Here is a 144,179-nt window from a genome sequence, read left to right as displayed (position 1 = left end):
CAGAAGTACTTCAAAAGCAACAACAATTTGTGTTCATTAATATCCTAAGACACATATTGGACCTGTGATAAACTCAGGACAGACAGCTGCAAGGGAGGGGTACGAATCAGTCCCAGAGGGTTAAAAGGCCCTCCTCCTTATCAACTGGTCAGTCAGGTTCAGCTGAGAAAGGGTTACCAAGGTAGCAAATTAGAATCAGCTGAGGGGGAGCTGCCTGAGGTTAATTAGGATCAGCTGATTCCAACTTGGGGCTGCCTGAGACCTTTTTAAACCCTTCCCTGGGAGGAAGGAAGGAGGGAAAGCGGAGAGAGAAGGAGCCCTGCTGCCAGGAGCAGCAAGACAGCGAGCCTCACCAGGAGGAGAGGCAGTACTCTCTCCCACAAGGGAGTAAAAATACTCTAAACAGGACTGGTGGAGATACGGGGAGCAGACTTCCTCTGTGTCCCAAGGGGGACCACATTACCCAAACCTGTCTCATCAGGACTAAAAGCAGCAGAGGCTGGGGAGACTGAGAAGATGCCTTGCCACAGACCCTAAAAGAACAGCAATGACAAAACATGAAACCCAAAAGGGGTAGAGGGGTAATGTCATTGTTAGCACTGTGCAGCTCACTGCTTCAAACCCCCTAGCTCAGACATGCTAAAAAATCCCTGTGATATAATCAAAATGCACCAACATCTTTACTTTTGTAGCAATATTTTAAACAGCTGTATGACAATTACTTTTTTCCATTTTTATCATCAATTGGAGTGACCCCAAAATATTAATTTCCCTGCAAATGTACATTGCATAGTGCCTTTAAAACTGTACCCTCTTAGCAACTTCTTGCCTCCACCCTACCTTGATAAACATCATGGTTTTGTCTTAAGCAAAGAGAAAGACGTCTGGTGAAATAAACATTACATTGTAATATTTAAAAGCGAGACTATCCCAACCTTTGAAATAAGAGCATAAACTCGTTTTTAAAAATGAATTACCCAGCATGCAACCCCCCATATAAAACAAACCCATGAACAAAAGACTCCTCTAAAGGCAGATTACAAAGATGGGACATAAACCTCTTAATAAACCTCATTTGTAAATTGTGAAGAAAGTGTTAGATTCCAGGGTACAGATAAAAAATATCAAATTTGAAAAGCTTTGTAACTGCATGTAGGAGAGAGATAAACTCTGTAGCCTGTTATCTGGAAAAACATCCCCCACCCCACAGCCAGTCCCCGTGCACCATGACAAAATGATTAGAAATTTGGCAAAATGATGGAGGACAATAAAGCCTTCTGAAGCTCAGCGAATGTTTCTGTATGACAAAGGCTGGCCCTGGCTAAAGCAAGGCAACTAATGAAGAATGGATACAAAACTGTTACACTAAACAAAAAGAGATTTCAGGCCATTGTCAAACCACCCCCCAAATCTATGTCAAGCCTCTTTGAAGGGTTAAAATCCATGTGCATTTTATATAACTACTCCATTGGTCTATGGATTGTGCCAGCTCTTTCTCAGACCCAAAGTCCAGAGTTTGGTCAAGAGACCAGAGGCCTAGCAAATAGTGATTAGCTAAGAGAAAGTTGGGGTAAACAGATAATCTTGTTTTGCTAAAATAGGCCTAGTCAGCAAATTGCTAGGTGTTGGAGCTAAGAACTAAATATTTGTGCCTTATTCAGAGTTGCAAATTGAACAAAGAATCCCTGTTCCTATTCACACAGATTACTAGGGTTAGAAGGGACCTCAGGAGGTCATCTAGTCCAACCCCCTGCTCAAAGCAGGACCAATCCCCACTTCCCTAACTGGCCTCCTCAAGGACTGAACTCACAACCCTAGGTTTAACAGGCCAATGCTCAAACCACTGAGCTACCCCTTCCCCTCAGTTGCTTTGGTAGGGAATGTGCTTCCCACAGATCCAACCTTGAGTTTATGAAAAGTTGGCACATGTCAGTATAAGATATGGCATCCTTCCACCTCCCTTCCCAGGAACCAATGCCCTGCCTTAAAACATAAAGGGGACAATCTTTATTGCCATATACTTTCACTGTTTCTTTGCTTTAACCCCTAGGAATGTACCTGTTGAACAATCAAAGGAGTTGCTCCATTCCTATGGCCCCCCAAATCAGAATTCAACATATATATTTTATACTAATAACATTTTATCAAAGTATTAAGTAAATGTTAACTTGCTAACTTGAGACCATGGGCGGAGACATTATGTAACCTTTTAACCATTGGCTAATGTGCTATCTTGTCTTGCTGCAAAACCTATTCCAGGTGTGGAACTGCCTACCCCGTCACTTTCCCCTGCCCATGGAAAATCTATATATTCTATTGTAATCAATTGATTGACAGTGTCGCTGAGCCTAATAAGCCAGGTGACACTCCGCCAGTACTGTGTGTAATAAACTCCTATGCTTGGCCTCTACACGGTGTGGATTTATGTCCTTCAGTTTGGGGGCTGATTGAGGATCTGAGACTGAAATCCAAAAAGATTTGGGAATCCAAAAAGGTTTACTTTACCACCTCATTAGGCCAGGGATAGAAGTCTCTCATCCCCTTTCAGACACATCTTGTTTCCTTTTTTAATTTGTGTGAAGGACCTTAGACACGTGTAGTCCAAGCAGAGGGGTTAAATAAGAGTACCACTTGGAGGGAAGACTTGTGCAAGAGGGTCATGTACTGTTTAAACAACTAAGGGGTGTATTACGGAGGACTTGGATAAACCACCTGCAAGCGATTGGCCGTGAGTTAAGCCCAGGATTGGCTGGGTACGTAAGTGGTAGGCAGTGCAAACTGGTGGTCCATTTCCTCATTGCACATAACATTTCAAGTCCTAGGGGTGTGCCCCCCCCCCCAGGCATGTGACATACATGCTTTCGACTAGCACAAAGTCTCCAACCAATGAGGCCGGCAAGTGTGTGTAACTTAAGACTGTGCGATAAAAAAAAAAAAAGAGGGGGGAGACGTCCTCATAAAACTTAAGGCTGTGGAGAGTTGAGACCATAGCATAAAAAAGGGGGAAAAGTAACTCCTCATAAAAGGCTGACAGGCATTTAGGGGGAGGAAGACATAATTTCCCTTCAAGGTCAGCAGCCGGGGTGACGAAATACCCATGGAGAGGCGATAATCAGGCCCCGAAAGTACTTAGAATATAAACATGTCAAAACTCAGCAGGCAGCAGCTAAAAAAGCAAACTACTCTGCAGCTGGACCAGAGGCAAACCTGATTACTTGGTGGAATCATCAGAAAAGTGACAAAACAGACAAAGCAGTAATAGTTATATCGGATATTCTTAACATAAAGGAGAAAAAATTGCAACTTTAAGATCTCAAAACCAGGCTCTGAAAGATAAGAGCCTGTGCTCTAAAATATGTAACTGTTTGGAAATTGGAAAAGATCCCAGAATGAAAGAATCACCATGCCTGGGACACACCTCCAGATTGGGAGGGGGAGAGCACACTTCTGGCATTTGCCAGCCAACTGCTCCATTAATCAACTATCTGTGGGAAAACTCAGCAGCACAAAGCAAAGGGGAGGAATCAGAACCCCCTCCATACATTTCTTCGCATGACAGACAAATTTGAGCACCCACAGAGATAATAAAGGAGCATCACAAGGATTAATTGCCCCAGGGGAGCAAGTACAGCATATGGCTCCAATCAAAACACAGCTAAGGAGGTTCAGAAATGTTAATGTGGAGGGTGAACCAGTAATGAGACTTAGAACAGAAACAACTGAAATCTACCGTCCCTTCACCCCAGGAAAAACAGGCACTACTGTCTGATTTACCCGAACTCAAGCGTGATAACAATACTGAGTTCTGGGACAAGCTGGATGGCCTGACTAAAATACATGGCCTCCATAGGAAGGATGTTCACATCCTGGTCAAGTGCAAGTGCCCCAGGGATGTGTGGGAGAACCTAGATAATAGATGGAAGACAGGGCGCTGGGCTGAAGATCATAACCCCAACCCATCGGGAGGGGATCAGGCTGAAGAACCAGCAGGAATCCCAAACCCAAACTGAACTAGAATTCAGGAATGCACTATCTAGGAGCCCAGACCACTAACTGGGAGGGTCTGCAGTCTGTGGTTCAGCAGAAGGGGGAGTCTGCCATGTCCTATGCTGAAAAGAAATGGAATGCATTCCGAGCTTATTCAGGTCTGGAGAATATAACACCCTGAGACCATGATGTATTCCTTCAAATCCTAAAGGAAGGGCTGTCTGCAGATCACCAAGCAGTCCTGGCATTAGCTATCTCAGTGGGAGAGACATACTCAGCAGTAATGAAATGGGCCACAGAAGTAGGGAAGAAAAAAAAAGAAAAGAGGAAGGTAGCAGCCACCACACGCGCAGAGGAAATTGTAGTGGTTCATGCAGTCAGAATCACTACATGCTTCACTTGCAATAAGCCTGGACATCTGGCACGTGACTGTAAAAATAAAATCAAAACATGCAGTAATTGTAAAAGGAACTCGGGGGAGTAATCAACCCCAGAGGTACCAGCTCATGCCAAAGCCCCAGGCCTCACTGAATGCTTATAAATCCATAGTTGGAAGCCAGACCAATTCACTTGTGTATTAGTACAGATCCAAGTGATTGGTAAATGTATGAGAGTGTATTTGATGTTTAAACTTCATGAAAACTAGTGGGATGTTACATGCATTGTTTTCACTTATCTGAATCCTGTTATAATGTCTAGTTGGCAGCCGGTATCAAGTGGAGTGCCCCAAGCGTCAGTGCTGGGGCCGGTTTTGTTCAATATCTTCATTAACGATCTGGAGGATGGTGTGGACTGCACCCTTAGCAAGTTTGCAGATGACACTAAACTGGGAGGAGTGGTTGATACGCTGGAGGGTAGGGATAGGATACAGAGGGACCTAGACAAATTAGAGGATTGGGCCAAAAGAAATATGATGAGGTTCAACAAGGACAAGTGCAGAGTCCTGCATTTAGGACGGAAGAATCCCATGCACTGCTACAGACTAGGGACCGAATGGCTGGGCAGCAGTTCTGCAGAAAAGGACCTAGGGGTTACGGTGGATGAAAAGCTGAATATGAGTCAACAGTGTGCTCTTGTTGCCAAGAAGGCTAATGGCATTTTGGGTTGTATAAGTAGGGGCATTTCCAGCAGATCGAGGGATGTGATCATTCCCCTCTATTCAGCACTGGTGAGGCCTCATTTGGAGTACTGTGTCCAGTTTTGGGCCCCACACTACAAGAAGGATGTGAATAAATTGGAGAGAGTCCAGCGGAGGGCAACAAAAATGATTAGGGGGCTGGAGCACATGACTTATGAGGAGAGGCTGAGGGAACCGAGATTGTTTAGCCTGCAGAAGAGAAGAACGAGGGGGGATTTGATAGCTGCTTTCAACTACCTGAAAGGGGGTTCCAAAGAGGATGGATCTAGACTGTTCTCAGTGGTAGAAGATGACAGAACAAGGAGTAATGGTCTCAAGTTGCAGAGGGGGAGGTTTAGATTGGACATTAGGAAAAAATTTTTCACGAGTAGGGTGGTGAAGAACTGGAATGCGTTACCTAGGGAGGTGGTGGAATCTCCTTCCTTAGAGGTTTTTAAGGTCAGGCTTGACAAAGCCCTGGCTGGGATGATTTAGTTGGGTTTGGTCCTGCTTTGAGCAGGGGGTTGGACTAGATGACCTCCTGAGGTCCCTTCCAACCCTGAGATTCTATGATTCTATGATTCTAATAGCAAACATCCCTGTAACTAAATAACCCATCAAATGAAAAAGAAGCCTTGTGGAATGCAAATGAAGAACTTTAACAGAAAAGTGCTAATTTTAAGGCAAGTGATCATTGTGTGTGGTGATCAGAGGTCAAAGACGCTAAGTGCATTCCTCACTCGCTGTAATCAAAGGAAGAGCCCATGTGAGTAGTGATCCTGTGAGTTTGCTTGCTGTGAGAAGAAGCTATAAGTATGGAGTTAGGGAAAGAGCCTTCATCTCTGAGCTGTTTGGATTCTAACAGGTGGAATAACCAGAGTTAATCTGAGTAGCCCTGAGATCCTTTTGGGAAACTGGCTGGTTATTACATCTCTGCCCATTTGAAATTATAGACTGTGATTCACCTGTTATTATATTTTTCCTGCTTTAACCTCTCAATAACTCATTTCCTTTTCTTTGTTAATAAAAATTTAGTTAGTTTACTTTAGAATTGGCTGCCAGCATTGTCTTTAGTGTAAGATTTAGGATACCATTTGATCTGGGTGAGTGACTGGCCTCTTGCGACTGGGAGTAACCTAAAATATTTGTGATTTTTGGATTAAGTGACTGTTTTATCACAAAGTCTAGTTTGTCTGGGTGGCAAGATAGGCTGGAGAGTCTAAGGGGACTGTCTGTGACTCCATTGCATGACTGGTATAGTGATCCAGCAGTTCACATTTGTTATTGGTTTGGTGAAATCTAATTATAGAACACACCACCAGCTTGGGGTGTCTGCCCTGTTTTCTGGCAGTCTGCCCTGAGGTAGTTGTGAGCCACTCCAGACAGGATGACACTATACAATAATTTTTTTATAAGAGAAAGAAAATTAATACCTTGGTGCTGCTTCAGTGTGATGATAAATAGCTCTGATTATCAGATAACTTTGTGCACCTGTGTGTGTGTGTGTGTTTGCATGTGTTCAGTGATTGTTAATCCCATTTGTGTATGTTGCTAAATGTGCCAAATAAGTTATTAATGCAAAATATTTACTGCTAAATCTTAAGAATACAATTTTGTTTGTAGCTATTGTCTCTCAAATACTAAAATATAAGTTTCCCAAATACTGCATTGCTGTTTTTATTTTACTTAGTACACATAACTTTAATTAATCCACATTACCAAAAAGGGCATAGTTTGAGGAAAGAGGAATGAAAAGGTAGCTTAAACTAGGCCTGCATTTTCTCTCATGAATGGGCCTATTAATGAATTTTCACAATTAGATTTCCTTTGAGTGCAGTACTGTGTGTGTTTTATATGAAACAGTGCTGAAAAACAAGTGTGTGTGAGAAAGACACATCTGTTAGCCAAAAGGGCTCGTTTCCCCCCGGAGCTTACCTAATTACACCAAGGAGGCACGGAGACAGGAAGACAAGTACCACACCCTTTATTGATCGGTCAGCTGAGCGGGTGTTCCTCTCGGCTAGTGCCAGAGAAAGAGACACACCTTTCATGGCCAAGCGGCCTACCTTTATAGCCGGTAACAAACAACTTAGCCTACGTTTGTCTACGTCATTTGGTTGACCTGTAGACCCTGTACATGTATCTATTAGGGGATAATTGGATATGCAGGATACATATATCATTTTGTGGGGGCTACAAGATACATACAGCTGTTGAGGATACATTTGTCATTCTGAAGGGGAAACAAGATACACCCGTCGACCCTTTGTGCTATATACTTTGGAAACATTCATGGGAACACAGCTGCATATACTGGGGAGCCAACATATACTTGGGGAGCCAAATAAAACTGATAAGCAAAATAGCTGACATAGGTAAATACACGGCCTTCAGTCTAATGAGTTCTGTAAGCTTTCCAACACGGTTTGGGCAAGCATAGCATAACTTTGGTTCACTCAGGCCTAATACAAAAAGGCTTCATTAGCACTATGATTTTCCAACACATCTATAAAACATTCAAAGTAGTTTTATATTATGTTTAAAGGGGTTATCTATAAATAGTGAACAAGCTGGCTTGAATATTCTTATTTGGGGTTGGGAGTGATGGGTGTGTTGCATGTTTCCCTACTTTTTTTAAAAATGTATCTTTTTGTCAAAAACTTAACAAAAATTAAGAGGCCCCTAATACACTTTAAGCCAATAGGTGCTAATTTCCAATAAATATAAAAGGTTAGGAAGAAATACATTATTTGAGTATATGGAATAAGGGAAATTGGAATAAAATTTAGGCATGTAATTCCATTAGGGCCAGTCTACCAGTTTTTAAAGACAAATACTAAAATAATTGTGGAGAAAGAGGACATTTTATTCCTGGTCCAAATTAAGAAACAAATAAGGTTAACTGCTGAATTTATGTAGGTATTGTAAAAAATTTTATAAAGAAACCTACATACATGCTCACTGGAATTGGTATTTTATCTTTAACTTACAGTTCAGTGATGTGTGATTCCACAAAAAGTCATGTGGTTAAAGAATCCCTTCTGATTGTCTCACCAGTGATGGGTGGTTTGCTGCAAGATTCCAGAGCAGGGGGTGCTGCCAGGGCCGGTTCTAGGCACCAGCAAACCAAACAAGTGCTTGGGAAGACACATTTTCAGAGGCGGCATTCCAGCCATCTTTTTTTTTTTTTTGCTTTGGGCGGCAAAAGCCTAGAGCCAGCCCTGGCAGCAGCAGCGCGTGGTGCACAGGGGGCGCCCTGGGGCCGCTGCGGTTCACGCTGCGAGGGAGCAGTGCCCGCACCTTGCGGCTGGGCCAGGCAGGCTCCGAGCGGGGGACACTCAGGCTGGGGGCTGCCCCGTGGGGCACAGGGGAGCTGCCTGCAAGTGCTGCAGGGCAGCCGCCCCCCAGCACCGCAGCTGGGACTGGGCGAAGCAGCCTGAGCCGCCCAGGGACTGTGGCAGGATGGTCAGAAGCAGCAGAAGCAGCGGGGCCATATAGGTGCTGCCTTGTGGGGCCCTGGTCCCGCTCTCCAGGGCTCCTCTCCCTCTGGGGCGCCTCAGCCCCCTGCTGGGGCAGTCCCCTGGCTCTGCCCTCCCAAGTCTCAGCTGGACCTGGAGGTGGGAACCCTGGCTGGAGGGACCCTGGGCTGAAGCATGGCCTGGGAGCCCCGCTGCTTACCCGACCCTGCCAGTGCCGGACTGGTTGGAGGCGGGGGTGGGGAGCGGGTGGAGTCAGCACTGGTGAGGGGGAGCCCAGGGCTGGGAAGGCAGGAGGTGCAGATGGGGTGGGGGGGGGAGAGCCCAGTGCTGGGGCAGCAGAGGGTGCAGGTGGGGGAGGGCACGGGGGGAGGGTGAGAGCCCAGGGCTGGAGTGGGGGGGGTAGCCAAAAAAAATTTTAGGCAAAAAACCTATAGCCAGCCCTGCCCCCGATCACCATGAGTTTTCAAAGATAATGGCCAATGGCTCTGCAATCACATCTGCCATCTCCTTTAGCACCCTTGGATACAGTGCTCAGTAGTTTGAGCATTGGCCTGCTAAACCCAGGGTTGTGACTTCAATCCTTGAGGGGACCATTTGGGGATCTGGGGCAAAAATCTGCCTGGGGATTGGTCCTGCTTTGAGCAGGGGTTTGGACTAGATGACCTTCTGAGGTTTCTTCCAACTCTGATATTCTATGTTTGAAGTTCCTCCATGAGAACCAGGTCCTGTGATCTAGTAACTTCAGTTAGCTGCCAGAAGTCTTGTCCCCTTGGTATGGTGGTTCATAGCAGACTCCCACCCTGACATCACACTTCTAAACTTAATCCAGAGACTCACATTTTTCTGCACTTTCATACTGGAGCTCTGAGCAGTCATACTGCCCTCTTACATACAATGCAACTCCCCCACCTTTTCTGCCCTGCTTGTACTTCCTGAAGAGTTTATATCCATCCAAGTCAGTACTCCAATCATGTGAGTTATCTCACCAAGTCTGTTATTCCAATCACACCATAATTCCTTGACTGTGCCAGGACTTCCAGTTCTCCCTGCTTGTTTCCCAGGCTTCTTGCATTTGTGTATAGGCACTTAAGATAACTTGCTGATTGTCCCGCTTTCGCAGTATGAGGCAGGAGACCTCCCCTCTTGCACTCTCCTGCTCGTGCTTCCTCCTGGTATCCCACTTCCCTACTTATCACAGGGCTTTGGTCTCCTTCCTCCAGTGAATCTAGTTTAAAGCCCTCCTCACTAGGTTAGCCAGCCTGCTTGTGAAGATGCTCTTCCCTCTCTTTGTTAGGTGGAGCCCGTCTCTGCCTAGCAATCCTTCTTCTTGGAACACCATCCCATGGTCCTCTTCACATGGGGTAGAGGTAGACCGGGTGATAAACTCATATACTGGCCAGATTTGATCACAGTAGGACAGTACTGCTCTGGTGTCTTAGGCTCAGACGCTGGTGGTTAGAGAGCCTGCATGAGACTGTACCTAGGTGTGTCCCTACCTGCATGAATGCTGGTGAAAGTTCAAGTTTGAAGGGCTTTGCAACTTGTCATAGCAGCACACTGTGAGAGGGAGCCCAGGCTGGTGGGTCAGAGGGCTCAGTGGTACCGCAGTTCCAGGTGGCACCCCGGGAGGAACCCATCACAAATATACTTTTGCAAATTATGATTTTTAAACTTTTCAACTCAGCCTAATCAAAATGGGGTTTTGCTGGAAACTGACAAAGTATTTAGAAGAAGATAATACCTAGCTCTTATATCAGGCATTTCAACAGTAGATCTCAAAATATTTTACAAAGGAGGGCTGTATCTGTGACACTCTGTATCTCAGAGGAACACCCTGCACCCCCATGTTCATCCTTATAATATGATTGTGTGGTATCCAATGCAAAATTTGTCATGTTGGGTGTCTTCAGAAGGCTCATGATGCACTGAGCATGTTTGTTATAGTGATGTTATAGTAGCAGGCATAACTGGACTCTGCAAGATGGAGGTTCCTAGGGTTGTGTCTGGGACTGGAGATATTGAATAGTGTATTCGGTTGCACAATCCAAGAAGCAGCTTACATGCTTGAGGCTGTGCAGGGACAACCCGGGAGTGGCAGTTCTCACAGCAGAGCAGGGTAAGGCTGGCTCCCAGAGTCAAGGATTGGAGTGACCCAGCAGATCACCAGTCCAGATAACAACATGGGAATATCACAATGGCACAGTGCTCAGGGTGTATGTACAGCTTGTTATTCCAAGTGGAGTTCACACTTTAAGCATTGATATTTATGATTTTAAGTGAGCCTTAAGTGCAGTGGCTAAGAACAGTCAAGAGGACATCATCGTTTTGTTATTTTCTCTTTGCTTATTTTGGGAAAGGGAAGTAGGAACAGAAAAGCAGGAAAATGAGTGAAAGCAGTGAAGCTATTGTGAAGTTGGAGCTTTTTAGGCTGCAGTCTGCAGAAAAGGAGAAGGAGCACCAGAGATTATTGCTAGTGAAAGAACTGGAGATAAAAAAAGAAAGAGAGAGAGAAGAAACAGAAAAAGAGAGAGAGAAAACACCACCTGGACCTGATAGAGAAGCAGAATGAGAGGTCCACACCACAACGACTCCCATCACGCCAAAAATCCACAAGTGGGAACACTTATGTCCTGCATAGAGTGAAGGGGATGATATTGCTGAATATCTGACCTCCTTTGAAAGGCTGTGTGTAATACATGAAATCCCTGATAAGAGAGTTCTTACCCTGATTGCAAAATTGACTGGTAAAGCTTGAAATATATTCAATGAAATTCCTAATGAAGATGCTTTAGACTATTGTACACTTAAAGATACTGTTTTGTGAAGTTTTCAGATTACCCCCAAAATATATAGAATTAAATTTAGGAATCTTAAAGGGGATATTGGAATGAGTAATGGAGAATGTGTAAACCAAATGAAATATTTGTTGGAGAAATGGGTGAGGGGTAAAAAGGTGGCAAGTTTTGAAGGAATGCTTGATCTTGTTGCTCAAGAGCATTTCTTAAGCATATGTAAGGCTGAAGTAAATCAATGTCTATGGGGTAAAGATTGTGGATGAGATGACTTTTTTAGCTGATGCCTTTGAACAGACTCAGGCATCTATTGAGGGCAGGCCACAGAAAGAGGTGTTTAAAACTGGTGGGAAGGGAGGATCCCATTTTGCCCCTGGGAAGAGAGAAGGGGGTTGGGAGCCTAAATATTCTCCTCCCCCAAAACATCCCTCTATTGATAACTCCTATCCCAAATCTCCTGTAAAAGCAGAAGATCCCAAATGGTGCTATCAGTGTAATTCCACTGATCACCTAAGGAATAAATGCCCCTGTGCTAGGGGCAATCGGGCAACCAATAGCTCATGTTAGTTCTGCTGTTCTCAACACAGAACCCCCTCAGGCAATCAAAACCTATCATATTGGTTTTGTGAGATTAGCCTCTGCAGAATGAGACATGGAGCAGGTTAAGGTTGTCGAAATTAATGTCAGGGAGTACTTGAGACAGATCTCTCTGGTTAAGCAGAATGTGGTCCCAAAGGCCAATGTTACCTGGCCAAATGGCAGAGATTGTGGGGTGGGCGAAAGCAGATTCCTCATACCACTAGCTAAAATCCATGTGGCGTGGGAAGGTTTGGAAAGTGTTTTGACTGTGAGGGTAATGGAACACCTCCTCGTTGACCTGCTTCTTGGTAATGATTTTATCTGTGTAGCTCAGATTAAAGTATTTGCCTGCAGCAGGAGGGAATTTTATGCTGGGATCCCTGAGGGAAAGGGTAAGGTCTCAGGAACTGCTCAGAGAATGGGAGAGAGTCTTCTTAATTCTTCTGCAGCAGGGGGAAGCCATATTCTTCCAGATTGGAGGGTGGTTGAAACCAACTCCTACACTGCAGCTGGAGGCAACACCAAATCAGGAAGAGATGGGAGTGTAATGCCTGCCAGGAAAAGAATTGTCCTTGTTGTTATCTGCCAGCAGGTTGCAGATGAACCAGAGACAGACCCGGCTCTAGGGAGCATAGAGAAATGTGTCCCAGAGGGGTGCCCAGAGAAGGGGCAGGGAATTTCAGAAACCACTGAGGTGGGTGAGGATTTTGTGACTCTGTAACGCAGGGAAGAAGGGTGCTTCCAAGTATGGGAGGGGCTGAGACTAGCTCCTTTCCAGCAGAAGGCAACATGCCCTCAGGTGCAGGGGCAGTAGAGGTGTTGTCAGTGATTAAGGAAATTGTCCCAGTTGTTAGCTGGCAGAGTTTTGCAGCTGAAAAAGGGATAGAACCGTTCCTAGGGAGCACAGAGAAATGTGTCTTAAGAGGGGGCCCACAGGAGGAAACTGGGGAAGGAATAGTGGGGGTACAAGAATATCTCCTGACTAGTCACTTAGGGCAAGATGCCCAGGACACTAGAAGGATGGCTGGGTCAGCCTCTGTGCATCCAGGCACTCAGCCTGTGACCCAGGTTTTGAGAAGGAACTGTGAAACTGACCTCCTGAAGGGGAGCAGTCACACAGCTGACTTCTCAGGGACAGAGAAAGGGGTGGCGGAGGGTGCCCCAATACAGGTCCCAGTTTTTCAGGATTCTATTTCTGATAAGTTTTTGGAAAGTAACTGTGTCTTTTAAAATCAAGATGCAGGTCCAATGCCTGTGACAGAAGAGGAGTTAAGACTAGGAAATTGTCAGGTGGTAATTTGTTAGAACACAAATGACCGAACTGGCAGAGAGAGGGGTGTTTTTCCCAGGCTGATGAGACACAGAGCAGTTATGGGAAAGCTGCTGGGAAAAGGTGAATCTGATCGAAGGGTAAACACACCTAGCCCACAGAGCACAGCCCTCTAACCTCAAACTAGAATATCTCAACAGAGGGTGTTTTATCATGAAGATACTTGTAAACTCATATCTGTGATAAATTTTTTGGTATTAATGTTAAGTTTTGGGGATGAGAATTTTGACACATGTGAAATCTTATGATAACACTACTTTTCAATTAATACCTGTAAACAGACTTAAAGCTTACCACAGCAGAGAAACCATAACAAACCTGGTTTGCTGGGTGAGGGAGAAACTGAGGCACACTGCCTCATGGCCTTAATGGCTGGATGCCAAGAGAACTATAATACAAACTGCCTATGAGATAGTCAATGACTAACCCTCTTGCAGTAAACTAAGAGGGCAGCTGTGACACTTTGTATCTTGGGGGAACAGCCAGCACCCCCATGTTCATCCTTGTAAAATGATTGTGTGGTATCCAGTGCAAAGTTTGTCATGTCAGGTGTCTTTGGAAGGCTCATGATGCACTGAGAATTGTTGTTATAGTAATGTTATAGGTTGTAATTTCATGTATATAGTTATGAGGCTGAAAATGTGTCCTCGTGGCTTAAACCAAGCCCAGGCAAACGTCTCCAGGAACAGAGGGGCAGTTCACACCTCATCGGGACACGTATGGGACAAACCCAGCGCAGCCTCACAGGAACAAAGGACACTGGCCTAGTCAGCAACAAAGGATCTGTTGGACTCTTGAGTGAGTCACCCCCCTTCCCTTTGTTAGGCAAAGAGATTCTTTTCCCCAAGAATCAGGCAAGCAAAGACAATACTGAAGGGGGTTTATTCACAGTGCAGGGAAGACTGACAAGCAGCTTCCAAGATATGGTGCCATAGTGGCCAGTTATATACATTCTCTTATCAATTAATTTGCATTTATCTGTACATAGAGAGACAGACATTGTTACAAGTCAAGAGAGAACCCTGAACAAAGATAAAAATAAGAACAGTACATACGTATAGAGGTCATCCTAATTTCATCAAACATCTATGGCTACCTTGTGGAGGAAAGCGGTGGGGTGGGGGGCGTAGGAATGAGTGATTACAGACATCCAGTGAGTTGTGAAGGGAGGGTTAGCATTGTTCTAAGAGCTGAGTTACTGGGTGGGCATTGACCATATAAGCTGAGCTAAGTGATCAGGTATTGAGAGAAACTATGTCCTTGCTTCTCAGCAGTTTCTGTCTTTTCTGCTGGCTGAATTTTAACTCCTTCCTGACACCTTGGTCAGTTTGGGTCTACAATGCTCACCTGATCCTGAAGGGGAGGGGGACAAATCCAAGAGGGAAGAAAGGACATGATAAAAGGGAGAGACATTTACAATGCTGTCTCTTTTCCACCACCATCTACAGACACAGCCACCATGAGACTGAAGCGCTGATCAAAGGGGAAAGACTGGCTGAAGGGCAACCAGCCAGCCTGTGGTGAGAAGCATCTAAATTTGTAAGGGCATTGGAAGTGTTAAGATCTGCTTAGAATGCATTATGCTTTTATTTCATTTGACCAAATCAGACTTGTTGTGCGTTGACTTATAATCACTTAAAATCTATCTTTGTAGTTAATAAATCTGTTTGTTTATTCTACCTGAAGCAGTGTGTTTGGTTTGAAGTGTCTCAGAGACTCCTCTGGTGCATATCGATTTCTCCAGCGGGCATAACTGGACACTGCAAGACGGAGGTTCCTAGGGTTGTGTTTGGGACCGTAGATATTGGCTAGTATCATTCGGTTGCACAATCCAAGCAGCAGCTTACATGCTAGAGCAGGGGTTCTCAAACTGGGGTTTGGGACCCCTCAGGGGGTTGCAAGGTTATTACTGGGGGGAGGGGTCGTGAGCTGTCAGCCTCCACCCCGCTTTGCATCCAGAATTTATAATGGTGTTAAATAAATTAAAAACACTTTTAAAATATATTTAAAACCATTAAGGGGGGGGTCGCACTCAGAGGCTTGCTATGTGAAAGGGGTCACCAGTACAAAAGTTTGAGAATCAGTGTGCTAGAGGCTGTGGGGGAACAATCTGAGAGTGGGGGTTCTCACAGCAGAGCAGGGTAATGCTGGCTCCCAAAGTCAAGGATTGGAGTGACCTAGCAGATCACTGGTCCAGATAACACTAGGAGAACATCACAGCATTATTATCCCCATTTGTGGGGAAACTGAGGCACAGAACGAGAACCTGATTTGCCCAGTGCCACTAAGCGGGTCAACAGCACACTGAGGAACAGAGCCCAGGCCTCCTGAATCTTAACCCATTGTTCGATCTGTTAGGTCGGACAAACACTGGAAATTTATTTCTTACCACAAAAGGAGTGAAAAAACCTAGACCCATCTCATTAACCAGGCAGCCTCTTTTCTGATTCTACAGTCACTAACCCCGATGTGCACTCACCTGAAATCAGGACTCTGGACTCACTTGCTGCCTTTAGCATGTTTGGTGATTATTTCATAATCTGATCCTGGTTCTATGTTAATGGAACTTACAATAATGTAGGTTCCAGCAGGTGTCTTTGTGTTGATGGTGATTAGCTTTTCTTTTCTGTTTTTGTCCTTTACTATCTAGCTAGAGCACCTGGGCTCAGGGAACCATCCCATCGACTTCCAGGTGAGGACAATCTCCTGGCTTGCATAGTCATTCTGGAAAATGGAAGACTCACCACCCCAGCTACAAAAACAGAGTTAAAAAAACCCAAAACTTTTCATGCCTTCCACAAACAGCCCAGAGACAGGGGGAATTGCCGCAGAGACAGCACCTTGTCTATAAAAGCAGCTTGTGAGGTCCATCAGAATTTGGGAACTACATTTTTCATTAGAGGAAAATTCCCAGCCTCTCTTTCCCACTGAGCTTTTGTAAAGGTTTATCATCTCATGTTGATCTGAGGAACTTTCATAATCAAGTTGTGTTTCAAAGTGCACTGCAGTCAGTAGTACCTCAAGAAAACTTATTTTCCGTGATATCACTTCAGAATCTATGAGAGAAGTGAAATCCTGTGTGGACACACTCTCTCCCTTACTCGCTTGTGGCTAAGAGGCTAAGAACCAAATTGCTGAGCGAGTTAGTTCACTAGTCAATCTTACTTATACGCATCTGAGGCCAAGTCTATAGTTCTTCTTCGAGTGATTGCTCATGTGTATTCCACTATAGGTGTGTGCATGCTCGCCACGGGCACTGGTGCCGGAAGTTTTTCCCTTAGCAGCATCCGTAGTGGGGGAGCACCACTGTGACCCCTGGAGTAGCGCCGACATATCGGCCATAAAGGGGGCTGCACGCTCCCCCGACCCTCAGTTCCTTCTTGCCGCCAGTGAAGGTAGTTGGAACTTGCTCCAGCCTTGGCTGCAGCGTTATAGGCTTAGTGGTATCCAGTTTCACTGAAAACATTCCTTGCTGAACTTTCTTTCACGAGTGCCTGGCTCGGGGCATGCCCCATGGCCCAGGCTTCAAGTCATGTGACTCCTGTCGCAACTCCATGCACAGAAGCGATCCACACACTCAGTGTCTTCACCGTCTGGGCGAGGCTCACATTAGTGAGAAGTGTAAAATTTGCCACTCCTTCAAGCCACGAACAAAGAGGGAGCATGAGATCTGACGCCAAGCTCTCCTAATGGAGTTGGCATTGGCCCCAGCACCGGTGCATTGAGCCGACCCCGTGCCGGGCACCTCGTCTTTGGTGCGTAGCGAAGCGCCTCCGGTGCACCGTCCTGATTCCGTGCCCAGTACCGCATCCCCGGTGCTCAGCGAGGTGCCGTCAACGAGCCAGCACTGCTCCCCTGCTAAGAAACAAGGGAAGACTCAGTGGCGCCGAGAGGAGAGGGGTGAGGCCAGACCCCAGTTGGGCAGCCGACGATCCCCATCGGGAAACAGACCTTGGACTCGCGCTGAGCGGAGTAGTCCAGTCCTGTCCGCGCGAGCCTCGCCTGAGGTACGCATGCCTTTGATGCCAGAGGCAGCTCAGGCCACGCGTGATATCCTAGTGCTTCTGGTGCCTGGAGCGCCGCCTCAGTCAGGCACCCGGTCCCATGGGAAGCCACCCTTGGGCGCCCATCAGCCCTCTCTGGAGGTGTTGGAGGTCGAGGTACCTTCCCGGGTCGAGGTGCCGAGCAGAGCCCTGCGACGCATGTCAACTCCACGTCCCGGCTCTTCGGTGAGCAGATGCCACTCCTCCGGTCTCGGATGCCGTCGAGGAGGTGACAAGAGGTGGTGCCGTTCCTCCTCCAGCCAGTCCAAGAGGAACAGGTCTTGATGCCGTCGGCATCAACGCTCGTACTCAAGTGCCCGCTATCACAGAGACCATGCTCAGGGTGAATCCCGAGAGTCCCCGGCACTGAGGCGCTGTGGACACAGGCGCTGCAGGGAGTCCAGAGACATGTCTTCAGACATTTACCTCTTGACTTCCTCCAGGTCGAAGTCTTGGGGCAGGAGCAGTCACAACAGAGACCACTCCAGTCATTCTTATGGCACCGTGCACTCCTCCAGGAGTTCAGCGTCAGCGTGCAGCCGTCTCTTCCCGGGCTGCACTGCACCACAGGAGGAACCAGCCCTCCTGGCACCCGATGCATCTCATTTCCAGGCCGTTCCCTGGTAAGGACAATGAACTGGGCACCGTGGCCTCAGGCACCTGCGCAGCCGGGACCTTGCTCCGTGGTGGGAGTCTCTCAGGGCCACCCTGCGTCGCCTCCCTGGCACTGGGATCAGACCGTGGGTGCTGAACCCCAGGCACCGACTCCGGCACCAGACCCGGACGTCGAGCCCACAATGCCGTCGGTTGCTGAAGGCACTGCACCATCCACCTCTTTAGCACAGGGTGATTCAGTTGTGGTGCCGCCTCCCTCTTCCCAAGAGGACTTCAAAGCGCACCAGGAGCTGCTTAGGAGGGTGGCAGCAAACCTTGAACTCTGGGCGGAGGATATGGAGGAGCCCTCCGATACCCTATTCAATGTCCTTGCCTCCTCGGTACTGGGGCGTGTGGCCCTCCCATTCCATCAGGGAGTAGCCAACATCACCACTGCCCTCTGGCAGACCCTGGCCTCGCTTGGGCCTATTTCCAAAAAGCCCGAGAGGAAGTAATTCATCCCCACAAGGGGTCACAAGTACCTATACACCCACCCAGCTCCTAACTCCTTGGTGGTAGAGTCGGTCCACCACCGTGAGCAGAATGGCCAGCCTGCGCCCACACCAAAAGACAAGGACGCTTGTAGACTGGATACCTTTGGAAAAAAGGTTTATTCATCCATGAGTTTCCAGCTCAGAGTGGCCAACCACCAGGCACTGCTGAGCTGGTATGAGGCTAATCTCTGGGGATCCCTCCCCAAGTTTGAGCCCCTTCTTCAGGACAAGGATGGAAAGGAGTTTCGGGCTCTGATCGATGAGGGTGCGGCCCCGGCCAAAGCAGCTCTCCAGGCGGCTTTGGATGCAGGGGACACAGCCACTCGTTCGATGGCTTCCGCAGTCTCCAGGCGATGGGCATCATGGATCTCTCTCTCGGGGCTGTCGGTCGAGTCCCAATCCATAATGCAGGCAGGGCCGGCTCCAGACATCAGCATTTCAAGCTGGTGCTTGGGGCGGCAATCTGCAAGGGGCAGCAGTCCCCCAAGCAGCCACCGAATTGCTGCCGCAGACGGTGGGGGCAGTCCATGTGCCCTTAGGGCGGCACGTGCGTTTCTGCGGTGGTGGCAATTTGGCAGCAGCTTCTATATTTAGCTGTCCGTGGCGGCTTCAGCTAAACATAGAAGCTGCCGTCGAATTGCCGCCGCTGCGGAAATGTGCCTGCCACCCTAAGGGCACACTTACTGCCCCCACCATCTGCAGTGGCAATTCAGTGCGCTGCTTGGGATGGCAAAAACTGTAGAGCCAGCCCTGAATGCAGGACCTGTCGTTTGATGGCAAGGCCCTATTTGCGGAACAGACAGACATCCGTCTGCACGGGATGAAGGACTCTTGCACAACCCTGCAGATGCTAGGCCTCTACGTCCCGCCCCCTAAGGACAAGCCCAGGCCTCAAACCTCTGCTTCTCTGGCTCGGGGCAGATACGAACCCCCACCTAAGCGGCAGAGGGAACAAAGGTGTCGGTCCCAATGACAATCCCATTTGGCCCCACAGCCTGGGGCCTCGAAGGCCAAACGGATGGGAAAACGGTGTTTTTGACTCATTGAGGGGGGTCACCGGGCCTGTTGCCAGTGTACCCCCCACTCAATTAATAAAGTTGCCTTTTATGAACCGTTTATCTGCCTTCTGACTGCAATGGTCCTGTATAACGTCAGACTGATGGGTCCTCAGCATCATCTCCCAAGGGTACAGATTGCAGTTTATTTCAACCGCTCCCAACTGTCCCCCGTCCAGGCAGCTGGCCAGGGTCCCGGCGCATGCCCTCCTCCTCCGCCAGGAGGTAGAGCGCCTCCTCTCCCGGGGAGCGGTGGAAAGGGTACCTTGGGAATACCAGGGCAGGGATTTTTATTCCAGGTATTTATTCCAGGATTTTTATTTCAGGACCACTTCCAGGTTACGGTCCTCCCCTTTGGCCTCTCTACTGCCCTCAGGCTATTTATGAAGTGTATGGTGGTGGCTGCCCACCTCAGGAGGAAAGGGCTGCGGATCTTCCCCTACCTCGATGACTGGCTGCTCAAGGTCCAGTCTCGGTCTCTAGTGCAGCAGCAGCAGATGATCTTCCTGCTAAACACCTGCACAGCTCTAGGCCTACTGGTAAATGAGGAGAAATCCATGCTAATCTCAGTTCAGCGCATAAGCTTTATAGGCACGCTGTTGGATTCCTGGGTGGCCATGGCCTCCCTCCCACGGGACAGATTCAAGATGCTCAAAGCTCTCAGTGCCTCGATCACGGCCTTTCGGTAACCACGGCACGGGTGTGCCTGAAAATCCTAGGCCACATGGCAGCATGCACCTATGTGGTGCGACCTGCCAGGCTTCGGATGAGGCCCCTTCAGCTCTGGCTGGCCTCTCTGTATTCCCAGGCCAGGGATGGCCTGGACAAGGTTGTCACACTGCCGCCCAGGGTGGTGTCAGACCTCCAATGGTGGTCCCTCCCAAGCAACATGCTCTGGGGTATCCCCTTCCAAAAGCCCCCTCTCTCATTAGATCTAGTGTCGGATGCCTCGGACCTGGGCTGGGGAGCCCACATGGGGGATTTCAGAACCCAGGGCAAAGTGGTCACCAGAGGAACTAACCCTGCACACAAATGTCAGGGAGCTCAGGGCTGTAAGCCTGGTGTGCATGGCATTTTGCCAGCACATACAGGGGAAGTGGTCAGAGTCCTTACAGACAACAAGACCGCCATGTATTATGTCAACAAACAGGGGGACACGCGTTCCCGGGCCTTATACCAGGAAGCCCAACTCCTGTGGGAGTTCTGTATAGCCCACATCATACTTCTGAGGGCTTTTTACCTGCCTGGCAAGAGCAACACACTTGCAGACCACCTGAGCAGGGTTTCTCCCAACAGCACGAGTGGTCCCTGCACAGGGAAGTAGCCAGGTGGATCTTCCTACAGTGGGGCGCTCCCCAGGTAGACCTGTTCGCCACCGCCCAGAATCGACAGTGTCCTTGATTCTGCTCCAGAGCGGGAGGGAGCGACGGGGCGATATCGGATGCGTTCCTGCTCCCATGGTCGGGGCCCCTGTTGTACGCCTTCCCGCCCTTCCCCTTAATAGGCAGGGTCCTACAGAAGGTGAAGTCAGAGAGGGTGAGGGTTATTCTCATAGCCCCGGATTGGTACGGGTCCCTACTGCAACTCTTAGCGGCCCCTCCGTGCAGGCTGCTGCTTCACCTGGACGTCCTCTCACAGGAGGAAGGTCATCTCCTCCATCCCAACCAGTGATTTCCCTACACCCCCCCCAGTTTTGTGAGCTAGTTACATACCAATTTAGTGACTGTTTGGAAATCTGAATTTAAACTGAAACATTAATACACACTTTAAAAGCTTATACAGTGTATGATAAAATATGTGTATCGGAAAAAGTATAATAGATTTGAAAAGTATGAACATAGACTAGCTTCCTTGCTTCCTTATACAGCTGTTTTTTATGATGTCAGTGCATTCATTTCGGTGATGTTGGCCAACCTAATAATTTCAAATGATGATTTGTAAGCAAAATCTAAATGAATTCTCCCTGACAGCTAGTGATGAGCTGGGGGCTAAGGCTTCAGGGCCAGATTATATTTACATTCACACCTAATCTACCTAGGTATCCAGCAAACAGAGCTGTGTTGTCCAAGTGATAGATTTTGGCTGGGGCTGGGTTACAAACCACTTGAATGTGGGGGGAATGGGGGATGAAATGTTGTTCTTATTGTATGAGTAAAGGGCAGTAGAACTGTACTTAGTCTGTGATGATTTGAAGGCATCAAGAGAGAGGGTGGGGATCTGTCCCTCTCCACTGTTTAAAGACAGAGCTGATAAGGCTCCATAGATAGTCTTTTGTTCTGTTAAGTGACCACTGCAGCTGAAATCACTGACAATCAGGTCTAAGTGCTTAGTCCTGTTGTGGGGACAGTGTTCCTGTGGGTACAGTGTTTTTGTGTAAGAGACAGCCCAGACTGCACTAGCAGTGAGGTTCCCGCACTGAGAGCTCAGCTGAAACCACTGAGAGCTGGTGGAACCTCAAGAGACCAACTTGCAGAGGTCACAGTGGTAGGTGGCAGCAGAAGGTGACTGCGCAGGGCCATTGGCAACAGAGTGGTGGAGTGAACGGTGGCACAACGAACAGCCATGGCCAGAGCAAACTGTGCCTTTTTGTCCCCCACTTGGAAGGGGTACTCACGTGAAAGCACCTCTGAACTCTGAGTCTCCACTGACCAAGGACAACACCGGTGAGTGGAGTGCGGTGGAGGGAAAAGTGAGGGGCATGTTAAATAAACATTTGTTTGTTGGACTATATTTTAGGCCTTGGCTACACTTGCAAATTTGCAGCGCTGCAGCAGGGTGTGAAAACACACCCTCTCCAGCGCTGCAAATTGTGGCGCTGCAAAGCGCCAGTGTGGTCAAAGCCCCAGCGCTGGGAGCGCGGCTCCCAGCGCTGTACGTTATTCCCCACAGGGAGGTGGAGTACGGACAGCGCTGGGAGAGCTCTCTCCCAGCACTGGCGCTTTGACTACACTTAGCGCTTCAAAGCGCTGCCGTGGCAGCGCTTTGAAGTGCAAGTGTAGCCATAGTCTTAGTCACTTTGCTCCAGAATGCTAGATTTGTGACTGGGAATGGAAACTTATATAAATATGTTTCCCAGTAGGCCAAGATTTTTAAAATGCAGTATTTGCCAAGGTTGTTATCTCACATTGTTGCTATCTTGGGAGGTCATTATGTTGGAGAGTTTCTGTACTAAACATTTTTATTATAATTAATTTTTACATAAGAATGGTCATACTGGGTCAGACCAATGGTCCATATAGCCCAGTACCCTGTCTTACAACAGTGGTCAAGGCCAGGTGCTTCAGAGGGAATGAATAGAACAGGGAATCATCAAGTGATCCATCCCCTGTTGCCCATTCCCAGCTTCTGGCAAACAGGCTAGGGACACTCAGAGCATGGCATTGCATCCCTCTCATCCTGGCTAATAGCCACAGATGGACCTGTTCTCCAGGAATTTATCTAGTTCTTTTTAAAATCCTGTTATAGTTTTGGTCTTCACAGCATCCCCTGGCAAAGAGTTCCCTGGGTTGACTTTATATTGTGTGAAGAAATACTTCCTTTTGTTTTTTTTTTAAATCTGCTGCCTATTAATTTCATTGGGTGACTGCTAGTTCTTGTGTTATGTGAAGGATTAAATAAAATTTCCTTATTCACTTTCTTCGCATCAGTCAAGATTTTGTAGACCTCTATCATATCCCCATTAGTCATCTCTTTTCTAAGCTGAAAATTCCCAGTCACTTTAATCTCTCCTCCTGTTTCATACCCCTCATCAATTTAGTTGCCCATCTCTGTACCTTTTCCAATTCCAATATATATTTTTTAGGATGGGTGACCAGATCTACACACACTATTCAAGGTGTGCACGTACCATGGATTTATATAGAGGCAATATGATATTTTCTGTCTTATTATCTATCCCTTTCTTAATGATTCCCAACATTGTTTGCTTTTGTGACTGTTGCTGCACATGGAGTGGATGTTTTCAGAGAACTATCCACAATGACTCCAAGATCTCTTCCTTGAGTGTTAACAGCTAATTCAGATGCCATCATTTTGTATGTATAGTTGAGATTGCTTTCCAATGTGCATTACTTTGCATTTATCAACATTGAATTTAATTTGCCATTTTGTTGCCCAGTCACCCAGTTTTGTGAGATCCCTTTGTAGCTCTTCGCAGTCTGCCTGGGACTTAACTATCTTGAATAGTTTTGTAGCATCTGCAAATTTTGCCACCTCACTGTTTACCCATTTTTCCAGATGAATATGTTGAATAGGACTGGTCCCAGTACTGACCCCTCAAGGATACCACTTTTATCTCTCTCCATTCTGAAAACTGATAATTTATTCCTACCCTTTGTTTCCCATCTTTTAACCAGTTACTGATCCATGAGAGGATCTTCCATCTTACCCCATGATGGCTTACTTTTCAAAAGTCAATTTAAATTAAATACATTTTTTTAAAATTATATATTTTTTTAGAAATCTAGATCTGTTATGTGTTTTGGTGTAACTTGCATTTTCCTTATGTTAAATTTGCATTATCCTAACAAAACATTTACTTTATTCACTTTCTTCACATCAGTCAAGATTTTATAGACCTTTAGCATATCCCCCCTTAGTCGTCTCTTTTCTAAGCTGAAAATTCCCAGTCATTTTAATTTCTTCTCCTGTTTCATACCCCTAATAATTTTAGTTGCCCATCTCTGTACTTTTTGCATTTCCAGTATGTCTTTTTTGGGATGGGGTAACCAGATCTGCACACAGTATTCAAGGTGTATATGTGCCATGGATTTATATAGTGGCAATATGATATTTTCTGTCTTATTATCTATCCCTTTCTTAAAAAAAGCAAAGGTTTCAGAGTAGCAGCCGTGTTAGTCTGTATTGCAAAAAGAACATAAGCTTTCGTGGACTACATCCGATGAAGTGGACTGTAGCCCATGAAAGCTTATGCTCAAATAAATTTGTTAGTCTCTAAGGTGCCACAAGTGCTCCTGTTCTTTTTAAAAAAGCAAACAGAATGTTAGGAATCACTGACTGCCGCTGCACACTGAGTGGATGTTTTCAGAGAACTATCCACAATGACTGCAAGATCTTTCTTGAGTGTTAACAGCTAATTCAGACTCCTTCATTTTGTATGTATAGGTGAGATTGTTTTCCAATGTACATTACTTTGCATTTATCAACATTAAATTTCATCTGCCATTTTGTTGCCCAGTCACCCAGTTTTATGAGATCCCTTTGTAATTCTTCGCAGTCTGCCTGGGACTTACCTATCTTGAATAGCAGCAAAGAATCCTGTGGCACCTTATAGACTAACAGACGTTTTGCAGCATGAGCTTTCGTGGGTGAATGCCCACTTCGTCTCTTGCATCCGACGAAGTGGGCATTCACCCACGAAAGCTCATGCTGCAAAACGTCTGTTAGTCTATAAGGTGCCACAGGATTCTTTGCTGCTTTTACAGAACCAGACTAACACGGCTACCTCTCTGATACTATCTTGAATAGTTTTGTATCATCTGCAAATTTTGCCACCTCACTGTTTACCCATTTTTCCAGATCATTTATGAATATGTTGAACAGCACTGGTCCCAGTACCGACCCCTCAGGGATACCACTATTTATCTCTCTCCATTCTGAAAACTGATAATTTATTCCTACCCTTTGTTTCTCATCTTTTAACCAGTTACTGATCCATGAGAGGACTTTCCTCTTACCCCATCATGGCTTACTTTTCAAAAGTCAATTTAAATTAAATACTTTTTTTAATGTATATTTTTTTAGAAATCTAGACCTGTTATGTGTTTTGGTGAAACTTGCATTATTCTTATGTTAAATTTGCATAATCCTAACAAAACATTTACTTGATTCATATCTCTTTTATATATCTCATTGGTCCTGACACCCCCCCTGTAAATTCGTACACCCCCCCCTAATTTCAATTCCTGGGGAAACCACTGATCCCAACCTAGCCGCGTTCCACCTGACAGCGTGGCTGCTCCGTGGTTAAATGAGGAGGAAGGGAGGTGTTCTGAGGATGTGAGAAAGGTCTTGCTGGAAAGTAGGAAACCCTCTGCACATCGAACCTACCTGGCTAAATGGTATAGGTTCTCTATGTAGGCGAGGGATAGAGGTTCCTCTCCCACCTCCGTGTCTATCCAGCTTGTCCTCTACTACCTCCTGTCCTTTAGGACCCAAGGGCTGGTGCCCTCCTCTATCAGGGTGCACCTGGTGGCCATTTTGGCTTTCCACCCCCCGGTGCAGGGCTTGTCTGTGTTCTTGCATCACATGATGGCCTGGTTTCTGAAAGGGTTAGATCGGGCATTCCCTTATGCCAGACCCCCGGTCCCGCTCTGGGACCTGAACCTGGTGCTCTCACACCTTACAGGGCCTCCCTTTGAGCCTCTAGCCATGTGCTCATGGTCCCACCTGTCGTGGAAGGTGGCATTCCTAGTGGCCATCACCTCAGCCCTCCGGGTCTCGGAGCTCAGGGCCCTGATTCCTGAACTGCCGTATACAGTCTTCCATAAGGACAAGATTCAGCTCCGCCCTCACCCTGCTTTTTTGCCGAAGGTGGTCTCGGCTTTTCACATGGATCAGGATATTTTCCTCCCAATCCTCTGTCCTAAACCCCATTCCTCCAATGAGGAACGCCGCATACACATGTTGGACGTGTGCAGAGCGCTAGCCTTTTACCTGAACAGAACCAGGTCATTTAGGAGGTCCCCCCAGTTTTTTATTGCTTCAACCAAGCGTATGAGGGGACGGCCGGTGTCCACCCAGTGGATCTCCCGCTGGATCACCTCGTGCATTCGCACCTGTTACGACCTGGCGAGGGTTCCCCCGCCTCCTATTGTGAAGGTGCATTCGACAAGAGCCCAAGCCTCATCAGCGGCCTGTGTGGCTCATGTCCCTATTCAGGACATCTGTAGGGCTGCTACGTGGTCCTCTGTCCACACCTTTTCATTGCACTATGCGATTGTCTCCCAAACGAGGGATGACGCCGGGTTTGGTAGGGCGGTGCTCCTCCTGGGTAACCCTTAAAACTTTACATTTAAATTCCTACCCACCTCCATCAGGTATAGCTTAGAGTCACCTATAGTAGAATACACATGAGCAATCACTCGAAGAAGAAAGGACAGTTACCTGTTCCGTAACTGGTGTTCTTCAAGATGTGTTGCTCAGGTGTATTCCACGTCCCACCCTCCTTCCCCTCTGTAGGAGTTGTCTGGCAAGAAGGAACTGAGGGTGGGGGGTGCGCGCAGCCCCCTTTATAGCGCGATATGTCGGCGCCACTCCAGGGGTCGCAGCGGTGCTCCCCCACTACAGATACTGCTAAGGGAAAAACTTCCGGCACCGGTGCATGTGGCGAGCATGCACACACCTATAGTGGAATACACCTGAGCAACACATCTCGAAGAACGCCAGTTATGGAACAGGTAATTGTCCTTTTTTAAGGCCAGAAGGGACCATTATGTCTGACCTCCTGTATAATCCAGGACATAGATTTCACCTGATTGTTTCTGGGTTGAGACCAGCAGCTTGAGGTGGTATCTTTTGGAAAGATATCCAACCTTGATGTAAAAGGGATGGAGAACTGACCACATACCTTGGTAATCTGTTCCAAAAGTCAATTACTCTCACTGTTAAACACTTGAATCATATCTCCAATTTGAACTTTGTTGATCTTTAAGGCACTGGATCTTATTTTGCCTTTGTCTGTGTGATGAAAAAGCCTTCTAATATTTGACATCTCTTCCCCATGAAGGTAATTATAAACTGCAATCAAACTGCCTCTTAAACTTCTCTTTGCTAAACTAAATAGATTGAGCTTCTTTAAGTCTTTCACTGAGAGGGAGGCTTTCTAGAGCATCAATATTTTTGTGTCTGTTCTCGGAAACCACAAATCATTCTCACAGCTCTTCTGATTCCTGGTGTAATTCTGGGGACTAAGAAAGAGCTGCGGAAAGGCTTAATTGAGCTCCTTCTCTCTTTCTCTATAAAACAAAATATCTGGTGCGGAAGTGGAGAAAGGGATAAAGGGAATTTGAATGCAGATATCTTAGTTACTAGGAATAGAGCAAGATTCAGGCTAACACTAACACTAATAACGTGAGGTTATAAGGCAGGGCCTGGGCAAGTGGAAACACTGTAAGAGATACTGTTTTGACCTTGTGTTAGATAAGAAAGGAATGCAGACTATAGCAGGAATTGCTGAGAAAAGTAAGATATCAAGAAGTAATATGTATAAACAAGATGCAGTTGTTGATCATTATTGTATGCAACAAAAGGTATAAATGCTTGCCCTAATTGTTTATCAGTGGGAGACCTGCCTAGGAAGGGGGAATCCCAGTCCATGTGCATTCTCCCACTTGCAATTGCTTGTAATAAAACTGTCTCTGGCTTGTTGCTAACAAATCCAGAGTGAGGACTTTGTTTTCTTTCACACTGGTAATAAACGATTCACTATTACCTTCGCTGACCTGTCACATGCAGTTCAATCACCATCTCATCATACCAATTCTCAGAAACCATTCGACACATGTAATTCCTGTGTCAGAGGCCTGGACATTCTTCAGCTTTAGAGACATGTTTCCTGAGTTAATTTCATGTTGAAAGAACTCCATTCACCCTTGATATCTCTAATCCTGTTTTTATTCTTTGTTTCCTCTGAAACTCACATCTATATTTTCCTGGGGTCAAACAAGTCTCCAGTGGCGAGTAATGTCTCCAGGGATACTTGTGGATATCACATGGCAAGATGGGGCAACATCTTCTCCAAGGAATCCAATAACAGGCGTTTCAGGGTGAATGATTTTTATTCACTTGTAGGGATATAGAGATATAAATTTTCTCTGTTTCAGATAATTAGTAAATCAATGAACTTTATGATAGAGGAGCAGCCTGAGATGAAATGAGATAGTCATAAGGTTCCCGCCTGGAATTTTACAGTTGTATTTTCAGTTTTTAAATGTTAAATGGGATAATCTACTTGGTGCTTGAGGCTGTGATTTTTGGCACTATGTGGACTCTTATTATCCCTGTGAAGTTCACTAGAGTTCTGAGGAGCTTTATGCAGTTCTGCTGGATCAGTTACAGTTCTGCCAAGCACCCAGAATCCCACATTCTCATATGCAGGAATGGGCCTCCCTCCTCCTGCATGGGAGCCAGCAATCCTTGTAAAGTGCCACAGAGACGAAACTGCCTCTTCAGGCTCCATTGGGGTGATGCACATTCCTAGCCATGCGAGTTGCTGTCAAGGCCCCTAAAGCACTCTAGTGGTTGAGAGCTTCATAAGGATATGGCAATGCTGCAATTAGACATCCGCAGCTGGCCCATAACAGCTGACTTGAGCTTGTGGGTTTGGGCTAAGGAGCGGATTAATTGCAGTGTACATGTTTGGGCTTGGGCTGCATTTTCTCAGGCACATTTGTTTCGAAAGGTCAGTGAATATTAGTATCCCAAATGTAGAGTGAAGAATTCAAGACTGAGAGCGATTAAGTGACCTGCTCAAAATCACAAACGGGACCAATCTTATTTAATCTTTTTATTACTGACCTTGGCACAAAAAGTGGGAATGTGCTAATAAAGTTTGCAGATGACACAAACCTGGGAGGTATTGCCAATACAGAGAAGGACCGGGATATCATACAGGAAGATCTGGATGACCTTGTAAACTGGAGTAATAGTAATAGGATGAAATTTAATAGTGAAAAGTGCAAGGTCATCCAGAAAGTCTTTGACAAGGTCCCTCACCAAAGACTCTTACGTAAATTAAGCTGTCATGGGATAAAAGGGAAGGTCCTTTCATGGATCGAGAACTGGTTAAAGGACAGGGAACAAAGGATAGGAATTAATGGTAAATTCTCAGAATGGAGAGGGGTAACTAGTGGTGTTCCCCAAGGGTCAGTCCTAGGACCAATCCTATTCAATTTATTCATAAATGATCTGGAGAAAGGGGTAAACAGTGAGGTACCAAAGTTTGCAGATGATACTAAACTACTCAAGATAGTTAAGACCAAAGCAGATTGTGAAGAACTTCAAAAAGATTTCACAAAACTAAGTGATTGGGCAACAAAATGGCAAATGAAATTTACTGTGGATAAATGTAAAGTAATGCACATTGGAAAAAATAACCCCAACTATACATACAACATGATGGGGGCTAATTTAGCTACAACGAGTCAGGAAAAAGATCTTGGCGTCATCGTGGATAGTTCTCTAAAGATGTCCACGCAGTGTGCAGAGGCGGTCAAAAAAGCAAACAGGATGTTAGGAATCATTAAAAAGGGATAGAGAATAAGACTGAGAATATATTATTGCCCTTATATAAATCCATGGTACGCCCACATCTTGAATACTGTGTACAGATGTGGTCTCCTCACCTCAAAAAAGATATTCTAGCACTAGAAAAGGTTCAGAAAAGGGCAACTAAAATGATTAGGGGTTTAGAGAGGGTCCCATACGAGGGAAGATTAAAGAGGCTAGGACTCTTCAGCTTGGAAAAGAGAAGACTAAGGGGGGCCATGATAGAGGTATATAAAATCATGAGTGATGTTGAGAAAGTGGATAAGGAAAAGTTATTTACTTATTCCCATAATACAAGAACTAGGGGTCACCAAATGAAATTAATAGGCAGCAGGTTTAAAACAAATAAAAGGAAGTTCTTCTTCACGCAGCGCACAGTCAACTTGTGGAACTCCTTACCTGAGGAGGTTGTGAAGGCTAGGACTATAACAATGTTTAAAAGGGAACTGGATAAATTCATGGAGGCTAAGTCCATAAATGGCTATTAGCCAGGATGGGTAAGAATGGTGTCCCTAGCCTCTGTTCGTCAGAGGATGGAGATGGATGGCAGGAGAGAGATCACTTGATCATTGCCTGTTAGGTTCACTCCCTCTGGGGCACCTGGCATTGGCCACTGTCGGTAGACAGATACTGGGCTAGATGGACCTTTGGTCTGACCCGGTACGGCCTTTCTTATGTTCTTATGTTCTTATGTGACCATGAATGATATCATTCTCCTGAGGATAACACAGAGAGATAAAGAACGGATGTTGCTTGAACGCCAGCAAACACCGGGACCATACACTGCCATGCTTTGTTATTCAATGATTCCAGACTACATGCTACTAGCCTGGTGTGGTAAAGTATCCTACCATGGAGGACAGAATAAGGCTGCCCTCCCCAGAAACCTTTTGCAAAGGCTTTGGGAATACATCCAGGAGATGTCCTTGGAGGATTTACACTCCATCCTCATACACGTTAACAGACTTTTCCAGTAGCTGTACTGGCCACGAATGCATCCCAAGTCTTCAGGGCAAATTAATCATTAAACACACTTGCTTTTAAACCATGTACATTATTTACAAAGGTACACTCACCAGAGGTCCCTTCTCTACCTTCAAGGACTGTGAGGCCGCCTTGGGTGGGTTGGGAGGATACTGGCTCCAGGGCGATAAACAGTTCCTGGCTGTTGGGGAAAACGTTTTCTTCGCTTGCATGCTGTGCGCTATCTTCATCATCCTCATCATCATCTTCCTCATCCCCAAAACCCGCATCCCTGTTGCATGAGAATCCATTGACGGAGTCCATGCACAGGGCTGGGGTAGTTGTAGGGACACCCCCTAGAATGGCATGCATAGGAGGGAGGAATAGCTCAGTGGTTTGAACATTGGCCTGCTAAACCCAGCGTTGTGAGCTCAACACTTCAGGGGGGCATTTAGGGATCTGGGGCAAAAATCTGTCTGGGGATTGGTCCTGCTTTGAGCTGGGGGTTGGACTAGATGACCTCCTGAGGTTCCTTTCAACCGTGATAGTCCATGATTCTATGACAGAAGTGGCATGTCTGGGGGTCTGACCCAGAGCAAGCATTTGCCCCTCTGGTTCTTCAGTAGGCTTGCCTCAGCTTCTTAAGTTTCACACAGCACTGCTGCAGGTCCCTGTTACAGCTTCTGTCCTTCATGCCCTTGGAGATTTTTTCAAATATTCCAGCATTTCATCTTTTGGAATGGAGTTCAGATAATACAGATTCATTTCCCCATGCTGGAGCTCTTTTGTGATTCTGGGACTGCATGGTCTCCTGTGCTGATGAGATCTGCACGGTCACCTCTGAGCTCACCATGCTGGCTAAACAGGAAATGAAATTCAAAAGTTTGCAGGGTTTTTCCTGTCTACCTGGCCAGTGCATCAGATTTGAGAGTGCTGTCCAGAGCGGTCACAATGGAGCACTCTGGGATAGCTCCCGGAGGCCAATACCATCAAATTGTGTCCACACTACCCCAAATTTTACCCATTATGGTCGATTTCAGCACTAATCCCTTGGTCGGGGAGGAGTACTGAAATCGATTTTAAGAGCCCCTTAAGTCAACAAAAATGGCTTTGTCGTGTGGACGGGTGCAGGATTAAATTGATCTAATGCTGCTAACTTTGACCTAAACTCATAGTGTAGACCAGGGCTAAGTAATAAACCAGAAGTCATAAACCAGAAGTCTTGCAGGTTAGCAGGTTGGCTCTTGTGAATCTCAGTTTAAGGCTCCTATTCAGTGTATCAGAGATTAGGTCTGAGCTCCAGGTCTGTGTATAGCTGTGATTTTCCAAAGTTAGGCATTGTGATGGTTAGCATCACATCACCTAACTCCTTTTGCGCATTCAGACCTTACTCACTGAGAGGTTGAAGTGACAAATACAGATACTGGGATCCACTTCTAAGTGAAAATGTGGATCTCAGTGCTAGAGATTGTTCATTATTAGCAGCAATCGGTCCCTTTTTCACCTGCTCTGACTGATTTGTAAAACTCCATATTTGGTAGTCCCCTCCTGACATCTTTTCCCCCAGGCTTCTTCACTTTTCCCTATGATAACACAGCTCAGGGAACAGCTCTTCATCTACAGGAGCCTCCTGAAACTCAGCCACACAGAGACTCATTCCATGGACCTCACTTGCCCTGCCCCTCTCCCAATATTACCTTCCTTCCTCACCCTCCTTCTCTGGATCCCACCTGTTTCCCTTCTCCTCACAGAACTCTCACTGCCTCTTTACAGATCAGCAACTGGCCATCTCCTTTGACAACTGACTGGCTTCATCTTAACAGAAAACTATAGGAGGTGGAGGCCATCTTTGTCAGAGGCACTTACAAAGGCTGTCAGGAAGTGGCTATTGTCATTATCTTGCCTGAAGGTCTCCTGTGACTTTATCGCTGGTGATAGAAATGGGAGATGGCAGCCATTAGACAAAGAGAAAATCAGCTGTTTGTTCATATGTCAAGGGAATACCTCTGCAAAACCCGGTATTGAGGGTTGGTGATTTGAGCTGGGGGAAATTTATGGACAAAATGTTTTTTGTTCTTGTTGAAAAAATGCTGTTGTCTCAAAAACGAAACTTTGTGTGAGAAAGGCTAGACTTTGATTAAACTTTTGCTGGGTAGGTTGCTGCAGTCCAGGATGGAATTTCTGTTAAAAATGAATGAACCCACCACAAATTAAGTATTAGCCCCATGTCACAATCTCTGGAACAGCTCACAACTCTAAGTACCTATCTCAGGGCAGACTGTCAGAAAACAAAGCCACATACCCTAAAATGGTGGTGTAGTCTATAATTAGATTTCACCAAGTCAGTAACAAACACTCCCAGATCACTATTCCAGTCTTACAGTGGAGATACAGACAGTCCCCTTAGAGTCTCCAGTCTATCTTGTCACCCAGACAAACTGAACTTTGTGATTAAAGGTTACTTAAACCTAAAATCACACCACATCAGGCTTCTCTCAGTCCCAAGAGACAGTCACCCCAGGTCAATTGGTACTCCAGATATTCCAGCAAAGACAATGCTGGTAGCCAACTCTCTAGTAAATTAACTAAAGTTTTATTAGATAAAAAAGGAAGTGAGAGGCATTGAGAGGTTAAAGCAGATCAAATATAATAACAGGTGTGTCACAGTCTATAATTCCAATTTGAAGGAGAGATGTAGTAAGTGGACTATTTAGAAAAACTGGACGAGCACCAGTCCATGGGGCCGGATGTGCTGCATCCAAAAACTCATGGCAATTGGGAGAGGTCCTGGATGACTGGAAAAAGGTGAATGTAGTGCCCATCTTTAAAAAAGGGAAGAAGGAGGATCCAGGGAACTACAGGCCAGTCAGCCTCATCTCAGTCCCTGGAAAAATCATGGAGCACTTAGAGGAGAGGAAAGTTAAAGAAGTATGGGCTCGATGAATGGACTATAAGGTGGATATAAAGCTGGCTAGATCATGGGGCTGAATGGGTAGTGATCAATGGCTCCATGTCTAGTTGGCAGCCGATATCAAGCAGAGTGCCCCAAGGGTCAGTCCTGGGTCTGGTTTTGTTTAATGTCTTCATTAATGACCTGGAGGATGGTGTTGACTGCACTCTCAGCAAGTTTTTAGATGACAGTAAACTGGGAGGAGTGGTAGATATGCTCCAGGGTAGGGATAGCATACAGAGGGACCTATATAAATTAGAGGATTGGGCCAAAAGAAACCTGATGAGGTTCAACAAGGGCAAGTGCAGAATCCTGCACTTAGGACAGAAGAATCCCATGCACTGATATAGACTAGGGACCAAATTGCTAGGCAGCAGTTCTGCAGAAAAGGACCTAGGGGTTACAGTGGATGCATTTTGGGCTGTATAAGTAGAGGCATTGCCAGCAGATTGAGGGATGGGATCATTTCCTTCTATTCGACATTGCTGAGTCCTCATCTGGAGTACTGTGTCCAGTTTTGGGCCCCACACTACAAGAAGGATGTGGAAAAACTGGAAAGAGTCCGGTGGGGGGCAACAAAAATGATTAGGGGGCTGGAGCACATGACTTATGAGGAGAGGCTGAGAGAACTGGGATTGTTTAGTGTGCAGAAGAGAAAAATGAGGGGGATATTTGATAGCTGCTTTCAACTAAACTGAAAGGGGGTTCCAAATAGGATGGATCTAGACTGTTCTCAGTTGTAGCAGATGACAGAACAAGGAGTATTGGTCTCAAGTTGCAGTGGGGAGGTTTAGATTGGATGTTAGGAAAATCTTTTTCACTAGGAGGATGGTGAAGCACTGGAATGGGTTACCTAGGGAAGTGGTGGAATCTCCTTCCTTAGAAGTTTTTAAGGTCAGGCTTGACAAAGCCCTGGCTGGGATGATTTGCCCTTCTAGGGCACTTACATTGCAAAATTTGTTCCTGAGACATCTGCACCTCAGTAAATCTGCCTCCTCAAAATACCTCTGCCCCTTGACCCACCCAGTTTGAATACAAGAGCAACAAATATCCTTCAAGATGGATTTTACTCAGGACAGTTTATTTGGATACATCAAAGAACGGAAGGAAGTTGGTATAACTGAAAAGCCAGGGTGCAGGAATCTAAATGATAAGCACATAAAGCTAGCATGAAGATGCATTATCCAAATGGATTATTTCAGTTTATATTTGTTGAACAGGTGATGTTCAAATTGATTTTAAAGCACCAGGTATTTTTGAATTGTTTCAGTTGCATTGAAATAAGCAGCTTTGGATTCTTCTTAGAGGAGGAATAGTGCATAAAAATAAAACCACAAAAAATAAGTAGAATAAAGGAGGAAAAGAACATGTATTTGGTGTTTAGAGTAATAAGAACACCTGGCTTTTATACAGCACTTTTCATCAGTAGATCTCAAAGTGTTCTACAAAGGACGTCAGTTTCCTTATTCTCATTGTACAGTTGGGGAAACTGAGGCACAGAGAGACTGTGACTGGGCCAATGTCACCCAGAAGAGCAGCAGAACTGAGAATAGAAACCAGGTCTCATGAACCCCACTCCAGAGATTGATTAACTAGGTCATGCTGCCTCCCTCTTGGTATCTGGTTTATATAAAATATATATTTTATCATTAGAGAAAGAGAGTTCAATTATAAGGAGAATTATTAAAATCTACTCTCTTTTTTCCTCCATCTGTAGAATAGTTTTGTTTTTGTTTATTTGAGATGAACTGGGCAGGTGTTCTGGAGACACAAGGGGGCTTTGCTTCTTGAGAAAGTTCCTAACACTTTGTGACTCATCTTAATTCCTAAACTGCTTAAGCTAGTGTGGGAGAAGTAGAATATGAAGCCCAGGAGTCATGTATAAAGAAATTACTTCAAGGTTTCTGATTAACATAATGAATTTTGTGATGCTTAAGCTAAATTAGTGACTCAGGAGTATCTACAGATTTATATAATATATTAAAAAAACTACTATACGTACTGGGAGCCAAAGTTAGGGAATTATCCCCATCAGTGAAATACACCCAGAGGCAGGTTCCATGTTTACTGAAATATGGACAGTTGAATAAAAAATACATTGTAATGACAACACCACTCTTTGAGGTCTAACCACTTAAAAGGTAGCAGAAAACGAGGACTTCCAAGAGGGCATAAAGTTAGACTCTATTCATAATCTTTTTTTTTTAAATTTTCTGTATTGCATAATCAAACTCTCTCCTCATAGTATTACTTTAGATGTCACAGGGGAAAGCTAACATGCTTTTTGAGATACAGGTTTTGTCTTCATAACCATTTCATTTGTCTTCATAACCATTCCTGTATAATTCCTAACCAGCAACTGAATAATTGCAAAATTTTATCACCTTCTCTGTGGGTAGCCATCCATAATGGTGCCTTTCTAACTATTGGTAGGCTATATCATACTTTCATTTTCCCTCCATCTCAACACATCCCCCCAAGATTTTGTCATTAAAGTAGTTTCCTATTTTTAAAGAAATGCAACAGAAAGTTAAAAATATTTCTATGAAGACAAGTCTCATTCCTTTCAGAATTTATTGATTTCGACTTCTGAGTTAACAAGCCTATGACAAGCGTTTTTGTCTCTTTTTCTTCTGTTTTATGTGTTTTATTTTATCTTCAATTTCTATTTGCTTATTTTACTGTTTCTGGTGTTTCACATGTTTACATTCCCTTCTCCCCTCTGTTTTGAATTTTACTTCTCTAAAGTAACTAAAGCTCATTTTTCCTTTCTCAGAGGCTTTAAAGGAATAGGGGCTCTGATGGGGAGGATTGCTAGTGGTTTCTGCTCACCTGTGTTGTTCCTGGGACTGAGGAATGGGTAGTACAAAATTTTATTAGTAAACTCTGCAGGGATAGTTGTGATGAGGGTAATATGTCCTGCATCATAAAATGAGATTATTTTCTCTTCCTGATCCAGAAAAACACCAATCACTTTATATGGCATATCCTTCTTTTCAATCTTAGCATTTTTTATGCTTGAAATAAAGTCTCCCTGGGATCTCTTCAGAGACCAATATCCCTCCTCAGGGAGTTTCTCTGCCTTCTCTCTTTTCACTTTGTCCCTCGCTGACTGACTAAGCACCCCCAGCTCCCAGTCCACTTTCTCCCCCACATCCACCTCCCAGTACTGCCTCCCAGCCACAAACCCCTCCTTCCCCACCACGAGCAGGGCCCCGGAGGCTGCATCCAGCTCAGGAGATGCAGGTTCATGCCAGACTCTTTTCTGATCCTCTGACAGTTTGAGTTCTGGGTGTTTGCGATCTGGATCCAGAGTGATGGGAACTGGGGAGAGAAACCAGAATGGTCCCCTGGTTAATAAGGAGTGAATCAGGGACACTCAGTGTAAAGAGAAGAGAGGGAAAAAAACAGGGGAGAAATGAATTTTAAAATGACAAATTCATATAATCAGCAGCATAACACTACAACAGTAATTTACACACTGTGCAGGCAAAGTCCAGCCCTGGGGCAGGGAGAGGGCATGGGGAGCTCTTCCTGTTCTTGCACTCCAGTACTGGAGTAAGGCAGGAGGGGAGCTGGCTAAGGTCCCTGCTGTTGTGTCTTTGCTCCATGGGAGCAACACCTGCTGGCTTTGGGCCAGGAGGAAGCAATTTCTGGAGGCGAGATACAAACTGCTCCTTTGTGAGCAGCAGTAAGGAGCAATGTTGGAGAAAAACATAGTTCTCACTTTTTGGTTGGGTGCAGCAGAGTCAGATACTTTATCTTCTCTTTACAATTGTATAGAGGGAGGGAGTGCGCTAGGACACAGGGTTTCCCCCTCCTAGGCAGGTCTCTCTCCAAGTAAACAATTACAGCAAGCATTTATGCTTTTTGTTACCTACAATAATGAGCAACAGCTGCATTTTGTTATCTTATTTTTCTCACTTCTATTTAGACACCAATTTACATTCCTTATTATTGACACAAGGTTGCAATGACTTCTCCCACAGTTCTTTCCCACTCGCTTCACACAATCCTATCGACACAAGATTGCAACGACTTCTCCCACAGTTCTTTCCCACTCGCTTCACACAATCCTCGCTTCTACAAATCTTGCGTTATTAGGGTTACAGCTAGCCTGACGCTTGCTAACAGAGACTGTCATGCATTGAAATCCCTGTCAGTTCTTGCTCTACTTCCACAGCAATAAGGAGCATATTGCATACACATTGCTCTGACCTATCCTGCTGTGCTGTGGCTGGATGGCTGTTGGACATGCTATTCAGATGCTCCCACCCTTTTAGTGAAGAGAAGCAGGATACTTCCTATGTGTTGCTATGGAAAAATCATTAGGAAAAGTACTAGGCGTCTGATACTGAAATGTGCTGAGCTCTGTAGCCCAGCAAAGCTCATCAGAACATGAGTAGCTCAACTGTCTGCAAGTGCTTCCTTGGTCAGGTCAGAGTGCTCAGCACCTTGCAGAACCAAATCCTATATGCTGTATAATGTGCGTGCACACACACCGCCCCCCCAAAGGCAAGAATCACAGAATGCTCTGCCATGTCATAAGGCCCCCACAACTGACCAGAAGGATGTGAAATTCTATTGTCATGTCACAAACCACAAGTGCTTTAAAAACTGGACTCAAAGGGTGAATTACTCCTGGAGTGAAGCTCTATTCTGGAATTGCTTTATTTGTCTTTAAATAAGAGACTTATTTCAGGCTTGATCTTCCAGACACATGGTCCATCCCAGAGCACCCAGCATGAACTCAGTCTTCTTCCCAAGACTTTCACTCTCCTGTCTTTCTTCACTGCTGGTGACAGCTCTGTCTTAACCCTGGAGCACAGACTCACAATCTTGGTGTTATCTTCACCTTGTCTCCCTGCTGACAAACCTTGTTTGTGTTTTCTTCACAACATCTCAACAATCCACCTCTCCCTGCCTATCCCTATGACTAAAGTGCTTCTTCAGTCCTTGGCCATCTCATGCTTCCATGTCTCCCAAAACCTCCTCCTTTCTCACCTCCCCAGCTTGCACCTCACATCCTAATTTCCATTTAAACCACAACTGGTCAAGTCAGGCTCCTCACCTGCTCTGTGTCTCACTGCTTCACCTGTCAGTCATCTTCTTTAATCCCTCCATTGTCTTCCTCTTATCCTGCACATCAGGATCATGCTTTTCATCGACATCTTCGAGGCTTTGCACAGAGAACCTGCCTCTGCACCTTCATCTCTCACTATTCCCTCTTTCACTCCACCAGATTCTTACCCCAACATTCCCTGTTTATTCTTCTCCCCCTCATCTTTATGCCTTTTCCCATCCTTCGTCTTATTCCTGGTGACCCCTCTTCTCTTAGTATGCAAGGCATACATCCTCTCTACACTGATGTTTCTTCTTAGGTAAACCACCACTAATATTAACCCACAACAGTAAAATGCTGTCGCAGAAACACACATACACACAAAATCATGTTATAAGACATAAGTACCATTTAGGTTTTATACATAACATGCAGTGTGTGAATATTTTTCTCTATTTATTAGGCACCAATAATGGGGCTTGTAGTAGAAAGAGAGAACCTGAGACATAAGGCCTGGAATAAAGGGCCTGGTAACTAAAGTCAGGCCCTTTTGCTATAAAGGAAAGTGAGCAAAAGTCAGGCTATGAGCAAAAGTCATGCCCTGTTACAAAGCAGATGCCTGCTTGCAAGTTCACTATCCAATACATGAACTTGGCAAGGACAGGGCTGGCATTGCAAAAACACAAACACTCCTAGACACAAAGTATTCACGTAAACACATTTCAGATGGGTAGTATCGGAATACCCTGGTAAAAGGTTACAGTGTAGATAAAGGTTTCTAACCATTAGAGGAGTGAAGTTCTGGAACAGCCTTCCAAGGGGAGTAGTGGGGGAAAAAGACATATCTGGCTTTAAGACTAAGCTTGATAAATTTATGGAGGGGATGGTATGATGGGATAGCCTAATTTTGGCAATTAATTTGGCAATTGATCTTTGATTATCAGCAGGTAAGTATGTCCAGTGGCCTGTGATGGCATGTTAGATGGGTTGGGATCTGAGTTACTACAGAGAATTCTTTCCTGGGTGCTGGCTGGTGAGTCTTGCCCACATGCTCAGGGTTTAACTGATTGCCATATTTGGGGTCGGGAAGGAATTTTCCTCCAGGGCAGATTGGCAGAGGCCCTGGAGGTTTTTCGCCTTCCTCTGGAGCATGGGGCACAGGTCACTTGCTGGAGGATTCTCTGCAGCTTGAGGTCTTCAAACCACAATTTGGGGACTTCAATAACTCAGACATAGGTTAGGGGTTTGTTATAGAAGTGGATGGGTGAGATTCTGTGGTCTGCGTTGTGCAGGAGATCAGACTAGATGATCATAATGGTCCCTTCTGACCTTAAAGTCTATGAGTCTATGAGTCTGAGTGTAAATACACTCCCCAAAGATAGTACCGGGACACATTCACCGCTCCTAAAGATAAGGTCATGATGATGGATAGGGATTTTTTGTATGAACCAATAGGTACGAGGTAAAGGGTGGTGACTAACCATGTCAGAAGGGAGATACGTGATGTGTTTGTATCAGTGTATAAAAGAGGGGTCACAGAGGGGGTATCTGTCTGCACTGGGGGGGAGCGGAGAGTCCTGCCGCTCACTGAGCCGAGTCCATACATGGGCATACATGTCTTAATATCCCCATACAGTCTGTTGGGTGCTATTACTGTACTTAATTGACAATAAATCTAGCCAAGTGTCTTCACTACTGAACCAAGTCTGTGGTCTTATTGAGCAGTTCGATTGAGGTCTGCTGTGTCAGCTGTATGTGCAGAGATGGCATAGCACACAGAGAACACACACATAGCCAACAACTGACAACAGGGTTATTCATGTTTAGAATTATGCTCGTGTTTAAACACTGTGCTGGATTGAGGCCTTGAACTGTAAACTGTTCTTGACAGGGACCGGACCTTCCACATGCTTCTACAGCACTGAGCTCGTCGTTAATGCTTAACAGATAATTACTGCTATTGGGAAACAGTTCTATACAATAGAATGTAAGGTACAGATGGACTGAGAGATCTAACATATGTTTATATCATCCGTAAATATATCCAGTTAATGCACAAGGAATGATTTTCAATTCAAATATTAATTTGTCAAAGAAAATATCTCATAATTTACAGATAACAGGTTTACTGTATGCACTGGAACTTACCTGCATAGCTCTGAGCTCTTCTGAATTCTACAGAGGGAAAAAGCAATTACTGCCTTGACAATCTATGGCATAGTGAAATACAATGGAGTTTAAAATATCTTCTGTCTGCCTACCCATGTGTTTATAGCACACTCATCTCCATGCTGTTTTAATCTAGTTAATACACGAGCAATAATTATAATTTTCATTTAAAGAATAAGCAGATAATTTAAAACCAATCAACTTACCCAGCTCTCCTGAGAGTCGATCTGAAATGAAAGGAAACTTCAGTCATTGACCCTAACTAGTTCTTTTCTGATACTGTTTTTAAATTCTGAGAACTCTGTACAAACAATGCTTAGACAATGGGGCAATTTTTTTGTACTAGTAGTTCTTTAACCATGCTAACAGTCCCATTACAGTTAATGGAACTACGCACCTAAGTAAGAACTGAGCTCTTAGTTTTAGAGCTTGGTCACTGAGGCTGAGATTTATGAGAGCTGGGCACCTATTTTCCTTAAGTTCCCTTGAAAATCCTAGGCATAAATGTTATTGACAATGATATGTTACAATCTCTGTGCTGTGACTATCGAAGACACAAAGCAGAGAGCAATGTTGGTTCATTCCATTCTATAAATACTTCCCCAACATCTTTATATTCAATTGTCTGCAGTGCAGTCCCCCATTAACTCAGCCATTCAAAGTTCCTCTAGCCAAAAGTGACTACCGGGGTCTGATTTTGTAGTTGTAGCCTCATAAATCTTGAGTAAATTATTGTACCTGTATCATACAATCAAGCACCAGAAATAAACATTTTTAGTTCTTATCTTAAACATCATCATTTACCAGTGCTATTGTCTAGCACTGTTGAGTCCTGCCTCACAATTTTTGTGTGATACTGAAGTACAGTGTAGAATGTGTTAGCTCATATGATTGTTGTCTCCCTAATAGCAGTGTTGCAAAAACTAAATGAACCAAATTCATCCCTGTTGCAGTTCCAATGACTGCCGTGGTTTTAAAACAAAGATAATTTATTTAAAAAAAAAGTCTCAAGCATTAATATTGATAATCTCAGCACTATGGTTAGTGCACATACTATCATTATATACCTGAATCTGTGTAAGTGTAAAGATGTCATTACCCTTAGCATTTAGGCTATAATTCTAAGGTAGACAGGGCCACAACATTTTAATGATTTTGCAAGTCTGTGTGTATCACCAGCACCTTCTGCTGGATGGAATCAGAACTGTTCAACCCGCATTTCACAAGCCCTATACATCTTACAGCTATTGAAGGCATTTGTTTAGCTGATGCTGTAGGTGCTTGTGTTATAGAATTAGGACAGACCTGGGTTCCATCTGTGCTGTTGTCATGGACGTCTAAGTGGCCATGATGTGTAGAATAGTAACATCTGTAGTCTTACTTAGATTGTAATCCCTTGAGGCAAGGGCTGTCTTTTTGTTCTGTGTTTGTACAGCACCTAGAACAATGGGTTTCTGCGCCATGACTGGGGTTCATAGGCACTACCATAATACACCTACTAAATAACCTACAGCACTGAACACTATGGGCTCTTGGGTTATGCCTGAGGATACTAAGTGCTACTGTAACTCGCCTAATAAATAATACACACCACCTAGCAAGTGCGATGACTGGGATCCTAGATGCTAACATAACTCATCTAATACATGTTGTACAGCTCCTAGCACAATGGAGTTTGGCTAGGTGATATAGTAATAAATAAATCAATAAATAATTGATTTGTTCCCACAGTTTTGTTACAATGTATTAAGCAAGATAGACTCATGATCAAAGGAGAATGTTTCTCAATCCCAAAAGAGTGGGGATAATGGGCCACATGCTTTGCTTTCAAAATACAAAAAGCAGGGGTCACACCACGAAATTAATAGGCAGGTTCAATGCAACAAGAGGAAGTACTGTTTTCACCCAACCTGGTATGTTGTGATGGCCAATTTAATAAATGGGTTCAAAAAAGGACTAGATATATTTATGGAGGACAGGTCTATCAACGGGTATTAGCCAAGATGGTCAGGGATGCAACCTCTTGCTGGAGGTGACCCTAAATCTCTGATAGCCAGAAGACAGAACGGGAAGCTTAGGATGGATCTCCTCAGAATTGGCTGCTCTGTACACTCCCCCTGAAGCTCTGGTACTGGACAGTGTAGGAGACAGGATATCGAGCTAGATGGATCTTTGCTATAACCCAGTATGGCAGATCTTCTGTTCCTGAAGTAGAAGCAGAGTCTCACAGGATGGTATTTGACCACATTTATTGGGCTTCACCTTCAAGATGCTCTAGACAAACTCACCAGAACGTTCACCTCTTTTATTCTAAGACAAGTAACAAAATAGACAAGTTTTCTTACCAATATTTTCTTGTATGTCTTGAATTGCTGCAAAATAGTAATTAAAATTAGTGCAATGAACAGCAGAGAGAGAGAGAATAACAACTGAGAGAGTGAGCAAAGAGTTGTGATCCATGGAAAATGTTGTGAAAACTATTCATAGAGAATTCTGCTATTACCCATGCATAGCAGGGATCCTGCTAAATCTCACTCAATATTTAACAGCCATCCGTTTTCACGACTCAGTCTGTGTGCCATTTATTTCAAACAATAGAGTGCAAAACACTTGAAGAGGCTTTGAGTGATCTCTGTCATTATTTTTATTATTTGTAGTGTGCCAACAGCCTGCTACATGCTTTAAGACATTTAACTCAACGAGGCCCTGCCACTAAGAGCATGTCATGTACACTGACAATTTCCTGTAGAGATGAAGGATGCTATGCAATAAGAGTGATTGACAAAGATGTTTAGCAGAGTCCTCTTAGTTAGTTCCACAATTAATCTTTAAATGCATGTATGTTTGTTTAATATTTATTTTATCTCATTATATGATGGAGCAGATCAGGTTTTTTTTTTATTTTAGAACTGTGAAGAAATTATAAAGAGGAAAATTGGAAAAAAAAGTTTGTGAAAATTGTTTCAATTTTTTCAAGCAGCTCTACTTTGTGGAGCTCTGGTTTACAGGCATTAGAAGTGAAATGTGTTTTAATAAGAGACTTGCAGTTCTAGTGTGGAGGGACTTTGGATCATCATTGGTCTGAGGTTTAAAGCACAGGGGACACATGGGAAGAAATCATGGATAAAAAATAGAATGAAAATTGCAGTTGCAGGTGAAGCAAAGAAGGTGCTGGAGGAGAGACGAGAAACTATTTTGGAGAAATCAGACAGGAGATGCATTTTAGGGCAACAATCTCGTCTTTGTTGTAGATTGCAAGGGAAAGCCAGTGAAAGAATATTAAGAGAAGGGTGGACTTAGATCAGGGGAGAAATTAGGTGACTAGTCAAGCAGAATTTGAGTCAATGGAAAGTGGGAGGGGATGCGGTGAGAGTCTAGCAGGTTGTAAAGGTGGAGGTTGTGGTGGTCAAGCTGAAAGCTGGAGAAGACCTTTGGTGATGGAAATTGAGTAGAATGAGCCAATATCATTGTGGAAGAACACAAAATAGTCAAATCCTGCCCACTCCATCAACCTATGGGAAAATGGAGAGAGAGGAGAAGGAAATGATAACAAAGATGCATTCCAAAGGTGATAGAGAAGGGAGGAAGAAAACAGGGATTTTGAGGAAAATAAATTAATTTTGCAGTTGCTAGTGGCAAGACAGCCCGGGAGTGGTATCTGAAAGGCAATTAGAGATGTGTGACTGAATGGAGGGAAGAGCTAAGAGGTGAAGAAGATGATCTACTAGTCTTTGTTTTAGAAGAGCTAGTATAAGCTGTGTGCTCAAATGATGTCCCTCAGGGGGAGAGAGATCATAGGAGAGGGTCAAAAGCAAAGAGACACCAGTGGAGATCTCTATCCAGTCCCTAATATGGGAGCAATGATTATGATGTCAGTAAGTAGGCAGCTATGTATGATCACCTTTTTTAGTGTTCAGCCCCATTTATTAATAATCTCTGACAGTGATTGAAAATAAAATACATATAATAGTCATTCAAATAATATGCTGCTGTTCATTTTTATAAAGCAGCCTATTTTCATTTATGGCAAAGCTCTGTCTGTCTACACTGAGTATTTTAATAAAATGAGACTTACCTATTTGATCTGTCCTTTTGTTTGTCTCTAAAAGAGTAAATGAATGAAAAACAAGAACAAATGCATGTTACTGGGGTAGTGATTGGCTTTAATTGAGAGAGTTCATGGATTTCAAGGGTAGGGGGAACATTGCGATCACCTAGCCTGACCTCTTTTATAACATAGGCCAGAAAATGGCCCCCAAATAATTCCTGGGGTCCTGGGTGAAAAGCTGTGAGGTGGGCTGTGACACTTTATTCCATATTATTCCATTGTTAAACCAGATTCAAGTCTTTGCAAAATGGATATGAAAACAATTTCTCAAGTAATAAATAACCCATAACATTTTAAAAACATCTAAATGTCTCCACACACATCCAAGAAAGAGCATTTCACTTGGAAATGAGCTGCATTCAATTATTCATATTTAATATTGAAAATCTAAACTTGTATAAGAACTTGACTGGGCCTGTTAACCAGACAAAAATATTTGGGGATGGTGGCCTTTCTTCTATACGTGCACATGAACACACATAAGAGAAATGACGAACCATAAGAGCATTTGCATTCTCACCTAGTGTGGAGAGCAGACGTTCTTTTTCTGAAAGAAATGATATTTAAATATCATTGTAAGATAGAAGGCAAATGTTGTTTAGTCTATTTTATGGCATTTATGAAATATGCATTACACTTTACACCTATATCTATAATTTATTTTAAAATACAATCATTCATACTGTATGGGTCAAATTCTGCTCTCAGTTACACTGGTGAAAATCCTGTGTAAACTCACTGATTTAATCCATGAGCATATCACAATGTTTTTTACTTTATTTGAATAGTTGTATGGTTCACTACATTTTTAGGTATAACTGAAAATGGGCCTTGTTTGTTAAAAAATCAAAGTTTAAAATGTTCATGCAAAAACCATGTTGAAAAATGCAGTATTCTCATGATTTTGATATATCTCTCACATACAGCCTTAGACATTAGAATATATTTCATTGACAGAGGAGTACTGCCTTGGATAAACGGTTTATCTCAGCCAACATAATATATTAACATAATCTGCCTATGTATATCTCAATGAAACGATATAGCTAATCAGTATCAAACAGATCCCCTTCATTCATGAATCAAAATCTATTAATACTTTTTTAAAGTAAATTACTTAATACATTTTCATGCTCAGATTGTACCTATGTATGAAGGTTTTCTGGTTAATCTATCATTAACAGTTATTCAGTCATAAATTGTACTTAGTTTAAATTATACTTTGAGTGATTTACTCTTGGATCCTTTCTTATTTTTTTGTAGTGGATTATAACTATAAGCTATAACTTTATCAGTAGGAGACATTTTCCCACTGACAAAGTGCTGTCCACACCGGCACTTAGGTCGGTGTAACTTAAATTACTTAGGTATACTTAGGAGCTTATTCAAACCCCTGAGTGACATAACTTGTTGATTTAGTTGGGGTTGGTCCTGCTTTGAGCAGGAGGTTGGACAGGATGACCTCCTGAGTTCTGTTCAAACCCCAGTCTTCTATGATTCAATGATTCTGTGATAACTTACTGACCTAAGCTGTAGTGTGTACATAGCCTAAATCTCACGTAAGCGTTATTTCGAGGGCATAAGTAAGTCTTTAGTGGTGAATAGCCCTGGTGTAATCCCTTAGTGACAGATAAAGTCAGTCCTCATGATTCCTTTACCTGGGTAAGGACTGATACCTCTGTGGTTAATGTCTTGGAAAATTTCAGCATGCTATGTAATACTGTCTCCATGAATCAGACTCATGGAAATACTCCTAACACCTTATATCACATCAAAAATATATTTACCTTCTTCCATTGTTTTCTTCTCAGTTACTGCAAATACATGGAATCACATTGCAACGTTAATTACTCTTATAAGTTTCCCAAAGCCTTATTTCAACCACAAAACAGCTTTAAAATACAGGACCAGATTCTCTCCATTTAGGAAAAACCTGCTTTAGGAGACAGGAACAGATTGTTTCACTTGAAGATCATCTCCTCATTCACTATATTGGAAGATGGTTTCTTCCAGTTCACTGACTATGCGGAGAATCTGAAGACATAAAGCAACGGATGGCCCATCATCTGTGAAAATGTCAGGATGCTTATAGAGACCCCTTGCTTCAGCACATCCCTCCAACCCACATCCTCTGACTTTACAGGACAGCTTCTGAGTGATCCAGACAAAGGATCAGATACCAACAGGTACAATGATTGGGGTGGGAAAAAAGGGACATCAGAGTGAAGTTTTGGGAGAGCTGAAAAATTAAGGAAGGAGTCCAAAACAATTAACTGTCGGTGAAGTGAAATAAATAGAACTGATCATGAGACTTACAATCTGCTGAAGAAGATTAAAGTAAAACTTTAATTGAGGAAGAATTTTTTTTTACCAGAGAAATATTTTGGGATGCTGACATTTCTATGATACCCCATGAACACCCACAAGGGAAACGAGTGGTCAGAGGAGCTAGATGCTCACCCAGCTTTTTAAATAAGTCCAGGTCTTGCCCTAGTCCTGAATAAATCTTGTGGACCAAGAGCAAATCCACTAAGGCCAAACAAAATTCCAAGGCAGACAACCAGCAGGAAGCAATCATTCCTGTTTCCAGTGCCTATGTTATAAAAGGCCTTGAATTTTATACTTTACCTAGTCTATATTGGAGGATATAAGTGATTTCTTCATGTACATGAGCAACCCTTTTCTACAATTGTTAATGATTCTAGAACAATGTCCCCATAAGGATGAATGGCAGAAGGCTAACCTGAATGTGATCTATTTTAATAACAAGAGCTGTTTATAACAGAAGGAAACAAACTTTCCTAATGAGCTACTAATGGCAATAGTCGCTGTTACTTAATTCCTGAATATAAACCCCAACTTCTATGAAATCATTGGATACATACTGCAGACGTTAAAACCACACAGCTGTTGACCACAATTAAACATCACAAACCCACCCATCTCCTGTAATTTAAAAACAGCTTCTCAGATCAGAACAGCAACTCCTACGTTAAACTTTTGTTCTAAAATCAGAGAAATGTAGGGCTGAAAGGGACCTTGAGAAGTCATCCAGTCCCACCCTCTGTGCTGAAGCAAGACCAAGTAAACCTAGTCAAACCTGTTCTAAAAACTCTCCAGTGATGGGGATTCCACAGGCTCCCTGGGACTGTGTCAAAATCAAGATATACAATATGTTCATATTAATTTGCATTTACCTGCCTAGTTACTTACCTGAGTGAGATGTTGTGTCATTATTCTCTGAAAAAAATTAAAATGCCTTTTGAAAATGAGACACTTTTCATAGCATCCTACAATAGTTTTGATTGAAACAGTCACTGTCATGAACCATCTGTAATCCTGATCCGTCCATTGGTGTCTATTCTGGCCTTGAATATATTTATATGTGAGAAATTTAAAAACTGTCTTTCAGAACAAGGGACTTATCTGGTAAGGAATTAAATGTACAGACCCTTATATTTAATTTTCTGAATCTGCCCCTAGAAAAATCATTTCAGGTTTTGTTTGGTTTTAGTATAGTTAAAGAATTCCATATCATCTGTTTAAACATTTTCACATATTTATTGAAAAAACATACAACGAAATACTTACTTTTCAGTTTATACCCTACAACAGCAATAACGGCTATGCTAAGAAATAAAATGACCAGGAAAGCAGCCATCCAAGGGGAGGTGGTTGGGAAGAAAACATCTGAAAAATATGTGACAATGTCAGTTACATTCCAATAATTCTTAAGAAACATCATGAAACTTATAAGGCCATCCAAACGGATTCTATCTGAGGACCTGGTGAAATCAAATTTCACTTAAATTTAAAGTTCTGGCAGAACAAAGTCTAGATGAATTTAGAGCAAAAGATTCTACACATCTTCAAGGAAGGATATCATGGAGAACAGAGCTGTGGGCTCCTCCAATGTGTTCTGGAAAAAGCGCACACCTTCAGCCACACCCAGCTCACCTTACTCATGCAGATAGAAACACCTCAAACACTGGCATGTCTCACATGAGTACGGTTCGCAGGATTTACCTCAAATACCCTTTCAGCACTAGTATTCATACAGAAATTGTATACCTGTTTCATAACAGGTTTTAATGTGCACATATTTAAATAATAACTTGTTCTCCATCGGTCCAAGAAATAGTGAAAGTCATACCCAAGCTACCTCCTGGGCACAACCCCTGGTGCTTACTGGGGAAAATGCAAGATGCATCTCTTTGCCATTGCATTCCCACCAGAAATAGTATAAAATAAAAAGAAAGGCAGAAAGATCCTCTGCTGAGGAAGGGAGGTAGAGAACCTAAATGTAGTATCCTCAGTGGAGTTACTCAGGTTAATGATATAAACCATTTCTCTGTATGCACTAAAATTAATTAACTCTGTCAACAGCCATGTGAAGTAGGTGGGATAAATATCATTAACTTCCTATTGAGGTGGGGAAACTGAGAAAAGTTAAGCAACATCTCTGAGGCCATAAAACAAGTCAGTGGCAAGGCTTGAACTCAATACAGAATCCCTGTACTGAACAGATATAAACGGGACAACTCACCTGGGTGAGTACTTCAAAGTATGAGTAAGGGCTATGGAATCTGCCCGATAACCATTAAATAATAATGAAAACTTAAACTCAATGTTCGTGTTGAGAAATTAAACACACAAGAATCTGGAGAGGCCAAAATGAAAGTCATACACACCACTTTAACTTTACCCTCCTTTTCAATGATGCATCAGTACATTGAATGAAACAGTTTTCTGTATCTTTTAGTAATATTGAAAATGCCATGCAACTTTTTACATATTCACGTGCAATGAAAGCTATTAGAATACTGGATTGTTATGTAGAAAGAAAACACTTAATGTACTTGTGCAAATTATGATTTTTTTAAAGTTTTAACACAGCTTTATCAAAATGGTTTTTTGTTGGAAAATGACAGGCAAGTATTTAAAAGGAGATAGAAGAGATAGGAATTATCAGGCATTTCAGTGGTGCATCTCAAAATATTGTACAAAGGAGTTCAGTATCATTGTGCCTCTTTATGGGGAAACTGAGGCACATAACAGGTAGTTGATATATCCAGTGTCACTAAGCAAGTGAGCAGCACATTGAGGAATAGAACTCAGTCACCCTAAATCCTACCCCAGTGCTCCATCCGCTAGGTCAGACAAACTGGGCATTTATTTCCTACGACAAAGGAGAGAGAAAAACGGGGCCCATCTCATTAACCAAGCAGCCTCTTTATTGTTCCTTACAATCAATGATCCAATGTGCACGCACCTGAAATCAGGACTCTAGACTCACTCGCTGACTTTAGTATGTTGTTGATTATTTTGCAGGAGACTTCATTGTCTGATTCTGGTTCTATGTTAATGGAACTTTCAATAATGTAGGTTCCAGCAGGTGTCTTTGTGTTGATGGTGGTTGGCTTTTCTGGTCGGTTATGTCCTTTACTGTCTAGCCAGAGCACTTCAGGCTCAGGGAACCATCCTTCCGATTTGCAGGTGAGGCCGATCCCCTGACCTGCATAATCCTCCAGGAAAATGGAAGACTCACCACCCCTAGCTACAAAACAGAGTCAAAACAATATTTAAACTTTTCATGCCTTTCACAAACAGACCAGAGCCTGGGGAAATTGCCCCAAAGACAGCACCTTGTATACAAAAGCAGCCTTTGAGGTCCATCAAAATTTGGGAACTGAACTTTTCATTAGAAGGAAATTCTCAGCCTCTCTTTCTCACTGAGCTTTTGTACAGTTTCTCCCCTCATGTACATCTGAGGCGCTTTCATCATCAAGTTCAAACAAAGATGCTGTGTGTCAAAGTTCACTGCAGCCAGGAGTACCTCAAGAAAACTTATTTTCCTTGATATTATTTCAGAATGTATAAGAGAAGTGAAATCCGGTGTGGACACAGGTTAAAAGAACCAAGTTGCTAATTGAGTTGGTTCACTAGACAATCATGCTAATAAGCATTTGAGGCCAAGTCTATAGTTTTTAAGGTCAGAAGGGACCATTATGTCAGGCTTCTTTTACAATGCAATGCATAGATTTCACCTGATTGTTTCTGGGTTGAGACCAGTAGCTTGTGGTGCTATCTTTTGGAAAGATATCCACTCCTGATATGAAAGGGATGGAGGATTGACCAAATACCTTCGTAATCTGTTCCAAATGTTAATTACCCTCATTTAAAAAAATTAAAACATATTTCCAATTTGAACTTTGCTGACCTTAAATTTAAGGCACTGGATCTCGTTTTGCATTTTTCTGTGCGATTAAAAATCCTTCCAATATTTGAAATCCCTTCCCCATGCAGGTAATTATGCACTGTGATCAAACTGCCTCTTAAACTTCTCTTTGTTAAACTAAATAGATTGAGCTTCTTTAGTCTCTCACTGTGAGGCAGGCTTTCTAGGACTCAATATTTTTGTGACCGTTCACGGAAACCACAAATCGTTCTCACAACTCTTCTCATTCCTGGCGTAATTCTGTGGACTAAAAAGAGCTACAGTCTGAATTGAGCTCCTTCACTCTTTCTCTCAATAACAAAATATCTGGTAATAAATGATTCAATATTACCTTCACTGACCTGTCACATGCAGTTCAATCACCACCTCATCATACCAGTTCCCAGAAACCACTCGACACATGTAATTCCCTGCGTCAGAGACCTGGACATTCTTCAGCTTTAGAGACATGTTTCCTGTGTTCATTTTATGGTGAAAGAACTCTGTTTGCCCCCAGTATCTCTCATCCTGTTTTTCTTCTTTGTTTCCTCTGTTATAAGAACTCACATCTATATTTTCCTGGGGTTGAACCAGACTCCAGTGGAGAGTGATGTCCCCAGGGATACTCATGGCTATCACTTGGCAAGGGAGGGTAACGTCTTCTCCAAGGAATCCAATAACAGGCGATTCAGGGTGAATGATTTTATATTCCCCTGTAGGGAAATAGAGATATACGTTTTCTCTGTTTCAGATAATTAGTCAATGAACTAACTTTATGATGTAGAAGCAGCCTGAGGTGAAATGAGAGGGTGATAAGGTTCCTGCCCTGAATTTTATAGTTGTATTTTCAGTTTTTAAATGTTGAATGGGATAATGAAACTTGTGCTTCAGGCTGTGATTTTAGGCACCACATGGACTCTTATTATCCCTGCGAAGTTCACTCGAGTTCTGAAGAACTTTACCCAGTTCAACTGGATCCAGCTACAGTTCTGCCAAGCACCCATGATCCCACATTGCCATATGCAGGAATGGGACTCCCTCCTGCTGTGTAGGAGCCAGCAATCCTTGCAAAGTGCCCCAGAGGTGAAACAGCCTCTTCAGGCACTCCTGGGGTGATGCACATCTTCGCTTGAGATAGTATTTTGAATTTTGCTTGCCTGTTTGAATTCTTAATATACATACATTCTTACTAGTATATGTGAACAAAGGAAAAAGACACTATGTATGTTGTTTCTGCCTAGCTAGATGGATTTGTTAGTATAACGGGAACAGATCAGAGAAGTTAAAGTGATATTGGATGTGGTGGGAGTATGATATATGAGCACACACTTGCCTCAACTCCTATCTCAAGGCAAGGTCAAGCAACCGGTTGGGAGGGGCAAGGGGAGACTGGGGGGAAGGTAAAACACTTAAAGACCAGAGAAATGCCTGCCCCGACCATAGCACAACACCACTCCTTACCACTTAGGGGGAAGGGATAGCTCAGTGGTTTGAGCATTAACCTGCTAAACCCAGGGTTGCAAGCTTAATCCTTGAGGGGGCCACTTAGGGATCTAGAGCAAAAATTGGTCCTGCTAGTGAAGGCAGGGGGCTGGACTTGATGACCTTTCAAGGTCTCTTCCACTTTTAGGAGATTTGTATATCTCCAATTATTATTACTTCCATAGGGTACAAAAAGGTGGGATGAAGACCCAGACCCATGACCCCCCAAAACAGAACATGACCATAAATTGTAAGGGGTTGGACTGTGGGCGTGCATTTCAGGTATAATAATGCCTGCTTAGGAGGGGGAGTTGGGACACTGGCAAATAAGGCTTTGTGGCATCAGAGTTATGGTACACATGCTTGTTGGAAACTAATACCAATAAACATCACATTGCCTGTACTTCAGACTTCTGGTCTTCTGCTTTCTGTCTGCATGACCAGAACCAGGGGAGAGGGTGAAGGGAAAGCCCTCTAACGGGCACATCTATGCTGCAGTTAGGCACCCGTGGCTGGTCCGCACCAGCTGACACATGCTTGCAGGGCTTGGCTTAAGACAAGGTTTAGTTGTACAGCTTAGGAATCCAAGGCAGAGAAAGATGAAGTGACCTGCCCAAAGTCACTAAGGGGAGTCAGTAGGCAATTCAAGAATAGAACCCAGGTCTTCTAACACTCAATATTGTGCCCTAACTAATAAACCAGATTAATTGGAAATGGGACTTACAAATTCTGAAATAACCTCTGAAATAATTTCTCATTAATCAGTGAACAGATGTTTCACCGCCAAACCCATGTGGACCAGTGTATGATAGAAAGAGATGAATCTTACATTTATATCAGGCAGCCTGTTGCTTGGCTGATGGCAAATAAAGTTATTTACCTCTGAATAGAGTTAGGAGTTTCATAGTGTGATGGGGGATTGGTAGCATCCCAGGAATGACATTGTTCAGTGAATAGTCTGTGTTGGAATTGCATATGGCAGTAGAGTTGAGCCATCTCTATACACAATGGGGTGAACAAAGAAGGGAGCCGCATTGCACGGACAAATGAAAATGTTAGACACTATTAAAAAATAATGAAACCTTAGATTGTTGATGCCTGTGGTTTTTCCCCTCACCCTGCCTATGATTAATTACTTCATTAAAATAAATTCAAGAAAGAACTTTGTTTACCTCTTATCAAGTAGGGTGTCTGTAGAAAAGTCAGTATGTGAATAGCTGTCATCCACGGGAATAAGGAATCCATTGCTGGGCAGAAATTCAAAACACTAATATGTCAACAAACTCCTCAAAAAGCAGCATGCTGGGGCAGGTATTATGCGGTTCTTCCAGGCCCTTAAAAGGCAAGTACAATATGTTTCAGTGTTATTGCTGTACCAGAAAGAGCAATTAATTAGTGAGCAATGCTGTAATACATATTCCTATTGACCGACCTTTTGTTTCGTTACTCAAAAAACACGTCGAAATCAAGTTTGTTACAGAGGTTCATAGTTCTGCCCAGGTGCTGAACAAAGTAAAAAATAGTTAAGAAAATGTAGTAATGTTACATGGATCAGATCCTTAACTTGGATCAATGGAGCTACATCAATTTACACCAACTGAGATCTGGCCTCAAATTGTAAAGAAGGTAGAACATAGCTCTGTGTCATCCTTCAAATCCATTTCTCCAAAAGGATACAGAGGCTGGATACCTTTTTACATGTTTTGAACAACAAAATGACAATTAAATTAATAAGCCCATTCCATTAAGTGTAATAGATTGACAAAAATGCCCTTGTCTTGAAACAACTTCCCTCTAACCACCCTGCTTAAACCTCTCTAGTGGAGAGGAATGTCTTAAATTCTGTGGTACGTAAATATAAAACTGTTCAAAGTATATTAAAAAAGACCTGAAAATGGTAGTCAATTATCCTGCATGTTGTTTCAGATCAAGAATCTGACTGTAATTTCCCAATTAAATTAGACTGCTAGACTTGCAATAAACTATCTTTATGATCATTTTTTGCTAAACTGATTTCTTACCTGCATAGCAAGGTCCTACGTGCAGGGTCCATGGATTGTGGCTTTGAGGAATTATTCAGTCTTCATGGATATTTTTCCTTGCAGTTGAAGTTTGTACTTTCAGTTTACACATTTATGTAGTTATTTATTAACCAATTACAACAGTTAAAATGAAAGCAATTTTCCTTCAAAAAGAAGCAGGCAGCCAACCTTGAATATGATCTGAGTATGTGAACCCTGAGTGCCCAAAAAAATGTACGTGCCTAAGTCCCTATTTTAGACATATAACTGTTGGTTTCAGCACTGCTGTGATGCACTGTGCCCCTTTCCCTCCCCATTACGAAACCATGCAGGTGCCTAAACTCATTCGGCCCTTAAGTTTCTACAGAAAAAGTTCCCTCTGCATCTATGTTCCTGCTTCTGTGTATGTGCACTGCAGCTTCCCTCTAGGCTGCCGGGTGGTGATCTCTGGCATAAACCTGAAAGCAATTCACAAACCCGGGGAAGATAGGCAGCTGACCACCTATGTTGTGTGCAGGGCCTAATTGGGTATGTGTGCTGAGAGGCTGCCTATTAGATTGGGTCACTCACACAAAATAGCCACTGGGGTAGAAGGAGGACAACCCTCATTCTTAAGTTTGCGCTTTGTCTCTCTCTGTGGCCCAAAAGGCTCTTTAAGATTTGAATGATGGAGAGTGAGAAAAAGAAAGCATGGAAGATTGATAATGACTCCATAGTCTGCGGGTTAGCTCACTGGTTAGATCACTCTGGCAGGATATGGGAGACTCAGGAACCAGTTCTCCTGCTCCAATAACTCATTATTTATCTACAGTGGAACAGCTTCAACGGGAGAGCTTGACTATCCTGTAGCCCAGTGATTAGCGCACTCCCTGAAAGGCAGCAGAGCACTATTCAAATAATTTCTACCTCTCAGAAGAAGCGGTACCTAAACCAGGAGTCTCCCTGCTCATCAGGCTGGCTTTTGTGTAAGGCTCCTATCACTCTTCATTCAGTATATAGGAGATTAGGTGCTGAACTCCAAGTCTGGGTATTACAATGATTTTACAGGGTATCTGAACATCACATCACCTAACTCCTTTTGTGCATTCAGGCCTCACTCACTGGGATGTTTAAGGAGCAAATACAGAAACTGGGATCCACTTCTAAGTGAAAATGTGGCTCTCAGTGCTAGCGACTGTTCATTATTAGCAGCAATAGGTTCCTTTTTCAACTGCTCTGACGGATTTGTAAAACTCCACTTTTGGAGTCCCCTCCTGACATCTTTTCCCTCAGGCTTCTTCACTTTTCCCTAGGATAACACAGCTCAGGGAACAGCCCTCCATCTACATGCCTCCCTCCTGTAATTCAGCTACACAGAAAGTCATTCCCCTGACTAGAAAGAGGAAACCTCCTGTTTGTTCATACATCATGGGAATCCTAAAAACCCCTCTGAAATGGGTTTCATTAGTGAGGGTTGGTGATTTGAGCTGGCTGGGAATTTATGAACAAAGTGTTTTTTGTGCTTATTGAAGAAATGCCATTTTCTCAAAAATGAAACTGTGTATAGGAAAAGCTAGATTGTGATTAAACTTTTGCTGGGTAGGTTACTGAAGTCCAGGATGGACTTTCTGTTAAATAATACCCATCACAAATTAGGTACTAGCCCCATGTCACACTCTCTTGAGCAGCTCAGAACTGTAGTGCCCATCTCAGGGCTGACAGTCAGAAAACAAAGGCACATACCCCAAACTGATGGGAGGTTCTATAATTAGTTTTCACCAAGCCATTAACAAATCTAAACTCCTGGATCACTATACCAGTCTTACAATGGAGACACAGACAGTCCCCTTAGCTTCTCCAGATGTTGTATCCTTGGGGACAACAGGTTTAGGAAGAAATCACTGGAGACCAGAGAGCCTTAAAAAGCCTTAAAAAGCAACCATTGATTTTCACACACTCAACTAACTAAACCAGCCCAAACTGGCTGGGCTATCCTCTAATAATCTAAGTCAGTTGCCATAGCAACAACAAGGTGCTATTACCACGACAATCAAATGCACAACATATTCCTCCCCTCTTAATAAGAACATCCCATAAATAAAACAAACACTAAACTAGAGAAGGAGGGTAGACTGCCTCCATTCCTGGCTAAACCCCAGGGATTATTTTGCCCCATAACCGTGGGTTTGTCCTAGCTAAAGATCCAGCCATTGAGGAGGTATTCTGTCTCTAGGTGGATTACGGCAAACTTCTGGTGTTGTTGCACCCGAAAGTACCTTGGGCGCAGGCCTGACAATGGGCTCAGGGTTTGTAGAGTGAACAGGTGAGGAGGTGGTATCAGCTAGTTCTGGGCAAGGGGGTATCTCAGCTGTCGGCAGTAATGGAGGAGAACAGTCAGGAACAGGTGATTCTTGATTTGGTGTCTCGCCAGAAGAGGTGAAGTCAGACAACTGAACTGAAGATGTGTCCTGAGAACTGGCACAACCTGGCAACAGCTGATCTACATGTCACCACCAGGTGACAATCTCTGTAGTCTTAACTGTGTAGGAAACAGGTCCTGTTTGAGCGATGATCGTGGCAGGGACCCATTTAGCTCCAGAAGTATAATTCTGAGCCAAAACTGGCTGTCTCGAGCTAAAGGTTCGGTCTTTTGCTCCGGGTGCCCGTCTGATGACTTGATCTTGCTGCTGACATTGCACAATTTGTCAGGGTTCGGAAGGTTTCAGCAGATCAAAGCAAGTGCGCAGCTGTCGTCTCATCAATGGAAAGGCCGGGGATGCCTTGGTCTAGCATGAGGTGTGTTTCTGTAGGAAAGTAAGAAGGTGAACAGACGCTTTTGAATGGAGTGTTGTCCCCATGCCAGTTTCAAAGCTTGTTTCATTGTCTGCACAAATCTTTCAGATAATCCATTGGTGGATAGATGATATGGTGCTGAAGTGATGTGGTGTATCCCATTTGCCTTCATAAAATTTCGAAACTCCTGAGAGATGAACTGCGGTCCATTGTCACTCACAAGTTGTTCTGGCAGACCGAAACGACAAGAGTCCTCGTAGTTTTTGGATAGTACTCTGCAGTAGTGGACTGCATTATAGAGACTTCTGGCCATTTAGAATGGGCATCTACCACCACCAAGAACATGCTTCATTTAAGGGAGCCAGCGAAGTCAACGTGAATAAGTTGCCACGGGTTTTCAGGCCAGTCCCATGGGTGTAGGGGCACCCACTGGGGTGCATTCGTGACACCGTGACATGACATACAAGCTCTTGCCTTCTCTTCAATAGCACTGTCCAATCCAGGCCACCAAAAATAGCTTTCTGCAATTTCCTTCATGCGCACTATTCCACAGTGACTGGAATGCAGCTGTTCTAACATCTGTGATCTCAGTGGTGGTGGGATACTGACACATCTCCCCCACAACAAACAACCAGATTGGATTGATAACTCCGTCCGCCTGGACATGTAAGTAACAAGGTCGGGTGAGACTGGAGAGGTCCATAACTTGGGATAATACTGGGTCAACACGAGTTGCCTACTTTATCTTAGTTTTTATTGCCTTAAGTGGAAGATGCTGTAGCTTTTCTTTATACATAGTCCAGCTGCACCAGTGTCTAGTTCCATAAGTATAGGTTTGCCATCCAACAATGGGGTTACCCAGTATTCATGTGAGCCCACTGCCAAAGACAAAATGTGCAGTGGCACTTCTTCTTGCGATGAGGTGTCACCATGGTCATCCTGGGACTGCTCTAGGATATGCACCCTAGGGGATGCACCAATGTATTCCATCTCCTTTGTAGCCAGTTCCATGGAGACTGCAATATCAACAGCCTTCTGTAAAGTAAGCTGAGCCTCTGTCAATAGGCACTTCTACATAACTTCACTGTACAGGCCACACACTAACCTGTCACGCAGGGAATCATTTAACATCTCCTTAAATTCACAGTGTTCTGCTAGCTTTTTAAAAGTTGCTACAAATTGTACAACTGTTTCATCTTCTTTTTGGTCTCTTTTTTGGAACCTATATCTTTCAGCAATTACCAGTGGTTTTGGGGAAAAATGGGACCCCAGGATTTCCACAATGTTACTGTAAGATTTGGTCTCAGGCTTAACAGGGTGTAGTAAGCTGAATAGCAGGGAGTAGGTTTTAGCCCCTACAAAACTTAAGAATATTGGCACCTTCTTCACTTCTGTAATGTCATTTGCAATAACAAAGAGCTCAAAACACTCATGCCATAAACACAGTTAAGGGTTAATTCCTCTTTTACCTGTAAGGGGTTAAAAAGTTCACATAACCTACCTGACACCTGACCAAAGGGACCAATGGGGGGAGAAGATGCTTTCAAGGAGGGAGGAGAGAAAAAGTCTTTGTCTGTTCTATGTGTGCTTTTGCTGGTCAAAAATCCAGAAACCAGCCATCTAACATTTTTTAAGAGTAGTAAGGATTTAAAGAAGAAATGTATTAAATTACTTTTATTTCTATTTGTAATTTCTTTTGCAAAATAGAGGTAGAATCAAATTGGGTTTTTGTGTAACTTTAAAGTTTTGCCCAGAGGATAATCCTCTGTGTTTTAAATCTGTTGTCTGTAAAATTATCTTGCTTTCTTATCTCACAAAGGTATTCCTTTCACCATTTTTTTTCTCTAATTAAAAGTCTTCTTTTAAAAACCTAATTAATTTTTCCTTGTTTTAAGATCCAAGGGTTCTTGGATCGGTGTTCACCAGGAAATTGGTGAAGACATTCTCCCAAGTCTACCCAGGAAAGGGTTTATAGGGACTCGGGAGGGGGGAATGTGAGGAAAGGCAAAGTTCCAAGTGGCTCTCCCCTAAACGTTTGTTTAAATTGCTTGGTGGTGGCAGTTACTGTAACCTAAGCTGGTAAATAAGCGTAGAGAAGTCGTTCACGCAGGTCCCCACATATGTACCCTAAAGTTCAGAGTGGGGAAGAAACCTTAACAGCTCATTATACACATGCCATTGCACTATATTCTCCTCAAAAGGTTCCAGTGGCCCTGTAAGTGTAGCCATGGTTTTAGTTTCAGGTTTCACAGTCAGTGCCAACAAGCAGCAGCTAAAAGAGTTTGCTAGTTTTTTTTCTTTACCTTGACTTCTATTTTCTTTTGTTGCTGGGGCACCATCCCCACTTTGTTGTATCCTTGGGGGCAGCAGGTTTAGGAAGAAATCACTGTAGACCAGAGAGCTATAAGCCTTTAAAAGCAACCATTTATTTTCCCACACTGAACTAACTAAACCAGCCAAAACTGGCTGGGCTATTCCCTAATAATCTAACTCAGTTGCCATAGCAACAACAAGGTGCTATTACCACGACAACCAAATACACAACACCAGACTATCTTGCCACCCAGACAAACTGAACTTTGTGATAAAAAGGTTACTTAAACCTAAAATCACACTACATCAGATTTCATTCAGTCCCAAAAGACCAATCACTTACGCCAGGCTAATTGATAGTCCAGATCTTACAACAAAGACAAAGTTGGTAGCCAATTCTATAGTAAACTAATTACAGTTTTATTAGATAGAAAAGGAAGTGAGAGGTATTGAGAAGTTAAAGCAGTTCAGATATAACAACAGGTGTGTCACAGTCTATAAAACTAAGTCATAGGAGAGATGTAGTAATCTACCAGTTTCCCAAAAGTCTTTTCACAGTACCCAGATTGTCTCTGGGGATCTCTGCTTTGCATCTGGTACACTCCCTGTAAGAGTCCAAACAGTCCAGAGATAAAGGATCTTTCTTTGAATCCATATTTATAGAAGAAAAGCTGACAGTCTGTCTACCCACGTGGGTTTTCCCTTTGATGATGATGAGTGAGGAATACACTTAGCGTTTTGTCTTCTGACCACCATGCATAATGGCTGCTTGCTTTGAAATTAGCACTTTCTGTTAAAGACTTTAACTCATAGAATCATAGACATCAGGGTTGGAAGAGACATCAGGAGGTCAACTAGTCCACCCCCCTGCTCAAAGTATGACCAGCACTAACTAAATCATCCCAGCTAGAGCTTTCTCAAGCTGGGCCTTAAAAACCTGTAAGGATAGAAATTCCACCACCTCCCTACATTCCACACATTCCAGTGCTTCACCACCCTCCTAGTGAAATACTTTTTTCAAAATATCCAACCTAGACTTCCCCAACTGCAACTTCAGACCATTGCTCCTTGTTCTGTCACCCGAGCTCTTTGAAATCCCCCTTTAGATAGTTGAAGGCTGCTATCAAATCCCCTCCACTCCTCTTCTGAAGACTAAATAAGCCCAGTTCCCTCAGCCTCTCCTCATAAATCATTGACCCCAGCCCCCTAATCATTTTTGTTGCCCTCCACTGGGCTCTCTCCAGTTTGTCCACATCTCTTCTGTGGTGGGAGGCCCAAAACTGGACGCAAGTCCTTCGTTAGCATTTTACAGGATTTCTTTGATGGGTTATTTAGTCAGAGGGGTATGAACAATGTAAATGTTTGCTATTACGTTATGACAGCAACAGACAAGTAAAAACAATACAGGTAACATTCCACTAGGTTTCATGAAGTTTAAACATCTGAATACATTCTTACATTTGCACTCATTTTGATCTATACTAATACACAAGTGTGCTGACTTGAATACACTCTGACATGACCTGATCTGTCAGCATCAAACCCCCATACCTGGGAAACTACTCGATGATGTGAATGATGCAGGTTCAAATCGCTCCTCTAAATAAGACTTGAACCTGGGTTTTGTTACATCCCAGGTAACTGCGTTATTTAATGCTGGCTGAGTTTCTCCCTCTGGTATGTCTCTTTGTCTCTGGCTTTTGGGGAACAGTGGAAAGATCTCAATTTAATCCAAATGTGGGACATGACATTGTTTTGAAATCTCCAACATTTTTGCAGGAAGGGAAGTATGTTTCCTGCCAAGCTATGGTGGTGCTAGTGATTTCATGACAGTCCTGACTTGCAGGTGATGGGTCTGAGCTGTGGGAGGGGGTGACCCCTCATATGGACTCTGAGGAGATTTTCCTTCACATTTAGGGGATGAATCCTCAATAAGGGCAGGCCCCAGGAACCCATCTTAATGATACTGTGCCCCTCCCTTCCTGCTCTCTCCGCATCCCCCAGAGCATTCAGATGTCACTCTGCTCAGGCAGGGCTTTTGCTCTGTCAGTGTGTTGCCCCTGAGGGCAGCTACATGCTCTGAAGGGGCCTGGCTCAGAGGGCGAGCAGATCCTGCCCAGCGTGGGCCACCCAATAATGAGGGTCCCATATAACCCCACTAGTGGCTCAGCCCAGCAAGCTGCTGGCAGCAGAGGCGATAGGCCTGGCCAGAGCCCCCAAAAGATGTACTAGAGAAGAGGGTTCTAATAACATTATCTACCCTCAAAAAGAACTTCCCCCCAATCTTTCACCCTGGGGAATTTGTACCCCATAATCTCTCCCCAGGCGGGAATAATGTATTCCTGGTTGAAATGTCCCCATAATCTACTCTCCAGAGGTATTACACTCCATAATCTGTCCCTTAGGAGAGATTGCACCCCATAAGGTGCTGATAGGGAATTATCCCTCCAAATTTGCCCCTCTAGGGGACTTACATTCCACAATTTGTTCCTGACACAACTGCACCTCAAAATACCTCTGCCCCTTGACCCACCCAGTTTGAATACAAGAGCAACAAATATCCTTCAAGATGGACTTTGCTCAGGACAGTTTATTTGAATACACAAAAGAACGGAAGGAAGTTGGTATAATTGAAAAGCCAGGGTGCAGGAATCTAAATGGTAACCGTGTTAGCCAAAAGGGCTTGTTTCCCCCTGGAGCTTACCTAATTACACCAAGGAGGCACGGAGACTGAGAAGACAAGTACCATTTTCTTTATTGATCGATCAGCTGAGCGGGTGCTCCTCTCGGCTAGTGCCAAAGAAAGAGACACACCTTTCATGGCCAAGCGGCCTACCTTTATAGCCGGTAACAAACAACTTAGCCTACGTTTGTCTACGTCATTTGGTTGACCTATAGACCCTGTACATGTATCTATTAGGGGATAATTGGATATGCAGGATACATATATCATTTTGTGGGGGCTACAAGATACATACAGCTGTTGAGGATACATTTGTCATTCTGAAGGGGAAACAAGATACACCCGTCGACCCTTTGTGCTATATACTTTGGAAACATTCATGGGAACACAGCTGCATATACTGGGGAGCCAACATATACTTGGGGAGCCAAATAAAACTGATAAGCAAAATAGCTGACATAGGTAAATACACGGCCTTCAGTCTAATGAGTTCTGTAAGCTTTCCAACACAGTTTGGACAAGCATAGCATAACTTTGGTTCACTCAGGCCTAATACAAAAATTTTCCAACAACCGTATACAGCTACCATGATCCTGTATTATCCAAATGGATTATTTTAGGTTGTATTTGTTGGACAGCTGATGTTCACATTGATTTTAAAGCACCAGGTATGTTTGAATTGTTTCAGTTGCATTTAAATAAGCAGCTTTGGATTCTTCTTAGAGGAAAATTCATGTATGTGACTGGGCCAAGGTCACCCAGGAGAGCAGCAGAACTGGGAACAGAAACCAGATCTCCTGAACCCCAGTCCAAAGATCTATTCACTAGGCAATACTGCCTCTCTCTTGGTATCTGGTTCATATAAAATATATATTTTATCATTGTATATATATAATTCCAATTATAAGGAGAAGTATTATACTCTCTTTTGTCCTCCAGCTGTAGAATAGTTTTGTTTTTGTTTATTTAAGAACATGATGAACTGGGAAAGTGTTTTGGAGACACAAGGGGACTCTCCTTCTTGAGAAAGTTCCTAACTAAACTACTGTATGCGTAGTGTGTACCTCGATAGCATTCATCACCATGTATTTTTGACAGGTTTCCATGCCCCTGTTAGTGCTTGGGGGATGCCCTCCATTCTCATTTCTGTTGGTGTTGAGGTTTGGTGCCATTGGCGATTTTGAATTTTTTTTATTATTACTATTTTATGTTTCAATAGGGGGAATGTTGTGTGCCTGTGCTTTGATATATTTGGTTGATTATTTAGAGAAAAAGTTGAAAGACTAGAGTGAGAAAATAAAGATTTTTGTTATTAAAGGGTTAGTTTGAAAGAATAGAGGTAAATTACAGAAAAGAAAGATTTTTGGTTAGGTTTAGTAGGGAGAGATGATTTTAAAGGCCTAGTTTGGCATGTTATTAAAGAATAGAAATAGAGAACTTAAAGAAAAATAAAGATTTTTGTTTTTAAAGGGTTAGTTTGAACAAATAGAGGCAAGCTATTAAAGAAAAGAAAGATTTTTGTTTAGGTTTAATAAGAGCTAGTTTGGCATGTTATTGAAGAATAAAAAATTTAGATAAATTTAAAAGGTGTATTAAATAAAACTGTAGGTTAAGCAAAGAGCATTTAAAAGAGTTAAATAAAAGAGATAAATATAAAGATAGGTTAAAATACATATGGCAAAAAAGGGGAATTTACTAATGAAAAGACTGTTTAGTAAGCATATGGTAAAAATATAAAGTTTGGTTAATAAAGAAATATTTAAAATATTAAATATAAGGGTAGGTTAAGAAAAGAGCATTTAAAATCATTGAATAAATGAGAAACATATAAAGATAGGTTAAAAGAGAGAACATGGCAGGACCAAGGAAAAGAAATCCCCTTTGCAAAGGGCTAAGATGGAGAGCATGTGGCTAAGTCTCAGAGAGAGATCTTACCTTTGCTACTGTTCCTGGGAAAGAGGGAGCTCCCAAGGCTCACCACCCCTCAGGCTAGTTATCTCCACCTTTGGATCGGACCAATCAAATGCTGTTCTACAGCTGTGTCATAGAATATATTTTCCTGAATCAATCCTATAGTCCCAAGATTTTTAAACAAAAGCCATCTCCCTCCCCTTCCCTCCTCTCACTACTCCCTCCCACCTTAAACTGCCTTATTCTTATTTAAAAAAAAACAACAGACTCCATGCATCATTTCCACCATGTAGCACTTTTACATAAGTGCTTTAATAAAGGTTATAGGCCTTAAGTAACAAGCAGTTTTAAAAAGTTTTTCCCTATGCTTTTGGTGAGGACAATTTGAAGCTGCAGCAAAAGCAGCTTTGTTAGCCAGTGAATTGGAGATAAAGAAGGCTGTTAGATGTCCAGAAGGTAGAGATAAGAAGTTTGTTTCTTTTTAAACTTTTGAACAAAAGCAAGTAAAAGTTATATTAAATTTTGTAAAGGAATGAAGCTCTAATTTTATAATCACTTGAAAAGACAAGCCTACTTGAAGAAACAGCCATTTCTTTATAGGCGTTTTAATTAAAAATGAGCATGCAGAAACACCCCAGGGTTAAAACCACAGACAACCAGTTCATCAAAGTAATTTATAGTAACCAAAAAAAGTTTTCCCCTATGCTTTTGCTAACATTGGTTATTTTTAGTGAGGACAATTTGAAGTAGCCTTTCAAAGTTAGTGGATTAGAAAAGAAGAAAGCCATTTTGAAAGACAAGCCTATCTGAAGAAACATCCCTGAATTTAGCACCTTTATATCTGTGTTTCAATAAAAAGTTAGCATGCAGAAACATCCCAGGGTTAAGCCACAGAGAACCTGTTTATAAAAGTAATTTATAGTGATAAAGAAGTTTTCCCCCTATGTTTTAGACTAACAATGGTCATATTTAGTAAGGACAATTTGAAGCAACATGCTTTTGCAGCAAAGTCACTGTTAGCAAAAACAGCCTTTGTAAGCCAGTGGATCAGAGATAGGAAGGCTGTTTCTTCCTCCACTTTTTAACAAATACCAGTGAAAGTTATATTAAGATTTGTAAAGGAATAAATACTTTAAAAGACAAGACTATTTGAAGACACATCTCTTTATTTAACACCTTTACAGGCGTGTTTCAATAAAGTAGAACATGCAGAAACACCACAGGGCTTAATCCACAGATCTTTAGTAACAGCCAGTTTATAGTCCCCTAATTCTGTAAACCAGTGGATCAAAGAGAAGTTTGTTTCTCCCACCACTTTTTTAGAAATACAAGTGAAAGTTATATTAACCATTGTAAAGGAATAAACACTTTAAAAGAGAAGCCTATTTGAAAAAAAACAACCCTTCATTTGGCACTTTTACATGTGTGTTTCAATACAAAAAAATGAGCATGGAGAAACACCCCAGAGTTAAAACCACAGGACCTTAGTAACAACTAGTTTATATTCCCATTATTCTGTAAGCCAGTGGGTCAGAGAGAAATTTATTATCCTCTCCACTTTTTAACAAATCCATGTGAAAGTTATATTAAGCTTCCATTTTCTTAGGACTTTCAGATTTAAGTATGAATTTTTCTGTTGCATTATCAGAATGTCTTTGTTTTTAAATGTTTGCAACCCGTGTGCTGAGACACAGGTACAAGCTCCTGTCTTTGTTTTGGTCGATAGATTTTATTAAAATGCTGTGGCTTTCTCTACATTTTAAAAACAGATAAGATTAATTAGGCTAGCCAGTGATCCATGCACTATACTTTGCCTTAGCAATGCTTTAGGGATCACCCGTTCAGTTTTTTTTTTTCAGACTTCTTTCCTAACTTTTTAAATGCTGTTAAAGTTTTAACAAATGGTGAGATTGCATTGAAAGACACTTTGTGAAAGTTATAACAAGTATTTTATTCCATTTACTGATTGTAAAAGACAAAAACCATATCTTTGTGACTGCATGAAGCTCAGAGATAGCCTATCTGAAGAACACCCCACCCCTCGACTTTTCCCCCACACTTTTAATGCTAAACATGCAGTGTTTCATTATATAAAAGCTTTTTTTTAACATTTAACATGAAAATACTGCATTGACTGAGATGTAACATAACATGACCTTTGTAAACGTTATTCTGTATGCAGTGAGTACAAATTGAAGCATTATGTTTTTTTTTAATTTAACATGAAAAAGCAATATTGACTGAGCTGTAACAAAACAAGACCACTCTTAGGGATATTTTGTAGATGTTTGGTGAACTAAAAAGGCTTAAGATACTAGCCTATCCTTTTTAAAATGGTGTTTTAAAAGTAGCAAAAGAACAACTGGGTAAGAATATGAAAACTGGAAACGGTGGGGAATTTACATTAAAAAAGTGAAAAATTAACAAACAAACAAAAAAGAAAAAGAAGATTGCATTTTTAAGTTTGGATTTATACAAAAAACAGAAGAAAAAATAGCTTATGTATAAAAGGTTAGTTGTTCTTCTGTAGGAGAATCTGCCCTGGGTACAACATACCTATAGACCCCTATAAACGCCTATAGACCATTATAGGGTGGAGCTGAGGCCGCAGCTCAGTGGTGGTTTAGCAGAGGTGGCAGCTGAAATGCCTAAAGAACACATGAATGAGTATGAACTTTTTAAACAAAAGGCCAGAATTAGGATGGGGTTAACACCTGAGCATGCCCGTCAAAGGTTCAGATGTGGAAACCAGATGTGACATTTTCCTGACATGCCTAACACTTTGTAAAAAATTGGGATGCCTGGATAGCAGGAGCAAATGTTAAATCTCAGGAAGAGCTGTCTCCCCTTTGGAAATGGAACAGTTCTTAGTGGGTGTTCCTGAGGCAATAGAATGGTACATCCTAGATGGGAAGCCCAAAACTGTAATTGAGGTGTGGGAGATCGGAACCAAATGGGCGGAGGGGGTGGAGAAGAAGAAAGCTAGTAGCAGTTGGAGCGGGATACCAGAAGGGGCAAACCAAGATGACACCCCACTGTAGTAAGATGAGGCCCTGAAACATAAACCCTTATATCAGAGGCCCTGTATGAGGCCTAAGGCCTGAACTAAAGTAATGGTCAAGACTTTGCTAACATAAAACAAAGTTAAGCTGTGAGCCAGAGGCATCCCTGCTCACAGAAGCTGGCAAGGAAAGGGCTGATGCTGCAAAAAGAGACATACCTAAAAGGTACTGGACACTAGATATCAGAACAGTTGAATACTTGCACATTCCACATAGATAACAAGAAACAGGCTGACTCATCCTAAAGACAAGGTCAAAAGGGTAATATGATGGATAGAATTGTTTTGTTCGAACCAACATGTACAAGGTGAGAGGCGGCACCTTACTACGTAGAAGGGTTGTACCTAACTATGTAGGGGGGTTGCACCTCAATACGTCAGGAGTGATGTCTAACTTGTTTGTAACTGTGTATAAGAATACATCCCTGGGGCGGTTTCTTTATCTGGCCTAGGGCAGTGGAAAGTCCCACCACTGACTGAGCCGGTCCATTGTCAGGGAGCACATATGTACTAGCAGAACTGTAGATATCTGATCCAGGGAGCTAGAGACTGTGTTTTGTTTGGCAATAAACCTGGCCAGGTGCCTTCGTACCTTATCAGAGTCTGTGGTCATTGGGGGTTCTCTTGGGGGTCTGCTGTGTCATCTAGCTGCGCAGAGCCGGGGCAGCACACAAAGAGAACACACATATGAAGCCAAATGTTATCAATATTGAACAGAGCAGAGCACCACACCGGTAGCGTCTGACAGAGTCAGCCCAAACCCCACCTTGCAAGGAGGAGCCCTCCACAGAACCAAGGAGCCCCCAGATGCCCTCTCGCACCACCATTCCACTTTCCAGCTACCTACCTTGCCCCAGCCCACAGTCAGCTGCGTGATGCTTTAAATGTAATGAGCTGGGGCATGTGAAGGCCAAGTGCCCCAAGAGCATCAGCCAACTACAACTCATCAACCTGGAGTCCCACCAAGAGCCTTCAGGCCCAGATGTCTCACAAATACCCCCAAGCAAAGGGAAACTGAGTGTGGGTGGGAAGAAGATTACTGCATGGAGAGACACTGGAGCACAGGTGTCAGCTTTCCACCAATCCCTGGTGGATCCCAAATTCATCGACCCAGAGGCCCAAGTTATGGTGCAACCCTTTAAGGCCAACTCTTTTAACTTGCCTAGAGCCAGGTTGCCTGTCCAATACAAGGGCTGGTGAGGAATATTGACTTTTGCAGTCTATGACGATTATCCCATTCCCATGCTGCTGGGAGAAGACTTAGCCAACCGTATGCAGCTAACAGAAAGGTTGGGGATGGTCACCCGCAGCCAGGCTAACCAGGCCTCCACACCTAACTCCATTCCTGAGCCTTCTTCAGGAACCCAGCCAGTCTATGTCAGCAGTTGTAGATTCAGTTCCTGAAACTCAGCCAGAACCAGCCAAAAAATCAAAACAGGTGGAGCAGTCAGCATCAGAGCCCATGCTTGCAACCCCACCAGAGTCAGGGGAGCCAGCACCAAAGGGCACCACAGAGCCTGCACCTGCAGCAGCAGCAGCTAAACTGGTGCAAGAGGCTCAACTGGAGCCTGAAATACCACCTAGTGCACCAACCCCATCACCTGAATCGCTTCCAGTGGGACCAAAACCAAGTCCACAAGCCAGTGAGGAACTAATGTCTCCAGCATCAAGGGAGCAGTTCCAGGCAGAGCAGAGAGCAGATGAAAGACTCAAGGGAGCTTGGACGGTGGCACGGAATGACCCACCACCTCTCAACTCTTCTAATAGGTCCAGGTTTGTTATAGAAGGAGGACTCTTATACAAGGAGACCCTTTCTGGTGGGCACAAGGAGGACTGGCATCCTCAGAGACAGTTGGTAGTTCCAACTAAGTATAGGGAAAAGCTCTTGAGTTTAGCCCACAATCATCCTAGTGGCCATGCTGGGGTGAACAGGACCAAGGACCATTTGGGGAAGTCATTTCACTGGAAGGGAATAGGCAAGGACGTTTCTACCTATGTCTGGTCTTGTGAGTGTGCCACAGGGTGGGATAGCCCCATGACCAGGTCAAGGCTCCTCTCCAGGCACTCCCCATCATTGAGGCTGCATTTCAGAATGTAGCTGTGGATATTCTGGGTCCTTTCCTTAAGAAGACCCCCAGAGGAAAGCAGTACATACCGACTTTCATGGATTTTGCCACCCAATGCCCGGAAGCAGTAGCTCTAAGCAACACCAGAGCTAAAAGCATGAGTCAGGCATTGACAGACATTTTTGCCAGGGTAGGTTGGCCCCCCGACATCCTTACAGATTCAGGAACTAACTTCCTGGCAGGGGCCATGAAACGTCTTTGAGAAGCTCATGGGTGAACCACTTGGTTGCCACCCCTTACCACCATCAAACAAATGGCCTAGTGGAGAAATTTAATGGCACTTTGGGGGCCATGATACGCAAATTTGTGAATGAGCACTCTGATGATTGGGACCTAGTGTTGCTCTTTGCCTACAGGGCTGTACTGCATCCCAGTTTGGGATTTTCACCTTTGGAACTCGTTTATGACCATGAAGTTAAGGGGCCATTACAGTTGGTAAAGCAGCAATGGGAGGGGGTTACATCTTCTTCAGGAACTAATATTTTGGACTTTGTAACCAACCTGCAAAACACCTTCAAAGACTCTCTAGCCCTTGCTTGAGAAAACCTACAGGATGCTCAACAAGAGCAAAGGGCCTGGCATGACAAACATGCCAGAGAGCGTTCCTTCAGAGTAGGTGACCAAGTCATGGTCCTGAAAGTGCTCCAGGCGAATAAGATGGAAGCATCATGGGAGGGGCCATTTATGGTCTGAGAGTGCCTGAGAACTGTTAATTACCTCATAGCATTCCCAGACTCTACCCTAAAACCTAAAGTATATCATGTTAATTCTCTAAAACCCTTTTATTCCCAAGAAATCAAGGTTCTCCAGTTTACAGCCCAGTTTACAGCCTGAAGGAGTCTACTATGACAGAAAAAGCAACAGTGGCGTGGTAGAGGTGCGCCTTTCCATGACCCTTGGGTGTAAGCAGCGACAGAAAACCCAGGAGCTGTGTACCAGCTTCACTCCAATGTTTTCAGCCACCCAGGACAGACAGAATGGGCGTAACACTCCATTGACACAGGTGATGCTCGCCCAATTAGAGCCCAATCCTACCAAATGGCCCCTCAAGCCAAAACCTCAATAGAAAGGGAGATCAAGGACATGTTACAGATGGGTGTAATCTGCCCCTCTGAAAGTTCATGGGCCTCTCCAGTGGTTCTGATTCCCAAACCAGATGGGGAAATCCGCTTTGTGTGGACTACCGTAAACTAAATGCTGTAACTTGCCCAGAAAAGTATCCAATGCCACGCACAGATGAGGTATTGGAGACACTGGGTTGTGGCCAGTTCATCTTCACCTTAGACTTAACTAAGGATACTGGCAAGTGCCGCTAGATGACCCCATCAAGGAAAAGTCAGCCTTCATCCCCCATGTAGAGCTGTATGAATTTAATGTGCTCCCTTTCGGACTGAGAATTGCACCTACCACCTTCCAGAGACTGGTAGATAGCCTTCTGGCTGGATTTGGGGACTCTGCAGTCATCTACCTTGGCTATATTCTCAGATTCATGGGCAGAACACCTGGAATACCTCCAAGCTGTCTTCCAGCACATAAGGGAGGCAGGATTAACCGTTAAGGCCAAAAGGTGTCAAATAGGGCTAAACAGGGTAACGTACCTTGGACACCAGGTGGGTCAACCTCCTACAGGCTAAGGTAAATGCTATCCAAAATTGGTGTGTCCCTAAGTCAAAGAAGCAGGTCCAATCCTTCTTGGGCTTGGCCGGGTATTACCGATTATTTGTACCACACTACAGCCAAATTGCCACCCCACTGATAGACCTAACCAGGAAAAAACAGCCAAATGCCATTCAGTGGACTAAGAAGTGTCAAAAAGCCTTTATGTCTGACCCTGTACTAAAGTCCCTAGATTTCGTAACCACAGATGCTTCCGAGCGTGGTGTAGGAGCAGTTTTAATGCAGGAAGGACCAGATCAACAATTCCATCCTGTCATTTTTCCCAGCAAAAAAAACTTTCTGAAAGGGAAAGCCACTGGTCAGTCTCAGAAAAAGAATGTTATCACATTTTGTATGCTCTGGAGAAGCTACGCCCATACATTTGGGGACGGCGGTTCCACCTGCAGACTGACCATGCTGCACTAAAGTGGCTTCACACAGTCAAAGAGACTAACGAAAAGCATCTTCGCTGGAGTTTAGCGCTTTAAGACTTTGATTTTGAAATACCACACATTTCAGGAACCTCTAACAAAGTGGCTGATGCACTCTCCCAGGAAAGTTTCCCAGAATTAGCCAGGTGAAAATGTCCCTGTATTCTAAGTCATTGTAGTCCTTGAAATGTAAAAAGTACTGTTTAGTTCTTCATGTAATTCATAAAATTAGAGGTGCATGTATCTTATTAACTCTGTTTCCTAAACCTCCAGGAAGAAATCCCAGCTGGTGTGGTCTGAACCAGGCTGGCCAGCACCATCTGTGATTTGGGGGGCGTGTGATAAATAAAGTGGGGGGAAGCTCCCTTTGATGGATACCCAGACAGACACTTAGCTGTAAAATCCCTCTTGGTAGCTGTTCTTGCTTTACCTGTAAAGGGTTAAAAAGTCCCCCAGGTAAAGAAAAAAAAGGAGTGGACACCTGACCAAAAGAGCCAATGGGAGGGCTAGAACTTTTTTAAATGGGGGAAAAAAACCTTCTCTTTGTTTGCGTGTTGGGTCTCTCTGGGAAAGAGAGGAACGGAGGGCAGCAGGAACGCTGTGTAAGGCTTGAACCAGGTATAAAAATTCATCTTCCATACCTAGAAGAAATTACTGGACAGGGCATGTTTAAATACACGCAATTAGGGTTTTTTATTAGTATTATTATTTTGGCTTGTGGATCTCCTCTGTGCTAACCCCAGATGCTTTCATTTGCTTGTAACCTTTAAGCTGAACCCCCAAGAAAGCTATTTTGGGTGCTTAATTTTTGTAATTGTTTCTTTTAAGATCTAGCAAAAAGCCTAAGTTCCAAATGTATTTTTTTTCCTTCTTGTTTTTAATAAAATTTACCTTTTTTAAGAACAGGATTGGATTTTTGGTGTCCTAAGAGGTTTGTGCATGTTGTTTGATTAGGTGGTAGCCACAGCTAATTTCCTTTGTTTTCTTTCTCAGCTATTCCCCAGAGGAGTGGGGGTGGTGGTGAAAGGGCTTGAGGGTACCCCACAGGGGGAATTCCCAAGTGCTTCTTCCTGGGTTCAAAGGGTTTTTTTTTGCATTTGGGTGGAGGCAGCATTTACCAAGCCAAGGTCAGAAAGAAACTGTAACCTTGGGAGTGTAATACAAGCCTGGAGTGGCCAGTATTAATTTTTAGAATCTTTGCGGGCCCCCACCTTCTGCACTCAAAGTGAAAGAGTGGCGATTCAGCCTTGACACCCAGTGTCACTCAGCAGGTCAGCAGAACACTGGGAAACAGAGCTCAGACCTCCTGAATCCTAACCCAGTGCTCCATCTGTGAAGCCTCTTTACTGATTCTACAGTCACTGACCCCAATGTGCACTCACCTGAAATCAGGACTCTACGCTTGCTTGCTATCTTTAGCATGTTGCTGATTATTTTGCAGGAGATTTCATTCATAAAATCATAGAATATTAGGATTGGAAGAGACCTCAGGAGGTCATCTAGTCCAATCTCCTGCTCAAAGCAGGATCAACAGCCACTAAATCATCCCATCCAGGGCTTTGTCAAGCTGGGCCTTAAAAATCTCTAAGGATGGAGATTCCACCACCTCCCTAGGTAACCCATTCCAGTGCTTCACCACCTTCCTAGTGAAATAATGTTTCCTAATATCCAACCTAGACCTCCCGCACTGCAACTTGAGACCATTGCTTCTTGTTCTGTTATCTGCCACCACTGAGAACAGTCTAGATCCATCCTCTTTGGAATCCCCTTTCAGGTAGTTGAAGGCTGCTATCAAATCTCCCCTAACTCTTCTCTTCTGTAGAGTAAATAACCCTAGTTCCCTCAGCCTCTCCTCGTAAGTCATGTGCTCCAGCCCCCTAATCATTTTCGTTGCCCTCCGCTGGAGTCTTTCCAATTTGTCCACATCCTTTCTGTAGTGGAGGGGACCAAAGCTGGACAGAATACTCCAGGTGTGGCCTCACCAGGGCTGAATAGAGGGGAATAATCACTTCCCTCGATCTGCTGGCAATGCTCCTACTAATACAGCCCAATATGCCATTGGCCTTCTTGGCAACAAGGGCAAAATGCTGACTCATATCCAGCTTCTCGTCCATTGTAATCCCCAGGTCCTTTTCTGCAGAACTGCTGCTTAGCGAGTCGGTCCCCAGCCTGTAGCGGTGCATGGGATTCTTCCGTCTTAAGTGCAGGACTCTGCACTTGTCCTTGTTGAACCTCAACAGATATCTTTTGGTCCAATCCTCCAATTTGTCTAGGTCACTCTGGATCCTATCCCTACCCTCCAGTGTATCTACCTCTCCTCCCAGCTTAGTGTCATCTGTGAACTTGCTGAGGGTGCAATTCATCCCATCATCCAGATCATTGATCAAGATGTTGAACAAAACCGGCCCCAGGACTGACCTTGGGGCACTCTGCTTGAGACCGGCTGCCAACTAAACATTGAACTGTTGATCACTACCTGTTGAACCCGACAATCTAGCCAGCTTTCTATCCACTTTATAGTCCATTCATCCAATCTATACTTTTTTAACTTGCTGGCAAGAATACTGTGGGAGGCCATATCAAAAGCTTTGCTGAAGTCAAGATGGCTCATATCCATTGCTTTCCCTATATCCACAGTGCTAGTTATCTCATCATACAAGGCAATCAGGTTGATCAGGCATGACTTGCCCTTGGTGAATCCATGTTAACTGTTCCTGATCACCTTCCTCTCCTTCATTGTCTGATCCTGATTCTATGTTAATGCAACTTTCAATAGTGAAGGTTCCAGACGGTTTCTTTGTGTTGATGGTGTGTCATAGGTTTATTCCCCACTTTGAACTTTAGCCTTCACAAGATGGGGACCTGCAGGGACTCCTCTAAACTAAAATCCTAGTTTAGATCTGGTACGCTGCCACCAGCCAGTTTGTTTAGTGTCTGGCACACTCCCTGTTCCCCCAAAACTTTCCCTGGGGAACACAGATCCAAACTCCTTGAATCTCAACACAAAGGCAATTTCCACCTCCTTCCCCCCTCCCCTCTCCTAGTCCTTAGGAGAGATACCTTGATTCAAACTCATTGAATCAAACAAAGAGGGATTCACTTTTCCCCCCTCCCCTTCCCCTGAAAATCCAAACAAGGGAAGAAATCAAGCAAGTTCTAAAAAGAAAAGATTTTATTAAAAGAAAGAAAGTACACTATCTCTGTAATACCAGGATGGAAAAAATTACAGGGTCTAACTTATAAAAACTGGAGAGACTTCCCCTCCCTCCTCCTCAGAATAATAAAGTAACAGCAAACAGAAATAAAGATATTTCTTCAGCAAACACACAATTGCAAATGTAGAAATCAATTATAAGACTAAACAGCCTTCTAATACTCACTATACTGAATAGAAGAAAATACGTCAGGAAACCCTGGAGAACTTGAAGAATATGTCTGGTCTCTCTTAAATCCAAAGAGAGAACGGCAATCCAAACAAAGGACACAGACAAAGCCTTCCCTCCCCAGAGATTTGAAATTATCTTGTCCCTTGATTGGTCCTCTGGTCAGGTGTTCATCAGGTTACTGCTTGTTAACCCTTTACAGGTAAAAGAGACCTTAACCCTTAACTAACTGTTTTATAACATGGTGGTTAGCTTTTCTGTTCTGTTTTGTCCTTTATTATCTAGCCAGAGCACTTAGGGCTCAGGGAACCATCCCTCTGAGCTGCATGCCTTGCCCAAACAGCCCGGAGTCTGGGGGAATTGCACCACAGACCAGGGCCACCCAGAGGATTCCAGGGGCCCGGGGTCTTCGGCGGCGGGGGGCCCTTCCGTTCCGGGACCCGCCGCCGAAATGCCCCGAAGACCCGTGGTGGGGCCCCCCCCGCCGCCGAATTACCGCCAAAGACGGAGCGGGACCCACCGCCGAAGTGCAGCCCGGTCTTTGGTGGTAATTCGGCGGAGGGGGGCCCCCGCCGTGGGTCTTCGGGGCACTTCGCTGGTGGGTCCCGGAAGGGAAGGGCCCCCCTCCGCCAAATTACCGCCGAAGACCAAGCTGAACTTCGGCAGCGGGTCCCGCTCCGTCTTCGGCGGTAATTCGCCAGCGGGGGGTCCTTCCGCCTTGGAGCGGAAGGACCCCCCTGCCGGCGAAGACCGGGAGCAGAAGAAGCTCCTGCACCCGGCCCCGCAAGAGTTTTCTGGGCCCCCTGGAGCGAGTGAAGGACCCCGCTCCAGGGGCCCCAAAAAACTCTGGTGGGGCCCCCTGTGGGGCTCGGGGCCTGGGGCAAATTGCCCCTCTTGCCCCCCCCCCCCGGGCGGCCCTGCCACAGACAGCACCTTGTGTACAAAAGCAGCTTATGAGGGATATGGTGCAATTTGGGAACTGATCTTTTCATTAGAGGGAAATTCCCAGCCTCTCTTTCCCACTGAGCTTTTATATACGTTTCTCCACTCATGTTAATCTGAGGAGCTTTCATCATCAAGTTCAAACAAAGATGTTGTGCCTCAAAGTGCACTGCAGTCAGTAGTACTTCAAGAAAACCTATTTTTCTTGATATCATTTCACAATCTATAAGAGAAATGAAATCCTGTGTGGCCACACTCTCGCTCTCTTTCTCACTTGTGGATCAGAGGTTAAAAGAACCAAATTGCTGAGTGAGTTGGTTCACTAGACAATCTTGCTAATAAGCATTTGAGGCCAAGTCTATACCTCCTGTATAATGCAGGACATAGATTTCACCTGATTGTTTCTGGGTTGAGACCAGCAGCTTGAGGTGGTATCTTTTCGAAAGATATCCAACCTTGATGTAAAAGGTAATCTGTTCCAAAAGTTAATTATCCTCAGTGTTACAAATTTGGATCATATTTCCAATCTGAACTTTGCTGACCTTAAATCTAAGGCACTGGATCTTCTTTTGCCTTTTTCTGTGTGACTAAAAAACCTTCTAATATCTGAAATCTCTTCCCCATGCAGGTAATTATAAACTGTGATCAAACTGCCTCTTAAACTTCTCTTTGTTAAACTAAATAGATGGAGCTTCTTTAGTCTCTCACTGAGAGGCAGGCTTTCTAGGGCTTCATATTTTTGTCTTTTCTCTGAAACCACAAATCATTCTCACAGCTCTTCTCATTCCTGACATAATTGAGTTGACTGCAAAAGAGCTTCACCAAGACTTAATTGAGATCCTAATCTCTTTCTGTCAATAATAAAATATCTTATACTAAAAGATTGAATATTACCTTTATTGACCTGTCACATCCAGTTCAATCACCACCTCATAATACCAGTTCTCAGAAACCACTCAGCACATGTAATTCCCTGCATCAGAGACTTGGACATTCTTCAGCTTTAGAGACATGTTTCCTGTGTTCATTTCATGTTGAAAGAACTCTGTTCGAACCTGGTATCTCTGATCCTGTTTTTCTTCTTTGTTTCCTCTGGAACTTACATCTATATTTTCCTGGGGTCAAACAAGTCTCCCATGGAGAGTGATGTCCCCAGGGATACTTGTGGATATCACCTGGCAAGGGAGGGTAACGTCTTCTCCAAGGAATCCAATAACAGGCGATTCAGGGTGAATGATTTTTATTCACCTTTAGGGATATACAGATATACATTTTCTCTGTTTCAGATACTTAATCAATGAATGAACTTTATGATGTAGAAGCAGCCTGAGGTGAAATGAGAGGGTGATAAGGTTCCTGCCCTGAATTTTATAGTTGTATTTTCAGTTTTTAAATTTTGAATGGGATAATGAAATTGGTGTTTCAGGCTGTGATTTTAGGCACCACATGGACTCTTATTATTCCTGTGAAGTTCACTCGAGTTCTGAAGAACTTTACCCAGTTCAGCTGGATCATCTACAGTTCTGCCAAGCACCCATGATCCCACATTGCCATATGCAGAAATGGGCTTTCCTCCATTTCCAATCCTTGCAAAGTGCCGCAGAGATGAAACAGCCTCTTCAGGCACTCCTGGGGTGATGCACATTCCTAGCAACGCAAGTTGCTGACAAAGCCCCTAAGCACTCCTGTGGCTGAGATCTTCATAAGGATATGCCAATCCTGCAATTAGACACCTGCAGCTGGCTCATAACAGCTAACTTGGGCTTGCAGGTTTGGGCTATGGAGCAGTTTAATTGCAGTGTAGATGTTTGGGCTTGGGCTTCATTTTCTTGGGCACTAAGGGTGTAGAAAGATGAGTGAACATTAGTATCCCAATTGTAGAGTGAGAAATGCAAGGGAGAGAGAGATGATCTGACCTGCCCAAAGTCACAAAAGGAGTCAATGGGCAACAAAAATAATTAGGGGGCTGGAGTACATGACTTATGAGGAGAGGCTGAGGGAACCGGGATTATTTAGTCTGCAGAAAAGAAAAATGAGGGGGTATATGATAGCTGCTTTCAACTAAACTGAAAGGGGGTTCCAAATAGGATGGATCTAGACTGTTCTCAGTTGTAGCAGATGACAGAACAAGGATTAATGGTCTCAAGTTGCAGTGGGGAAGGTTTAGGTTGGATATTAGGAAAAACTTTTTCACTAGGAGGGTGGTGAAGTACTGGAATGGGTTACCTGGGGAAGTGGTGGAATCTCCGTCCTTAAGGTTTTTAAGGTCATGCTTGACAAAGCCTTGGCTGGGATGATTTGCCCTTCTAGGACACTTACATTGCATAATTTGTTCCTGAGACACCTGCACCTCAGTAAATCTGCCTCCTCAAAATACCTCTGCACCTTACCCACACAGTTTAAATACAAGAGCAACAAATATCCATAAAGATGGATTTTACTCAGGACACTTTATCTGGATACACCAAAGAACGGAAGGAAGTTGGTATAGTTGAAAAGCCAGGGTGCAGGAATCTAAATGATAAGCACAAACAGCTAGCATGGTGCTGCATTATCCAAATGGATTATTTCAGGTTGTATTTGTTGGACAGGTGATGTTCAAATTGATTTTAAAGCACCAGGTATTTTTAAAGTGTTTCAGTTGCGTTGAAATAAGCAGCTTTGGATTCTTCTTAGAGGAAGAATAATGCATGAAAATAAAACCACACAAAATAAGTAGAATAAAAAAGGAAAAGAACATGTATTTGGCGTTTAGAGTAATAAGAACATCTGGCTTTTATACAGCACTTTTCATCAGTAGATCTCAAAGTGTTCTACAAAGGATGTCAGTTTCCTTATTCCCATTGTACAGTTGGGGAAACTGAGACACAGAGAGACTGTGACTGCGCCAATGTCACCCAGAAGAGCAGCAGAACTGACAACAGAAACCAGGTCTCCTGAACCACACTCCAGAGATTGATTAACTAGGTCACACTGCCTCCCTCTTGGTATCTGGTTTATATAAAATATATATTTTATCATGAGAGAGAGAGAGAGAGAGAGAGAGAGAGAGAGAGAGAGAGAGAAGTATTAAAATCTACTCTCTTTTTTCCTCCATCTGTAGAATAGTTTTGTTTTTGTTTATTTGAGATGAACTGGGCAGGTGTTTTGGAGACACGAGGGGGCTTTACTTCTTGAGAAAGTTCCTAACACTTTGTGACTCATCTTAATTCCTAAACTGCTTGAGCTAGTGTGGGAAAAGTAGAATATGAAGCCCAGGAGTCATGTATAAACTACTTCAAGGTTTCTGAGGAATATAATGAATTTTGTGTAGCTTAAACTCCATTAGTGACTCAGGAGCACCTACAGAATATAATGAATTAACAAAACTACTATACGTACTGGGATCAATAGAGCCAAAGTTAGGGAATTATCCCCATCAGTGAAATACACCCAGAGGCAGGTTCCATGTTTACTGAAATATGGTCAGTTGAATAAAAAATACATCATAATGACAACACCACTCTTTGAGGTCTAACAACTTAAAAAGGCAGCAGAAAACATCTGAGGACTTCCAAGAGGGCATAAAGTTAGACTCTATTCATAACCTTAATTTTTTTAATTTTCTGTATTGCATAATCAAACTCTCTCTTCCTAGTATTGCTTTAGATGTCACAGGGGAGAGCTAATATGCTTTTTCAGATACAGGGTTTGTATTTTATTTCATTTTTCTTCATAACCATTCCTGTATAACTCCTAACCAGCAACTGAATAATTGCAAGATTTTATCCTCTTTTTTTGGGCAGCCATCCATAATGGTGTCATTTCTAACTATTGCTACATTGCTTGGCAATATCACACTTTCATTTCCCTGCCATCTAAACACCCCTCTTCCCAAGATTTTGTCATTAAAGTATTTTCCTATTTTAAAAAAATGCAACAGAAAGTTAAAAATATTTCTCTGAAGACAAGTCTCCTTTCAGAATTTATTGATTTCGACTTCTGAGTCAACAAGCCTATTACAAGCGTTTTTGTCTCTTTTTCTTCTGTTTTATGTGTTTTATTTTATCTTCAATTTCTATTTGCTTATTTTACTGTTTCTGGTGTTCCACGTGTTTACATTCCCTTCTCCCCTCTGTTTTGAATTTTACTTCTCTAAAGTAACTAAAGCTCATTTTTCCTTTCTTAGAGGCTTTAAAGGAATAGGGGCTCTGATGGGGAGGATTGCTAGTGGTTTCTGCTCACCTGTGTTGTTCCTGGGACTGAAGAATGGGTAGTACAAAATTTTATTAGTCAACTCTGCAGGGATAGTTGTGATGAGGGACATATGTCCTGCATCATAAAATGAGATTATTTTCTCTTCCTGATCCAGAAAAACACCAATCACTTTACATTGCATATCCCTCTTTTCAATCTTAGCATTTTTTATGCTTGAAAACAAGTCTCCCTGGGATCTCTTCAGAGACCAATATCCCTCCTCAGGGAGTTTCTCTGCCTTCTCTCTTTTCACTCTGTCCCTCACTGACTGACTAAGCACCCCCAGCTCCCAGTCCACTTTCTCCCCCACATCCACCTCCCAGTACTGCCTCCCAGCCACAAACCCCTCCTTCCCCACCACGAGCAGGGCCCCGGAGGCTGCATCCAGCTCAGGAGATGCAGGTTCTTGCCAGACTCTTTTCTGATCCTCTGACAGTTTGAGTTCTGGGTGTTTGCAGTCCGGATCCAGAGTGATGGGAACTGGGGAGAGAAACCGGAATGGTCCCCTGGTTAGTAGGGAGTGAATCAGGGACAGTCAGAGAAAAGAGAAGAGACAGGAAAAAAAAACAGGGGAGAAATGAATTTTAAAATGACAAATTCATATAAACATCAGCATAACGGGTACCGTATGACAGTAATTTACACACTCTGCAGGCAAAGTCCAGCCCTGGGGCAGGGAGAGGGCATGGGGAGCTCTTCCTGTTCTTACACTCCAATACTGGAGTAAGGCAGCAGGGGAGCTGCTAAGGTCCCTGCTGTTGTGTCTTTGCTCCAAGGGAGCAATATCTGCTGGCTTTGGGCCAGGAGGAAGCAATTTCTGGAGGTGAGATACAAGCTGCTCCTTTGTGAGTAGCAATAAGGAGGAATAAGGAGCATATTGCATACACATCGTTCTGACCCATCCTGCCCTGCTGTAGCTGGATGGCTGCTGGACGTGCTATGAAGCTGCTCCCACTCTTTTAGTGAAGAGAAGCAGGATACTTCCTATGTGTTGCTATGGAAAAATCATTAGGAAAAGTACTAGAGGTCTGATCCTGAAATGTGCTGAGCTCTGTAGCCCAGCAAAGTGCATCAGAACACGAGTAGCTCATCTGAGTGCAAATGTTTCCTTGGATCAGGTCAGAGTATTCAGCACCTTGCAGGACCAAATCCTATGTGCTGTATAACATGTCTGCGCGCGTGCGCACACACACACGCGCACGCGCGCACACACCTCTCTCTCTCTCTCTCTAAAGGCAAGAATCATACAATGCTCTGCCACGTTGTAAGGCCACCACAACTGAGCAGAAGGATGAGAAATTCTAGTGTTATGTTATAAACCACAAGTGCTTTAAAAACTGGACTCAAAGGGTGAATTACTCCTGGAGTGAAGCTCTATTCTGGAATTGCTTTATTTGTCTTTAAATAAGAGGCTTATTTCAGGCTTGATCTTCCAGACACATGGTCCATCCCAGAGCTCCCAGCATGAAGGGGAGCGTCAAGCAGCACAGTCACTTAAGATGGTGCAGTCGGGTCCCCTGCTCTGCTTGGAGAGCTCTGGGAATGCTCACAGCAGACACGCTCTTCCGCTGCCAGCGCAAACGCCATATGGCTAACACTGAACTCGGTCTTCTTCCCAAAACCTTCACTTTCCTGCCTTTCTCCACTGCTGGTGACAGCTCTGTCTTTACCCTGGGGCACAGACTCACAACCTTGGTGTTATCTTCATCTTGTCTCTCTGCTGACAAACCTTGTCTGTTTTTTCTTCACAATATCTCAACAATCCACCTCTCCCTGCCTATCCCTATGACTAAAATGCTTCTCCAGTCCTTGGTCATCTCATGCATCCACATTTCCCACAACCTCCTCCTCTCTCACCTCCCCAGCTTGCACCTCATGTCCCAACTTTCATTTAAACCAAAAGATGTCAATTCAGGCTCTTCACATGCTCTGTGTCTCACAGCCTCACCTGTCAGTCACCTTCTTTAATCCCTCCATTGTCTTCCTCTGACCCTGCACATCAGGATCATGCTTTTCATCCACATCTTCAAGGCTCTGCATAGGGAACCTGCCTCTGCACCTTCATCTCTCACTATTCCCTCTCTCACTCCACCAGACTCTCACCCCACCAGATTCTCACCCCAACTTTCCATGTTTATTCTTCTCCCCCTCATCTTTCTGCCTTTTCCCTTGCTTCCTCTTATTCCTGGCTACCTCTCTTCTCTTAGTATACAAGGCACACATCCTCTCTACACTGATGTTTCTTCTTAGGTAAAACATCACTAATATTAATTCACAACGGCAAAATGCTGTTGCAGAAACACACATACACACAAAATCATGTTATAAGACATAAGTACCATTTAGGTTTTATCCATAACATGCAGTGTGTGAATATTTTTCTCTATTTATTAGGCACCAATAATGGGGCTTGTAGTAGAAAGAGAGAACCTGAGACATAAGGCCTGGAATAAAGGGCCTGGTATGAAGCCTAAGGCCTGAACTAAAGTCAGGCCCTGCTGCTATAAAGGAAAGTTAGCAAAAGTCAGGCTATGAGCAAAAGTCAGGCCCTGTTACAAAGCAGATGCCTGCTTGCAGGTTCACTATCCAATACATGAACTTGGCAAGGACAGGGCTGGCATAGCAAAAATACAAACACTCCTAGACACAAAGTATTCACATAAACACATTCCAGATGGGTAGTATCGGAACAAGGTTACAGTGTAAATACACTCCCCAAAGGTAGTACTGGGACACACTGACCCCTCCTAAGGATAAGGTCAGGATGACAGTGTGATGGATAGAGATGTTTTGAGTGAACCAATAGGTACGAGGTAAAGGGTGGTAACTAACCATGTCAGAGGGGCGTACGTGATGTGTTTGTATCAGTGTATAAAAGAGGGGTCACAGAGGGGGTGTCTGTCCAGACTAGGGGGGAGCAGAGAGACCTGCTGCTCACTGAGCCGAGTTCATTGTAACGGGCATACATGTCTTAATATCCCCACAGAGTCTGCCAGGTGCTATTACCATACTTCACTGACAATCAACCTGGCCAAGAGGCTTCACTACTAACCCAAGTCTGTGGTCTTTTTGAGCAATTCAATTGAGGTCTGCTGTGTCAGCGATCTGTGCAGAGACGACATAGCCCACACAGAAAGAACACACACATAGCTAACAATTGACAACAGGGCTGTTCATGTTTAGAGTCATGCTCATGTTTAAACACTGTGCTGGACTGGGGCCTTCAACTGTAAACTGTTCTTGACAGGGACCAGACCTTCCACATGTTTCTACAGCACTGAGCTCATCGTTAATGCTTAACAGATAATTATTGCTGTTGGGGAATTTAAGGTACCGAGGACTGAAAGATAACACATATGTTTATATCATCTGTAAATATATCCAATCAATGCACAAGGAATGATTTTCAATTCAAATATTAATTTGCAAAGAAAATCTCATAATTTACAGATAACAGATTTACTGTATGCACTGGAACTTACCTGCATAGCTCTGAGCTCTTCTGAACTCTATAGAGGGAAAAAGCAATTACTGCCTTGACAATCTATGGCATAGTGAAATACAATGGAGTTTAAAATATCTTCTGTCTACCCATGTGTTTATAGCACACTCATCTCCATGCTGTTTTAATCTAATTAATACACGAGCAATAATTATAATTTTCATTTAAAGAATAAGCAGATAATTTAAAACCAATCAACTTACCCAGCTCTCCTGAGAGTCGATCTGAAATGAAAGGAAACTTCAGTCACTGACCCTAACTAGTTCTTTTCTGATACTGTTTTTAAAATTCTAAGAACTCTGTATAAACAATGCTTAGACAATGGGGCTCAATCGGGCAATTTTTTGTGTGCTAGTAGTTCTGTAACCATGGTAACTGTCCCATTACAGTTAATGAGACTACTCACCTAAGTAAGAACTGAGCTTTTAGTTTTAGAGCTTCTTTACTGGAAGAGTGGCAATAGCATGGGCACTGAGGCTCAGATTTATGGGAGCTGGGCATATATTTTCCTTAAGCTTCCTTGAAAATCCTAGGCATAAATGTTATTGACAATGATATGTTACAATCTCTGTGCTGTGACTATCAAAGACACAAAGCAAAGAGCAATGTTGGTTCATTCCATTATATAAATACTTCCCCAACATCTTTATATTCAATTGTATTCCCCAACATCTTTATATTCAATTAACTCAGCCATTCAAAGTGCCTCTAGCCAAAGGTGACTACTGGGATCTGTTTTTGTAGTTGTAGCCTCATAAATCTTACATATTTTATTGTACCTATATCATACAATGAAGCACCAGAAATAGACGTTTTTAGTTCTTATCTGAAATATCATCATTTACCAGTGCTATTGTCTAGCATTGTTGAGTCCTGCCTCACAATTTTTTGTGTGATACTGATGTACAGTGTAGAATGTGTTAGCTCATATGATTGTTGTCTCCCTAATAGCGATGTTGCAAAAACTAAATGAACCAAATTCATCCCTGTTGCAGTTCCAATGACTGCCGTGGTTTTAAAACAAAGATAATTTCTTAAAAAAACCCCAAAACCTCACAAGCATTAACATTGATAATCTCACCACTGTGGTTAGTGTACATCCTATAATGATATACCTGAATCTGTGTAAGTATAAAAATGTCATTACCCTATGCATCTAGGCTATAATCCTAAGGTAGACAGGGCCACTACATTTTAATGATTTTGCAAGTGTGTGTGTATCACCAGCACCTTCTGCTGGATGGAATCAGAACTGTTCACCTGCATTTCACAAGCCCTATACATCTAACAGTGATTGAAGACGTTTGTTTAGCTGAAGCAGTAGGTGCCTGTGCTATAGAAATAGGAGAGATCTGGGTTCCATCTATGATGTTGTCATGGAGGTCCCAGTGGCCGTGATGTGTAGAATAGTAACATCTGTAGTCTTACTTAGATTGTAATCCCCTTGAGGCAAGGGCTGTCTTTTTGTTCTGTTTTTGTACAGCACCTAGACCAATGGGGTCCTGCTCTACATAAAACACCTACTAAATAAGGTACAGCAGTGAACACTATGGGCTCTTGGGATATGCCTGAGGATACTAAATGCTACTGTAACTCACCTAACAAATAATACACACCATCTAGCAAGTGCCGTGACTGGGATCTTACAAAGTGGATATTCACCCACGAAAGCTCATGCTCCAATACGTCTGTTAGTCTATAAGGTACCACAGGACTCTTTGCTGCTTTTATAGATCCAGACTAACATGGCTACCCCTCTGATAGATGCTACCTTAATTCATCAAATATATATTGTACAGCTCCTACCACAGTGGAGTTTGGCTAGGTGTTATAGTAATAAATAAATAAATAAAAAATTATTTGTGCCCACAGTTTTGTTACAATGTATTGAGAGAGAGAGAAAGAGAGAGACTCATGATTAAAGGAGAATGTTTCTCAACCCCAAAAGAGTGGGGATAACGGGCCACATGCTTTGCTTTCAAAATACAAAAAGCAGGGGTCACACCATGAAATTAATAGCCAGGTTCAATACAACAAGAGGAAGTACTGTTTTCACCCAACACCCAGTCAACCTGGTATGTTGTGATGGCCAATTTTATAAATGGATTCAAAAAAGGACTAGATATATTTGTGGAGGATAGATCTATCCTTGGCTATTAGTCAAGATGGTCATGGATGCAACCTCTTGCTGGAGGTGACCCTAAATCTCTGATAGCCAGAAGACAGGAAGGGAAGCTTAGGATGGATCTCCTCAGAATTGGCTGCTCTATATACTCCTCCTGAAGCTCTGGTACTGGCCACTGTAGGAGACAGGATAGCGAGCTAGATGGACCTTTGCTATGACCCAGTATGGCAGATCTTCTGTTCCTGAAGTAGAAACAGAGTCTCACAGGCTGGTATTTGACCACATTTATTGGGCTTCACCTTCAAGATGCCCTAGACAGACTCACCAGAACGTTCACCTCTTTTATTCTAAGACAAGTAACAAAATAGACAAGTTTTCTTACCAATATTTTCTTGTATGTCTTGAATTGCTGCAAAATAGTAATTAAAATTAGTGCAATGAACAGTAGAGAGAGAATAAGAACTGAGAGAGCGAGCAAAGAGATAGTGATCCATGGAAAATGTTGTGAAAACTATTCATAGAGAATTCTGCTATTACCCATGCATAGCAGGGATCCTGCTAAATCTCACTCAATATTTAACAGCCATCTGTTTTTACAACTCAGTCTGTCTGCCATTTATCTCAAACAATAGAGTGCAAACCACTTAAAGAGTCTTTGAGTGATCTCTGTCATTATTTTTATTATTTGTAGTGTGCCAACAGCATGCTACAAGCTTTAAGACATTTAACTCAAGGAGGCCCCGCCACTAAGAGCATGTCATGTACACTGACAATTTCCTGTCGAGATGAAGGATGCTATGCAATAAGAGTGATTGACAAAGATGTTTAGCAGAGTCCTCTTAGTTAGTTCCACAATTAATCTTTAAATGCATGTATGTTTGTTTAATATTTATTTTATCTCATTATATGATGGAGCAGATCAGGTTTTTTTTTATTTTAGAACTGTGAAGAAATTATAAAGGGGAAAATTGGAAAAAAAAAGTTTGTGAAAATTGTTTCCATTTTTTCAAGCAGCTCTACTTTGTGGAGCTCTGCTTTACAGGCATTAGTATTGAAATGTGTTTTAATAAGAGACTTGCAGTTATAATGTGGAGGGACTTCGGATCATTATTGGTCTGTGAGGTTTTAAGCACAGGGGACACATGGGAAGAAATCATGGATGAAAAATGGAATGAAAGTTGCAGTTGCAGGTGAAGCAAAGAAGGTGCTGGAGGAGAGACGAGAAACTATTTTGGAGAAATCAGACAGGAGATGAATTTTAGGACAACAAACTCATCTTTGTTGTAGATTGCAAGGGAAAACCAGTGAAAGAATATGAAGAGAAAGGTGGACTTAGATCAGGGGAGAAATTAGGTGACTAGTCAAGCAGAATTTGAGTCAATGGAAAGTGGGAGGGGATGCGGTGAGGGTCTAGCAGGTTGTAATGGTAGACGTTGTGGTGGTCAAGCTGAAAGCTGGAGAAGACTTTTGGTGGTGGAAATTGAGTAGAATGAGCCAATATCATTGTGGAAGAACACAAAATAGTCAAATCCTGGCCACTCCATCAACCTATGGGAAAATGGAGAGAGAGGAGAAGGAAATGATGGCAAAGCTGCATTCCAAGGGTGATAGAGAAGGGAGGAAGAAAACAGGGATTTTGAGGAAAATAAATTCGTTTTGCAGTTGCTAGTGGCAAGACAGCCTGGGAGTGGCATCTGAAAGGCAATCAGAGATGTGTGACTGAATGGAGGGAAGAGATAAGAGGTGAAGAAGATGATCTATGAGTCTTTGTTTTAGAAGAACTAGTATAAGCTGTGTGCTCAAACGATGTCCCACAGGGAGAGAGAGCACAGGAGAGGGTCAAAGGCATAGAGACACCAGTGGAGATCTCTATCCAATCCCTAGTATGGGAGCAATGATTATGATGTCAGAAAGTAGGCAGCTATGTATGATCACCTTTTCTAGTGTTCAGCCCCATTTATTAATAATTTCTGACAGTGTTTGAAAATAAAATACATATAATAGTCATTCAAATACTATGCTGCTGTTCATTTTTATAAAGCAGCTTATTTTCATTTATGGCAAAGCTCTGTCTGTCTACACTGAGTATTTTAATAAAATGAGACTTACCTATTTGATCTGTCCTTTTGTTTGTCTCTAAAAGAGTAAATGAATGAAAAACAAGAACAAATGCATGTTACTGGGTTAGTGATTGGCTTTAATTGAGAGAGTTCATGGATTTCAAGGGTAGAGGGGACGTTGTGATCACCTAGCCTGACCTCTTTTATAATATAGGCCAGAAAGCTGTCCCCAAATAAATCCTGGGTTCCTGGGTGAAAAGCTTTGAGGTGGGCTGTGACACTTTATTCCATATTATTCCATTGTTAAACCAGATTCATTCAAGTCTTTGCAAAATGGATATGAAAACAATTTCTAAAATAATAAATAACCCATAACATTTTAAAAACATCTAAATGTCTCTACATACATCCAAGAAAGAGCATTTCACTTGGAAATGATCAGAATTCAATTATCCATATTTAATATTGAAAATCTAAACTCATATAAGAACTTGACTGGGCCTGTTAACCAGACAAAAATATTTGGGGATGGTGGCCTTTCTTCTATACATGCACATAAGAGAAATAACGAACCATAAGAGCATTTGCATTCTCACCTAGTGTGGAGAGCAGACGTTCTTTTTCTGAAAGAAATGATATTTAAATATCATTGTAAGATAGAAGGCAAATATTGTTTAGTCTATTTTATGGCATTTATGAAATATGCATAACACTTTACACCTATGTCTATAATTTATTTTAAAATACAATCATTCATACTGTATGGGTCAAATTCTGCTCTCAGTTACAGTGGAGCAAATCGAGTGTAAACTCACTGATTTAATCCATGAGCATATCACAATGTTTTTTACTTTATTTGAATAGTTGTATAGTTCACTACATTTTCAAGTATAACTGAAAATGGGCCTTGTTTGTTAAAAAGTCAAAGTTTAAAATGTTCATGCAAAAACCAAATTTTTTGTTTTAGAAATGTGCAGTGTTTGTATGAATACTGTAGGTTTTCCACAGAACATAAACACTTTCTGGAAGAAAAAATAGTGACCTCAAAATTTTGAACACCCCAAACTTTGGACCTTGTTGAAAAATGCAGTATTCCCGTGATTTTGATATATCTCTCACATACAGCCTTAGACATTAGAATATATTTCATTGACAGAGGAGTACTTCCTTGCACAAACTGTTTATCTCAGCCAACATAATATATTAACATAATCTGCCTATGTATATCTCAATGAAACTATATAGCTAACCAGTATCAAACAGATCCCCATCATTCATGAATCAAAATCTATTAATACTTTTTAAAAGTAAATTACATAATAATTTTCATGCTCAGATTGTATTTATGTATGAAGGTTTTCTGGTGTTATATGATAATCTAAAAATTAGTCTTGTTTAATCTATCATATACAGTTATTCAGTCATTACATAAACTGTGTTTAGTTTAAATTATACTTTGAGTGATTTACTCTTGGTTTGTTTCTTATTTTGTGTAGTGGATTATAACTATACGCTATAACTTTATCAGTAGGAGACATTCTTCCACTGACATAGTGCTGTCCACACCGGCACTTAGGTCGGTGTAACTTAAGGTACTTAGATATACTTAGGAGCTTATTCAAACCCCTGGATAAGACAAGAGTCTGTCTGGGCAAAAATCACACTGGGAAAGCAAGCTACTAGAGCCTCCCCTGAGATAGTGCTTGGGGTGTGCTACAGACCGCCGGGATCTGATTTGGATATGGATAGAGACCTCTTTAATGTTTTTAATAAAGTAAACACTAATGGGATTGTGTGATCATGGGAGACTAACTTCCCAGATATAGACTGGAGGACAAGTGCTAGTAATAATAATAGGGCTCAGGTGTTTCTGGATGTGATAGCTGATGGATTTCTTCACCAAGTAGTTGAAGAACCAACGAGAGGGGATGCCATTTTAGATTTGTTTTTGGTGAGTAGTCAGGACCTCATAGAAGAAATGGTTGTTGGGGACAACCTTGGTTCGAGTGATCATGAGCTAATTCAGTTCAAACTAAATGGAAGGATAAACAAAAATAGATCTGGGACTAGGGTTTTTGATTTCAAAAGGGCTAACTTTAAAGAATTAAGGAAATTAGTTAGGGAGGTGGATTGGACTGAAGAACTTGTGGATCTAAAGGCGGGGGAGACCTGGAATTACTTCAAGTCAAAGTTGCAGAAACTATCAGAAGCCTGCATCCGAAGAAAGGGGAAAAAAATCATAGGCAGGAGTTGTAGACCAAGCTGGATGAGCAAGCATCTCTGAGAGGTGATTAAGAAAAAGCAGAAAGCCTACAAGGAGTGGAAGATAGGAAGGATTAGCAAGGAAAGCTATCTTATTGAGGTCAGATCATGTAGGGATAAAGTGAGAAAGGCCAAAAGCCATGTAGAGTTGGATCTTGCAAAGGGAATAAAAATCAATAGTTAAAGGTTCTATAGCCATATAAATAAGAAGAAAACAAAGAAAGAAGAAGTGGGACCGCTAAACACTGAGGATGGAATGGAGGTTAAGGATAATCTAGGCATGGCCCAATATCTAAACAGATACTTTGCCCCAGTCTTTAATGAGGCTAATGAGGAACTTAGGGATAATGGTAAGATGACAAATGGGAATGAGGATATGGAGGTAGATATTGCCACATCCGAGGTAGAAGCCAAACTCGAACAGCTTAATGGGACAAAATCGGAGGGACCAGATAATCTTCATCCAAGAATATTAAAGGAACTGGCACATGAAATTGCAAGCCCGTTAGCAAGAATTTTTAATGAATCAGTAAACTCAGGGGTTGTACCGTACGACTGGAGAATTGCTAACATAGTTCCTATTTTTAAGAAAGGGAAAAAAAGTGACCCGAGTAACTATAGACCTGTTAGTTTGACATCTGTAGTATGTAAGGTCTTGGAAAAATGTTTGAAGGAGACAGTAGTTAAGGACATTGAGGTCAATGGTAATTGGGACAAAATACAACATGGTTTTACAAAAGGTAGATCGTGCCAAACCAACCTGATATCCTTCTTTGAGAAGGTAACAAATTTTTTAGACAAAGGAAATGCAGTGGATCTAATTTACCTCGATTTCAGTAAGGCATTTGATACAGTTCCACATGGGGAATTATTAGTTAAATTGGAAAAGATGGGGATCAATATGAAAACTGAAAGGTGGATAAGGAACAGGTTAAAGGGGAGACTACAACGGGTTGTACTGAAAGGTGAACTGTCAGGCTGGAAGGAGGTTACTAGTGGAGTTCCTCAGGGATCAGTTTTGGGATCAATCTTATTTAATCTTTTTATTACTGACCTTGGCACAAAAAGGGAGAATCTGCTAATAAAGTTTGCAGATGATACAAAGCTGGGAGGTATTGCTAACACAGAGAAGGACCGGGATATCCTACAGGAAGACCTGGATGACCTTGTAAACTGGAGTAATAGTAATAGGATGAAATTTAATAGTGAAAAGTGCAAGGTAATGCATTTAGGGATTAATAACAAGAATTTTAGTTATAAATTGGGGACACATCAGCTGGAAGTAACAGAGGAGGAGAAGGACCTCAGAGTATTGGTTGATCACAGAATGACTATGAGCCGCCAATGTGATATGGCCATGAAAAAAGCTAATGCAGTTTTAGGATGCATCAGGCGAGGTATTTCCAGCAAAGATAAGGAGGTGTTAGTACTGTTATATAAGGGACTGGTGAGATCTCATCTGGAATACTGTGTGCAGTTCTGGTCTCTCATGTTTAAGAAGGATGAATTCAAACTGGAACAGGTACAGAGAAGGGCTACTAGGATGATCCGAAGAATGGAAAACCTATCTTATGAAAGGAGACTCAAAGAGCTTGGCTTGTTTAGCCTAACCAAAAGAAGACTGAGGGGGGATATGATTGCTCTTTATAAATATATCAGAGGGATAAATATTAGGGAGGGAGAGGAAATATTTAAGCTTAGTACCAATGTGGACACAAGAATAAGTGGATATAAACTGGACACTAGGAAGTTTACAGTTCAAATTAGACGAAGGTTTCTAACTATTAGAGGAGTGAAGTTCTGGAACAGCCTTCCAAGGGGAGTAGTGGGGGAAAAAGACATATCTGGCTTTAAGACTAAGCTTGATAAGTTTATGGAGGGGATGGTATGATGGGATAGCCTAATTTTGGTAATTAATTTGGCAATTGATCTTTGATTATCAGCAGGTAAGTATGCCCAGTGGTCTGTGATGGGATGTTAGATGGAATGGGATCTGAGTTACTACAGAGAATTCTTTCCTGGGTGTCTGGCTGGTGAGTCTTGCCCACATGCTCAGAGTTTAACTGATCGCCATATTTGGTATCAGGAAGGAATTTTCCTCCAGGGCAGATTGGCAGAGGCCCTGGAGGTTTTTCGCCTTCCTCTGTAGCATGGGGCACAGGTCACTTGCGGTAGGATTCTCTGCAGCTTGAGGTCTTCAAACCACAATTTGAGGACTTCAATAACTCAGACATAGGTTAGGGGTTTATTATTGAAGTGGATGGGTGAGATCTGTGTTCTGCATTGTGCAGGAGGTCAGACTAGATTATCATAATGGTCCCTTCTGACCTTAAAGTCTATGAGTCTATGAGTTGGGGTTGGTCCTGCGTTGAGCAGGGGGTTGGACTAGATGACCTTGTGAGTTCTCTTCCAACCCCAGTCTTCTATGATTCAATGAATCTGTGATAACTTACCGACCTAAGCTGTAGTGTGTACATAGCCTAAATCTCACGTAAGCCTTATTTCGAGGGCATAAGTAAGTCTTTAGTGGTGAATAGCCCTGGTGTAATCCCTTAGTGACAGATAGATTCAGTCCTCATGATTCCTTTACCTGGAATGATACCTCTGTGGTTAACGTCTTGGAAAATTTCAGCATGCTATGTAATACTGTCTCCATAAATCGGACTCATAGAAATACTCCTAACACCTTATATCACGTCTAAAATATATTTACCTTCTTCCATTGTTTTCTTCTCAGTTACTGCAGATACATGGAATCACATTGCAATGTTAATTACTCTTATAAGTTTCCCAAAGCCTTATTTCAACCACAAAACAGCTTTAAAATACAGGACCAGATTCTCTGCATTTAGGAAAATCCTGCTTTAGGAGACAGGAGCAGATTGTTTCACTTGAAGATCATCTCCTCATTCACTATATTGGAAGATGGTTTCTTCCAGTTCACTGATTATGCAGAGAAGCTGAAGACATAAAGCAACGGATGGCCCATCTGTGAAAATGTCAGGATGCTTATAGAGACCCCTTGCTTCAGCACATCCCTCCAACCCACATCCTCTGACTTTACAGGACAGCTTCTGAGTGATCCAGACAAAGGATCAGATACCAACTGGTACAATGATTGGGGTGGGAAAAGAGAGGCATCAGAGTGAAGTTTTGGGAGAGCTGAAAAATTAAGGAAGGAGTCCAAAACAATTAAGTGTTGGTGAAGTGAAATAAATAGAACTGAGACTTACAATCTGCTGAAGAAGACTAAAGTGAAACTTTAATTGAGGAAGAATTTTTTTTACCAGAGAAATATTATGGGATGCTGACATTTCTAGGATACCCCCTGAACACCCACAAGGGAAATGAGTGATCAGAGGAGCTAGATGCTCACCCAGCTTTTTAAATAAGTCCAGGTCTTGCCCTAGTCCTGAATGAATCTTGTGGACCAAGAGCAAATCCACTAAGGCCAAACAAAATTCCCAGGCAGACAACCAGCAGGAGGCAATCACTCCTGTTTCCAGTGCCTATGTTATAAAAGGCCTTGAATTTTATACTTTACCCAGTCTATATTGGAGGATATAAGTGATTTCTTCATGTACATGAGCAACCCTTTTCTACAACTGTTAATGATTCTGGAACAATGTCCACATAAGGATGAACGGCAGAAGGCTAGTCTGAATGTGATCTATTTTAATAACAAGATCTGTTTATAAGAGAAGGAAACAAACTTTCCTAATGAGCTACTAATGGCAATAGTCGCTGTTGCTTAATTCTTGAATATAAACCCCAACTTCTATGAAATCATTGGATGCATACTGCAGATGTTAAAAGCACACAGTTGTTGACCACAATTAAAACAGAACAAACCCACCCATCTCCTGTAATTTATAAACAGCTTCTCAGATCAGAACAGCAATTGCTACTGTCATAGGTTTATTCCCCACTTTGAACTTTAGCATCCACAAGATGGGGACCTGCATGGACTCCTCTAAACTAAAATCCTAGTTTAGATCTGGTACGCTGCCACCAGCCAGTTTGTTTAGTGTCTGGCACACTCCCTGTTCCCCCAAAACTTTCCCTGGGGAACACAGATCCAAACTCCTTGAATCTCAACACAAAGGGAAATAAACTATTCCCCTCCACCTTCTTCCCCCCTCCCCTAGCCATTAGGAGAGATCACCATAGATTCAAACTCCTTGAATCAAAACAAAGAGGGATTCACTTTTCCCCCCTCCCCTTCCCCTGAAAATCCAAACAAGGGAAGAAATTAATCAAGTTCTAAAAAGAAAAGATTTTATTAAAGAAAGAAAAAAAGTACACTATTTCTGTATTACCAGGATGAAAAAATACAGGGTCTAACTTAGAAGCCTGGAGAGGCTTTCCCCCCCGTCCTTTCTCAGAATAATCAAAGTAACAGCAAACAGAAATAAAGATATTTCTTCAGCAAACACACAATTGCAAATGTAGAAATCAATTATAAGACTAAACCGCTTTCTAATACTCACTATACTGAATAGAAGAAAATACTTCAGGAAAGTATTGACTGCACCCAGTGTGGACTGCACGCTTAGCAAGTTTGCAGATGACACTAAACTGGGAGGAGTGGTTGATACGCTGGAGGGTAGGGATAGGATACAGAGGGACCTAGACAAATTAGAGGATTGGGCCAAAAGAAATATGATGAGGTTCAACAAGGACAAGTGCAGAGTCCTGCACTTAGGACGGAAGAATCCCATGCACTGCTACAGACTAGGGACCGAATGGCTGGGCAGCAGTTCTGCAGAAAAGGACCTAGGGGTTACGGTGGACGAAAAGCTGAATATGAGTCAAGAGTGTGCCCTTGTTGCCAAGAAGGCTAATGGCATTTTGGGTTGTATAAGTAGGGGCATTACCAGCAGATCGAGGGATGTGATCATTCCCCTCTACTCAGCACTGGTGAGGCCTCATTTGGAGTACTGTGTCCAGTTTTGGGCCCCACACTACAAGAAGGATGTGGATAAATTGGAGAGAGTCCAGTGGAGGGCAACAAAAATGATTAGGGGGCTGGAGCACATGACTTATGAGGAGAGGCTGAGGGAACTGGGATTGTTTAGTCTGCAGAAGAGAAGAATGAGGGGGGATTTGATAGCTGCTTTCAACTACCTGAAAGGGGGTTCCAAAGAGGATGGATCTAGACTGTTCTCAGTGGTAGAAGATGACAGAACAAGGAGTAATGGTCTCAAGTTGCAGAGGGGGAGGTTTAGGTTGGATATTAGGAAAAACTTTTTCACTAGTAGGGTGGTGAAAAACTGGAATTGGTTACCTAGGGAGGTAGTGGAGTCTCCTTCCTTAGAGGTTTTTAAGGTCAGGCTTGACAAAGCCCTGGCTGGGATGATTTAGTTGGGTTTGGTCCTGCTTTGAGCAGGGGGTTGGACTAGATGACCTCCTGAGGTCCCTTCCAACCCTGAGATTCTATGATTCTATGATTCTATGAAACCTTGGAGAACTTGAATATGTCTGGCCTCTCTTAAATCCAAAGAGAGAACGAGCTCAAAACAAAGAACACAGACAAAGACTTCCCTCCACAGAGATTTGAAATTATCTTGTCCCTTGATTGGTCCTCTGGTCAGGTGTTCATCGGGTTACTGCTTGTTAACCCTTTACAGGTAAAAGAGACCTTAACCCTTAACTAACTGTTTTATGACAGCTACGTTAAACTTTTGTTCTAAAATCAGAGAAATGTAGGGCTGAAAGGGACCTTGAGAAGTCATCCAGTCCCACCCTCTGTGCTGAAGCAAGACCAAGTAAACCTAGACCATCTGTGACAAGTGTTTGTCGAACCTGTTCTAAAAACTCTCCAGTGATGGGGATTCCACAGGCTCCCAGGGACTGTGTCAAAATCAAGATATAAAATATGTACATATTAATTTGCATTCACCTGCCTAGTTACTTACCTGAGCGAGATGTTGTGTCATTATTCTCTGAAAAAAATTAAAATGCCTTTTGAAAATGAGACACTTTTCATAGCATCCTACAATAGTTTTGATTGAAACAGTCACTGTCATGAACGCTAAATCTGTAATCCTGATCCATCCATTGGTATCTATTCTGGCCTTGGATATATTTATATGTGAGGAATTTAAAAATTGTCTTTCAGAACAAGGGACTTATCTGGTAAGGAATTAAATGTACAGACCCTTATATTTAATTTTCTGAATCTGCCCCTAGAAAACTCATTTCAGGTTTTGTTTGGTTTTAGTATAGTTAAAGAATTCCATATCATCTGTTTAAACATTTTCACATATTTATTGAAAAAACATACAAAGAAATACTTACTTTTCAGTTTATACCCTACAACAGCAATAAGGGCTATGCTAAGAAATAAAATGACCAGGAAGGCAGCCATCCAAGGGGAGGTGGTTGGGAAGAAAACATCTGAAAAATATGTGACAATGTCAGTTACATTCCAATAATTCTTAAGAAACATCATGAAAATTATAAAGCCAACCAAACGGAGTCTGTCTAAGGACCTGGTGAAATCAGATTTCACTTGAATTTAAAGACTGCTCTTTCTTTCTGGCAGAACAAAGTCTAGATGAATTTAGATCGAAAGATTCTACACATCTTCAAGGAAGGATATCATGGAGAACAGAGCTGTGGACTCCTCCAATGTGTTCTGGAAAAGCACACACCTTCAGCCACACCCAGCTCACCTTACTCCTGCAGATAGAAACGTCTCAAACATTGGCATGTCTCACATGAGTAAGGTTCACAGGATTTACCTCAAATACCCTTTCAGCACTAGTATTCATACAGAAATTGTATGCATATTTCATTACAGGTTTTAATGTGCATATATTTAAATTATAACTTGTTCTCCATCAGTCCATGAAATGGTGAAAGTCATACCCAAGCTACCTCCTGGGCACAACCCCTGGTGCTTACTGGGGAAAATGCAAGATGCATCTCTTTGCCATTGCATTCCCACCAGAAATAGTATAAAATAAAAAGAAAGGCAGAAAGATCCTCTACTGAGGAAGGGAGGTAGAGAACCTAAACGTAGTATCCTTGGTGGAGTTACTCAGGTTAATGATATAAACCATTTCTCTGTATGCACTAAAATTAATTAACCCTGTCAACAGCCATGTGAAGTAGGTGGGATAAATATCATTAACTCCCTATTGAGGTGCAAAACTGAGAGAAGTTAAGCAACATCTCTGAGGCCATAAAACAAGTCAGTGGCAAGGCTTGAACTCAGTACAGAATCCCTGTACTCAACAGATATAAACGGGACAATGCACCTGGGTGAGTACTTCAAAGTATGAGTAAGGGCTATGGAATCTGCCCAATAACCATTATATAACAATGAAAACTTAAACTCAACGTTAATGTTGAAAAATTAAGCACACAAGAATCAGGAGAGGCCAAAATGAAGGTCATACACACCACCTTAACTTTACCCTCTTTTTCAATGATGCACCAGCACATTGAATGAAACAGTTTTCTGTATCTTTTAGTAATATTGAAAATGCCATGCAACTTTGTTACATATTCACGTGCAATGAAAGCTATTAGAACACTGGATTATTGTGTAGAAAGAAAACAGTTGATGTACTTGTGCAAATTATGATTTTTAAACTTTTTAACTCAGTCTAATCAAAATGGGTTTTTGCTGGAAACTGACAGGCAAGTATTTACAAGAAGATAACTCCTAGCTCTTATATAGAGCATTTTAACAGTAGATCTCAAAACATTTTACAAAGGAGGTCAGTATTATTATCCCCAGTTTTGGGCAAACTGAAGCACAAAGGGGGGAAATGGTTTGCCCAGTGTCACTCATCAGGTCAGTAGCATATTCAGGAATAGCACTCAGGCCTGCTAAATCCTAACCCAGTGCTCCATCTGCTGGACTAGACAAACTCTGGGCATCTATTTCTTACAACAAAGAGGGAGAGAAAAATGGGACCCATCTCATTAACCAAGCAGCCTCTTTATTGCTCCTTACAGTCAATGATCTCAATGTGCACTCACCTGAAATTCGGACTCTGGACTCGCTCGCTGTCTTTAGTATGTTGTTGATTATTTTGCAGGAGACTTCATTGTCTGAGCCTGGTTCAATGTTAATGGCACTTTCAATATTGTAGATTCCAGCACCTGTCTTTGTGTTGATGGTGGTCGGCTTTTCTGGTCGGTTTTGTCCTTTACTGTCTAACCAGAGCACCTGGGGCTCAGGGAACCATCCCTCTGACCTGCAGGTGAGGCCAATCCCCTGGTCTGCATAGTCCTCCATGAAAATGGAAGACTCACCACCTCTAGCTACAAAGAAAGAATAAAAGTTGTTATTACCTTGTCCTCCCCAAACAGTGCAGAGTTTGGGGGATTTCCCACGGCCTTGTACACATGCTGCCTGAGAATTCTGACAGAATTTGTCACCCTTTCATATGAAATTAAAGGGCAAGAACTCTTCCCATGTTAAGTTAAAATAGTGATGTATCTGAAGAAACCTATACATTGGAGCTGTTTCTCTTTGCCTATAGCAGTTCAGAATCTCTTAAAGACGTGAAAGCCTCTGTGGACAACTCTTATTTATCCAGATATCTTGGTGTGCAGATGTGGTGAAAACTCAGTTCAAATTGTAAGCTGTCACTTTAAATTTCAGGGCTTTTTCTGGGTTCCATGTGCTGCACTCTGCAGAGAAGTGTGAATCTAGGTTTAGCAGCAGTCAGTCTGCAAAGAGGAAGCCTAGAGCAACGTAGGGTGAGTTGGGCCTCTCTGGTATAAGGAGCAGCCTGCTTTGTCTCTCTCTGTTTTTTGGTTATTGTGTGTTAGGGTTTTGGATTCTAAGAAAATAGGTAATGTTACATTGCAATCTCCCAGAAAGAGCATTTTATGGCTTTTGTCTAACTTCTGTGTTTGTATGCTGTGACCACAATATCTGGGAGCTAAGTGGACTGCACCATGGTATGACCTAGATGTGTCAGGTAACATTTTACATAGGGGCTTAGTTCTGTAGGGAAATCTTCTAACATAAGCACCTGCCCTCCCTGTATAAAACTCATCCTCCATAGAATTTAATTGAGTTCAACAGAATTACATGAAGTCCTGTGAAGAGCTACAATATGAAACTGGAGAAAAGCCTGTTGAGAGTCTTTGGGTTAAGTTTATAGGCGAGAGCAACAAGCATAATTGCTGGGGAGGCATAGCTCAGTGGTTTGAGCATTGGCCTGCTAAACCCAGGGTTGTGAGTTCAATCCTTGAGGGGGCCATTTAGTGATCTGGGGCAAAAATCTGTCTGGGGATTGGTCCTGCTGTGAGCAGGGGGTTGGACTAGATGACTCTCCTGAGGTCCCTTCTGCCCCTGATATCCTACATTGTGGTGAGCATCTGCTGTAGACAAGGCTTTCTTCAGGCAACTAACAGAAGTTCACAGGCCCTAGTTCTCACAGGGGACTTCAATAACCCTGACATCTCTGGGAGAGTAATACAACAGTTTTTGGAGAGTGCTGGGGACAACTTCCTGGTGAAAGTGCTGGAGGAACCAACTAGGAGCTGAGCGCCTCTTGACCTGCTGCTCACAAACAGGGAAGAATTGGTAGGGGAAGTAGTAATGGGTGGCAACCTGGGCAGCAGCAACCATGAGATGGTCAAGTTCAGGAATCCTGAAGAAAGGAGAGCAGCAGAACACGGACCCTGGACTTCAGAAAAGCAAACGTTGACTCCTTCAGGGATCTGATGGGCAGGATCCCCTGGAAGGCTAATATGAAGGGGAAAGGAGTTCAGGAGAGCTGGCTGTATTTTAAAGAAGCCTTATTGAGGGTGCAGAAACAAACCATCCTGATGTGCAGAAAGAATAGAAAATATGTCAGGAGACTAGCTTGGCTTAACAGAGAAATCTTCAGTGAGCTTAAACACAAAAAGAAAGCTTACAAGAAGTGTAAGCTTACAAGAAGTGTAAGAAAGCTTACAAGAAGTAGAAACTCAACACTTGTTTCACCATGGTCTTCACAGACAAGATCAGCTCACAGACTGCTGCACTGAACAGCCTCAGTGGTGAAAGAATAAGTTAAGGACTATTTAGAAAAGCTGGACATGCACAAGTCCATGGGGCCAGATCTAATGCACCCTAGGGTGCTGATGGAGTTGGCTGATGTGATTGCAGAGCCATTGGCCATTATCTTTGAACACTGGTGGTGATCGGGGGAGGCCTCAGAATATTGGAAAAAGGCACTTCACTTGATACCAGATATGATGAGATAACTGGCTCTGTGGATATGGGGAAAGTGGTGGATGTGATACATCTTGACTTTAGCAAACCTTTTGATACAGTTTCCCACAACATTCTTGCCAGCAAGTTAAAAAACGTATGGATTGGTTTAATGGACTATAAAGTGAATAGAAAGCTGGCTAGATCGTTGGGCTCAACAGGTAGTGATCAACGGCTTGATGTCTAGTTGACAGCCGGTATCAAGTAGAGTGCCCCAGGGGTCAGTCCTGAGGCTGGTTTTGTTCAACATCTTCATTAATTATCTGGATGATGGGATGGATTCAGGGCCAGTGCAACCACTAGGTGAACTAGGCGGCTGCCTAGGGCGCCTAGTGGTTGAGGGCACCTAAAAGCCTGCTCAGGCAAGGAGGTGGAGTTGAGTTGAGCTGGGGTGGGGGAGCGCGGAGAGGGCCACCTGCAGTAATGGGGGGAAGGGGCGCACAGGGGAACCGCTCCCCTCCCCAGATCACCTCCACTCTGCCTCCTCCGCTGAGCACACAGCCCTCGCTCTAATTCTCCTCCAATCACAATCCTGGGAGGGCAGGAGAATTAGAGCAGCACCAATGTGCTCAGCGGAGGAGGTGGAGCGGAGGTGAGCTGGGGCGGGCTCTGTGGGCAGGGTTAGCTACTGCGGGGGAGGTCTCCCTGGGCGGGGTGGTGGTGGGTGCGGTTAGCTGCTGTGGAGGGGGGCTCCCCGGCCAGGGTTAGCTGCAGGGGGGGGGTAGCTGCCTGGGGGGGGCTCCCTGGCTTGCGGGGGGCGGCAGGGTCCCTGGGTAAGGGGTGGTGGTGGGCTGGGTTACCTGCTGCGAGGTGGGGGGCTCCTCTGGTGGGAGGAGTGGGTGGGTGTGGTTAGCTGCCACGGGAGGGGGGGTTAGCTGGGTGAGGGGGTGGCGCAAGGTGGAAGTTTCTCCTAGGGTGTGAAACTTCCTTGCACCGGCCCTGGATGGATTGCATCCTCAGCAATTTCATGGATAACACTAAGCTGCGGGGAGAGATAGATATGCTGGAGGACAGGGGTAGGGTCCAGAGTGACCTAGACAAATTGGAGGATTGGGCCCAAATAAATCTGATGAGGTTCAACAAGGACAAGTGCAGAGTCCTGCACTTAGGACAGAAGACTCCAATGCACCGCTACAGGCTGGGGACTGACTGGCTAAGCAGAAGTTCTGCAGAAAAGGACCTGGGGATTACAGTGGATGAGAAGCTGGATATGAGTCAGCATTGTGCCCTTGTTGCCAAGAAGGCCAATGGCATATTGGGCTGTATTAGTAGGAGCATTGCCAGCAGATTGAGGGAAATGATTATTCCCTTCTATTCAGCCCTGGTGAGGCCACACCTGGAGTATTCTGTCCAGTTTTGGTCCCCTCACTACAGAAGTGATGTGGACAAATTGGAGAGAGTCCAGCAGAGGGCAACAAAAATGATTAGGGGGCTGACACACATGATTTATGAGGAGAGGCTGAGGGAACTGGGCTTATTTAGAGAAGAGTGAGTTGGCATTGAATAGCAGCCTTCAACTCCCTGAAGGGGGGTTCCAAAGAGGATGGAGCTTGTCTGTTCTCAGTGTTGGCAAATGACAGAAAAAGGAGCAATGGTCTCAAGTTGCAGTGTGGGAGGTTTAGGTTGGATATTAGGAAAACCTTTTTCACTAGGAGGGTGGTGAAGCACTGGAATGGGTTGCCTCGGGAGGTAGTGGAATCTCCATCCTTAGAGGTTTTTAAGGCCCGGCTTACAAAGCCCTGGCCGTGATGATTTAATTGGTATTGGTCCTGCTTTGACCATGGGGTTGGACTAGATGACCTGAGGTCTCTTCCAACCTTAATCTTCTGTGATTCTTCTATGAGTCTATGATTCTATTGAGGGGGAGGAGCTTAAAAGTGTAAGCTTAGCACAGGAAGGTGAACAGGAAGAAGGTTGCTCCACCCAGGGACGACTGGCAGCACAGGGAGTCCAGCCAAGGAGGAGACAGCTACAAGACACACTGCCCCAAAGCCACCCTGAACGAGGTCAAAACAATACACTCCAGGAAGAGAGGTGGAAAATAAACCCCATACAGGGGCAACAGTCTCAGTGAGACTGAGCCCTTACAGATGATCCTCTAGGGGCTGCCTGAGAGACTGGTCCTTGTTCCAGCCAAATCTTCTTTCCCCCCTTGCAAAGGGGAGGGGGAACAAGGGATCAAACCCTGGCCTGTGAGCTGTAGCCGGCTGACAAATTCCCCTGAAGACTGTTAACAGGGTGAGAAGAAGGAGTAAAGGAAGGACATTGGACCCTGGAGCCCAGGAAGGCCCCTCCCTCACGTCCCTTTACTCTTTGTTGGCCCCACATGGTTAGTGTGATACAGGAAGGCCAGGGAGCAGTGGGAGAGTGGTAGAGGGGAAATATATAAGCCCTAGGCTAATTAAGAAAAGATTCCCTGTAGACTAGGGAGGGTTGCTACAGGTTAATTGGGGCACCTGTAGTCAGTTAAGGCCCTGTCAGGAATCTAATAAAACACCCTGCTTCAGGCAGACAGGTGGTATGAGGGAGGAGAGAGGACTGGAATTTGGAGGTGTGTTCCTGATCATTGAAATACCAGAGAACCGGAGGCAGGGAGACTCCCTCTCCCACCATCTAAGGACTGAGGGTAACCCCCACCTCAAGGGGGAAGAGGATAAGAAACCCTCAGGGTGACAGGGGCTGGGGGTCAGAGTGAGGCGCAAACCCAGACCCCTCCCCCGCTTCCCTCCTTTACCACCTTCCTGGGCCACTAGTGTGGCCCTTGGTGCCCCAAGAGCAGGGGCAAGGGGTGGTATCCTAGCACCCCACAAAGAAAAGCGCAGAACCCACCATACCAACATCAGCCATTTTGCCACATTATATACTGTATTACCTTAGAGTGAAGAGAGAGAGAGAGAGCCATTCCACTCACCTGTCACATCCAGTTCTACCACCACCTCATCATACCAGGTCCCCAAAGAGACACTGCAGGTGTATTTCCCTTTGTCAGAGACAATGACATCCTTCAGGTTTAGAGACACATTTCCTGCTTGAAATTCAGTTTGGAAGAACTGCGTTCTGCCTCGGTATCTCTCATCCTGACTCTTTGCTTTATTTGGTCCATCATAGGTGCTCACATCTATTTTTTCTGAGTCTCTAGAAAGTATCCACTGGACAGTAATTGTCTCAGCGTTATTCCGAGTTGTCAGTTGGCAAGGCAGGACAACCCCTTCTCCAATGATAGCAATGACAGGATTCTGAGGAGGGATGATTTTAAACTGACCTGTGTGTAGACAGAAACAGAGGTTGTATCCATTGCCGATGCTCTCATTTGTTGATTCTATAGGAAACTATTGGCAAATAGTTTTGGGTCAACAGCAATTTTCATTGACTAAACTATTTGGCTGAAATATTTCACCTGCTCTAGCTGCACTTTTATACAGGAAAAAATGGAACTGGTAATGAATATCCAAAGCACCAAAGTCTCTTACATGGGAAGAACCACCAGCTGGGGAGGTAATTGCACAACCATACATGGGCACACTTATGCACATACATAGATCCATAGATTCCAAGGCCAGAAAGGACCATTGTGATCATCTAGCGTGACCTGTATCACACAGGCCAAAGAAGTTCCCTAAAATAATTCCTAGAGCAGATCTTTTAGAAAAAACCTCCAATCTTAATTTAGAAGATATCAGTGATGCAGAATTCACTACAGCCCTTGAAAAATTGGTCAGTTACTCTCACCATTAAACATTTGTATCTGAACAGTCCGAAATTTTATCACACATTTGGTATTTTAGTCACAGATGCCATATTCTGCCATTCTTTCTCACAATGAGTAACCCTGTGACTTGTAGCACTGACTTCAAGTGGGGCTATCACTGGAAATAGGTACCACCTAACATCAGTAAGTGTCTCACTTTGCATATCAAAGACCTAATATGTTTTGCATGGCTCTTCCATAATGGGGGCTTCAATGATGTGGGCCCATATGATCTGCTATGGGACATTCAGATTTTAATAGTGAATTTTAGTGATCCTGTAAGGAACTCAAAGAACAGCCCTGGAAATTGATATGAGAACCTGCCTAGTAAATTAACATAGACCAATGAACAAAATAAGTCCCACATTAACTCTATGGTAAGGAATTGAATATGACTTAAGTGGTGCAGAGAAGTGAATTGCTCTACCAAAGGGAATACATTTGTCTGTATTGATAAGCTGTATTAGAATAGTACATAATGTGATTGTTTGGCTTGCATTTGAGTCAGGTCAAGAGGTTGAACAGGACTGGTTATATGGGAATGTACCTGGAAAATAAAAATTTTAGATAGTTTTTTTTAATGAAACCTTATACCTCACAAAGTAAAGGATGACATATGAATACATCATTTTTGTAATCTATGGTTTTCCATTGGCCCTGGTAATGATTAGTTATTTCACTGCATATGTTTAACACAACCCTATTTACCTGAAATCAAATGTGGCATCTGTAGAAAAGTCAGTATGTGAACAGCTGTCACCCAGTGAAATACGGACCCCATCACTGTGCAGGCTTTCAAGACATCAATAGGACAGTGATGAAACATCCAAGGGAAATTTTTAGTCTTCCAGTCTCTTCAAATGCAGAACAAAAAATGACAGCCGTGAGGGTAGAAATAGCTCAACACAGTAGGAAAAATAAAAAGAAACTTATAGACAAAGGACCTGATCCTGCTATTAATTGGAGCAGGATTGGAACCAATGTTCCTATGTACACTGAGCTGTGTTGAAGAAATATACCTGTTACAGACCCTTCTTAGTCTTTCAAAGTAATTATTTTTACTGATAATTTTCCCACAGGAAGGAAGGAATAGGTAGTGCTGACCAGGGCCCTTGGGAAATGAGCAGGGGTTATAAAGGGATTTTGTCAGATACATTTTTTTAAATTAAAAACCTGTATGTAAGTTCTTAGCACTAAAAGATGATTGTGGGACAACTGCCATCTTGACTGACACTGGGGACTGAAGTGGGGATTTACAGAACTGAAATCATAAACTGTTATGATTGAGCTAGCTAGACAGGTACTTAACGTGAGAAAAGTAACATCTCTATACCACCTATGAAGCGATCACTACACACACACACACACAGGGTGGATTACGATTCCTCATAGAAGGCCTGACCCAAAGCTCATTGAAGTCAGTGCCTTTTTTTAATAGGGTTTTTGATGTATTGCTAATTATCTATCTGTTAACAGGCCCTTTCAGAGAAATTTGGGGCCCCACTCCCTCCCATTTCACTGAATTTATGCAGATGTTACAGATCATTAATGATCTGGAGGATGGCATGGATTGCACCCTCAGCAAGTTTGCAGATGACACTAAATTGAGAGGAGTGGTACATACTGGAGAGTAGGGATAGGATACAGAGGGACCTAGACAAATTAGAGGACTGGGCCAAAAAAATCTGATGAGGTTCAACAAGGACAAGTGCAGAGTTCTGCACTTAGGACAGAAGAATCCCATGCATTGCTACAGCCTAGGGACTGAGTGGCTAGGCAGCAGTTCTGCGGAAAAGGACCTCGGGGTTACAGTGGATGAGAAGCTGGATATGAGTCAACAGTTTGCCTTTGTTGCCAAGAAGGCTAATGGCATTTCGGGCTGTATAAGTAGGAGCATTGCCAACAAATTGGGGGATGTGATCATTCCCCTCTATTTGGCATTGGGGAGGCATCATCTGGAGTACTGTGTCCAGCTTTGGGCTCCACACTACAAGAAGGATGTGGAAAAAATGGAAAGAGTCCAGCAAAGGGCAACAAAAATGATTAGGTGGCTGGAGCACATGATTCATGAGGAGAGGCTGAGGGAACTGGGATTATTTAGTCTGCAGAAGAGAAGAATGAGGGGGGATTTAATAGCTGTTTCAACTATCTGAACGGGGGTTCCAAAGAGGATGGATCTAGACTGTTCTCAGTGGGAGCAGATGACAGAACAAGGAGTAATGGTCTCAAGTTGCAGTGGTGGAGGGTTAGTTTGGATATTAGGAAAACCTTTTTCACTAGGAGAGTGGTGAAGCATTGGACTGGGTTACCTAGGGTGGTGGTGGAATCTTCTTCCTTAGAGGTTTTTAAGGTCAGGCTTGACAAAACCCTGACTGGGATGATTTAGTTGGGGATTCGTCCTGCTTTGAGCAGGGGGTTGTACTAGATGACCTCTTGAGGTCCCTTCCAACCCTGATACGTTATGATTCTATGATTCTCTGGTTTTGCACCCCCCCCCCGACCCGCCTTGTGCTCAGGGCCCTAGTACAATTGTTCCTCATTTCCTCCCCTCTGATCAACCCCATCTGCTAATAATATATCCTCATTATCAAGTCACATAGGAAAGATTGCTCAGTGTAGAATTTGAATAACAATCCATCCATCCCTCCCCCCTAATCCCTCCTACATCTAATTATAAATTCCACATAATTCTTTTGATATTTTTAAACTCAGTCCTGCCCAGCTCAGGTTGGAATGGGACTGGATTCTCCTTGGAGTCCAGCAATGCTCCTGGATAGACACAAGGGCACCCAGCAAAGTGCACTAGGCACTCAGTCCTCTGGAAGGGTGAGTTCCAGCATTCTCCCAACAAAGGAAAATGAAAGATCGGAGCTCAAATGGAGGCCAGATCTCCTGCAGAACAAAATGGAACTACACATCAGCTCCCATTACTGTACTTTTAAATCCTATCAATGCACCTTTCTGTGGATCAGTCTGTACACTCTCTATGCACACAGAAGTTAAGATCAGAGTGTGCTTTTCACTAGGTCTGGAAGGAAATAAAGGGAAACAAAGATTTAAAAGGGGGGGAGGGAATAGATAGGACTGATTCTCTGTTCATATAATCCATAAAGTTACTCCAGATTTACACCTGTGCGAAAGCAGAATCTGATCTGTTTTTAAAAAGGGTCAAATGTTTCTGTCTTAACTTTCAAAATATTTTACTCCCTTTTTCAAAAGAAATCAGAAACTATCATTATCTCCAGGTCTCCTTTGCCACATGAACTAGAAAGGGGATTACTCACACACAGACAAACATAGGCGGCAGGTTTGTATAATTTTTGCTGGTGCCCAAAATGGTGGTCCCCCACCCCCCGCTCCTGCCCTTAAGCTGATATAAAATGAAGCTACAATACGTCGGTGCCACAAGATTACAAGGGTCAATTAAAAGTGGAAAGTATTATATTTTGTTGCACCTGTTGTGATGAAGTGGGAATGTTCTTAATGTTTTCTCTGAATACTGTGTGGGTGCCTCAGTTTCCCCTGCAAGATGCCAACTGAAGGTGTTGGGGGCAAAGAGATCAGATGGCCTCTTTGTTCGGAAGAGACACAAAGGCCAGAGGAGGGAATGTCAGTTTGGAGCTGGCTGTGGAAATGGGGAGAGGCCCAGAACTTGGGTCTGGGCTCCCCACCCCCCAAGATGGACCTGACTGAGAGGTCCTGTTTTCTGTACCTACAAGCTCTGTTTTAGATTGTGTTCCTGTCGTCTAATAAATCTTCTGTTTTACTGGCTGGCTGAGAGTCACGTATGACTGCAGAGTTGGGATGCAGGGACTTCTGGCTGCCCCAGGACCTGCCTGGGCAGACTCGCTGTGGAAAGCACACAGTGTGGAAGTGCATGCTGAATGCTCTGAGGTCAGATCCAGGAAGGTGTAAGCTTCTTGCCCTGGAGACAGTCTGCTCAGAGAGAGTCCTGACTGGCTTTGTATGGAGTAGTTCCAAAGCATCCCAGCATCCCTTTCCATACCATGCACTTCCCAGAAGTCTGCACAGGCACTGACACTCCCTCCTCTGGCCTTTGTCTCTTTTCCAGGCATTAGGAGGCCACCTGATCTCTTTGTTCTCCAACACCTTCAGTTGGCACCTTGCAGGAGAGTGGCCCAGGCCATCAGTTGCCCGGAGACAGGGTTTTGGTCATTCTGTGTGTAGACGGCACTACACTGGCCCTCTAGGGCTCTACAACAATCACACTCTCTTATCCCACCATCTAGATCCTTGAGAAATGCATAGGGGAAACTGAGGGACCCACACAGTATTCAGAGAAAACATTAAGAACATTCCCACTTTGTAACACCTGTATACGACTAGTTATATACTTTAAAGGGTATAAAATGATCAAGTATTGTGCAAAACACAATGATACTCCAAACTGACCACCAAATTTAAGTTGCACATTTTTCCCCTCAGGTGAGGGGTCTGGGGTGGGGCTGGGGATGAGGGGTTCACAGTGCAGCAGGGTGCTCAGGGTTGGGCTGCTGGGGACACAGGCTCTGGGGTGGGGCAGGGCTGGGGATAAGGAACTTGGGGTGCAGACAGGCTGCCCCAGGGCTAGGGACAGAGAGGACTCCCCCCTCCAGGGGAGGGACCCCTCCTCTTCCCCCACTTCCCCCGGCTGCACAGTCACTCTGCACCATGGTCTGCACATGCTCCTAGGGCCTCTCTCAGGTCCAGAAAGCCCACTCGCCTCCCCTATAGTGGGTACCAGGGCGGGGAAGGGAGTTGCCATCACGTGTGGCCTCCTCTGCTGCTGCTGCCCCTCACCCTAGTTTCACTGGGGATGGGGGATGGGGCTGCCCCTTGCCCAGCGTGGGGCAGGAGTGGGGGCTCCAGGGTGGTGGGTGGGGGTAGGGTGTCACAAAATTCACCCAATCCCCAGCTGCTCAGGTCTAGGAAGCCCCCTCTCCCATCTCCCCTGTGGTGGGTGGGTGGGTGCTGGGGGGGGACTGCCGTCACATGTGGCTTCCTTTCTCCCCTGCTGCAGCCTGCTGCCCCTCACCCTAACCTCACTGGGGGTGTGGGGCAGGAGGGGGTGGATCACAGGGTCAAACCTCACCGAAGCCCCAGCAGCTGCTCAGGTGAGTGAGATCAACTCCAGATGTCATCTCCTGGCCGGAAGTCCCCTTGGCGTCTCCTCCAGGTGGGTGCCAGGGGACCGGAAGAGATGGCTCCCAAGCACGTAGGTGCCTCTTCTCCCCTCCTCTCTCCCTCTCCCCCTCCTCCTCCTGAGGTGCTCCAACAGTCTGCCTGCTGCTGCTCTCTATAGCCTTAGGCAGAAGCAGGCAGCACAAGCAAGGGAGAGGCACGGGCTGTTTTCTTTCAGGCATGGAAGCTCTGAGGCAGAGGGGGGACGCTCTGGGGCGGGGCCCGCTCCAGGCAGGGCCAGGGGAGAAACCCAGCTCCAAATATTGGTGGAGCACAGCCCCCAGCCTTGAATATTCCTGGTCCTCGAGCCCATATAACCTGCCGCCCCTGCAGACAAAAGGCTAAAAAATAAAGGCTCATTAACTTTAAATGGCATTTGGGTGCCTAGCACCCATAGACCTTATTTAAAATCCCATCCACAGACTGACACAGATACATACACAAAAAGGCTGGCCATCCATAATTTTATGTATAAACTGTCTGGAAAACACAGGACATATTTAATTTTTCAATACAAAAAGAGAGCGACAACCTTTTTGTGTGCACTTGTGGCAAAACCAATACATTGCAGTGGAGAACACAGGCTTCTTTGTCTTGGCTGATTTGAGAACACAGCTCTTTTAAGCATCGTTACTAGTTTATAAAAAAAGCTCAATGCTCACACCCCACTATTAATATAAGGAGCTGTCTGAAAACTCTCCCATACAGAAACAACCTCAAATTCCTCATCTTTCTTCATGTCTGTTGGCTAGTTCACTTTATTCCTGAGATTAATGCCTGAAATAAGGTGAAACATAAACTATTCTGAGCAAATTCCTTCTTACCTGCAAATGGCAGTAATGTTTCTCTGTCATGCAGTTTCAGACTTGGAAGAATCTAATTTTAATTCTCAAATTTAATCCGTCGGTGAGGCTTTTTTTTTTACCAAATCACTAGGCCAACATCCACCTGAATATCCCTGTAAATACGACGAGTTTTATTTCTGTTTTAGCTAAAATGTGATTTCTTACCTGAATAGCAGAATCCGAGGCAGCCATTACATGCTGTACGGGGATTAAGGCTGAGACAAAACTTTCTACTGTTACCGATACCTTTTATGGCTATTGAACTTTGTTCTTTACTCTTCTGTATTTATCTAGTGTGAGTTTAACAATCTGCTCAGTCGAGTCAGTGTATGGAAGAAATCATGTGACAAGGGAGCAATACCATCCCTGCTCCACTTCCTCCAGGGATTAATTGTAGTGTGTTGAAAACTGTGTTTAAATTACAAGCTATCACTTTCAGTTTGCGAAGGGTTTCCTGGTCCTGATTGCATGCTAGGTGGCTCTGCAGAAAGGTGTGTGATCTGGGTCATTCAGCAGGCAGACTACAGAGAGCCGGCCTAGACCAAGGTGAAGTGAGTTCTGCCTCTCTCTTTTAGGAAGCAGACTTTTCTCTCTCTCCAGGGCTGGCTCTAGGCACCAGCATTCCAAGCATGTGCTTGGGGTGGCACTTTTCAAGGGGCCGCACTCCGGTTATTTATTTTATTTTATTTTTTTTGCTTGGGGCGGCAAAAAACCTGGAGTCGGCCCTGTCTCTCTCTGTTTTGCGGTTCTTGTCTGGTAGTGTTCTGGATTCTAAGCAATAAACAGTGTTAGGCTGCAACTTTCCAACAATAATATTTTATGTTTTTATCTAACCTCTCAGTGTGTGCACCATGAATGTTACACTAATAACTGGTGATTGGTCTTTTACTAATAGCAAAGTACTACCCTAATCTTGGTAATGGCTCAGACGTGCTTGTCAGTGCCAAAGGTCTGCCCACTCCCTGCTCAGACAGGAATAGCAGGTGCACAGCACCAGCTTACACCTGCACACCCGGATCCAAAGTTCAGGAGGGTTTGCAGGAGCATATGCAGAAGGGAAGGCTTATAAACCTTAAATCCTTGGGCACCTTTGCAGCACGATTCATCATCCAGCCTATAGTTATTCATCAACCAAATACTGCAATAAAACTGAAAACCATTTTCTATGAGAAAGAATCAGACAGAATAGAGAGATTTGCTTGGGTCCATTACACTCACAGAGATTCTGTAAGGCCAACAGGCAGACTGAAATTGCAAGCAAATGTTAGTCTGAATATTAGCGATACTCTTCATATTATTAATCTGTTTCTGCTCTATTTGAGACTAGCAGGAGCTGTTACAATGTATTTTCAGTAGCATTTTCCTCTCAGTTTTCCCCTGTTGTTTGTCTAGTTTCTGTCTACCCTGTCCAGAGGCACACTGGGAGCATCTGAAGCACTATTACCCTGCATTTGTGAAAGTATAGATGGTCACTGATAAGGAAAAGTCCTAGTCTTTCCGTATTTGGTACTTGGGATTATAATACACTATAATTATTATATTAGTGCCTTGTCTCATGATTTTTGCATCACAGTGTTCCTTCCAACTCACATAACAAGTTGAATCTTTTTGTTCAAAGCAAAATTTAAACAACAAAATAGTTCTTTCAACTAAAACAATATTTTCATGAAAAATGTTCTTTTGAAAAAAAAATCTTTCTGTATTCCTATGTTCTTCTGTTGGTTTCTACCCCATTACTCCCTGCTGGTACCCACAGTATGTTAGTGGAATCATGGTTATTTGTAGGGCAATAGGCTTTAGTGTGAGAAGACTCCCTCTGTTCAGATGACAGCATCACAGAGATAGCTCTTGCCCTCCCACTTGTTGTTGCTCTGTGTTCTAACATGTTGCCCTTAAATTTAAGAGAAAAAGTTAATATTTATAGATTGAGCTGCTCTGGAAATAGCAGAAACTCTAGGGCTCTCAGAGTCTAGGCTCCCAACTCTGCAGCAAGAATCCTGGAAATATAAGAGGCTCTCAAGTTTTCCTGGTTCACTGCTGCAAGTCTAGGAGTCTGGAGGTCCTGGGATAGGCACCAGGGTTTGCAACTCTGGGAGAGCCAGCCATGCAGACCGACCTGGGGCTGGATACCCAGGGCTTCTGGGTCAGCTGGAGGGGCAGCCCTTGGGAGTCCCAGAAGCAGAGTGAAACTGAAGGAACCGGAAATCCTGAATTTTGGCCAGCTCTGCCTAGCACAGTGGAACCCGACAAGTGCTTCTGCAGGCACCAATTTCCATTCCCAAAGGAGATCAGACAGGTTTTGCCTCTGAGGGACTACTGCCACACCTGGATGATTTGTCACCTATCCTGTGGATATTGGATTTTTAATTCCACCTGCACTGCGCTCTTATCTGGAAATGCTGCGTGGCAGGGTTTAATATTTAACTACAGAATCATCCTGTTTTACGGACAGGATTTTTCAAATGAAGCTAAGGGAGCTGGGCACCCATATTCCACTGATTTTCAGTTAGGCCCCTTTGAAAATCCCAGCTTAATTTTCCTTTAATGTTGTGTGACAACTGTATTAGCTACAGATCCATGTGTGTCCCAGGAAATTAGCAAGAGAAATTGGGTGATGTAATATCTTTTGTTAGATCAACTTCTGTTGGTGAGAGAGACAAGCTTTCGATATTACAGAGAGCTCTTCTTCAGTTCTGGGAAAGTATCAGGCCTGGTCTACACTAGGGGGCGGGGTGATGTAAGATACGCAACTTCAGCTACGGGAATAGCGTAGCTGAAGTGGAAGTATCTTATTTCGACTTACCTCCCAGGATCAATGGCCGCGGTGCAGGATCAATGACTGCGGCCCCCTCTGTCGACTCTGCTACCGCCGCACACCCTGGTGGAGTTCCGGAGTCGACGGGAGCACGTTCGGGGATCGATATATCGTGTCTAGATGAGAAGCGATATATCGATCCCCGATAAACCAATCGCTACCCGCTGATCCGGTGGGTAGTGTAGACATACCCTCAGAGTGTCACTGCTAAATACAAGGGTGAAAGGAAGGGACAGGTGGGAAAGGCAGTTGGAGGTGGCGGGAGGGGGGTTGTTAGTGGGTTATAGATTGTTGTAATAAGCCATAGATCCAGTGTCTCTATTCAGTTCATGTTTTTTAGTGTCTAGCAATGTTATGAATTTAAGCTCCCTGGCATATCTTTTGAAAATGATTGAGCAGGTTTCCTTTGAGGATGAGGACTGACAGATCAGATGTCACCCACTTTGTTTCTCAACTGTATAAGCTGTTAGGGTATAAAGTTTCAGCATACCCTTTCCCCTAACCTGCAGTCAGTGCTGATTGAAAGCTTCTCATCTCCTTATCAGGTGAGAATATGTGTAATGGAGCAAATTTTGCAATATAACTTCTTAGTCTTAAGTACAGGAAGAGCTGGTAATGGCACTTTAATTAACATAGCCTAACTTTCCTTTACAGAGCCCTGCTTTTTTTGCTGTTTTGCTTTTTTCCCCAATGGCTTGTATCTTTTCCAAACTTTAACTGTTTGGGCTGAAATTGTCCTACTTGGTCTCTACTTCAGGTTAAACTATTTTTAGAAAGTTTAAGTAAAAATGATCCAGTCATTTCTGAGAATTAGGTTAGGGGAAAACACTATGTGATTATGGTGTATTGAAAACTGTGTTAAAATGATAAGCTATCACTTTTAATCGTCAGGAATTATTCCTAGTCCTGCTTGCAGGCTAGGGGGCTCTACAGGGAAGTGTATGATCTGCGTCTTCAGCAGTCAGTCTGTAAAGAACCAGCCTAGAGCAAGCTGGTGTGAGTTTTGCATCGCTGCCTAATGGAGCGGCCTGTTTTGTCTCTCTCTGGTTTTGGTTCTTGCATGTTAAAGTTCAAGATTCTAAGCAATAAGGTAGTGTTACACTGCAATCTTCCAGGAAAAGTACTTTACAAGTTTTTTTTTTTAATCTAATTTCACGCTTGTATGCTGTGAACATAACCTTGATTATGTAATTAAAGTCTATCATAATGCATGCACACAAACTGGCAAACTAAGGTTGCAAAGACAACCTTAATTCTAGCATATTCAGAGCTTGACCTTGCAACCTTAATGTCATAATGTTATTTTCTCATTAAATTCCATTATGTGCACCCATTTGCTGGACTGTAAAAATGCTGGGTCTCAGTACTGTGGGTTCTAGTCTCAGCTCTGTCAGAAATAACTTTGTGTAGCCTTTCTGATCCTCAGTTACCACTTCTATTAAATGTTGTATATGTATGTGGTGTTGGGGGATTGATATCTGCTTACATACATTTCTTCCTAAATAACAAGGGTTGTGAAGTTCAGAGAATTATTGGGTCAGGCAGTGGAAGAGGTTAGACTAGAAATCATGCCCTCCTAACTCCCAGTCTAGTGTCCATTTTCCTCCTGCCACAAAGTACTTGATAGAGTAAACTAGCAACAGTGGCAGGAGGAGCCATTGTGCCCGAGACCTTTGCAGTCATTTCAGAATGACAAAGGAGGCTCAGGAGGGTCTGGGAGCAAGTGCAGCAAAATGGGTCAAAAGTGTATTTTCAGATTTGTCAAGCACATGTGAAATGGAGATTTTTTGCAGCCAGATCTGGACAAATTTTCACAAAGGGTGCAGAAGATACCACTGTGACCTCAGGGCTATCTGCCTACAAGATTTCAGATAGAGCTGGGTAAAAATTTATCAAAATTCTTGTAGGCAAAAAATACATATTCAGTGGCACTGAAACATTTAATGAATTTGTATAGATTTTGCAGAAATGTTTCAGAAAAAAAAAAAAGAAAAAATTGAACTAATTTATTTTAACATTTTGATTATACTGTTCAAAATGACTTTTTTTGTTTTGAAATTTCCTTTAATTTTATGTAATTAAAAGTGCTCAGAATCCAAATGAAACATTTCATTTTGCGTTGAACTAATTGTTATATTCAACCCAAAAAATTTCTTTTCTTTAAACAACTCTTCATTTTTCATAGAATCATAGACTTATTAATTCCTAAATGCATGACCTTGCACTTTTCATTAATAAATTTAATCCTATTGCTCCATGTAAACGGGTCGACTCACCCCTGCAGCACCACCTACTGGTTGCTCTGGGAATTCAGCTCAGTCCAGCCCTGGAGCACCCTCTGCAGGCTGGTGATCCACCTGTTTGTAGGCCCCCCATGTCCCTCCCTGGACCCGGTGCCCTTCTACATGGGGTGCTGCCCCCTAGCAGTAACCCCTTTCTCTGGGGTCTCCCCTTCTGTCTCAGGGAACCCCCACCCTCTATTCCTACCTTGCCTCAGTATTTGGCTACTGCCAGTCATGGTCTAGCCCCACACTCTGGGGCAGACTGCAGTCTCAGCCAACTCATCCCTGGCAAGGAGGGTTTGGACCTGCTGCTTTGTCCTACCCCTGGGCTGCCCTCTGCAACCCACAGTACCCTTGGCCCACTGCTAGGCCACAGCCTGGGGCTTTCTAGGCTGGAGCTCCTCAGCCTTCCCCAGCCCTGCTGAACTCAGGTATTCAGCCTCAAGCTAAGCAGCCAGGCCCATCCCTCTCTGAAGGCAGAGAGAGACTTTTTGGCTTCTGGCTTCCCTGCCTTCTTATAAGGCCCTGTTCCTCAGTTTGGGGCGTGGCCCCCAGCTGCAGCCACTTCCCTGATCCGCTCAGCCTTGAGAGCCACTGCTCTCAAGCCCTGCCAGGCCACTTTTTAAACTCCTTCTCAGCAGGAGCAGGTTCCACCCTGCTACACTCCAGTTTACAAGGTCATCCAGATCTTCCCGTGTGATATCCTGGTCCTTCTCTGTATTGGCAATACCTCCCAGCTTTGTGTCATCCGTAAACTTTATTAGCACATTTCTGCTTTTTGTGCCGAGGTCAGTAATAAAAAGATTAAATAAGACTGGTCCCAAAACTGATCCCTGAGGAATTCCACTAGTAACCTCCTTCCAGCCTGACAGTTCACCTTTCAGTATGACCCATTGTAGTCTCCCCTTTAACCAGTTCCTTATCCACCTTTCAATTTTCATATTGATCCCCATCTTTTCCAATTTAGCTAATAATTCCCCATGTGGAACTGTACAAAATACCTTACTGAAATCGAGGTAAATTAGATCCACTGCGTTTCCTTTGTCTAAAAAATTTGTTACCTTCTCAAGGAAGGAGATCAGGTTGGTTTGGCACAATCTACCTTTTGTAAAACCATGTTGTATTTTGTGCCAATTACCACTGACCTCAATGTCCTTAACTACTTTCTCATTCCAATTTTTTTTCTAAGACCTTGCATACTACAGATGTCAAACTAACACGTCTGTAGTTACCTGGATCACTTTTTTCCCCTTTCTTAAAAATAGGAACTATGTTAGTAATTCTCCAGTCATACAGTACAACCCAAAATTTGTTTTAGGTTTTCAGTCTTGCCAGCAAACTTAAAAAACAACAACATTTTTCACTCACATCTAGTTTTAAGTTCCTAATCCAGTATCCTGAGGCCTAGAGCTGTTAAAAATTAGTGAAGTATTGGGAAAAACAAACAGGGTACTATAGGCTAAGTAGTCTGACATCAACCCCAGGCAAAAACATGGAAAGTCATATATGGGATACAATTAATAAAGAATTAAAGGATGGTCGCATAGTTAATGCCATCCATCATGGGTTTATGGAAAATAGATTTTGTCAAACACATTCAGTTTTCTTTGAGAGTACAAAGATAACTGTGCTGACATAATATACTTAAATGTAAGGATTTAACTTAATCCTATATAATATTCTAATAAAAAATAGCACTAAGCAAAACGAATGCAGAACATATTAAATGGATTAAAAACTAGTTAACTGATCATCCTCAAAATAGAGAATCATCATCCAGTGAGGGAGTTTCCAGTGTGGTCTCACAGGGATCTGTTCTCAGCCCAAGGTTATTCAATGTGTTTATCAATGATCTAAAAAACTGTTGCTAATAAAGTTCACAGATGACAAAAAATTGATGGAGCGGTAAATAATAATGACAGGTCTAGATCACAGCAAGGATGTGGGTCACACTTACAGGATTTAGGGACTGCATTTTGGAAAGCCGTGACTCGGGAAAAAAACACAGATCATGTGGAAATGAACTGAACATGAGTTTTCAAATGTGATGCAGTAAATAAGAAAGCAAAGGCAATCCTTAACTGTATTATATGTGGAATGGAAGTAGTAGAAGTAGTGATGTGTTATTACCACTGTATATGAGACTATTAGTGGGGCTGTTACTTGAAAACTGTGTCCATTTCTGGGATCCATATTTCAACAGGATATTTTTTAAAAAAAAAACCTGGATAGGATTCAGACACCAGCAGAGCAGCAGGGGGAGGGGCACCCCTGCTCCGGAGGCACCCCGTTTGTAATAGTGCTCTGGGCTTTCGCCCAGTTCACCCTATGTAAGGCTGGCCCTGCCCAGGAGGTCCCTTCCTGTCCTACATTTTCCTAAGAGCCATCTACTATCAGAAATCTCCTCCCCACATAGGTATATATAGACCATGATCAAGCCACTTCTTAAGATGCCCTTGATAAATTAAATAGGTTGAGCTTCACCTTCAGGCAAATTTCAATTACAACACCAGTTTCTCCTCTCTTGGTTTTCACTCAACTGCTAGAACAGGGCCTCATCCTCCCTGATTGAACTAACCTCGTTATCTCTAGCTTGCTTCTTGCTTGCATATATAAACCTGCCCCTGGAAATTTCCACTACTTGCATCCGAAGAAGTGGGTATTCACCCACGAAAGCTCATGCTGCAAAACGTCTGTTAGTCTATAAGGTGCCACAGGATTCTTTGCTGCTTCTACAGAACCAGACTAACACGGCTACCCCTCTGATAATTACAACACAGAATACAAAGTGTACACTGCTCACTTTATCTTACTATTTTTAATACAAATAGTTGCACTGTAAAAATGATAAAATAAATAGTATTTTTCAATTCAGCTCATACAAGTACAGTAGTGCAATCTCTTTATCATGAAAGTGCAACTTACAGATGTAGATTTTTTTGTTACATAAATGCACTCAAAAACAAAACAATGCAAAACTTGAGCGCCTACAAGTCCACTCAGTTCTACTTCTTCAGCCAATCGCTAAGACAAACAAGTTTGTTTAAATTTACAGGATATAATGCTGCCCACTTCTTATTTACAATGTCACCAGAAAGTGAGAACAAGCATTTGCATGGCATTTTTTTTAGCTGGCATTGCAAGGTATTTATGTGCCAGATATGCTAAACATTCGTATGCCCCTTCATACTTGGGCCACCATTCCATGGACATGCTTCCATGTTGAAGACACTCATTAAAAAAATAATGCATTAATTAAATTTGTAACTGATCTCCTTAGGGGAGAATTGTATGTCTCCAGCTCTGTTTTACCCTCATTATGCCATGTTATAGTAGTCTCGGATGATTCAGCATGTTGCTCATTTTAAGAACACTTTCACTGTAGATTTGACAAAACACACAGAATGTACCTGTCAGGGTCCCCTCCCCACTCTGAACTCTGGGGTACAGATGTGAGGACCCACATGAAAGACCCTCTAAGTTTGTTTCTACCAGCTTAGGCTAAAAACTTCCCCAAGGCACAAATCCTTTCCTTGTCCTTGGATGGTATTGCTGCCACCACCAAATGATTTAGACAAAGATTCAGGAAAAGGACCACTTGGAGTTCCTATTTCCCCAAAATATCCCCCCCTCAAGCCCCTTCACCCCCTTTCTGGGGAGGCTTGAGAATAATATACCAACCAATTGCCTTTAATAAAAGTACAGACCAGACCCTTTAGTTTTTAGGACACTAAAAATCAATCAGGTTCTTAAAAGAAGAACTTTATTATAAAGAAAAAAGTAAAAAAAAAAAATCACACCTGCAAAATTAGGATGGAAGGTAACTTTACTGGGTAATAAAAGATTTAAAACACAGAGGACTCCCCTCTGGGCTCATCTTCACAGTTACAAAAAACAGGAATAAAACTACCTCTTAGCATAGGGAAAATTCACAAGCTAAAATTAATTTCCCTGCCTTTACTTACAATTTGTAATCTTAGATGCTTATTTCAGATAGGGTTTTAGGAGATGCTTTTTCCTGCCTCTGTCCCTGGAGAGAACAGCAAAGAGAGCACAAACAAACCCTCCCCCCACAGATTTGAAAGTATCTTCTTTCTTTATTGGTCCTTTTGGTCAGGTTCCAACCAGGGTATTTGAGCTTCTTAACCCCTTACAGGTAAAGGAGGGATTTTATGCTATCCTTAGTAGTATGTTTATGACAGTACTAATGTAAGATCTCTAAAGATAGCTACAGCACTTGACCCAAGGCTTAAGAATCTGAAGTTCCTTCCAAAATTTGAACGAGACGAGGTGTGGAAGATGCTTTCAGAAGTCGTAAAAGAGCAACACTCTGATGTGGAAACTGCAGAACCTGAACCATCAAAAAAGAAAATCAACCTTCTGCTGTAAAAGCAGCAAAGAATCCTGTGGCATATAGACTAACAGACGTTTTGCAGCATGAGCTTTCGTGGGTGAATACCCACTTCGTCAGATGCAAGTAGTGGAAATTTCCAGGGGCAGGTATATATATGCAAGCAAGAAGCAAGCTAGAGATAACGAGGTTAATTCAATCAGGGAGGATGAGGCCCTGTTCTAGCAGTAGAGGTGTGAAAACCAAGGGAGGAGAAACTGGTTCTGTAGTTGGCAAGCCATTCAGAGTCTTTGTTTAATCTTGAGCTGATGGTGTCAAATTTGCAGATGAACTGAAGCTCAGCAGTTTCTCTTTGAAGTCTGGTCCTGAAGTTTTTTTGCCACAGACCTGGTTGAGCAGTTTCCAGGTCCAGAGGAGGTCCTGGTAGAAGACCGGCAGCCCAGAGAGGTCTCGCAGAAGACCTCTTGGATGGAGATAAAGGAGCTGTCGGTCATATCGGAGCCCTTGGAAGCAGCGCAGGAAGGCATGCGCCAGGATGCTCCTTGCTAGACTATCTGTATCATAAAGGAGCCTCTGCAGGGCCTGGAGGCAGAAGACGTGGACCTGAGTGTGTAGGCACTTCCGGCCCTGTCCTCCCTCCGCCAGGGGCAGGTGGAGGATCCCTGCAGAGACCCAGTGCGTTCCTGGCCAGAAGAACTCCAGAACCAATATCCGGAGGTTGGCCAGGAAGCCCGGGGCTGGGACCAGGGTGTTGAGCCAGTGCCAGAGCATGGACAGGACTAGCTGATTGAGCACCTTGGAGGGAGAGGCACCGGAGCAGTCCTGTCCATCTCCAGAGCCGCTCCGTCACCCTGTCCTCTAAACCTTGCCAGTTCTCCGGCAGAGATGGATGCGTGGCAGAAAGGTAAACGCCAAGATAGAGCAGCGGATCCGCACTCCACCAGATGGCCTGAAGCGTGGGTGGGAGTGAACTTGCCTGCCACCCATCCCTGACCACCAGGCCAGAGCTCTTGACCCAGTTGACCTGGGCGGAAGAGGCTGCCGTGTAGATGGCCTGGCAAGCCTCCACCAGCACCAAGTCGCCTGGGTCCTGGACCACGAGGATCATGTCGTTGGCGTATACCAACAGGACCAGCCGCAGCTCCAGCTCTCACAGCACCAACCCTGTCAACCTCCGGCAGAGGAGACAGAGGAAGGGCTCGATCACCAGAACATACAGCTGGCCCAAGAGGGGGCACCCCTGCCATACTCCTCACCCAAAGCTGACCGGCTCAGTCAGGGTCCAGTTGAGCCTGACCAGACACTCTGCAGAGGTGTACAGCACCTGGAGAAAGCCCACAAAATGGGGTCCAAAGCCGAACGCTCACAGAGACACCTTTGGCTCTTTGAAAATATGGGTGCAGTGCTTAAACAGTCTGTGCTCCATAAGACTGTTTAACCACTGCACCCATTTTTTCAAAGAGCCAAAGGTGTCTCTGTTTGGTGTCCATGTTAACTCCCTGAGGTTCTTTTAAAAATATCCATCTAACAGCTCAGATATGGGGTGAACTAGAAAATAAACACTGGAGTTTCATAAACTCCCAAAACAACAAAAGATTTTCTGTGGTGTTTCTTTACTCATCATATAAAATCAAAGCAACCTATGACAAGGTGCTATGATAATACAAATAAATAATAACAAATAATATTAACTATTTTCAAGCAAGATTTCACTTTTATTTTTAAAATGGAAATATATATCTAACAAAATACACAGCACAATGCAAGGAATTTTCAAGAATTCATAAATAAATTTTCTCTTGCAGAATGGATGCCGATATTGTATTTTATGCTAATTCTTAATTCCGTCAATCATCATCGTCGTCATATTTTTCATCTGATGTAGAAGGAAATGGTTCAGTAAGAATTTCAACATAAAATAATATTGATTGTTACAATCAACATATTCAAAATACATAGGCAACTTGAATTCTGGCTTTTCCTACTGTTTGAATGCTTAACTACTGAGACTTAACAAGATTATTTTAATAGAATTTTTAATATATTTACGAAAGGTTTTTATTTATTTAATATAAAATCTGTTCTGTGCAACTGTAATCTCCTCACTTCTATGTCATCAGCCACTGAACCCTGGGTCTTCAGGATTCAGCACAGACCTCTAGAAATGTAGCTAGAGGATTAACTGTAATAGGTAGCAGAAGGAATAAATTGTAATCTTCTATAGACCATACACATTATGTAATCTCAGGTGTAAAATTGGGTCAATAGTTGTTTGCCCTTGAAATTACACCAATCAAGGTGCCAGACTACTTGAATTTTGAGTGTTTTTTGAACACTCATTTAATGATGGAAATAAAATTTCTCCTTCAGTTTTGGAAACCAGGTTGAGAGTTGGCTTAGACTGAGGTGCATTAAATTTGGAATATATTCCTGTTGTCATAATAGTATGAGGTGTCTTGTTTGATTAGCTTTTAAAGAACAACCCACTGTAGTTAATATAATGTACTTGATCCTGAGTAAAATAACCAAATAGGAATGCAATTCTACACTAACTCCTTGAAAAAACAACAACCCCAAAACAATAGTTTGCTCAGTCTTCAAGAAGTCACCATTCAACCTCTGCAAATATGGTTCTGTCTCCCCAATAATGAGAGAGAATTAAACAAACTCCAACAACATGTGATATCAGCCAACACTCTGGATGCCTCACCATTACAGTTCAGACTGGGGTGCAGCACAAACAGCTCTGGTGGCTCAAAAAGACTGACTTTCTTATGTCACAGGCAAAATCTCCATGCTCAAACTGGGGCGGGGGTCTCTTCAGTTTTTTGACACAGCAGACCAAAGCATAATGCTAACCTGCCTACATGACATAGCATGGCCAAACACTACAATGGCTCCTCTACAGCAGAACATCAGAGAGTTGGAAAGGGAAACTGCTCCTCTTATCTGAAGGCCCTCACCTACAGGGTCCCTCATGATCCAAACTATCCCTTCTTCTCTCCAATTTCTACATGAGACCAATGGGAAAGAAAGTGAGACACCATGGTCTTAGCTGCCAATGGTACACTGATGACTCTTAGCTATACATCTCATTTCTCAACTGATGCAACCACTGCCACTGCTAAGAAGTCAGAACATCTATGAGAGATCAATTCTGGGAAGAACAACAACTGGGGAAGCCTGAAGCAATACTGCTCGGAAAGGGGAAGAAATAGCTTGGACTTAGTTTCCACCTTCATTGACATCTTGTTTGATTTCTCATTAAACTTGGATGACCAGGTAGCATCAATATATAGAAATACCTTATTTGATCTCCTCCTTGCTAGAGAGTCTTTATCACAGAAAGGGAAAAGTACCAGAGTCTCAATGAAGTCCACTAAGGAGTTCGCTATTGCTACTGATTTTATATGCAAGGGACACTCAGATATTCAAGTGATGTCTGGCAGTAAAACATCCTTAGACAAATAGCTAGGACTACAGTTCTGTTTACTTTATAGCATCAATAGCAGGAATGTTTTATAATTAAAGTTCAAAAGCTCCATTCTATTTAACGCCTCATTTCTAGCATATGATCCTATCTTTAAAGATAAGTATGGTTAGGCGACACAATTTGATTTTTATTTATTTATAATTTCAGCAGACAATGTCAATGTTAATTTTTAAGCATTTTTTATTTTTTCAATTTAAATTTTCAGAATTGTGGGAGATTATGGGGGGTCAGACAACAGTAGGGGTTAGACAATAATTATTTAATGACAGTAGACGCTGAAATTCAAAACATCAATGTTTTATAACCATTAGAACACAAATTGTCAACATCACATGTCAAAACATACAAAGTAAATATCCTTAAATGAAACTCTAATGAATTCCCAAGCAGCATTTTTCTTACCTGGCATATCTGTACATTTTTATTATTATGAAAGAAAATATTTTTCCCTTGGTTTCTGTATGTCTGGTGAAATCTATGTTTACCGACATTTACCAATAAAAATCTAATCTTTCAGAGCCTAAATACAGTATTTATTTTGTCAATTTACTGGGACCTCTCTAGTTCTTAAAAAATGAAAGTCAGTAACCTGAACCAGCCATTCAATCTATCCGGTTATTCTCTCAACTGCTTTTTGTCAATAGATGGTTTTAGAAGATATTAATTAATGGCTAACTTCCTAAATTTGGTATCTTTGGCCCAGATAATTCATTCCTAGGGAGAGACCCATGGGATGGGAAGTTAGAAGCAGGAATATATGTAGAACCTCAGTGTTATGAACACCAGATTTACAAATTGACCAGTCAACCGCACATCTCATTTGGAACTGGAAGTACACAATCAGGCAGCAGCAGAGACCAATAAAATAAAATAAAATAAAATAAAATAAAATAAAAAGCAAATACAGGACAATACTGTATTAAATGTAAACTACTAAAAAAATCAATGGAAAGATTAAAAAAAGATTTGACAAGGGAAGGAAACGGTTTCTGTGCTTGTTTATTATTTTTATTATTATGAAAGAAAATATTTTTCCCTTGGTTTCTGTATGTCTGGTGAAATCTATGTTTACCGACATTTACCAATAAAAATCTAATCTTTCAGAGCCTAAATACAGTATTTATTTTGTCAATTTACTGGGACCTCTCTAGTTCTTAAAAAATGAAAGTCAGTAACCTGAACCAGCCATTCAATCTATCCGGTTATTCTCTCAACTGCTTTTTGTCAATAGATGGTTTTAGAAGATATTAATTAATGGCTAACTTCCTAAATTTGGTATCTTTGGCCCAGATAATTCATTCCTAGGGAGAGACCCATGGGATGGGAAGTTAGAAGCAGGAATATATGTAGAACCTCAGTGTTATGAACACCAGATTTACAAATTGACCAGTCAACCGCACATCTCATTTGGAACTGGAAGTACACAATCAGGCAGCAGCAGAGACCAATAAAATAAAATAAAATAAAATAAAATAAAATAAAATAAAATAAAAAGCAAATACAGGACAATACTGTATTAAATGTAAACTACTAAAAAAAATCAATGGAAAGATTAAAAAAAGATTTGACAAGGGAAGGAAACGGTTTCTGTGCTTGTTTCATTAAATTAAGATGGTTAAAAGCAGCGTTTTTCTTCTGCATAGTACAGTTTCAAAGCTGCGTTAAGTCAATGTTCAGTTGTAAACTTTTGAAAAAACCATAGTGTTTTGTTCAGAGTTATGAATATTTCAGAGTTATGAACAACCTCCATTCCCGAGGTGTTCGTAACTCTGAGGTTCTATTGTGCTAAAAGCCCTTTTGCAATCATTCCTTTTGGGAGTAGTGGGGAAGTGCAAGGACACTTTCTCTTATCCTGTCTCTTTAAAACTAACCAGATACTGAAAAGATTTTACTGGGGGTAACAGAACCAATGGTGACCTCTGTGAGACAAGTTCCAAAAAGTCAAAAACAACTTTCCAGTCTCACCCATAGAAAAATAAAACAGTCAGCAACACCTAAGTCCCTTGTAGACGTGTGCCTGAGATACTAATTGTGATGTTCCCCTCTGATATTATCTGGACTGGTGATCTGCCAGGTGACTCCAACCCTTGACTCTGGAAGCCAGCCTTACCCTGCTCTGCTGTGAGAACCCCTACTCCTGGGCTGGTATGTAAGCTGCTCCTTGGATTGTGCAACCGAATGACACTAGCCAATATCTCTGGTTCCAGACACAACCCTAGGAACCTCTGTCTTGCAGTGTCTAGTTATGCCTGCTGAATGCTGCAAGCTTATATGAGTTCGTCAATTTAACAAAGAAACTGATATGTACCAGGCTTGCTATCCCAAGGGGAGTCTATGACATGGTTCAAACCAAACTCACTGCTTCAGATTTAAGAATTAGATTTATTAACAACAAAGATAAATTTTAAGTGATTATAAGTCAAAGCATAACAAGTCAGATTTGGTCAAATGAAATAAAAGCAAAACGGATTCCAAGCTGATCTTAACACTTTCAATGCTCTTACAAACTGTGATGCTTCTCACCACAGGCTGGCTGGTTTCCCTTCAGCCAGGCTCTCCCCTTTGATCAGTGCTTCAGTTGCTTGGTGTGGTGTCTGTAGGTGGAGGTGGGAGAGAGAGGAAGAGCATAGCAAATGTCATTCTCTTTTATCATGTCCTTTCCTCCCTCTTGGTTTTGCCCCTCCTCTTCAGGGTCAGGTGAGCAATACCTCATCGTAGTCTCAAACTGACCAAAGGAAGTGGGAGGTGACTCACTCGAGAGTCCAACAGATTCTTTTGTTGCTGTCCAGAACGGCGTCCTTTGTTCCTGTGAGACTGGGCTGGGTTTGTCTCATATATGCCCTGATGAGGTGTGAACTGCCTCTCTGCTCCTGGAGAATTTTTGCCTGGGCTTATTTTAAACCATGAGGATAAATTTTCAGCCTCATAACTATATACATGAAATTCAAACCTGTAACGTATCAGAGGGGTAGCCATGTTAGTCTGGTTCTGTAGAAGCAGCAAAGAGTCCTGTGGCACCTTATAGACTAACAGACGTTTTGCAGCATGAGCTTTCGTGGGTGAATACCCACTTCTTCGGATGCAAGCAGTGGAAAACTGCTTGCATCCGAAGAAGTGGGTATTCACCCACGAAACCTGTAACATTACTATAACAATAATTACTATAACATCAATGTTCAGTGCATCATGAGCCTTCTGAAGACACCCAGCATGACAAACTTTGCATTGGATACCACACAATCATTTTATAAGGATGAACATGGGGGTGTAGGGTGTTCCCACAAGATACAGAATGTCACCCTAATAAATAACAAACCTTACCATTAATTATTGCTTCTGTAGATCTAGGCCTGCTCCCTGACTTTAAAGGGACTAGTTGTGTGAATTTAATTCTAAACGTTAAGGTGTTTTAGAATTGTTTGATTATAGCCCGTGCAAAGGTGATTAAGGGTTTGTCTTGTTTCCTTGTATTTCCTCATCTGTCTGTCTCTGTCTTTTGTCTTATATTTAGACTGTAAACTCTTTGGGGGCAGGGTCTGTCTTTTTGCTCCTAGGCACTATGATAATAAAAATAATAGTAATGTTCTTCCAAAGTTCCTTAATACAGCACAGTATTTCAGTGCATGCTTAAATTTAAGTAGGTAAACTGACTTCATTGGGGCTACTCATGTGCTTCAGGCTAATCTTGTATTTAAATACCTTGCTGGAGCATAGTGCTTGGCATCTTGTGCGAGGAAAACTAGAAATTCACCAGGTAAAAGGGCAGAATGGTTCAGATGCCATAAAAACACAAGATAAAGATAGTGTTTATGTGGCGGGTGGGGGTGGGACTTGGGTGGGGGAGTCAGAACCTGTGAGAAAAGGGTTTTAGAAACTACAAAAAAAGCAATAAATAAAATGTATTTAAAAGTTCACAAGAACACTGAGCAAGTTCTGACCCTGAATCAGTTAACATTATTTTATATTTTTACTGTATCTTACTCTTCATTTTTCAGCTCATACATGGATGAGAAATATAAATTGGACAAAACAGAAGGAGAACTACATGTGTTCTGTGTATACTGTTAAAATAGGACTCTGTTTTAAATTAACTGTATCTTTCCAGGTTTTATTTTTGGTCTTTGGAATATGTTTTCTTCCAGGTTAGCTTTTTTACTGTTTATTTTCATTTTAATTAGAAGAAGTAAAATTTAAAATTAACAAAGACGTTTATGAAAGTTTACAATATAACTTCTTATAATCTCTTTACACATACATACTATAGCACTTTAGTTCGCTGTGAAAATGGAAAACTTTAGAAAAGTCCTCCCAAGTGAAAGCAGCAAAGATCCAGACTAACATGGCTACTCCTCTGATACTTGCTCCCAAGTGAAAAATCTATATGGAAAATAAGTGACACCAAATTAGGCAGATAGACAGGACCATAGATGATAACTCCAGCTGCAGAAACATAATGCTGCATAGGCTCAGACACTCTAATTAGTGATCTATCCCAATACAGCCATATGACTACACAACGTAATACTGGGATGGGGAGTCAGACTCTAACAAGGAAGGAAACAATGAATCAGCAGAAAAAAAATTTCTAAGGCCTGGTCTACACTGGGGGGGGGGGTGTCGAACTAAGGTACGCGACTTCAGCTACGCGAATAGCGTAGCTGAAATCGAACTACCTTAGTTCGAACTTCTTACCTGTCCAGACGCTGCGGGATCAAAGTCCGTGGCTCCCCCGTCGACTCCGCCACCGTCGTTTGCGGTGGTGGAGTTCCGGAGTCGACGGGAGCGCATTTGGAGTTCAAACTATCGCGTCTAGATTAGACGCGATAGTTCGAACTCCGAGAAGTCGAACGCTACCCGTCGACCCGGCAGGTAAGTATGGACGTACCCTAAGACTTGTGGGACAGAAGACACAGGTGGCAAATAACCTTTCTCCACACTATCAGCTGCAACCCATAGGACATAGCCTGTGGGAAGGGGCAGTGACCGCCCAGGTGCATCACCTCACAGAATCCTCAGGTGAATGGATTAAGTACAGACACTGCAACATCCCATTAAGGAGTGATACATAGTCTCTCTTTCTCCTCCACTGGCACATGGGTGGAACAAGAACTTTGCTCACTCCCTGTCTCTCCCCAACCCTCTTGGGCACTATTCACTCCTGGGTAGTAGACAGAAGAGTGCAAGGACTATGGTGTGAACATGAAGATTTTTAATCCTTCTAAGCCCTTTACCAGGCAGAGGGAAGTTTCTTAGCACTCTCTCTCCACTTGTGCACCTCTGTGAGAGTGAGCTAGAATTTAGCACTATGTGGCTACATTCTAATTACCTTAATATTGCAGGAATACAGTGTGATTAACTTGTGAACCTAAAAAATTACTAAAATGTACATAATCTACCTTCTGGTTATATTTTTAAGATCGGGCTGCACCAACTGGGATCAGGGATTACTCTGGTAAGTAATCTCACAATTCCCTGTGTGCAAAATGTGCATTATTTACACATTATTATCACAAACAGATGCATTTACATTGGAGAATTAAATCTGCTCTGGACTGAATTTCACCCACAGAGAACAGTGTAACTACAAATTTGATAATTCCTGGTAAATGAAACTTTAATCTGTAAAGTATATCATGGTTAATGGGATGTATATCAGAAGCTGGAGAGTCAGAATCAAGACAGTAATTCATATATTTCATTTTAAAGTGCAAGTAATTTAAATCTATTGATGTTTTCTTTACATCATAGTTACTTTGTAGTGTTATTTTGAAATTTGCACACCTACCATAAAATGTATCAAAAAGTGTACTGTTGGAGTAAATATAGTGTAAATGCATCATAATTAATTTATTTGGTTTGTAACAAACCAAAACCATTCCTAGTCTAGTCAAAAGCATACACATTGCAGGAAAATTTGAAAAACACAAATGGGAGTTAAGCACCCAAATATCATAGACTTCCAATGGGAGTTAGGAGTGTAAATACCGCTAGTGTGTTTGATAATCTCCCCTAAAATAAACATGAGAGATAATCAGTTACATTTATGAAAAAATTATGCACTTCATCAACATTTTGCCCACCTTCTTATCCATTTACTTTCCAGATCCTGTTCCAAGTCCTACAAATGCTACTGGGAAGTGAAATTTTAATGTGTGAATATATCATGGTTTGTGGGACAAATATCAGAACTGCTGGAGGGATGCAACCAAGACAGTACTTAATAATTTCATTTTAGAGTCCAAGTAATTTAAATCTATTGCTTTTTATACCATAGATACTTAGTAGTATTATTTTTAAATATACTCACCTATCAGAAAATGTGTAAAAAAAGTGTAATTTTGGAGTAAGTATAGTGTAAATGAAACATAATTAATTAATTTATTTGGATTCTAACAAACCAAAACAGTCTATTCAGCAGCATGCACATGGAAGTCCTAGCCACCTGAGTATTCAGGGCTTCATTTAAAAAATGGATGGGGCTGTGATGACAATCACTGATTAGAAATGGACCAAAAAATGAGGAATACTTATCCACTAAAAATGGAGGGTTGGTGAGAGGAGGGAAGAAGGGGAAGGTCTGGCACTGCAGGGAAAGATGTTACCACACTGCATGACTCCAGTTCAAGGAGGTGACAGGTGCAAGTGATTCCTCACCTGCCACTTCTTTGATGTGGAGGCCTGCAGAGGTTGTGATGATGGACCCTATGCAACATACAGCTACCATATGATGCAGCAACACCCTGAGCAGTGCACCTGCTTGGGGGAGAGAGAGGGCATCCTCTACCAGAGCTGGGCAATGGCAGGCTCTGGAATGGGCTGGATTGAATGGCACTGTCATAAACAGATAGTTAAGGGTTAAGAAGTTCACCTAACCTAGCTGACACCTGACCAGAGGAAGCAATGGGGGAACAAGATGTTTCAAAAGGAAGGAGGGAAGTTTCCTTTGTTTAGAGTCAGTTTTCAGTTTCAGCCGGAGTGGAAAAGATCAAGCAACCAGCCTCTTATCAGAGTAGTAAGTTTTAGAAAGGAATAAATAGGTTTATGTTTATTTTCTTTTGTAACTTGTCTTTGTGCAATTAGGGGAATAATCAAATTTGGATATTCTTGTGTGTACTAAGGTTTTTGCCCCGGGGAACAGCCTGTGTTTTAAATCTGCTGTCTGTGAGATCAACTTGTATGCTGTCTCCCAGAGGTTTTTTTTTCTTTTACCTTTCTTTTCTTTAATTAAAAGCCTTCTTTTTAACAACCTGATTGATTTTTCCCTGTTTTTTAGATCCAAGGGGATTGGATCTGGACTCACCAGGGATTGGTGAGGGAGAAAAAGGTAAGGGGAAGGAGTAATTCTTCCTTGTTTTAAGATCCAAGGGTTTGGATCGGTGTTCACCAGGGAATTGGTGGAGGAGTCTCTCAAGGCTACCCAGGGAGAGGAACGTTTTTTGGGGGAAGACAGTTTTCCAGATGATTCAGACATCTGGATGGTGGCAGCAAAACCAGATCTAAGCTCCAAAGAGCAAGACCAGGTGCTGTTGGTGCTGTGTTTTCTGTGTTTGGACAAGTGAGGAGCTGATAAGGGCAAGGAGGGAATGGCCTCTTGAAACCAATGTGTGGTCCTGGAGGAGAGGGACAGTAAGGTGACTCAGCAAGAGAAGGATCTAACTTCTCATGAGCAGGCCTTATTCAGCCGGATGATGGGAATAAAGCCTGCTGCTTTCCCTCCTGAATCTGTTCTGTTTGAAATAATAATAAAAATATAAGTTAAGAGGGCTTCTTGGGGCAGTGTGCAAGGGGTGGGATTTGTCCAACCCTTCATATCTCCTACTCTTGTTTTGTCCATGGTTAGTTGGGGTGCCTGAGAGACTGTATTTACGGGAGCTCGCACAGAAAACACACAGTGTTGTTTTTCCCATCCCTCTGCTCCTTGGGCTTCTGATGGGGAGGTTTTCTCCAAGCCCGGGCTGTGTTGCTGTCCCTATCTGTGGCTACTACCTCTTCCACCTCATTGGCTATGGAGCATGTGGCTTCTTCCATTTCTGTGTTCTGAGGGGCACTCAGCACCAAATGCAAACAAAGTCCCAAATGGATTAAAGGCCTTTGTGTGGAACAGACATTCCTAAGGCAGAGCTGAAGCCAAAGCAGCATGGCAGAGGTAGGCTTGATCCTCACTATTGCTTTTTAGTCCTGAGGTGAGCCAGACACAATCCAGACTTGTGTTGCAACAGTGAGCTACTACTGGCATGGCAGCAGCCTTGCAAAAAGAACACACTGAATTCTGTGCCTCTGTGGTGTCCATCCATGTAAAATCTATATACTGATGTGAAATTTGCATTGTAAACCCTTATTATCTGTATAAATTTATAATCTTATTGTGATATAAATTATCAACTTTAATATCACTCACCTGTCAAGGCAACAGTAAAATCCATCATCACCATCAACTGTAGATAATGTTTTCACCCCTCAGCCATAAGGCCGAGAAGCGATAAATCTATTCACTTCATCTCCATTTGGCCCACCTTCTTATCCATTTGTTTTCCAGATCCTGATCCCGATCCAACAAATGCAAATTCCAATATAACAGGTAAGTGAAACTTTAAGCTGTGAAGTGTATCATGGTTAATGGAACATATATCAGAAGCTAGAGAGTCAGAATCAAGACAGAATTCATATATTTCATTTTAAAGTCCAGGTAATTTAAATCTATTGTTTTTTTATTACATCATAGTTACTTAGTAGTGTTATTTTGAAGTATATCCACCTACCACCAAATGTATCAAAAAGTGTAATGTTGGAGTAAATATAGTGTAAAATATTTTAAATATATGGAGATATACCTATCTCATAGAACTGGAAGGGACCCTGAGAAGTCATTGAGTCCAGCCCACTGCCTTCACTAGCAGGACCAAGTACTGATTTTGCCCCAGATCTCTAAGTGGCCCCCTCAAGGACTGAACTTACAATGCTAGGTTTAGTAGGCTAATGCTCAAACCACTGAGCTATCCCTCCCCAAAGCAAGATAATTAATGTATTTGGATTCTAACAAACCAAAACACCCCCAGTCTAATCAACAGCATGCACACGGAAGTCCTATCCACCTAAGTATTCAGGGCTTCATTAGAAAATGGGTTGGGCTGAGATGACAACCACTGATTAGAAATGGACCAAAAATAGAGGAATATTTATACACTAAAACATGGACGGTAGGTGAGAGGAGGGAAGAAGGGGAAGGTCTGGCACTGCAGGGAAAGAGGTCACCGCACTGCATGACCCCAGTTCAAGGAGGTGGCATGTGCAAGTGATTCCTCTCCTGACATCTTTGATATGGATGCCTGCAGTGGTTGTGATGATGGACCCTATGCAACGTGTAGCTACCACATGCAGCAACGCCCTGAGCACTGCACCTGCTTGAGGGAGAGAGAGGCCATCCTCTACCAGAGCAGGGGCAATTGCAGACCCTGGAATTGAACAGCACCCAGAAGAATGCTGGGACTACGGCTGCTATTTAACTATAAAAGCAGCAAAGAGTCCTGTGGCACTTTATAGAGTAACAGACGTACAGGAGCATGAGCTAACGTGGGTGAATACCCACTTTGTTGAATACCCAATACATCTGTTAGTTTATAAGGTGCCACAGGACTCTTTGCTGCTTTTACAGATCCAGACTAACACGGCTACCCCTCTGATACTATCTAACTATAGTACACCAAACAAACAATAATAAAAAGGGAAATAGTAGAATTCAGAGACACAGAATCTTCCTGAGGACAAACAGAAGCAGGAGTGAGCGTGACCCACAAAGAATCCCATCTCTTTTAACTGGCACCTATTCTCAGCCATCCAGAACCACTGGGTCTATACCTCTGTCCAAAGCTGAGTGATGGAGGAGAGAGGGGTGCATTCTTGGGGGATAAAAAGCCCTGGAGGGGGGGAGGGGTTTCTCAATGAAAGAGATTTTGTATTGCTTGATCAGATCCCCTTGTTAGCTGTCTCTCTCTGTTACAACTCTGGTCTTGCCAAATACAGGATATTTTGTGGTTATAGCAAAAACAATGAGGAGTCCTGTGGCATCTTAGAGACTAACACATTTATTTGGAAATAAGCTTTTGTGGGCTATAACCCACTTCATCAGATGCATGGAGTGAAAGTTACAATAGGCAGGTATAAAAATACTAACACATGAAAAGATGGGAGTTGCCTTACCAAGTGGAGGACCAGTGCTAATAAGGCCAATTCAATCAGGGTGGATGTGGCCCACTCCCAACAAGGTGTGATGAGAAGGTCTGAATATCAAAAGAAGGAAAATTACTTTTTGTAGTGAGCCAGCCAGTCCCAGTCTCTATTCAGACCCAGTCTGAGGGTACGTCTACACTACAAGACTATTTCGAATCTACTTAATTCGAATTTGTGGAATCGACCTTATGAAGTTGAATTTGTGTATCCACACTAAATACACTAATTCGACTGTCTGAGTCCACAGTAACGGGGCCAGCGTCGACTTTGGAAGCGTTGCACTGTGGGAAGCTATCCCACAGTTCCCGCACTCCCCGCTGCCCATTGGAATGCTGGGTAGAGCCCACAATGCCTGCTGGGGGAAAAAATGTGTTGAGGGTGGTTTTGGGTAACTGTCATCATTGAACCGTCAATCACGCCCTCCCTCCCTGAAAGCGCCGGCGGGAAATCTGTTCGCGCCCTTCTCTGGTCGGTTACAGCTCGGACGCCACAGCACTGCGAGCATGGAGCCCGCTGCGATCATCGCTGCACTTATGGCCGTTGTCAACTCCTTGCACCTTATCATCCACCTCTTCCACAGTCAGCTGCTGAGAAATCGGGCGAGGAGGCTCCGGCAGCGCGGTGAGGACAGGAAGTCACGGAGTGGCGCAGACCTCTCACAAAGCAGGGTACGCCGCGCAGTGGAGATCATGGTGGCAATGGGTCAAGTTCATGGTGTGGAACGGCGATTCTGGGCCCGGGAAACAAGCACGGACTGGTGGGACCGCATAGTGCTGCAGGTCTGGGATGAATCACAGTGGCTGCGAAACTTCAGGATGCGTAAGGGCACTTTCCTTGAACTCTGTGACTTGCTGTCCCCTGCCCTGAAGCGCCAGGACACCCGGATGCGAGCAGCCCTGACTGTGCAGAAGCGAGTGGCCATAGCCCTCTGGAAACTTGCAACGCCAGACAGCTACCGGTCAGTAGCGAACCACTTTGGTGTGGGCAAATCTACCGTAGGGCTTACTGTGATTCAAGTAGCCCACGCAATCGTTGCGCAACTGCTCTCAAAGGTAATGACCCTAGGAAACGTCCAGGTCATCATAGATGGCTTCGCCGCGATGGGATTCCCAAACTGCGGTGGGGCTATAGATGGGACTCACATCCCTATCCTGGGACCGGCCCACCAGGCCAGCGAGTACATTAACTGAAAGGGCTACTTTTCTATGGTGCTGCAAGCACTGGTGGACCATAGGGGACGTTTTACCAACATCTACATCGGGTGGCCGGGCAAGGTTCATGACGCGCGTGTGTTCAGGAACTCTGGTCTGTTTAAACGCCTCCAGGCAGGTACTTTCTTCCCGGACCACAAAATAACGGTTGGGGATGTGCAGATGCCTACAGTGATCCTCGGGGACCCAGCCTACCCGCTAATGCCCTGGCTCATGAAGCCCTATACAGGCGCCTTGGACAGTGACAAGGAGCTCTTCAACTACTGCTGAGCAAGTGCAGAATGGTGGTGGAGTGTGCTTTCGGACATCTCAAGGGGAGATGGAGGAGCTTACTGACTCGCTCGGACCTCAGCGAAAAAAATATCCCCGTTGTTATTGCTGCTTGCTGTGTGCTCCACAATCTCTGTGAGAGTAAGGGGGAGACCTTTATGGCGGGATGGGAGGTTGAGGCCAATCGCCTGGCTGCTGATTACGCTCAGCCAGACAGCCGTGCCGATAGAAGATCCCAGCGGGAAGCGCTGTGCATCCGGGAGGCTTTGAAAAATAGGTTCCTCGGAGAGCAGGGTAACCTATGACTCTCCAGTTGATTTACAGAGAAGCTGAACCTGAGCCTGTTTCACTGACTGTTGACTTCGATCTGCGGTTACATACCCCGTTCTCCAGGTTTCCCCCCTTCCAACACACGTTTTAAAATAACTTTAATGGAACACTGATTATTAATAAAGTTTTCTTTAATTATGAATTCCTGTTCAAGGGTTGAAACATGGATGCGGACTGTGGTGGGTACGGTGTGCACTGATGTACAGACCGCTTCTACACTAGAGGAATGACAGGCTCCTGCTCCTACAGCGGTCTCTGGGGGGAGGACGGTTGCAGGTGGGTGTGCAGGAAGGGGTGGGTTTGCAGGAAGGGGTGAGGGGTGCCGTCTTTGGGACGGAGTTTGGATGCAGGCTCTGGGCTGGGGGTTGGGGCATAGGAAGGGGTGAGGGGTGTGTGGGAAGGGTGAGTATGTGTCCGTGGATGAGGGCTCTTGCTGGGGCTCAGGGCATCGGAGAGGCTCGTGGCTAGGGTGGAAGGGCATGGTAAGGGCAGCCTGCCTTGCCATTTGTGGATGGCAGGCGCTAGGACCCTGGGGCAGCATACACCTCACAGTCTGACCCGGGGCAGCATTCACCTCCAGAATGACCCTGGTGCCTAGTGACTGCAGTCTGTGTGTGTCCTGCTGTTGATCCTGCCCCCAAGTCTGTACCCTGGTAATGGAGGCTGTCCTATGCAATTAAAAACCCCGTCCCCCCCTTCACACAAAGTCTTCTGACAAGGAAAATGTGACGGAAACAGTGAATAACAACAAACTACTCTTAATACTCAACTACACAGTGGGGGGATGAAACTTGGATTTGGGACTGGGTGATCCAGGAAGGGAAGCACTTCTCATACTTTAGGGAATGAGAGCTGTTTGGTACATGAGCGCTCTGTTGGGGTGGAGTGACAGTTTTCACGGCCCCTAGCGCCCCTCCTTCTTGTGATTTTTGGTGAGGGGGGGACAGGACTTTGTGGCGGGGGAAGGCGGTTGCAGATACAGTTCAGGGGGGCTCTCTGCTCCTGCCTGCGGTCCTGCAGAACATCTACAAGGCGCCGGAGCATGTCCGTTTGCTCCCTCATTAGCCCAAACAGCGTTTGAGTCGCCTGCTGGTCTTCCTGCCGCCACCTGTTCTCCCGTTCGCTGTGTGAGCGCTGGTGCTGACATAGGGTCTCCCTCCACTGTCTCTGCTTGGCCGCCTCGGCTCTGGAGCAAGCCATCAGTTCCGAGAACATGTCGTCCCTAGTCTTTTTCTTTCACCGCCTAATCTGCACCAGCCTCTGTGAGGGGGATGCCGGGGCAGTTCGTGAAAGAGCCGCAGCTGTGTGATGGGAAAAAGGAAGTGATTTCCTTGAAAAGATACATGTTTGCGAACACTGAACACAGTCTATTCAGTTTCTGTGAACAAGACCATACAGGGCACCTAGTCTCACGAGCTCTCAGGACAAGTTCGAGATTTCGGAATACGCTTTCATTGGCTGCGGTCTTGCACAGGAGATCGGACAAGCGGGGCGGTACAGCTGAATCCGTGTAGCAGCCAGGCCTGGTAAGCACTACACTATAGGCTGCTTAACAGTTAATGGATAGCTGTGCCCTCCCGCTGAAGGCAATCTGGAAAGCATAAAGTCTGACCCTGTTCCAGCCCCTCGCAGCTGTGCCCGGGAAAGATCACTGTATGTTTTTCCTCTGCGGCCTCCAACACGTGGCTGTTAAACGAAGGTCATTGCTATGCAAAGTAAAAGTCAAGCATTCACAATAGTAACAGTACACTAATTGCCCTAATTAGATGCAGCAGTCGCCGAACGAGATTACCCTGAGGCGGGTCACTCGGAGAGAGAGAGAGAGGATGCTGATAGAATCCCTGCACAGACCAGGACCGTATGCTGCCATGCTGGTGGAGGCAATGATTCCGCTGTACATTAGGATGGCCTGGCGCGGAAGAGTGTGCTTCCACGGAGTACCAAATAAGGCACCTCTCCCCAGGAACCTCCTGCGGAGACTTTTCGAGCTGCTCTCCGAGAGCTTCGTGGAAGTGTCCCAGGAGGATTTCTGTTCCATCCCTATATGTGTGGACCTTCTCTTTATATAGTTTTTTATGGAAAAGTTTTTATATAGTTTTTACATATTTTTTATTCCTGTTTTTTAAAAAATAAATGTTTCCATGTTTATAGCACTTACCGACTGATCCTTCCCCTGATTCTGAGTCCGGGTTAATGGCCGGGGAGGGTTGGTAGGGGATCTCTGTGAGGGTGATGAAGAGATCCTGGCTGTCGGGGAAAGCGGTATTGTAAGCGCTGTCGCCTGCGTCGTCCTCCACAAACCCTTCCTCATCTTCCCCATCGGCGAACATCGCCGAGGAACTGCCCCTCGACACTATCCCATACTCAGAGTCCACGGTCACTGGTGGGGCAGTGGTGGCAGACCCACCTAGAATGGCATGCAGTGCCTCGTAGAAGCGGCATGTCTGGGGCTGGGCTCCGGAGTGTCCGTTTGCCGCTCTGACTTTTTGGTAGCCTTGTCTCAGGTCCTTGATTTTCACGCGGCACTGCGTTGTATCCCGGCTGTATCCTCTGAGTGCCATGGCTTTGGAGACCTTCTCGTAGGTCTTTGCATTCCGTTTGTTGGAGCGCAGGTCTGAAAGCACAGACTCATCGCCCCACACAGCGATCAGATCCAGGACTTCCCGGTCTGTCCATGCTGGGGACCTCTTTCTATTCTGGGATTGCATGGACTCCTCTGCTGGAGAGCTCTGCATCGTTGCAGGTGCTGCTGATCTCGCCCTGATGTGCAACCAGGACATCAGATTCAAAGTGCCCAGACAGGAAAAGGAATTCAAATTTTCCCGGATCGTTTCCTGTGTGGCTGGTCAGAGAATCCAAGCTTGGACTGCTGTCCAGAGCGTCAACAGAGTGGTGCACTGTGGGATAGCTCCCGGAGCTACTAAATTCGATTTGCATCCACACCTAGCCTAATTTGAGATAGCCATGTCGAATTTAGCGCTACTCCCCTCGTCGGGGTGGAGTACCGAATTCGAACTAAAGAGCCCTCTAGGTCGAATTAAACGGCTTCCTGGTGTGGACGGTTGAGCAGTTAATTCGAATTAACGCTGCTAAATTCGATTTAAAGTCCTAGTGTAGACCAGGCCTGATAGTGTCAAGTTTGTAAATGAATTCCAGCTCTGCAGTTTCTTGTTGAAGTCTGTTTTTGAAGTTTTTTTTGTGGAAGAATGACCACTTTAAGTCTGTTACTGAGTGTCCAGGGAGATTGAACTGTTCTCCTACTGGTTTTTGAATGTTACCATTCTTGATGTCTGATTTGTAGAGACTGTCCAATTTGTCCAATGTACATGGCAGAGGGGCAGCTGGCACATGATGGCATATATCACAGTGGTAGATGTGCAGATGAATGAGCCCCTGATGGTGTCTCTGATGTGGTTAGGTCCTATGATGGTGTCCCTAGGATAGATATGCAGACAAAGTTGGAAACAGGGTTTGTTGCAGGGATCGGATAGTGTTTCTGTTGTGTGGTGTGTAGTTCCTGGTGAGTATTTGCTTCAGGTTGTGGGGGCTGTCTGTAGGCGAGGACTGGCCAGTCTCCCAAGGTCTGTGAGTGAGGGATCATTCTCCAGGATAGGTTGTAGATCCTTGATGATGGCTGGAGAGGTTTTATCTGGGGGCTGTAGGTGATGGCCAGTGACATTCTGTTACTTTCTTTGTTGGGTCTGTCCTATAGTAGGTGACTTCTGGGTACCCTTCTGGCTTTGTCAATCTGTTTCTTAACTTCCCCAGGTGGGTATTGTAGTTTTAAGAACGCTTGATAGAGATCCTGTAGGTGTTTTTCTCTGTCTTGTGTGATGTGTTCTGGATGAAAGCTGTAGGTAAGTATAGCGGTCAGTAGGTTTCCGGTATAGGGTGGTGTTTATGTGACCATCACTTCTTTGCACTGTAGTGTCCAGGAAGTGGATCTCTTATGTGAACTGGTCCAGGCTGAGGTTGATGGTGGGGTGGAAATTGTTGAAATCCCAGTGGAATTCTTCAATGCCCTCCTTCCCATGGGTCCAGATCATGAAGATATCATCAATGCAGTGCAAGTAGAGGAGGGTCACTAGGGGACGAAAGCTGAGGAAGAGTTGTTTTAAGTCAGCCATAACAATGTTGACGTATTGTGGGGCCATGCGGGTACCCATAGCAGTGCTGCTGACTTGAAGATCCCCAAATCCCCAAATCTGAAATAGTTGTGGATGAGGACAAAGTCACAAAGCTCATCCGCCAGGTGTGCCATGACATCATCGGGGATACTGTTCCTGACCGCTTGTAGTCCATCTTTGTGTGGAATGTTGGTGTAAAGAGCTTCTACAGCCACAGTGACCAGGATGGTGTTTTTTGGATGATCACCAATGGATTGTAGTTTCCTCAGGAACTCCCCTTCTGAACCTGTTCTATTTAACATAATAAATATAAGTTAAGAGGGTTTCTCAGGGCAGTGTGCAAGGGGAGAGATTTGTCCAACCCCATGTCTCCATGGTTAGTCGAGGAACCTGAGAGCACTGCATTTATGGGAGCTCTCACACAACATCATTTTCCCCAGCCCTCTCCTCCTCGGGCTGCTGTTGCGGGGGCTTTCTCCAAGTCCCTCTGTCTCGCTGGCCTGTCTGTCACTTCTACCTAATCCCCCTCATTGGCCATGGAATGTGCCTTCCTCCATTTCTGTTTTCTGAGGCACACACAGCACCGAATACAGCAAAGTCCTATGCGAAGTAAGAGCCTATGTGTTGATCATGCATTTCTAAGGCAGAGCTTTAGCCAAAGTGGCATGACAGAGGTAAGATGGGAACTCACTTCTGGTTTGTGGTACTGAGTTGTGCCAGACACAATGTATTATAACAGTGTGCTACTACTGGAATGACAGCGGCCCTGGAAAAAAGAACTCTCCTCTAGATCTGCTGTAAATTGTGTGCATCTGTGGTATCTATCTATGTGAATGTTAGATATTGATCTGAAATTTGTATTGTAAACCTGTATTCTCTGTATAAATTTATAACACAGATTATAATTTATCAACTGTAATATCACTTATCCATCAAAGTGACAGGAGAATTCATCATCACTATCAAGTGTACTACATTAGTGAAAAACTATGCACTTCATCTATGTTTTGCTCACCTTCTCATCCATTTGTTTTCCAGATCCTACTCCACATCCTACAAATGCAGATTGCAGTGCTATTGGTAAGTGAAACTATAATCAGTGAAAAAAAATATCATGGTTTGTGTCACAAATATCAGAACTTGGAGGGTCTGAAAGGAGATATAATTAATGTTTCCTATGTGAATCCATGCAAATTAGAACACTGTTTTCACACTGAAAAATGACCACTGAAATATTTGGCAAAACTGGAAGTTTTTTATTTTTCATATCAGTCTAATTTTTCATTTGTCATCCCTTCCCTTCGCAGGTAGAATTGAATTTTCCATTCTAAAATGAACAAATTACATTCTGGAATGGAAACAGGAACACAGAATATCATATTTTAAAATTCTGATAGTGGAAGTGTTTGGAGTGGGAGGATAGGTGGGGTACTGAAGAGAAGAGGAGAGGAGAAATAGCATCTCTGAAAGGGACAGGAAGGAGGTGGACTAGTATTTGGAGGATGAGAAAAAGGGTGATGATGGAAGAAGGAGGAGGAGGCAAAGGAGATGTTACTGCATTGCAGGACTCTTGTTCATGGAGGTAGCACATACAATTGTTTCCTTACCTGGCACCTTTTCCATACAGAGGTCAGCTGCACATTGCATACAATTCATCATCATAACTGCTGCAATCACATTATATAGTAATACCCTGAGCACTATGCCTGAGCAGGGGAGAGAAGCCATCCTCTGCTGGAGAAGGAGCAATGGTAGGCACTGGACTGGGGTGGAGATGGCAAATACCAGTACCTTTCCCAAGAGAAGCAGAGGCAGGAGTGAACATACCCAGCGGAGATCCCTTCTCTTTGATTGGGAGCAGGTATTCTGTGCCATGCAGCAGCATAGGGTACATGCCTCCACCCACAGTTGTTTGATGAGAGGGAGACAGATGCCCTCGAGCGGTAGAGCAGGGCCCTGGAGGAGGGAGAGGGTGTCCTTAAGGACAGAGAGAAGTTTTTTTTTCCTTCCTGTCCTCAGCCTCCTGAAAATTGTCTCTCCATCTGTTCCAAATCTGAACTTGCCACAGGTGAGATGCTTTTTGTTTCAGTATCATAGAGAAAGGTCTGCTTGTTAAATGTGACTTGCAAACTTGTTGCAGTTTCATCTTTTTTGTGATGGAGAAAGTAGGCTTGAAATGACTTGTTCATTCTTTTCCTTTCTTCTGCTTATTTATAACATTGAAGCTATGTCCTGTCTTGGCTGGAAGACTCTTTGGTGTCTGGAGAACTAGTGGAATAGATACATCACAAAAGCTAAGAGAGAAAATGAGTTGTCCAGTGGTAAAAGGATTTTTTTGTTTAGAATATTTAAAATTGTGGTTTTTAAACACCTGTTTATCTTCAGGGACTAGATAATATTTTTGTAAAAAAGGTATCATAGTTATAAGGTTTAGAAATTCATAAAATGCATCCCCTCAGGCCCCAGGAAATCCATTAGCAAACCCCATTCCCTGGCAGAAGCGCTAGGCGGTTGGGCAGGCAGGGGAGAGGAAGTGCCAGCACCCCTACTCCAGTCCCCAGCAGAAGCACTGGCTGGGGCAGGAGAAGACCTAGCGCCCCAATCCCAGTCCCTGGCAGAAGCACGGGGCAGTGAGGGAAGCCCCAGCACCTGGACCGGGACTGGAGGATTTCTTGCTCCCTGTTGTGGTCTCAGGGCTGGAGGAGCTCTCACTCCCTGCTGCAGCCCTGGCACTATGGCGGTGGGAAAGAGTTTATCTGGCCTTGGGGTTGCAGCATGGGAAGGGACAGAAAAAAGCAGACAGGTCGTGAGGCCATAGTGAGGGGGGGCAGAAAGGGGAAGGGAAGTGGGTGGAACAGGGGTGGGGCTATGTGGGAAGGGGCAGAAAGCAAAAGTGGAAGGGATGTAGAGGGGGCCCCCCACTTGCTCTGGCCTAGGGCCACAGGAGATCTTAGTCCACCTCTGATAAAAGGGATGCTCTAATCCACAATGAGAGCTACAATCATAAATGGCCTTCACACACAAAAATAAAAATAAAAAAAAATAAAAAATGGAGTTCATCAATTGCCACAGATATTCAAATCAAAGCTGGTTGGGTATTTTGTACAAATAATTTTTTTCATCACAAACACCAATTTGTTGAAACTGAAACTGTTCATGAAATATGTTTGGATTCAATTATTCTGCAGCAGGGGTGGGCAAACTTTTTGGCCCGAGGCCTGACCCCCTATCCACACCCCTGCCCCCTGACAGGCTCCCAGGACCCCTGCCTCCTATCCAACGCCCCCGTTCCCTGTCCCCTGACTGCCCCCCCAACCTCCACCCCATCCAACTGCTCCCTGTTCCCTTACTGCCCCCCCAGACCCCCTGCCCCTTATCCAACCCCCCCCACTCCCCGCCCCCTTACCATGCCACTCGGCGTGGCAGGAGCTCACAGCTGTGGGGCCTGGCCAGAGCCAGCCACGCTGCCCAGAGTGCTGGCGGTGAGGCGTGGCTATGGGGGAGGGGGGTACAGCAGGGGAGGGGCCTGGGGCTAGCATCCCCAGCCGGGAGCTCAGGGGCCAGGCAGGAAGGTCCCACGGACTGTAGTTTGCCCACCTCTGTTCTACAGGCTCAAAAACAAACAAACAAAAAAGAAGTTGAGAACAGTTTTCAAAGTTGTCACAACATTCTGAGATTTTCAAAACAAAATATTCTAGTTGAAATGGAGTTTTCTTTTCAAAATATAAGCTAAATACACTAAAAGGGGGTTAAAAAGAACAAAAGGTCAAAATTGAAATGAAACATTTCAAAATTATTGAAACAAAATGTTTCAGTTGGTCTGAGCTAAATTTTTGTTTTTGTTTTTGGCTCCAAATATTTTTTGAGATTTTGACTTAGATTTGAGGTGGGGAAAAGGTCAAACTCTTGAAAATATTAAAGAGATGGAAAATTTATTATTTTACATTCAACTCTCATTCAAAGCCATGTGATGACTATTTGAACATTCTAGACACATCTTAAACCCTCATATAATAATAGTATCTGATCCATACACAACCCTTGAGAAGGCTCTCTATGTAAAGCCTGTCTTCTTAGCAACCACATTTCCACAGACCATAGTGTGAAGGGACAGCACAAGAAGCCTTTTTACCACTGTCCCTCCTCATACTAAAAGCCTCCACTCTTGGGCTAGATTCAGTAACTGTCCTTGGAAATGTCAAGGTTGCAGTACAGCCACCTGGTACAAAGAACTGTAAAGGAATATACTGGTGAAGTGGGCCTCTGTGCCAGATACAATGTGGTGTAACTGGCTCTAGGCCCCTTCCGGAGTTCCCGGCATAGGGGTTATGCTGCTCCTGGATAGTTGGGGCCCGTGATGAGGGTGGACTAGGCCCAGAGTCCCCTTTTTAGAGGCCTCAGGGTCCTGCCTCATTCATCCCAGATAAGGAGCAGTGGAAAGGTCCTCCTAGCAGGCTAGAGTGGATGCAGGGGAAGCAGCCAATCAGGGCACAGGTGTGCTCTATAAAAAGGAGCTACAGAGCTAGAGACAGTGCAGTTCCTTGCTAGGAGGAGTGTGTATGGTGGTGTGGGCTGGGGGAACTGCAGCATAATGGACAAACCAGTGCTGGTAGGACCTGGGGAGAAAGGAAGAGTGCCTGTCTGGCTACTGGGCCTGAGCTTCGAAAAGCCCTGAGCTAAGGGTAAGGCATCAATGAAGGCTGGGGTCTTCCTCTCCTCTGCCATGGGCTATTGGGGAAGGGCCTACTGTTGGACATCAGTCCTCTTCTGGCAGGGCTGGTGCAACCATTTAGGCAACCTAGGCAGTCGCCTAGGGTGC

General features: G+C 43.5%; 2 protein-coding genes across 2 annotated transcripts; both read right to left on the bottom strand.

The window, feature by feature from the left end:
- Positions 1 to 36,290: 36,290 nt before the first annotated feature.
- On the bottom strand, positions 36,291 to 54,253 carry LOC123349752 (butyrophilin subfamily 3 member A1-like). The gene is made up of 13 exons (XM_044987921.1): positions 54,201 to 54,253; positions 53,941 to 54,102; positions 51,649 to 51,999; positions 50,342 to 50,626; positions 48,661 to 48,759; positions 48,283 to 48,309; positions 46,857 to 46,883; positions 45,590 to 45,616; positions 45,037 to 45,063; positions 43,307 to 43,333; positions 41,168 to 41,188; positions 40,941 to 40,967; positions 36,291 to 37,054 (listed from the first exon to the last, which is right to left on the bottom strand). The coding sequence occupies exons 2-13, from the start codon at positions 54,011 to 54,013 to the stop codon at positions 36,489 to 36,491; spliced, it is 1,557 nt and encodes a 518-aa protein (XP_044843856.1). The 5' UTR covers positions 54,014 to 54,102; positions 54,201 to 54,253; the 3' UTR covers positions 36,291 to 36,488.
- Positions 54,254 to 80,164: 25,911 nt separating this feature from the next.
- Positions 80,165 to 110,479, bottom strand: LOC123350334 (butyrophilin subfamily 3 member A2-like). The gene is made up of 12 exons (XM_044988861.1): positions 110,420 to 110,479; positions 104,937 to 105,082; positions 103,392 to 103,742; positions 98,248 to 98,532; positions 96,553 to 96,651; positions 96,171 to 96,197; positions 92,966 to 92,992; positions 88,587 to 88,613; positions 88,040 to 88,066; positions 86,313 to 86,339; positions 84,009 to 84,029; positions 80,165 to 80,783 (listed from the first exon to the last, which is right to left on the bottom strand). The coding sequence occupies exons 2-12, from the start codon at positions 105,052 to 105,054 to the stop codon at positions 80,218 to 80,220; spliced, it is 1,575 nt and encodes a 524-aa protein (XP_044844796.1). The 5' UTR covers positions 105,055 to 105,082; positions 110,420 to 110,479; the 3' UTR covers positions 80,165 to 80,217.
- Positions 110,480 to 144,179: the final 33,700 nt, after the last annotated feature.

The sequence above is a fragment of the Mauremys mutica genome, chromosome 15, assembly GCF_020497125.1.
Source record: "Mauremys mutica isolate MM-2020 ecotype Southern chromosome 15, ASM2049712v1, whole genome shotgun sequence".
In the NCBI taxonomy this organism is placed as follows: Eukaryota; Metazoa; Chordata; order Testudines; family Geoemydidae; genus Mauremys; species Mauremys mutica.
Note: the sequence above shows the minus strand (reverse complement) of the source record. Positions and strands in the feature narration are given on the sequence as shown.

What these genes read in the sequence shown, in the direction of transcription:
- LOC123349752 (XM_044987921.1), bottom strand. Translation starts at nt 54,013, where the DNA reads ATGGATTCCTTATTCCCGTGGATGACAGCTATTCACATACTGACTTTT. An exon ending in TGTAGGGTATAAACTGAAAA is followed by an intron (nt 48,310 to 48,660) that starts GTAAGTATTTCG and finishes AATTTTTTTCAG; the next exon opens with AGAATAATGACACAACATCT. An exon ending in AAGAGCTCAGAGCTATGCAG is followed by an intron (nt 37,055 to 40,940) that starts GTAAGTTCCAGT and finishes TTCTCTCCCCAG; the next exon opens with TTCCCATCACTCTGGATCCA.
- LOC123350334 (XM_044988861.1), bottom strand. Translation starts at nt 105,054, where the DNA reads ATGTTTCATCACTGTCCTATTGATGTCTTGAAAGCCTGCACAGTGATG. An exon ending in GATGCCACATTTGATTTCAG is followed by an intron (nt 103,743 to 104,936) that starts GTAAATAGGGTT and finishes GTCTACACACAG; the next exon opens with GTCAGTTTAAAATCATCCCT. An exon ending in GTCCAGAGTCCGAATTTCAG is followed by an intron (nt 96,652 to 98,247) that starts GTGAGTGCACAT and finishes CATATTTTTCAG; the next exon opens with ATGTTTTCTTCCCAACCACC.